We start from the raw sequence: 144,179 nt of genomic DNA on the forward strand, positions 1-144,179 counted from the left end.
TTGGTCTTGGTCTTTGGTTTAGGCGACGTCTGCGTTGCGGTAACTTGAGCCTGGAGCTTTGCGACGAAGTGGTGCTACTGCTGGCCAAAAGTGTGTAAACACTATTTAGAGCACGCACTTTTAATGTGATGTCGGAATCACAGGAGCTCTGATACATGATGGGCAGAAAAAATCTCAATGTCTGCATGCAAGGGCGTAGGTTTGGTTTCAACATTGGTAGGGACCATATAACAGTGTAGCCTGCATACACATTTTTTGCTGGGGAAGAGAGGTTAAACCTCTTAAATATGCATATATTTATGAAATTGAATAATACTAATACAGTGTATCACATCCTGCCTGCTGCTGCGTCCCTCCACTCTCTCTTGACTTTTGCTGCTGCTGCATCACTCCACTCTCTCTTTCTCTCTCGGCTGCTGCGTCCCTCCACTCTCTCTCTCTCTCTCAACTGCTGCTGTGTTTCATATATAAAAATGATTTGATACAAATTTAGATTTTCATTGGATTTTTAGACTGACATTCAACTCATAAATTCTTGATATATCTGTCCATTAGGGGAGTCACAAAATACCAGAAATTTAGTTGGCAATACCAATTGAGAAATTCCACAATCCTGGATACCCAATTCGATACTAGTTGGAAAAAATGTACTTCAACATACACTACTTTATCTTACTTTATTCACTTAACACCCTCCGGCCAATATAGTGAGAGGAAAATTATGAGATTCCAGTTAGGAAGTATAGCCTAAGTTAGCTAATAACTGTAGGCCTAAGAAAACAGGCTACACAGGGTATAAAAGAAAAACAGACCTGAGTAACTAACGGCTCACACGGGCTGGCTAATCTCTAGATAACGTTACCTTATGAGTATTCCGTTTCCCCTATAATTGTAACAAGAACCCCTGTTAGGCTAAAACAATGTATGTATTTATTTTTTACATCAAAATCTCTGGTCGGCAGCTAATGTATAATAATGTAATGGCTGCTGCTATCCTAATGTTACAGGATGATAGAAACCGTCTTAACAGTTTGCTAGCTAGCCAGCTATAGGCTATCACCAGTTGATAATTTGCCACAATGTAAATACAAGTGATGTTAGTTTAGGTAACGTTAGCTAGCACCAACCTAGCTGGTTTTCATGTGGCTAATGCCTAACGTTAGCTACTTAGTTTACCAGTAGCTAGCTAACCTAGCTAACGCTAAAGTTACTTACAGTTGCGGAGAAAAAGCTCCTGATATCCCTCATCCTCTTCAGAGGGGGAGGCGATCGCCTGGCGGAGGCATAAAAAAATACTGGGATGGCACATTCACGGTGGAGGAAAGGGGTAGGCGGTCTAATGTCACTCCGAACATAATGCAAAGTAATTAGTTAACTCACTCAAAATGGTACCAATTATGTCCTTCCAAACTATGGGAAGGCCAACTTAATGATCTAATATAACTGCACTCCAAAGATAATGCGAACAAGATTGCTTAAAAGTTGGTAGGGACAATTTGGGCCTCCCAAAATGTTGGTAGGGACATGTCCCGACCGTCCATACGCAAACCTACGCCCTTGTCTGCATGGCAGAGCCGTCCTCAAACTAAATTATTACATGTCGGTGGAATCGTGAGTCTGGGTTATCAATATGCAAGTAACGATTAATAGGACCAGAAGCTGTTTGTCAAGGGTAGACCGTGTGCTGCCACTAATAATGAGAGAGTTAGGGATGTCTACTTTTTCAGTTTTCACTATATCCATTTTGAAGTTTCTTAAATGGCTGCTGTTACTGTAAATATGTTGTTGAGTTTTGTTTTTAGAGATGTGATCACTCTTGGTGCAACACAATCTCGCTCCTGGCTGGCTCACCACAGAATTGCTACTGTAACAAGTGCTTCGTAATAACACTGCTACTAGTGTGGATACAATTAAATAGGTATGGACCAGATCAAAGACAAGATTCGACTACGGAGAGAGATGGTTGACACAGCAAGAATGAAACAGAAACCGGATCTATATTTCAAAGGTGAGGATTTTTTCTCTCTTTCTTTCCTGATTTTTTTCCCCCTTACCTCTTATTTTTATTTTAACAAGGAGCTACAGTATAAGCAGCAACAGTTAAATGACTCAAACTCAACAAAGAAAAATAAAATAAATTTGTCCCAAGACTCTTACTCTTATCTCTGTCTCTATTTTATTCTGGTTTCACTAGATTTACCTATTTTGTCTTTGATATGCTTTCTTTTACTTTTAATAATTGTCTGTTTGTCTATTCCTATTATATTTCATTTACAGTATATTTGGGTCTAATTTAATTTGACATAGGTTATGCTGAAAACCAGAACGTTTAGTTTCAAAGCAGGACTTAAATCTTAAAAACCTAAAAACTTAAAAACAGCTCAGAGCTCTTTAAGAGTGCCTTATATAAAGGAAATGTACACAGATATGTGTAATACAGCACACACACATTAACGGTGTGAATATGAACCCATTCATTAGCCTAATTGATTGTCAGTGCAATTCAGTTCAATCCGTGTGGTTGCTGGACCACTTGTAGCTGGATTTCAGTTCGTAGGATGAGAAGCAAAGCTTCTACAGCGTAGTTGAAAGGCACACTCAGGTAGTCAGAAAGCACACTCAATTTTCTCTTCTCACACTTTGCAGGTCGATCTCTTGGGTGGCTCGCCAGTCTGCGCGCCGCTGTTGTACTTCCAGGAAGGACGAGCAGGAGGGCAGACGAATCCGGGATCCAACATCAATTCGAATTCAAACCATACATAAAAAAATAAAAAAAACGGCCAAGGGAATTGTTCAAAGTTGTTTGAAGTTCAATGCTCAACCAAGCTTTTGAAAAAGAGATTTGCTCTTCACTCAGACCATAGAGAAATATTGCAAATCCTCGTTGTCTCTTCGTAAATCTTTGGTCAGTTACTGTATCAATCAATCATTACAAATAAATACAAATACAAATAAAGCTTTGATTGATTGAGTTACTGTATCACTAAAATCAGATTATCTGCAGTTCTTAAATTCACTCGCATCTCACTTCAAAAAGCTAAAGTTCACTCAGATATCTTGGCTTGACCGCTGTCAATCTGTCTCGCCTTGAAAAAGGGAGATTTTTTTCCGCTCCAATGTGTATAGCAGGAGATGAAGGCGGGATTTTCACCTTATTGACAAATCCAGCTAATTCAGAGCAATTATCGCCATTCTCATTGGTCTATAAATCTTTGTCAGTTTCTCTTTTTTTCTGAACAATTTTTTCTCATCATAGATCTTAAATCATAGATTTGGAATGACCGTATTTCAGTAATTTGTTACTGGTTATTTATAAATTATCTCTTATCTATTATCTCCATTATCTGTTCTCCTTCTGTGTCTTGGAACCTTGGGCTACAGCTGTTTCCTGTGTTTAATTTTGTTGATTCTTTGTATGCATTTTAACCTGTGTGAAGCACTTTGTGAATCCTCTCTGCAAGAAGTGCTATATAAATAAAATGTACTTACTTCCTCTCTCCTCTCCTCTCCTCTCCTCTCCTCTCCTCTCCTCTCCTCTCCTCTCCTCTCCTCTCCTCTCCTCTCCTCTCCTCTCCTCTCCTCTCCTCTCCTCTCCTCTCTCTTCTCCTGTCCTCCTCTCCTCTCTCTCTTCTCCTCTCCTTTCCTCTCCTCTCCCTCTTCTCCTCTCCTCTCCTCTCCTGTCCTCTTCTCCTCCTCTCCTCTCCTCTCTCCTCCTCTCCTCTGGTCTATCATTTTACTTCATTATAGCAATGCGAGTGTCAGAAACGTCCAGGGAAACACAGGCAAACAGTCCAGTGATATCTCACTGTTGTGGAGATGATTATCTCTCGGCTAATGGGCCATTTGCAGAGCAGTCACACATCACTGCCAGCTCGGTGCTCGTAGCGGTGTTTGTTTAAACATTTTGAATCTCTTCTGCGGCTGTCACATATTCCCAGAGCTCTGTCAACCCACGGTTCTGGCAATAGGAGATCTCCACATCCCGGGTAGGCTACCCGCGCACTTCAAAACGATTCTCGGAGGCGTTCTCGCAGGGTTCTTCCGCAGGGACAAGCAATTTGGGAAGCTTTTTTTTTTCACCCTCTCTCCGAGCGTGTACGTGTCACAGGGGACACATTAGTCACATAGGGGAGCAGGTGTTGTTTTTGTACCTGGGGGAGTCTGGTCCTGACGCCCCCCATCGCCGGAGCCCACATCGGAGGCGCCATGGCGGAGCGCAGCAGCTGTGATGTCAGGCTCGTCTGCGTCCGCCTTACTCTCCATCTTACTGGTTCGCTCTCACCCTGGGACCAGGAGCCACATAAAAAAACAGTTAAGCAACAATTAGAGGCTGAGAGAGAGAGAGAGAGGAGGAGGGGGGGCGGGAGAGATGAGTACATACCAGAAGAACATGAATATTAAAGAGGAGATTGTTTGCCCTCTCTGCTAACTCTCCGTTCTCATTAACTTGCTGATTTCCCGCCCCCCCCCGGTCGCGTGTGAGAAAGTTTTCCTCCTCCTCCTCCTTCTTCTTCCTCCTCCTTCTTCCTCTTCCCCCTCTTCCTCCTCTTCCTCGTCACGTTTCGTCTGTCTGACCTCGAGATGTTGACCCCCCTCCCCTCGCCGTGTCTCTTCCACCTTTTAAAGGTCTCCCACTAAAATCCTCTCACTCTCTCTCCTCTCTCTCTCTCTGGCTTACCTCTCTCTTTCTCTCTCTCTGTTTTTACCTCTCTCTGTCTTTACCTCTCTCTCTCTCTCTCTCTGTTTTGTTTTTACCTCTCTCTGTCTTTACCTCTCTTTCTCTCCCTGTATTTACCTCCTCCTCTCTCCCTCTTTACCTCTCTTGCTCTCCCTCCCTTTTCTCTTCCCACTTCTATTCCCCTCCTCCTGTTCTTACTCCATCTTCCCTCTCTCCTCCTCCCCCCCGCTCCTCTCTCCATCTGTTGTGTGTTTTCCTCCTGACTTTGAGACGGAGGATAAAACATCTTTATGTTCCTCCATCCCTCCATCCCTCGCTCCATCCCTCCCTCAGGATGGCTGGTTTCTGCCGCGTGCTCGTCCCGGCGCGGGCTGCAGCTGCGGAAGGGGGCCCGCGCATTAAAGAGCACCAGGCCCCCCCTCAGTTATTTGAAGCAATTTCATTTCCTGATTGGCTGATCTGAATGTGATTAAACGGCGTATCAAAGTCGCTCTGTTATTCATTCGTCTTCTCTGGTCACCGCGCCCGGGGCCGACGGCCGTAACGTCGTTAATACCCGTTCTTTCAGGGCATTTCTGAGAGAAAATTGAAAAGGTTTTCCTTTTTTTCCCCCTTTTTTTTTGTAACCGAACCTCATCTAATTGTCTGGACCTTTCTACGTTGGCCTGCAGGAGAGATGTGACCTTAAAGCAGAGAACGTGTGCGATACACATTGATCAGAACGAACATACTGCACCTTTGAGACTGAATAGAAAAGTTACTTTTAAAGGCCAGCCGGTCCAATAATAATATGTGAAGTTTATACGTCTTAACTTTCCAAGCACCGTGCAGGCTGTGTACTCTAGCGAGGAATAGCGCCGCTTTGAGACTGAATACCGTAGCGAGAGAGACAAGAATACAGAAGGCTAAGCTTTGCGAGGAACGATGGCTCCTGATCAAGGCTGTGGATCTACTCAGCGTTCTTTCGAGCGTTCTTTCAACTGTTTTCTGAAGGTACTGAGGGCTCGTAGGCGCCTTTAAAGAAAGAGGAGCACCTCGTCTGTTTTTGGCGCGGCGCGTTCTGTGTTTTTTTTTTTTGAGTCAAGCAGAGGTCTCCGAGACGCCTCAATTAGAAAAGTCAAACTTTGGAACACTTCGCCTGGATCTGCTTCGCTCCGCACAGTGAAATGCTTACTCGCGGCTAACCCCCTCGCAAAAAAGACTATCAACACACCCTAGATTCAGAAATACAGTATTTTAATACATGACATAATATACTGTATGTCATCTATCCAGTCCTCTTCAAACTGCACAGACTGCCGGGGTTAGAGGTCAATGTGAATATGTTGATATGCTGATTCATGTTAATAGTGTACGTTGATTGATGTTTATATTAACCAATCACCCCCCTTCCCTTCTCCCGGCAGAGCGCTGAGACCAGCCACGCCAGTAGCCTGCACTCTTTACCCATCAACCCCTGCAGCGAGAAGTCCCTCCCCTTCAAGGTAACCATTGATACACATCCCACAGTTCACCTCTGCGGTCGCCGGAACGCTCTGGATGTCGCGTCAGTCGCAGAGACCGCTGGTACTGTAGTGCCCTGCTCGAGAACGCGGAGGCGAACAGCAATGGCGGTCGGACTCAGCAGTGCTCCGGCCGCTAGGTTCAGTACCCCCTGCCCTCAGTAAAACCCTCACGTCCTCGTAGAGGAGGGACGAAACTCGGTACCAAAAAAGTCTCGGCCGTATTTCGTTCAGTAAATACAAGTTTGACGCCATCTCGTCAGGCGTCGTGGGAGACTGCGGGATTTGAGCCAGCGGAGTTTATCTACGTCACGCTCTGAGACGTCTCCGGCGGACGCATTTAGACCACCGGCGCGTCCCCTTTCTAAACGGCGTGAGACGGAATGCGGAAAGCCGTCGGCTTCGTGTCCCTCTCTGTTTTTCCCGGCGTCTCCCTCCATTTTGGGGCTCCTTAGAAAGCCCGAGCTGGCTCCGTCAGCCTGACAGATGGGCCTGAGTCCCCCTCAGTCAGGCGACAGGCGGGAAGTTGATCTTTATGAGATCGTCCTGCTTATCTCTGGGGGGGGAGAGAGAGAGGCGGAGTCTAACACGGGCCTTCTCTGGTGGAGCAGAGCAAGAGTGGAAATTGGGTCTGTGTGTGTGTACGCTGTATGTGTGTGTGTGTGTCTCTGTGTGTGTATGTGTGTGTGTGTGTGTGTGTGTGCGCGTGAGTGTCTGCGTGTGTGTGTGTCCTCTTTACTGATCTATATAGAGCAACAGAACCAGCAGGAGAAGTGTATCACAGGAGGAACGCCATGTGACGCACTGCCCCTCACACCCTCTCATATGAAGGGATGGAGGGATGAAGAGAGAGAGGGAGGGAGGGAGAGGGATGGCAAGGGTGTGTGTGTGAGAGAGATGGAGAGTGCGCGAGCGAGACAGAGAGAGGGAGGAGTTCGAGAGGGGAAATGTGAAGAAGGAATCAGCGCATCATCTGACATTGTGTTGGATGACACAGGAGGAGGGGATGAGGGGAGGAGGGGTGCGGAGGGAGAGAGAGAGAGAGGGGGGAGGGGCTCGTCCTGACGTTCCAGAAAACTCGGGCTTTTAAAAATAAGCCGGGGAGCCCACCCGAGACGAAGCCGTGTCACTCCGTGTCCTAGTTCCGGCAAAGACTTCCTGTAGCGAGAGCGTTCGCTATCCCTGCCGCCTGTTTAATTAGCGCCCTCGGATACCTCTGGCTATAAATGTCTATAATGACTTGCTTTTTGTTTTAATGCTTTTAATTTGTCCTGCCTTTTGTTTTAAATGTCTATTATGTCTTGCTTTTTGTTTTAATGCTTTTAATGTCTCATGTAAAGCACCTTGAATTTCCCTGTGGCTGAAATGTGCTATATAAATAAACTTGCCTTGCCTTGCCTTGGCTCCCGCGGTGATCTCCGCTCGGCTCCGCCCGCTCGGCGCGGGCCAGGGAACGGGAACACGGCTCTCTCTCTCTCTCCCTCTCTCTCTCCCTCTCTCTCTCTCTCTCTCTCTCTCTCTCTCTACCTCGCTGTCTCTCTCTCTCTCCCTCTCTCTCTCTCTCTCTCTCTCTCTCTCTCTCTCTCTCTCTCTCTCTCTCTCTCTCTCTCTCTAACTATCTCTCTCTCTCCCTCTCTTTCTCTCTCTCTCTCAGCGCTCCTCGATACGAGCCGGTAGAAACGGAAGCGCGCTCGGGGCATCGAGCGGAGCGGAGAGGAAACGCCGAAGCTCTGCCGTCTGTTTGTTTGTTTCTGACCCCCCCCTCCCCCCCTCTTTCCTTCACACTCCGGGTAACCTCCAGAGGGGGCCCCCCCTGTCCTCTCCTCTGCGTGAGGAGGCAGTAGTGGACGTCACCAGCGGGTGGCCGGTGACCTCACGACCCCGTCACAGACACACAGGAGGTGCAGATAACCTCCGACCTGGTGTTGCTCCGCTGTCTGCCTTCCGCCAACCGTCACTGTCCTGGCAGTCTGAGTACCCAGAAGCCCCCTCTGCAGAGAGAATGTCTGGGAACAAACGATGATATTCACCAGCGGGTAGACACTTAGATTGTGCACGGAGGATGGCTGGCTCTCATGACTGGCTGTTCAAATGCAGCTGGATTTAAAAAGTAAAGCGCTGGCTCCACCCCTGTGCCCATGTTTTGTGGCATTTGACTCCAGACTACCGTCCTGGTAACGTGACAAACTGGACCATGTCCTAGTAACATCACAGACTGTCCCTGTTCTGGTAACATCACAGACTGTCCCTGTTCTGGTAACATCACAGACTGTCCCTGTTCTGGTAACATCACAGACTGTCCCTGTCCTGGTAACATCACAGACTGTCCCTGTTCTGGTAACATCACAGACTGTCCCTCATCTGGTAACATCACAGACTGTCCCTCTTCTGGTAACATCACAGACTGTCCCTCTTCTGGTAACATTACAGACTGCCCTTGTCCTGGTAACATGGTAAATGGTAAATGGACTGCACTTATAGCGCTTTTCCACATTAGCGGCACTCAAAGTGCTTTACAATGGCCTCTCATTCACCCATTCACACACACACTCACACACCAATGGCGGTAGCTGCCATGCAAGGTGCTAACCTGCTCATTGGGAGCAATTTGGGGTTAGGTGTCTTGCTCAAGGACACTTCAACATGTGGACAGTCGGAGCTGGGATTTGAACCGCTGACCCTTCGATCATTGAACGACCCGCTCTACCAACTGAGCTACAGCCGCCCCTAACATGACAGACTGTCCCTCTCCTGGTAACATCACAGACTGTCCCTGTCCTGGTAACATGACAGACTGTCCCTCTTCTGGTAACATCACAGACTGTCCCTCTTCTGGTAACATCACAGACTGCCCTTGTCCTGGTAACATTACAGACTGCCCTTGTCCTGGTAACATCACAGACTGTCCCTCTTCTGGTAACATCACAGACTGTTCCTCTTCTGGTACCAGAAGAGGGACAGTCTGTGATGTTACCAGGACAAGGGCAGTCTGTCATGTTACATGACAGACTGTCAGAAACAACGAGGAACAGTGGAGAATAAGGGCAGCTTGTGCGGCGCGTGGAACCGCTGGCAGCCTGCTGTAGCTCCCTGTCTTTTTCTTTTCTTAACTTCTCTTGGCATTATGCTGCAATTGGTAAATTAGCTAAATCAATGTTCTGCTGTGCATGATAATTAAGGGTTAATCTCCCAAAAACAGACCAACCGGATAAGATTATTACATTACAACATATTTTCTTTTCTGCAAGCAATTTCAAATTGCCTATTTGTCATTTGGCAAGTAGATTAAGAAAGTGTTAATAATTACACTTGTGTAATTATGTAGCCTATGGCTACTACATAATACTAAATATTCAGCTAAAGTATACTAATAGCTTCACATGCTGTACCAACAACAAATTCTACCGACATTGGTCGTGTGGTGGTCATCATTACGTTAAATCCATTAATTGATTATGACTAACGTCTAGCTTGTTAAGCAGGTGGGCAGTCGGCTAATTTAGGCTCAGCTGTTTGGCGCTGTATGAGACTTACCTCACAACAGATACAAATAAATGCAAGTTATAGTTTGGCAACTGAGGCTTAGGGGGCAAACAATACACTTGTTGAGGAGATGTGTGTTGAGGAGATGTGTGTTGAGGAGATGTGTGCTGTGCGCAGTACTGCTCAGCTGCTGCAGCGCGCCTCCGTTTGTGTCCGCTTTGCGCGTTCACGTTGACAACGGAGGTGAGGGAAGGGAGGGGCACGGGTGTGCCGCGGGCACGTGTGGGGGGAGATGACAACACATTTGGGGGCATTATTATTACACACTTTTAATCGAGACTTGATCGATGTCACCATGGGACACAGAGTAGCTACACTGTAAAAAAAAATAAAAAAAATAAAAATAAAACCAACTTTCAAAAAGGCATTTGCCTGGTCCAGAGGGCAAAGGGCAGGTGCTCTAGCACCACCTAGTGTCTATCTGTGCTCGTCCCTGGTCCATACAGTATAATAATACTGACTGGCTGACTGACTAACTGACTGACTGACGGACGATGAGGTGGGTGGAGAGATAAAGTGATAAAGTGAAAGTGTTTGGCTCTCTTCCTTTCTCACCCATCCCTCTCTCTCTCTCTCTTTCTCTCTCTCTCTCTCTCTCTGTGGGCTAGTTCAGAGATAAAGTCTTAGGTTTAATTAGGCATTCCCCTCAGGTCTGGGTTTTGACGATGTGTCAGCGTCCCGGCTTCCTGTTTACTCCCTGACCTCGGCGGGTCGCGACCTCTGGAGAGACGTACTGTCAACGAGGTTCTGGCTCTTACATGGACCTCGGCCCACTGGGCCGCCTTAAGGACCATTCATGTTGTCAGACAAAATGATTACATCAATCAGACAGTTTATGTTGAACTGGTGCCTTGCACCTCTGTTGTTTGCCGTTTGGCGTCCTTAATAGGATTTATTTAACCAGTATTACCCGGAATATGGCCCATGACTTCAAACTCAGACTTGAAATATGTACAGTATTTAACCCAGCTCTAGACTGCGCCCTCCTGGCTTTGGACCACAAACAGCCTCTTTGACTGGCGAATACTGAACCCTCCACCCCTCTCTCTCTCTCTGAGCTAGCGTAGTATGTCCCAGTAGACCGCCTGCATTTCAATGTGACTTTTCGACTTGTTCTCTCCACTTTCCTCCGCCGGTCTTTTGTTGGTGTCGCCGTCTTGCGATATTACGCTCAGAAGTATATCTGTGAGGACCAGCGGGTCGACCGGCAGCGTTTCCTCAGTGGGTATTTGATGAGGGTGTGAGAGCACAAGCCCCGAACAAAGCCAATAACCCCAACCTGAGAGCAGGACACACACACACACTCACACCCGTCTTGTGTGTGTGTGATGGGCAGAGGTCAGAGGGAAAACAGCGAGGGTTCATGCTGAGCTGTCTAACGGTCCGCTTCTCTCTCTCTCTCTCTCTCTCTCTCTCTCTCTCTCTCTCTCTGTCTGCACATTCACACACTCCGCGGTCTTCAGCCCCCCTCTCTCTCTCTCCCCATCTCTTTCCAATTGTCTTTCTCTCTTTGTTTATCGCTTCGTCTTCTCTATCTCTCCCCCTCTCGCTGTCAGTCTCTGTGTCTCTCTCTCTATCTGTCTGTCTGTCTGTCTCTCGCTGTCTCTCTCAGTAGTACTGTCTGGGAGCTCATTATGCAGTAGATGTAGTAGTTCTTAGTTCAGCCTCTCTGCTGCACAGCAGAATTAGATGAGAGGGAGAGAGAGAGAGAGAGAGAGAGAGAGAGAGAGAGATAGATAGACAGATAGATAGATGGATAGATACTCTAGATAGATAGATAGATGGATAGAAAGATACTGTAGATAGATAGATAGATAGATAGAAAGATAGATAGATACTTTAGATAGAGAGATAGATAGATTGATGGATAGATAGATACTATAGATAGATAGATAGATAGATAGATAGATAGATAGATAGATAGATAGATAGATAGATAGATAGATAGATAGATAGATAGATAGATAGATAGATAGATAGATAGATAGATGTCAAGAGAGGGAGAGGGATGGAAATAGATGGAGGGAGGGGTGGAAAGTGAGGGAGAGAGAGGGGCTATAAAGAGAGAGAGAGAGGGGGGGGGGGCTTGTTAGTGGATCTCAGCATGGCTGGTAGCTGAAGTTTCTCATCAACTGTGTGTTTGGCAACTCATATGGCTGTCAGAACAAGGGCATGACTCCCTCAGAACTGGCTGGATATTCTGGGAGCTGGGGGCCATACTGAATACTCTCAGTTGTTTGACCTCTTAGATTTGTATTTATAATGTTATTTATTTAAACATGGTTTAGTCTGTTGAGACATTGGTCTCTTTTAAAAAGACACCCCGTGAACAAGCAAAGGATTACAAAAACAAACAAACAAACAAACAGAGTAGCCCTGTGGTGGCACAGTAGGATTGGCTGTGTTTATGGCTAGAGCTCTGGCCTCGCTTTTAACGGCTCTGTACTACTGTAGTAGGGAAGTAGTGTAGTAGGGTAGTAGTGTAGTAGTATAGTGGTGAAGTAGTATAGTATAGGCAAAGTAGTGTAGTAGTATAGTAGTGTAGTAGTATAGTACTGTAGTATAGTAATGTAGTAATATAGTAGAGTAGTAGTGTAGTAGTATAGTAGAGTTATAGTATAGTAGTATAGTAGTGTAGTAATATAGCAGGGTAGTAGTATAGTAGTATGGTTGTGTAGTACTATAGTAGTGCAGTGGTATAGTAGTATAGTAGTGTAGTAGTGTAAAAGGTTTGTGGTATAGTAGTGTAGTAGTATAATGGTATAGTAGTATAGGAGTGTAGTGGTATAGTGGTGTAGTAGTGTAGTGGTATAATGGTATAGTAGTGTAGTGGTATAGTGGTGTAGTAGTGTAGTGGTATAATGGTATAGTAGTGTAGTGGTATAGTAGTGTAGTAGTATAATGGTATAGTAGTGTAGTAGTTTAATGGTATAGTAGTGTAGTGGTATAGTGGTGTAGTAGTGTAGTGGTATAATGGTATAGTAGTGTAGTGGTATAGTAGTGTAGTAGTATAATGGTATAGTAGTGTAGTGGTATAGTGGTGTAGTAGTGTAGTGGTATAATGGTATAGTAGTGTAGTGGTATAGTAGTGTAGTAGTATAATGGTATAGTAGTGTAGTGGTATAGTGGTGTAGTAGTGTAGTGGTATAATGGTATAGTAGTGTAGTGGTATAGTAGTGTAGTAGTATAATGGTATAGTAGTGTAGTGGTATAGTGGTGTAGTAGTGTAGTGGTATAATGGTATAGTAGTGTAGTGGTATAGTAGTGTAGTAGTACAATGGTATAGTAGTGTAGTGGTATAGTGGTGTAGTAGTGTAGTGGTATAATGGTATAGTAGTGTAGTGGTATAGTAGTGTAGTAGTATAATGGTATAGTAGTGTAGTGGTATAGTGGTGTAGTAGTGTAGTGGTATAATGGTATAGTAGTGTAGTGGTATAGTAGTGTAGTAGTATAATGGTATAGTAGTGTAGTGGTATAGTGGTGTAGTAGTGTAGTGGTATAGTGGTATAGTAGTGTAGTGGTATAGTAGTGTAGTAGTATAATGGTATAGTAGTGTAGTGGTATAGTGTTGTAGTAGTGTAGTGGTATAATGGTATAGTAGTGTAGTGGTATAGTAGTGTAGTAGTATAATGGTATAGTAGTGTAGTGGTATAGTGGTGTAGTAGTTAGTGTAGTGGTATAATGGTATAGTAGTGTAGTGGTATAGGAGTGTAGCAGCTCTCTCTGGTGTTGCTATCTATGGGCTCTTCTCGTCACACCTCTTGTGTCATTGCATGTTAATGCTGGGCTATATGATAATGACATTCGATGTGATTTGATGTGATTAGCAGGCTTACAGTAGCAGCAGTAGGGCTGGGCTGTGTGATGTAGACAGGCCTTCAGGGTGCCTGGCTCCGGTTCGGCGCGGGTCACTATGGTTCTGTCTGGTTCCCTGTGGCTCCCGGTGGCCGCCGTCATGTTTGGTCCGCCCCGGGCTGTCTCTGTCCTGTCTGTCCTCCTCTCCTCTCCTCTCCTCTCCTCTCCTCTCCTCTCCTCTCCTCTCCTCTCCTCTCCTCTCCTCTCCTCTCCTCTCCTCTCCTCTCCTCTCCTCTCCTCTCCTCTCCTCTCCCCTCCTCTCCTCTCCTCTCCTCTCCTCTCCTCTCCTCTCCACCTCCTTTCTACTCGCTCCATCTCTTCTCTTCTCTTCTCTCCTCCTCTCTTCTTCCCCTCCCTACTCCCTCTATCTTCTCTCTCTCCTCTCTTGTCCTTGAAGCAGGTGTAGCCCTCTCCCTTCTCCCTCTTTCTCTTCTCCTCTTACCACCTCTCTCTCCATCCTCCCTCTCTCCCCCGTCTCTCCCTCCTCCCCTCTCTCTCTTCCAGAGCGTCTGACAGTACAAGGTCATGGTGGAGTGGTAGAGAGCTGTACGCAGTAGGGCTGGGTTTAAAAAATCGATTCATCGATTCTGAATCGATTCTGAATCAAATGATTCAGAATCGATTCATGAATCCCAAAATTGATCTTTTATTTAACGAATGAATGAATAAATGAAGGAATGAATAGTTCATTCATTCATTCAATGATTCATTCATTCATTCATTTTTGGAAATCAGGAAAGCAAAGTTGGAGTGTGACTCTAAATGTGTGTGTGTTCTCAAAAGTTGGAGTGTGACTCTAAGTGTGTGCGTGTAAGTGTGTGTGTGTTTAGAAGTTGGAGTGTGACTCTTAAGTGTGTGCATGTACGTGTGTGTGTGTTCGCAAAAGTTGGAGTGTGACTCTAAGTGCGTGCGTGTGTTCAGATGTTGGAGTGTGACTCTAAGTAAGTGTGTGCGTGTGTGTGTGTGTGTGTTGAAGCTGACGTGTGAATTTGTTCCTGTGTTGTGTTTGTAGGAGTCCGGGAGGGAGGAGGTCCTGACACTGCAGCTCAGGGAGAGGGATGAGCTTATCCTCACGCTGCAAACAGAACTGGTGAGACACACACACACTCACACGCACACACACACTCACACGCACACAAACGCTGGTCACCCCACATCACTTTCAGCGTGACAACGGGCCACGTCCCCAAATCATTTTGTTTCCCAGGTTTGTGGGATGTCCTCCATGCCATGGTCCAGAGCAGTAGGGAGGCAGTCCTCCTCCGACTGGTGCTTTAGCAGCTCTGGGGGTAGGAGAGTGTGTCACCAGTAGAGGGCGCCACTCCTCACAGACGCCTGGAGCAGCACACTGATCACTGGGTGGTGTTAGTCTGGGGTTGGTTTGGAACACCTTGCTCTCTTCTCATTCTGTTGACTTGATGTAATCTCTCCTTCTCTTATTTTCTCCTTCCCTCCCTCCCTCCCTTTCTCTCTCTCTCTCTCTCTCTCTCTCTCTCTCTCACTCTCTGTCACTATGTCTCTCTCTCTCTCTCTCTCTCTCTCTCTCTCTCTCGTCAAGAAGCTTCATTGGCATGACGTTTCATAATGTTGCCAAAGCAGAAAAAGAAAAGAAAGAAAAAAAAGAAAAATTATACTTAATAAATAATGATAATAATAATAATAATACAAAAACGTGAATAATAAACAGTATCTCTTTTTCTCTCTCTTTCTCTCAAACTTATAAAAAGCTGAGCAAGCCCTTACTATAGGTATAAATAATAATATATACACACATATATATATATATATATATACACACACATATATATATATATATATATATATATATATATAGACACATATATATATATAGACACATATATATATATATATATATATATATATATTTATATATAATATGAAACAAAGGAAAAAACTTGGCTCTGAATGTTTATTCTCCTCTGCAACATTCCAAGGCAGCTTAATAGATCAGCGAGAGATTAAAGACTTTTCAATCCCTATCAGAAGTCTGGAAAAAACATTCAAATGATTATATAATGCTGTTTTCTATCTTGTTTTTATCAGAAATCCATGCTACCTAAAATAGTCCTAAATCTGGATCCAGGGGAGTCTGTAGTGAGAGCCTTCATTTTACATCCAGTGCACCTGTAGAACGCCACATACGTGTGCATAGATGAAGTGTAATGTGGTGCTTGATATTTTGCCTCTGAGGCCTGGTATTGCGTAACGTCTGTTTCCTGTAACGCGAGGCGCACCACGCTGGGAGCAGCCAATGCCAGTCTAGCCACGGGGAATGAGCCCATTTGGCATCTTTTTGTTTGCTCATTATGATCCAGGTACCATCTTCCTCTCCCTCTCTCTCCCTCTCTCTCCCTCTCTCCCCCTCTCTCTCTCTCCCTCCCTCTCCCTCTCTCCCTCTCTCCTCTTAGAGATGAGAATTTGATATCAAGATTATAGTGATCAAAACACTATGCACTTTGCATAAACATTAAAATAATATGTCTTGGAGACTGTTGCTCGCTTTGGTTGATGCTGGACAGTATTTACAGTGAGTTTTTCAAAGCGCAGCAATGAAACACGGTTTTAATGATTTTATTGTAATAAATGTAATTTTATCTCGGTTTAACTCTCACTCTCTCTCTCCCTCTATCTCTACCCCTGTGTCCTCTCTCCCTCTATCTCTGTCCTCTCTCCCTCTATCTGTTCTCTCCCTCTATCTCTCTCCTCTCTCCCTCTATCTCTCTGTCCTCTCTCCCTCTATTTGTCCTCTCCCTCTCTCTCTCCTCTCTCCCTCCATCTGTGTCCTCTCTCCTTCTGTCTCTATATTCTCTCTCTTGCTCCCTCGCTTCCTCCTCCCTCCCTCCCTCCTATCCATCTCCCTCCTCCCTCCTTCTCCCTATCCTCTGTCTCCATGTCCCCTCTCCCTCTCTCTCTCTCTCTCTCTGTCTCCATGTCCCCTCTCCCTCTCTCTCTCTCTCTCCCTCCCTCTCTGTCTCCATGTCCCCTCTCCCTCCCTCTCTCTCTCTCTCTCTGTCTCCATGTCCCCTCTCTCTCTCTCTCTCTCTCTCTCTCTCTGTCTCCATGTCCCCTCTCCCTCTCTCTCTCTCTCTCCCTCCCTCTCTGTCTCCATGTCCCCTCTCCCTCTCTCTCTCTCTCTCTCTCTCTCTCTGTCTCCATGTCCCCTCTCCCTCTCTCTCTCTCCCTCTCTCTCTCTCCCTCCCTCTCTGTCTCCATGTCCCCTCTCCCTCCCTCTCTCTCTCTCTCTCTCTCTCTCCCTCCCTCTCTGTCTCCATGTCCCCTCTCCCTCTCTCTCTCTCCCTCTCTCTCTCTCCCTCCCTCTCTGTCTCCATGTCCCCTCTCTCTCTCTCTCTCTCTCTCCTCATTGCCCAGCCCGCGCTCGTAGATATGGTATACCATATTTATACCCAGAATACCACCTGAAAGATGTTATTGTGGGTAAAATCTACTTCCTGCTGGTGAGGATTAAGATCAAGCACATGGAGATTGACATCATCAAACGGGAGACAACAGGCACCGGCCCTAGTGTTTACCATGAAAACGATACCATTGCCAAGTATGAAATCATGGATGGGGCACCAGTCAGAGGTAGGTAACAGTGGAAGATGATGATTTAGAGTCGGTCGGTCATTGCCCTGCCTTACTCTTTGGTTGTTTTGGGTTTTAGGAGAATCAATTCCCATCAGGTTATTCCTGGCCGGCTATGAGATGACCCCCACCATGCGAGATATCAACAAGAAGTTCTCAGTCCGTTACTACCTTAACCTTGTGCTGATTGATGAGGAGGAGAGGCGCTACTTCAAACAGCAGGTAGAGCATGGAGGATTCTGATGACCAGTTTTGATTAGTTTTAGTTGTGCATGCAAGGTGACAAGGATGGAATTTTCAAATGACATCTCTAACAGTGATAAGATGATACTTAGCATTTTTACAAACAAGTGATTGAAACCTAGCCATATGAGGAAGCTCATGGTCACTCCCAACTCTTACAGGAAATCACACTGTGGAGGAAAGGTGACGTTGTGAGGAAGAGTATGTCCCACCAGGCCACCATTGGTGTCCAGCGGTTCGAAGGCTCGGCTAGTTCAGAGAGTGCCCTGGAGCAAGCGGCCAGGGAAGACAGTGGCTAAAGCTGCCTTCCTCCATTCTCCTCACAAAAGACTGGCGTCTGCTGAGGAGTAGTGCAGGCACTTGTCAGCTCACATTATCACTGTTGAACCAGCCATCTGTTTATTACAGCTGCTGGATAAAGGGAGAGAGGGAGGATGAAGGGACACTGGATATATACACATGAACAATGAAAAAGAGAAGCCTGCATGTGGCATTACAGATGGATTTTGGCTGCAGGCCGTCTTCATCAACACACTTCTCCAATAAAAGTTAAGCCAAACACATATTTAGACCTTCCCTGTGTGGAAACTAAAACAAGAATATTATACTGCCCTTTTATCCATTATCTTCAATCAACTCTAATTTGTCACAAAATGCAATTATAACCTTTGCTTTCTGTATGAATGATTCTAACATAGTACATAACACTGTACGACCGTACTGTACGACCGTAGGGAATTACAATCATGAGACATGATGCATTTTCAACATTCCATGCCCAATCTAATGCATTCCTGGCATTTGGCATAATGGTTCAGAAGAACGATGAAAGTATACAGTATGTTATATGTTTGCAGTGATGTTTTCTTTGCTTCTAATTCTTGTGTCAGTCATTCGGTCTCCTATTGTTGATAGGGATTAGGTATTATCCTATACATTTTATGTCCTGTAAATAAGAGCAGCTATTGATTCTCTTACTCATGCCCCTCTTATGTACATTGATTAGCATTACAGTAGTCTGTTCCCCAAAATCAGTTATAATTACACGCTTTACCTCAGCATTCCTAGTGTTAGCAGAGGCAAGGGTACAGTATAGTGTGCTTGCGTTTGAGGTCTGATAGTAGTCTTCTAAATCTTCCACATTTTTAGAGACTTGAAATGTTGTGCCTATAAGTGTAACTAGCAAATGAAATCCTCTTGCGACTAACACATTTTCTTGTTTTAACCTAAAAGATCAATTTGTCTATTCTTTGTGCTCTGCAAATTACTAATCCTGTCCCTAAAACGTAAATAAATTGATGCCAAATTCTCCATTTAAAGTCTCTGCATTGTCTTTCCTATATGAAATGGTGGATGGTTGTGAGCTGCTTTAAGGTATATATCTAAAACCTGACTACTTCTCCTGATAACTATTGCGAACAGTCATAGAATTATGAACCGTAATAATGACAACATAATGACAACTCAATGACATGTCTTTAATACTGTATAGACTTTGGCATAAAAATAAACATTTTAATAGTCTCAATCCAAATCGCAATCACATCCACGTCCATCTCCATGTCATCTAGTCCAAAATATCACAACGGATCTTTGTTCTCCAAACTCAGTACAAAATCAAATTCCTCTGAAAGAAAGAGACCGAAAGGGGAATTAAATGAGGAAAATGGTTTCAGTGGAAATGTTCTGTGTGATCTCATCTCACCAGTAGTCAGGCGTTGGACGGACAGTCTTGCCCTCGTGAAGAGTGCCATGTCCTTCAGGGGCCCTCCTTTTGCCTTGTGCTGCTGGTGGTATTTCTTCAGCTCAGACAGAGGGATAAAGCGCTTCATCATCCTCTGATAGTGGACGTCCACCTGACAGACAAACACAAACAAGATGGTAGAAAACCAAGACAGTCTTCAGCAAAGGAATTGTTGATGTCTGACGTAACAAACAATGACTTATACAATATTACCCCATTCTTACCATACTCCATTTGGGGTTATCTGGCTTGCTGGATGCATCATAATGGACATCCTTTTTGTCAAACTGAGTGTGGTCCACGTATGCCTCCTTTACAACCTAGGACAGACCAAGCAGGTGAGAGCCTATTACTAGGTCAGGGTCAGGTCCACTGGGTCAGGTCCACGGGCCGCCCAAACATAGTCGGACTGCTCATTAACTTCCCTTCATTTTTTGGACTATGATTATGCAAAAACTACCAAACTGATTTTTATGAAACTCGGTGAAGGGGAACATGGGCCACCTTAGAACCCATTCAATTTTGCAGATCCTTTACAACCTAGGACAGACCAAGCAGGTGAGAGCCTATTACTAGCTCCTACAGTGTGTGAACTACCAATTGGAAGAAAGAGGCTCACTTTCATTATCCCAGCTATCCCAGGCTCCTTACAGTTGCTGTGGTAAAAGAATGCCTGCTGATCCTCTTTCATGTCCCTCATGAAGTTGCGTGCCTGCAAAATATATTATTGCTTTATTTCAGCAGGAGTCAAATTGAGGCAAACTATTGCAAGTGAGCCATGCATTAGGGTACACGAATGTGCACAATAAATAGCAAATGCAAATATATAAGGTATTAAAGTACAAATAGGCCTACAATATGTATATTTACTGATGGATAAACGACTAGAAATGGTGCTCAGTGAGCACAGACCTCCGCCCCTGAATGCATTTCGTGGCTCTGTGCACGGCAAAATTGAATGGGTTCTAAATTGGCCCATGCTTAACGCCTCCACTGAGTTTCATGAAAAACAGTCTGGTAGTTTTTGTGTAGTCCTAGTCCAAAAAATGAATGGAGGTGAATGGCCATCTGGGCCGAGTATGGGCAGCAGGTGGACCCGCCCCGTGATTCGCTGGGGCAGAAATAAAAATGACTGGAGGTGAATGGGTGGCTGTATTTGGTCAGCTCTCTGGCGCCCCCCTCAGGTCAAAGCCGGTGGGGGGGAAGTGGGATGCACTCTGGGTTAGCACACCCTGATCCAAACCCCAGTGAGAGCCTATGTTGGCTCTAGCCCCAACACAGGGAGCTGGCTTCATTCAAAGTTTCCGGCCTGTGATTCAGATCTGCTCAAAAATGTTATGGGTTCTAAGGTGGCCCATGATACACCCCACCCAACCTGTGATTCGGATCCACTCCAAAATTTAAAGGACATGGCCAAGATTTTGGGAAATATGCTTGTTTTCCATCTTCCCTGGGGTTAGACAAGCAGTATGAAGCATTTTCAACTCTGTGCGTGCAATATGGAGTGGCGAGACCTGGACCAATTAGCCTAGCTTAGCGCCATTCACTGGTACCAGGTTAGGCCAATTAGCCTACTTTCCAAATGTCAAAAAAGCTCCGGATCCTTTGGAAACCTATGGAACGACCCGTGATACCCTGGCCTCGACTGCCTGTTATTACAGCTCTTTACAACACACGGAACCATATTTCTAAAGTTATGGACGGTGTATCTAGATACGAGCTAGTCTACTGTAGCATCCAACTATGTGCGAGCTGATGATATTCACTTCGCTCGTTGGAACGCACGTTTGTTTACCTCGATACCTAGCTAGTCACAATGCTACGCGTTTGGAGTGATGCGTGTAATCCCTACGCCTGGTTCTAAAAAAAATAGTTCTGAGTATTTCTGCTTAGAAAACAAAAATGTTTAATTAAAAATTGTGATCATACACACATTAAAAACTCTAAACAGAATAGTTTTGGAGTTGTACTGGGGGGTTATTTCGTGACATTTGGAAAGTAGGCTAATCGGCCTAACCTGGTACCAGTGAATGCCGCTAAGCTAGGCTAATCGGTCCAGGTCTCGCCACTCCATATTGCACGCAGAGTTGAAAATGCTTCATACTGCTTTTCTAACCCCAGGGAAGATGGAAAACAAGCGTATTTCCCAAAATATTGGCCATGTCCTTTAAGAGGTAACAAGTTGGCCCATGCTACACCCCGCCACCAAGTTTTATGGAATAGCATGTGCCAACTTTTTTTTTTTTTTTCCAACACCAAATTTTGGAGCGGATCGGAATCACGGGTCAGGTCCACGGGCCGCCCAAACATAGTCGGACTGCTCATTAACTTCCCTTCATTTTTTGGACTATGATTATGCAAAAACTACCAAACTGATTTTTATGAAACTCGGTGAAGGGGTGTAACATGGGCCACCTTAGAACCCATTCAATTTTGCAGATCCCAATCATGGGCCAGATCCACAAATGAAAATAAAACTTAGAATGAATCCAGCTCCCTGTGTGGGTGTGCTAGAGACAGGGTTTGGACTGGGGTGTATGGGGAGAGAGCCAGGAGTGCACCGCACTCCCCCCCGGCTGGCTGCGATCCGTGGGGGGCGCCATAGAGCTGTTCTAATACAGCCACCCATTCACCTCCAGTAATTTTTATCTCGCCCCAGTGAATCACAAGCCACCCAAACACGGCCTGAACGGCTATTCACCTCCATTCATTTTTTGGACTAGGACTACACAAAAACTACCAGACTGCTTTTCATGAAACTTGGTGGAGGGGTGTAGCATGGGCCAATTTAGAACCCATTCAATTTTGACTTGCACAGAGCCACAAAATGCATTCAGGGGTGGAGGTCTGTGCTCTCTGAGCACCATTTCTAATTTAGTAATAAAGGCTTGTAAGGCTAAGACATCAAGTACTGTACTTAGCAAGAATGGGTTGAAGTGAAAACAAAGGAAAATACATCTAGACTATCATTAATACACTGTCAGGGAAAGCTGTCTCATTGAAAACCATTATCCGGTACCTGATAGTTCCTGACACCATCCCAGCACCCGGTTTGGTTAGGAAGTGCCTTTAGTTCCTCAATCCCAAACTGCAATAGAAACCAACATACCTGCTTCAACACACCAAGTGGACGACCCGATGATGATGAGAATGTGCAAGTGCATTTTACACTGTGGTGATTATACCTTCACATCTATGCCATTTTCAAACCGGCTCTCGGGCTCTGACTTCATCAGCCAGTGACAGTACTGAGGGCAGCTAGGTGGTTCTTCACCCTTTGTGTTGTCCTTCTCCGCAGACTTCTCGAGAATTGATGCCTTCCTTTTACCACCGACTTCCGGGCCAACCTCCACTTCCACAGGTGAGTCCTCACCCTGGGCATATTTCTGAACATCACTCCCTAAACAGAATAAACAATCACCCAATTGTGTTTCCTGAATCAATATTAGACTATTATCAGTGCATGCACAGATCAAATGTATGTGATCTTACTGGGCTTTCCAGTTCTTGAACGCCCAGTACGGGCCCTTTTTTTAGGTGCCATGCCTGAAATGGGTTTTGAGAGACATCAATAGCCAACAGCCAAAGGTCTCATCACAGTTCCTCAATAATCCCAGCCCTCATAAACAAACACATGCAATATATCCATTAATTAAATACATTTGACATACCCTCTCAGCCAATATCAATTGCGGTGTGTCGTTATCGATGCCTCAGCCTCAACTGGAACTGGAGACTGGCCCGCGGAAAACAAATCGGATGTGCTGTAGGAGCTAGCCTAAGAACTTCCATAAGAAGTTCTTGCCGCATCGCAGGTTTGTGTTTTTGGACAGGGTGGATCACTATCCGCTTAGACCGGAAACCACAATTGCAAAGCAAATAGGCCCCAAGCCAGTTGCTCCCCGATGAGAGCCCGGTGATTAGAGGCTACATTGGAGACTCCTCTCCACCACTCAGAGACAAGGTTGTGCATCCCACCCCCTTCCTGAAGTGACTGCCCCCAATCTTACCTGACCTCTAAGGTGTAATACAATGTTAGAAGAGATTTGTTGTGGTATTTATTATTTGTTGTGACATACTGTAGGTGATTAATTCCTCAAGATACCCACCGTGCAAAGATAATAGGTTATGTTACAACTGTGACACCATTAGGCCCTGTCCAACTGTGTGACTGTAAACTTGATCTCTCCCCTGCAGCTGCTCATCGGCTCACAGATGAACAAAAGGAGTTTCAGAAGGTGGCGTTTGACTTCGCAGCCAATGAAATGGCTCCTTACATGGCCGAGTGGGACCAAAAAGTATGTCTGTTGCAGTCCTTCAGTGCTGGGATGGCAATGTTGGTGTTTGTCATGACACTAGTTTGCACCATTTTTAATCAGATACAGCACACACACACACACAAACACACTACACACAACATACAACATCAAGACAATTAATAAAGTAATACACACATTTCAAACAGCTAAAAAAAGAACAATCATCAACTAACAGCAGAGGTTAATTGTCAGTTGAAGGTGACAGTTCTCTTTTATTGTTCAGGAAATCTTCCCGGTGGAGACAATGCAGAAGGCTGCACAGCTGGGATTCGGAGGCAGCTATGTGCAGCCGGAGGTGGGAGGCTCAGGTCTATCTCGTCTGGATACATCAGTCATCTTTGAGGCCTTATCCACAGGCTGTGTCAGCACCACTGCCTACATCAGCATACACAAGTAAGCCTGACTGTTTATTGTCCTATTTGCTGCGACTATGCTGTTTCTTGGAACTCGATTTAGGCTTGAGCTCTACTCCCTTGTAGAGGGGATTTGGAATGCAAAGAATATGGTGCCAAGTTTGGATGCAGTTGATGTTCAAATCCCGGATCCTCCTGTCCACGTGTCCTTGGGCAAGACACTGAACCGCAAATTGCTCCCAATGAGCAGGATAGCACCTTTCATGGCCTCCACCACCATTGGTGTGCCAATGTGAGTGTGAATGGGTGAATGAGAGGCCATTGTAAATCGCTTTGGATAAAAGCGTGTGCAGTCCGAACTGCCCATTGACGTCAGGACAGCAGAGTCGTTACCCATCTTTCGTCGCAGGCTCAAAACTCATCTCTTCAAGAAGTACTACCACAATCATCCCTCTTAAGCACCTATTGTATTTTAGATTGCTATTCTTGCACTTTGCCTTCAGCACTAGATTTTGCTCTTAGTCACTTGTTTTATAAAGGAAATGCACTTGTGAGTTCTGGCAAGTGGTAGTACATTGGCTTTTCCTACGTTTAATGCAAGTTGCTTTGGATAAAAGCGTCAGCTAAATGACTGTAATGTAATAATGTAAATGTAATGTTGTCTGCACAGATTCTGTCTGACACCAGTGCTACCTGCCCCTGGACCTCCCTAGGGGAGACCCCAAATCTACTGTAGTCCCGCATGGGGTCCCTGATCCTAGTGATGTTTCTCCAATGAATGCTCCTTCTTTCCTGTGCAGCATGTGTGCCTGGATGATTGACACCTTTGGAAACACTGAGCAGAGGGAGAAGTACTGCCCTGATCTCTGCACCATGGACAAGTTTGCCTCCTATTGTCTTACTGAACCAGGCAAGGCTCTGTTAGTTCTAGTCTAGGTCTTTCTGTGTGTTTTCTTTATGTCTTTAAGTCTGTGTGTTATTATGTCTTGTCTTTCTGTGTGTGGTCTGGCACCCGATGAGTTCTTGATGCAACTATGTTTCTTTGTTTGTGTGATTCTAGGAAGTGGAAGTGATGCTGCATCCTTACTCACTAACGCACAGTTGAAAGGAGACTGCTATATTCTGAATGGCTCTAAGGTACATTTGCTCAGATTTGCATTATTTTAGTTGTAATGTTTGTTTAAAAAGTTTTCCCTCAGTGTGTGTGTGTGTGCGTGTGTGCGTGTGTGCGTGCGTGCGTGCGTGTGTGTGTGTGTGTGTGTGTGTGTGTATCCTGTTGCAGGCCTTCATTAGTGGTGGTGGAGACACAGATGTATATATAGTAATGTGTCGAACGGGAGGAAAGGGCCCAAAGGGCATCTCTTGCCTTGTAGTGGAGAAAGGAACTCCGGGACTGAGCTTTGGCAAGAAGGAGAAGAAGGTACTTACCATTTACATATGTATTTTTATGAAACACAGAATATCTCAGCCATGTCCACTAGGTGGTGGAGCTGAGCCATGTATTTGGTCTAAATCAGGGAATGCAATGATTCTTTTAACAGACTGAAGTTCTTTTTTTTTTTTTATCTCAAGATGGGATGGAACTCTCAGCCAACCAGAGCAGTGATATTTGAGGACTGTGTCATACCAGTGGCCAATCGGCTGGGCCAAGAGGGACAGGGATTTAATATGGCCATGAAAGGCCTGAATGGTGGCAGGATCAACATTGGTGAGGATTTAGTTAATCACTTCTTCGTTATAGGGCTTTATTTATGTATTTATTTATTTTACTACAGTATAGATTTTGAAGCAAACCCAATGTTGTCTAATACATTGTACTGTGACTTCTCACTGCAGCTTCCTGTTCTCTTGGGGCGGCTCATGCATGTGTGCAGCTCGCGAGGGATCACCTATTAGTGCGTAAGCAGTTTGGTGAGACACTTTCCAACAACCAGGTACACGGCCCTTTCACCAAAGAAATTAGTCTCTTCTAAAATGTTTGTTCCATTCTGTGTGTGGTTGGACTTGATACTGTATAATAGCTGACTTGTACCCTTGATGTGTTCTTGTAGTTCCTGCAGTTTAAACTGGCTGAGATGGCCACTAGTTTGGTTGCGTCCCGTCTGTTGGTGCGCCAGGCTGCTGTGGCGCTGCAGGAGAACAGGTCTGACGCTGTGGCCCTCTGCTCCATGGCCAAACTGTTTGTCACAGATGAGTGCTTTAATGTAAGTTACCGCCTGCAGCCGTCTTTCAGAAGTCAATGTGACTTATAAAATACAATTACAACGGTACTGTAGGTACTTTGATTATTGGGGTGCAACAGGCTCACTTATCTGACACTGAAGCCGGTAGTGAGGAAGGCTACTCTGTTGGATTGGATTACCATAAACATCATCCCCTCCAGGGGTTTTGAGCTCTATTGCCATCAATTTGATGAGCCTGAGTAGGAAATTAACATGCATGAGATTTGCACATTGCGCATGCATTTTTTGCATTGTATACTGTATATCATTCTACACATTTGTGTGATTAGTGTGATGAAGATGTGTTTCTGTTTTAACACCCCCCCTTATAGGACATAAAACATTGATAGATTGATTGGTTGATTGATTTCCACTGAGAGAAATTGCTCAAACAATTATGTAGATTAAATCGTATCAGTGTGCATTCTATGAAGGATTTTAGTTCTGCCTTGTTAAATTGGATTGATGTGGTTCTCAAGCTGAACACATGCAGTTCATGTTTGTCATTCCTCAACAGATTTGCAACCAGGCTCTCCAGATGCATGGAGGATATGGCTACCTAAAAGACTACGCAGTTCAGCAGTTTGTAAGGGACATCAGGGTGCATCAGATATTGGAGGGTAAGTGTTTAAAATACAATGTCCACTCCAGTAATCTCTGTAATAATGGCAGTGTTATTTCTGCTTATTTTGAATAGCAGGTCCGTTTGGGAGGCTCTTCTTGACCACTACCATTGACATAGTAAGTACCTCTAACTTTCCATGTCTCTCCCTCTCTCTCTTTGTTCAGGAACAAATGAAGTGATGCGGATGATCATCTCCAGAAGTCTTTTGATGGACTTGTGATGAATGCTATTCCATAACCTCCCTAACTGGACTTTATCTTGACTCGGATGGTGATGACCACTTTGGTGATGACCACTTTTCCTGTGAGCTGTTTGTCTATGACTGGTTTCCTCTAAACTAGTGTAACTGATGACATAGTTGTGAGATAACTTTAGGCTACTGCAGTCATCCTCTGTGTTTATGGTATTATATCATGTTACGTAAATATGCATTTAGTTTTTAAAAGTTTTTTTTTATTTTTTATGAGAGCTACTTATTGAGATTAAGGCATAATTTGCCCCAGACATGCAAGGTCTCTTTCCTCACTGGTGTATTCTATGACTACAGATGTGTTTGATACTGTAATATAGCATTGGGATGAAGAATGTCAGGCTGTTGTACAGCAGAAAAAAAACATTTTTATCACATCATGTCAGTGCTGAAATCAACTAAATTTAAATTTAAATTTATCTGTCCAGGACAAAGTGGCCTTCCTTGTATTTAATGTTTGCGATTTTCCTTGGTTTGGTGACTACAGATTATGCAGTCTTTTTTGTAGACTGAAAGACAAATTAAAATGTTGAATGCACACAGGCAGGTAGGCTGACAAAGTAGTTCCATGATATATTGTACTATGTATGGTACTCAAATGACATACCATCCAGTCATTGTCAATTACACTCCAAATAAAAGTTTTGTCTGTTCCACTTGCCCAAACAGTTTTTAAGATGCACTTAGCCTACGTATACTGGTACAGTAGTTAGAAGATGTAAGGAAGTCTTAGAAAAGATCATTTACAGGCTTGTTTCAAACAGATACAAGATCTTGTTAAGGGCAGCCCTTATAGAAATTATTACTGTTTCAACATGTTAAACATGTTTATTAGAAAAGATGTAGCCACAAAGTAATGGCATAATGAAACATAACTCATAAATCTCAAATCCTTTGAACATGGACACTCCACACAATGGATAAAATATAGGCTACATTCCAAATACTTTTTAAATGTACTGTATTAATAACCTCTCAGTATACAGTACATGTATCACTGTATGTGATAAAACCACAGGAACATTGGATTATATAAGAAGTTATTATTACAATAGATAATTTACAAATATGGGTCATAGTATGTCAGAATTCAGCGATGACATCCTAAAAACACCTCGATAGTAAGTTGAAAAGAAAATGAAAATCTTTCAAACTGCAACTTAAATCATCGGACAATGTCCAGAATCATCACTAGGCTTTCCTGCAGAAAACACCTCTTATTCAGAGTGCCCTTCTCTCAAAGAAGTTGTTTGTAAGTTCTCAGTACTTGTACAGGAAACTCCCTCCTAAACGACCAGAGGGCTGAAATGCATTCATTGTTGCTGCTGTACTATGCATTCAAATAAGCGTTTAGTGTGGATTTTCCCCTTTTTGACGCTACACCAGCAACCCCGCCTGGCTGTCAGCTGGCACCCATGCCTGTCAGGGTGGAGGAGCTGACGCCTGCAGGAGCAGCGAGCGGGTGTGGCACCTGGGGCTGGGCACCCTTAGTCCTGTTGGATGGAGTGACCCTGGGGCTGCGTGGGGCCTGGGGAGGGACCCCATTAGCACTGGGGGGCCAGGGGTGCTTGTTGGGAGGATTTCCATTGTAGCCCGGGAGGCCCTGCAGTGGGTTGGGCTCCCCGGGCCGAAGCTGATAAGCAGTGAATACTGAGCCTGTGTCAGAGGCAGGTGTGAGAGGGTAGGGGTAGTGAAAACTGGGCTGGTCTCGTGGTCGCGGACTCGTGGCAATGGAGGACAGTGTGCCATTCTTGGAGATGATGTCCGATCCCGTGCCGCTCTTTGCCAAGGACACACGCCTGGGTGCCTGGGCGTCCTCCCTGCATCAAACAGACGGAGAACCAATAAGTAAACAGACAATCTGGATTCAAATGGATTTTGTCCATATACAGTGGACTTGCTATGAATGAAAACAACAAAACTCACTTGATTTCATTGGCTATCTCCTCCTCTGTGTCCCTCCTCCTCCTCCTCAGTATGTAAACGAGGACGAGCAGGATGGCTACCAACCCCACTATCGACCCCAGGGTGGCCGCTGCAATCACTCCAGCATTGGAGGCTGTGGAAGAGGAGGCAGAAATACAGTTCAGTCAGGAGGGCCATGATATTGAGCAGTTTGATTATGTGTGCCGTTTACTGTGTTGTACGTACAGGTGAAGACCTCCAGGTTAATGGAGCAACTGTCTGAGCCGGCAGTGTTGCTGGCTCGGCAAACATACTTCCCTGACATGCCTTTAGTCAGGTTATTCAGCCTCAGAGTGCCTTGTCTCTCATCTGGAAACGAAGCACAGTGTTACACACTCTTTACGATGTAGGCCTACTGCACATACAGCAAGAGTGGTTAAGATTAGTGTGCGAGCTATGTGGGGGCTAGGGGGGGCTCAGCCCCAACAATGTATGAGCCCCCCTGAAAAAGCGATTTGAGAAACTTTTGTCTAAACTTCTCTAAATTAATTTTTACAATATGCAATTTTTGCCAATGCAATACATTTCTATTTTTCAGCATCTTCACCATCATGCATAAAATTAGCTAGCCTATAGGCCTAATGATAGTTTTATTATCATTTAATTATTGTGAATGGAGTGACCCAGTTCTATTAATACATCCATGGCTGTCGTGCACCAACATTTTTTTCTAATGTCGCTGACTCAGTCACAAATTGTCGCTCAAGTGTGATTGGATAGCTAGATAGAAGGCTAGTGCGTTGCCATGGATATGCTTGTTCCACAGCCTTGTTTTAGTTTTGTCTGTCATTTGATGTTTGAAGGAGTAGAGGAACGGCTCTCCGAGCTTGTGAGGAGATATCCCCATCTATACAATAGATAATTATTGTGAAAAAATAAATAAATAAATAATTAAAATGAAAACGAAGCTTGGACCGTAGCTCCCGGATTCCTGAGTCGCCGCAAATGTAGGCTGTGTTTATCGACAAAATAAAGGGTGCGTTTTGCATGTGCACATGCACAATTTTTCGCGCACGCGCTTCACTTAAAGGAGTAGTAAAGGGAAAATGCATGTTTAGCCCTGTTTTAAGGTTACTTATGATCATATACAATGGTTCAGATCAAAACGTTGACAGAACTAGCACTTTTGAGAAAGTCTGATAATTGCTTTACCACTGTTTTGGTCAGTGAGTGTCTTTGCAGCTTTCATGGGGCATCCAGCATAACAAAAGACACAACATAAAAAAATATTCTGTCGGCAGAGAGAAAAATGAGTCTGCAATCTCACCACCAACAAACCACACATTTGTCTTTAACATCTACTTTGAGAGTAGCTCTGTCTGCAGAAATGGGGTATGTTTGCAGAGATAAGACCACCCATGGGGGACTATATCCATGCTAATCTGACCCATGCTGTGTGAATACTGATATGGCAAAATACAGTATAATTAAAGCAGCAATCAGTGATTTTATTTACCGCTTGATGGCAGGAAGAGACTTGTTTACTAACAAAAGGCTAAAACTTATATAATATATATGTTTAAAGTATGGGGCAGAGCAAAGGCACAGGCTGGCTATTGACAACACATGCATAAATGCTGGAATAACTGCAGACGTGGCGACCGGTAGGGATGAGTCATTGAAGAAGGACACTAATCGGACGCTATAGCTTAGTGAAACAATCTGATATCAGGTGGTTTTAATTAGTTTTGACAATGTGAATAAAGTCAATGATTGCAGATTTAAGTATAACAGATATACTACATTAATTTAATTAGGATTGTGGATTGTATTAAACTTGTTTTTTTTTTTTTTACATATCTGCATCTGTCTATGATAGAATAGTTTTAGAAAATAGCATGAAAGATGATCTGTATATACACCACAGTCCAGTACATAAGATGCATTGCTAATGGGGCTACCAATACCAACAGATCAGTAACAGTTCACAAAGAGGTTTCAAGGGATTGTTCCCAATTATTGGTAAAGGGCCACAAACACTTACTCTGAGCAGGAGGGAAGAAGATTTCTGAAATGGGTGCCATCTTCTTCCACTTGTACTGAGGCACAGGTTTGCCAGAGCTGGACTTACAGCTTAGAGTAACGTTCCCATTCAGCACAGAGCTCCCCGTCATGGTGCACACTGGGGGCGATGGTGGGACTGAGATGGAGAGAGAGACAGAGAGAGTGAAAGAAACGTATCAACAGAAAACAAGTAATAATAATAGTACACTTTATTTGCATAAAATAAGATATACTTTAATAATCCCTGTGGGGGAAAATTGTTTTATTTATTTATTTATTTATTTATTTGCATAGCACCTTGAATACAAAAAGTGCTTTACAACAAAGAAATTAGTGATACTGTAGATAGAAGCACACAGCTTAGATAGCTTGTAGTAGGCTACAACCTTTAATTGACCTTCTAAATTTCTGATGAATCCATTTAAATATATAGGATAGGTTTCCCAGAATGGATGATCATATTGTTGGAGTTGAAGATTCTGGCCCCGTGTCCATCTGTTGTGGCTATAGGATATGTCGTAATAGCTACATTTACTATAGAACAAGTCAGTAATGCAGACAGCTTCATTTGGAAAGTGCTTGCCTACATATGTAAATATCATGATTACCAGAGCATGGATTGACTACTGTGCATGTTAACAACATAGCGCATAACATATGTGTATCAGTGCTCAGGAATGCATTTTATTGAAAACTGCATACCGTATGTTTTCTGAGCTGAAAATCAATGCAACAGCAACCTTCTCTCTACCCTGTATAGGGTAATAGGCTACTACCTCAATCAATGCAAGATTGCTGTTTTGAATAACAGTTTCAAAGAGTTACTTTATAACTTTTATTTTCTGTTAAAATGTATGTTATAGTATCAATTAACCTGATTATGTATCTGCCCACAATAGTATTGCCTCATGTAGGCTATTTACTATATCACTACTGTACAGTATGTACACAGATGTGGCCTATACAACTGTGTACATTTGTGCAGCTGTGGAGAAAGGAACGTATACTGTATGTGTATACACCTTCATGTTGGGTATTAAAATCATTTAACACCGGGTTCATCCCACATAATTAAGATTTCCTGGAAAATATGACCAAATACTGCAAATATTAAAGGAACACCCCAACTTTGGGGAAATTAGCTAATTTGCCATCTTCCCCAGAGTCAGATAAGTAGATACATGCTCTTCTCTTCTCTGTGCATGCAGTAGTCAGCATTGAGACCCATTAGAGTCGTTAGCCTAGCTTAGCTGCAATCACTGGAAGTGGCTTGCCACCAGTTAGCCTAGGCTAATGACTCTACAGTAACTGGTCTCAAAGCTTCCTACTGCATTCACAGAGAAGAGAAGGGTATGTATCTACTTATCTGACTCTGGGGAAGATGGAAAATAAGCTAATTTCCCAAAGTTGGCATGTTCCTTTAAGTCAACCATTCTCTCATGCACTATAGATACTTGTTTTATTCAGAAGGAGAACTGTTTGGTAATGATGAAGGGAGGTAATAAAGGCCCTCTTATGTGCTATCGGTTTGATTGACAGTTTGGAGGTTGTCTCTGCTACCTTTGACATTAAGGCGCAGTTCCCCAATGAGACCTGGAGATGAAGGGATGATGACGCTGCAGACGTAGCGGCCTGAGTCCGACTCCTGGGTGTTGTTGATGAAGACTGAGAGGTTGGTCGAGGGCATGGGCACACTGAAGCCTACGCGCTTCCGAAAATCAGAGCTACCATCATGGATAACATTTGGGGTGTAGGAGATGACCTGCACAAAGTAACAGGAGGAGAAACATCTTAGCACTTCTGCATTGTAACCATTTGGTATTTGTGCAAAAAACAACTGTCAACCATAATTTTGGTGTACAGTATTTCTGTCATACTGAGCGAGGTTATTAGACAATAGAACATCATTTTCTCCTAGAATATCTTATACTCATCTAGAAGAAATATATGTCTGGTACAGGAGAAACCAAAATCAAAAACTTTGCACAAACTGTAACCATATACCAGAAGTCCTTCATAAGGGGGCGGGACAGACAGTGTTAGCAATCTGTCCTTCTGTTTTAGACTTCTGCATGTTTTTTTGTACTGGGTTCTTTATGGGGGAAACCCTTGCAAACTCCGCACAGAATGGTCCAAAGACCTTCTTGAGGCAACACTACAAGGTACGTGTGACATTGTGCCGCACGTGAGCGATTTTGGGGTTCAGTGTCTTGCTCAAGGACACTTCCCACACTCCGGAAGCTGGGATCGAAACGGGGACCTTGCGATCCCCAGCCGGCCACTCTACCTCCTGAGCTACGTGCCAACCATTGTGCCAAAAATTTAACCATATAACAGAAGTCCTTCATAAAGATAATCCTGAGGTTTACATGCAGATGGTCGAGTTATAATTTTTTAGGCTGATTTTCTGGTTGAGATAAGCTCACAGGCAACCTACAGAGCATTCATGTAACACATTTGCTGGGTCACCATTATTAGTTTGCATGTCTGTCAATCCATATCTTCCTCTTGATTGTATGTATGGCTGATACTATAGGAACAGTGGTGTTCAGGATAATTTTAATCTAAACAGTTTACCAACACCGATTCAACTTCCCGTCAACTGCCTTTTAGGACATCTCAGCAGCACTATACAGTATATATATACATTTATATCCCATCTCACCTGAATTAATTTGAAGGCTCTTTAATTTTCTTGTAATATGCCAAATGGATGGATATTCGTATTAGGTTGCTCGACAAACTTGCTATTAATGAATAAGTCATGGAACCTTGATTCATAACTGAACATAGAATTGGGAATTGGGGATTCAGGAATTGGGGATGTGTGGTCATTAAGTAATGATCCCTGAATGTTGCAGATGACTTCAGGTTTTTCCAATACTTTCTCTATGTGCACTATTTGTCACACTGTCACAACTAAAGACATTGGATCCCAGGACTCCCTATAAGATATGGGCAATTGTTAAAATTCAATTCAATAAATCTTAATTGTCCCCGGAGGGCAATTCTGGTGCAGGTTAAAATCATGAAAACAATAAACACATTGAAACATGTAACACTAAAACACAAACAACAAGTAAAGCAATCAACATGTTAACAAAGACCATTTGAAAAAAAAGTAGTAGTAGTATTCCCAAGTCTAACAATAAAAGTCTAGATGGACTTTAATTCATGGTTAATAGCAGTAATTGCCTTAGGAATGTCTCTAGAGCTCCTGACATTCCTAGTGAATTGAATAAATAAGCATGAATGGATCAGACAAAACAGTAGAGCTGGGTATCTGAAACCACTAACACACTCACCTGCTTGGGCTCGTTGGCCATGAAGCTCCACATGACGGTGTTCTTGCTGATGTCGGAGTTGTAGGCGCTGTACCAGGCCTGCAGCACCACCATCTGGCCCTTAACCACCTCCATCTCTCGTCTGACGATCACCACCCCCTGGGCATCACCTGGCAAATCACCAAAACACCCACACTGTCAACTCTGTTCTGTTCTCCCAACCCACAGACCATGACTGGTGAAAGATATGTTTCACATATGACCAATGTCAAAGTCCAAGAAAGTAAGACTTAGGGTCAAGAGCAAAAAGCGAAATCTTGACATCTGCATCAGCCTCCCTTATCCCACTCCACTGGTATTCATTTAACATGCAAGTATCATAATCCAACACATGTGCAGTTGTTAATCCGACAAAGGCTAGTAGCCACGGAAAGAAAACATGCAATTGCCAGAAGACAAGCGCGAGGGAAGCCTGGATAGGGCATTATCAAAAAAGATATCATAAGCAGAATAAATGGCATGTGCCTTGATTAATGTTGGATAAACCTGCTACTCGCCGGCGCAGCTGTGAGACTTTATGTAATCTGGGCAACACTGAACCTTTCCCTCCTACACTCTTCCTCTCAGCCCAAACATAGACTCATCATCAGTCATATTTCTATCTGGAATCTGGTTCTAAACTATAAAGCTCCCATCCCTTATTCCCCTGCAAACACTTACAAGAATTATTAACTATTACCTATGGGACTGTAGATTGTAAATGCCATTGATGCTAGTCATTTCCTTACTGTACTTTAATCATTATTCTACTCTGTACCTCTCTGTACGTTGTCATTACTTTTGTATTTTTCACACTCTGCTACTGTATAAATTGAATATGTTGTCATTGTTGTCTGCAGTCACGGTTCTTGTATTTTTCTGTACTCTGCTACTGTATTAGTGTATATGTTGTAAGCACGGCACATCTGTAAAAGAGAGCTGGTCTCAGTATGTTCTTCCCTGTCTAAATTAAGGCTTCAATCTATCTATATGAAACTGCTTTATTTTTGTTCTTGTTTGATGACTTGGAATCTTCACAGTCAAAACGAGTAGTATAGCACAACCTACTGCACAGTCATTAACCACTCATAAAAAAAATAAAAAAATAAAAATCAAACATGCATGACTAATAAAGAGATAAGACAAGAGTATCCAGGGAAAATGCATACACTCATCTCAAGCAAATTAATTTGTTGGATTATCCCAGAAATACCTTAACTTATCTCAAGCATTTCAATTGATTAGACAAATCGAAAACTGAAGGGCTGACTCAATTGGATGCCATTTAATGATAGATCATTCACATCCCTACTTGGACTTTAACACAAAAAGGCATCTTTTTGCAAGAATCTGCCAATTACAGTAAGAACGAACAGAAAAATTTATGGCAAGAAACAAAGAACAGCATACTGTATATGAGACAAACATAACAGCCATAAATCCTTCAATGGCAGTTAGTGACAAAAACAAAGGTCAAGGGGTGGATGTACTCAGACAGGCGTGACAGAGAGAGAGAGAGAGAGAGAGAGACAGAGAGAGAGAGAGAGGCAGGGGAGGAGTGGAAGAAATGCAAATGTAAGAATAGAAAGGTCGGTGGTCAGCAAAGGCATTAGGTTCAGGTAAACTCACAGGGTGGCCAGTCACCTGAGCTGGTCAGCTGAAGGTGGATCAACTGATCCCAGCAGCTAGTGTTCTCTGGATCCGCCAGCTTGGAGCTTCACTCCACACAGATGTTCACTCAGAAAAGCCCCGGTCTGGGCAAATATACACTCAGCAAACAGGCTCTCAATCCCTGAATCTAACACTAAAACACTCTCGCTGTAGGGGGAGGGTCTTAACCCCCAGTCCACACACTCAAATACACACACAAACACACACTACCAGAGAGCCAGACTGTTCACTGGGACTGTTCCACAGCTGCAGTGCAGGCAGAGAGAGAGAGAAGGAGAACAGCTGGGAATCTGTTAGGTCCTTGCATCTTGTTTTGGGCTTAAATCTGCGGTGACTATCTGATTCTGATTGCTCAAGGCATTCATGTGACTGCTATGGTGCCTCGTTTAATTTTGTTTGTGAAAATTTGGTCAGTCCTACTGACTAATCCTTAAACTAGAAATGCTGTTTGGAGAGCACAGACCTCCGCCCCTCAATGCATTTAGCGGCTCTGTGCGTGCGAACAGGACTTGTTTGGTACTGCTACATTTGTTAGGTTGAGAGCTTTATGCCAGTCCAAACCCTGTGTCACTGTGACCATCCCATGTCGAGATATGGCCGTTTCAACCTCCCCCCCCACCCCCCATTGACAATGAATGGGGGGAATTTTTTGAGTTTAAGTGTAAAAAATGAATGGGGCTGAATGGCCGGCCATGTTAGGGCGGCTCGTGGCCCTGCGATTCGGATCCACTCCAATATTTAATGGGCTGTAAGTTGGCCCATGCTACACCCCTCCACAGAGTTTCATTAAAACTGGTCTGGTAGTTTTGGAGTAATTGTGCTAATGGGTAGACGGACGGACAAACCAACACAGGCCATCGGAAACATTACCTCTCGCCCTGCACCCAACCTTTATGAAAAACCAAAACAGCCTTCAATCAGAGATGACCCATGTGTTATTACATCAAATACAGTAGAGCAGATAAAATAATAAAATCTGACATGGTTCCAGTGATTTGAGTTTGTCCCACAAATCCTGTTGTGAGTGCTTATCATGATGAAAACCTAGCTTTGATGCTGCTGCTGCAGAGGATGCACCAGGAAAGGGGAGGGGGGTTATATTCGTTGATTTACAGTGTTTAGTGAAACTTGGAGAATTCAAATTCTCTTCTATTTTTGTTCTCTTCTTTTTGTTTTCAAAAGAAAAAAACTCCAACATGAATGAAGCGCACCTACTGTAAAGTGCTGACTACAGGAATAATATCCCTTGTAACAATCGTTGTTTTGCGAAAGGTTATTATAAAAATAAAATAAAAAGACAGAAAAGATAATGGTTTTCCTAGGGGGGGGTGGAACTGACTACCCAGGGCCCCAGTAGGGAGAAGGCCCTTGAAAATCATGGTATTTGTTAGTATAGGATTGACAGGGCTGTGTAAAGGGCCCAGAATGTTGTGGAACGCCCCTGAGTATACTACAATATATTTTGCTAATATCATAGTGTACAGTATGTGCCTCTGGGGGACATGTGATATGGTAAATATTTTGATATGAATCATAATACAGTGATTGCTGTAGAATGGTGATGCATGGAGGCAAGTTATCTTGAATGATAGATTCCATGTTAATGCAGGATAGTACTGTGCAGTCTTGTAACTATTCCTGTGGTTACATTTTGCCAGGTTTATCCTCAGATCTGTGTCATTCAATTGTTTATCAAACGAAGGAAAATCTTCCCTAATCCCTGGCTGTCTCCATCTGGGGCCTGTTGGACTGCAGACAGAGACAGAGACACTGGAAGGTGTGGATGTGGGTCTAAATCCAAAGTCAGCTAAACCCATGAAAAAAAGGAAAAAAACAAAACACAATCTACTGTTGACTGTATTATTATTTCAAGAACTGTCATGCTCTAGACTGCAGTCAATATGGGCATTTTCTTTTATTGTAAATGATTCATTCAGACCTGAACTGTGCCTGGTGCTAGTGACTTTACTGTTGCAAAGTCCGTGGGACAGCCATTAGGGCGGTGGGATGCACGTTCTGAAAATGATCTCAGTCAAGCAAGCACTGCCATGCATGCTGAGCTCAATTAGGCATCAAAACATGTGATGTTGTTGTGTGGTTCAGCAAACAATAGGGGGCAGCAGATCTTTATCAGAAAATAACTGACCATCCCACAGCACAACACTGCCTTTCCAAAGAAATTGAACAATTAAGCAATATGGGAGGTGATATGTTGACTTAAGCAACCTGATATTTCAGATAAAAACTGTTTCATCACATTATGAATAAGATTAAACATTTCTTGCAAGACAAACTGATTCAGTTTCGTTCAGCTGAACCACACAGGATTACTCCTAGTCCATGGCCCTCAGGAAGGTGACAACCCAGTTCCCATGAACCAGTACCACACTATCTCTCTTTTCACTCTAGTCCTAATCATGAGGGTCCCGAGATATTGCTGAGGCTAAGGCACCACCCCTCTCTTTTGTACCTCTGTCCCAGTGACAGCTGGGCATGAGGTAATGTTTTCGGTGGTGTGTGTACGTCCGTTTCTTGATTTATTTGTTAGCAGCATTACACAAAAACTACCAGTGAAACTCGGTGTTGGGTCAACTTTGACTTTATATAACGAAGCAGCCATCTCGGAAGAAATACAGAGAAATCAACAGCGGCATATTTTGAAAAATGAAGCAGGCCAAGCAAAGCATTGTGTGGGACCACCACAAGAAAGGACAAGAAGCCACTTGCAAATATTGTGATGCCATGTACACGTACAACAGGACGACAACAGCAACGCTCTATCATTTGAAGAATGTTCACTCCGATAAGCTGGCTCTCCTCCTCGTCTCACCTGCAGCAAACCCACCATCGGCTCAGTGTTTGTGAGGAGCTGTGACGTGCAGAAGGCAGAAAAAATCTGTTCGTAATAAAGTGTCAATTAAGAAAAAGAAACACATTTGGTATTGTTTGGAAATGTGGGTATTTTAATTACAATTAATCGATTGATTGATCGTTAACATTACCAATGATCGATTCAGGAACGTGCCCTAGTGTAGGCCTATAAATACACTGAAGGATACAGAATCAAACATTGTGGTCTAGTAGACTATAGTTGGTTTAATATCCTACCTGTGGCAGCTCCTTGAATTCTGAAATCATGCCCTTATAACTCCAAATGATTCCAGCGCTTCTCACAGTTATCGGTGTACATTATTTATTTGCATGCATATTCCTATGCTTTTTGTTTGGTTATGGAAGTTATCCCAACTCTAAATGTCCCATCCTTTCACTCACAAATTGGGCAAACAGCTGTTCTTGCATCCAGTTTGGATTTATTTTCGCATATTTATAGGGAAATATCATCCAGGCTATTTTATGCTAATTCGAAGCCTTCGCTCGTCGTGAGCGAACCGGAACTTGCATTATCCACTTTACAGTTTCGCGCCCCCATTGGTTTTGAATGGGAGGATTATCGTGCATCGATTGTGCTAGTTGACAAGCACTGTAAAGCCTTCTATAAGAACAAGTGACACCAGTGCTAGAATATGGCATCAGATTTATGTCAAAGGTCTCGAGCGTGTAAAACATGCTCACAAACAAATTATTACATTCAAAGCGACCAATCATAAGATGGCCAGTGCCTCCCATGGGTTTCTTCCAAATTGTCAAAACTGACTCGAAAGAGCAGAAATCAACTGCGAGAGAGTCAAACTGATTCACGTGACCAGAGCCAACTTAACTACAAGCAGGGCTGAACTGTGAGCACGCAGAACTGAACTGCGAACGAGCAGAAGGTGCTTGCCAAGTAGTTTCGGGATCTCTACCTTCCGAACATTTTCCATGTTGAAATAGTCGCTAGAATGGCAGCGAGAATGGCCAGTAACAAGACTATGCCTACTGCTTTGGATTGGTTCAAACCTGAACAAAGCTACTCCCTAAAGACTTTGGATTTTTACTGTCCTGGATTGGGTCTGCAATGCTGTTTTTTTTACTCTCTTGTATTGGTTCTGCAATGCAGGTTTTTTAAAACTCAAATTGTTTCCACCCACTTTAAGCGACGAAATCTGAATGAAGGTCCTCAGTCTCTAGTTGAATTAAGCATTTAGAGACTGCCTCGTGAGTCTACTCACCAAGTCAAATCAAATCAAACTTTATTTGTATAGCGCATTTCATACACAGAGGCAACACAATGCGCTAAGCAGAAACTCTCTGTCGTGTGGTGGCTCCAAACACTCGCAGCTGCCTGACATTGGCCGGGTTTCCCGAACGCGTTAAGAACCACTTAACTCCAAAGTACTTCTTAGTATCCTCTTTGTTTTGGCATAGCAGACATGCAGGCAAACATTTCTAATACAAATTTTAAAAATGACATTTTTGACTTAATCTATTTTTGAGTAGAACTTGAATTCTACAGGCCTCTTAGTGTGCAGGATGCTAGGAATTAACTGTGCGTGTGATGGAAGAATTCACTGCACATGTGATTGAGGAATGCAAAGAGTTGAAATTCAACTGAATTTGTATTAATTCAGGTTGTTTAAAGATCATGCTGCAAGATCTAGAATTGCATTTTATGTTTTTTTCTCAACTACAATTAAGTTCCCTGTTATGCACTGTGTTATGTGTTAAGTTTACATGACAAAGTCAATACAATTCGCGTGAACTGGGCGGTGGGCAGCACGGGCGGCGCAAATCGCCGAACTCGGCGGCGCAGCGGCCAGGATTCGCCGCACGGTGACATTCGTAAAAGTTCAATTTTTTTTTACTTTCTGTGGCGGATTCGCGCTGATCCCGCGGCGAGATTGGGCGAACTGGGCGGCTCGAATTTTCTCGCCTGGTGTGAACACAGCATTATAGGGGTCCGCGGTGGTGTAGCAGTCAAATGCATCATGTTCTGGTGCAGCTGTCCACCAGGGGCCGGGAGTCTTGCCAGATCCGAGTATGGCCGGATCCCAGAGGGAGTGTCCTATTGGGCTGCCACTCCCCGAGGGTGATTAATTTAATCTCATCTTGAGGGTTCGTCGCACCGCAACCCTTTCTGGTGTCGGAATTATGGTTGCGAGCGGAGATACTGTAGTCAAGTAGTTGTCTCTCCCCTTCGTTTGCTGACCTGACGAACTGTGTGACGAATCCTAAACAGTTAGTAGGGGGTAATTGTGCTGTGTTCCATTGCACGTTGGAGGTCAGTAGTTCCGCGTCACTGCCGCAGTAGTTCCGGCCTCCAATCTAAATCCGTTCTATTGCATCTGCTCGGGAAAACATGGACACCCACAGCAAACTCATGTTTGCGTTTTAAGTATTTGAACAGCTAAAACATCACCAACAATCTTATTTGAGTAATCACACTGCCGTGAACAGCGGTTGTTACAAAAGCTACAAAGTCGTTCGAAAACACAAAGCATGGCAAGATAAAGTAAAAATTGATGAAAATAAAAAATTCATTGTGCTACTGACGTCAGGTGTGTTTATCGGACCTGGTGGATGTCACCCGAGTTCCCGACTTGGAAATCCGACTTAAGTGACCGTTCTATTGCACTTTTCCTGTCGGAGGTCGGATCTTTCCGAGTCCCGAGTAGGCCTACAATAGAACGCAGCATTGGACAGTAGATCAGGGTCAATTGGCTACCAAATTGGGTGAACAATCTTTTAATAAAGGGTTGTTGAAAAAAATGTGTTATAAGCTACAAAAAAGGTAAACATTTCCAAAATTCCCAAGCATAACTTCCCACGGAAACGTTCACCCCTTTGCAACCCTACTCTCCATAGATCAGCTCCATAAGGATCCGCATGGGCCCTAACAGTTTGGCTAATCAGTGTTCTATAGGAGGAGGAACAACTGGCAGCTTAGGTGTGACGGCAGCGTGTGATGGATGGTGATAGACGTTCTATTAATACATCCATGTGATAGACAGATAGTTCATCCAGTCACCTGCCTGTATTTTTTAAGTGCCTACCGTTTTTCAAACAGTTTCCTACGGAGCTTTTCCAGAAGGTTAACCTGTGTGAAACGAACCACCTGGCGCGTCAGTTACCTATTGCATTCCATTTTTGTAACAATTAGGCTACGATAGCAATACATCGTCCTGCCATCCCGTCGCAGTGTTTCTTGGTTTTCCCGTACAGCCCAGAAGTGTTGTCCGTCTGCAGTCTACCGTCTCGTGTATTTGCAACGGTCTGTTGCCAATCGTCCCCAGTCTCCCCCTAGTCCTTCAAGTCAGGCATATCAAATACTGTACATGCAATTGTAAGCTACATTATGCACAATACAATACCCCTTCAGACAATGTATTAGCCTACTGCAGCCTAGTTAATATTCCAGAATAAATAATTCTACACTGTTTTCTAGATAGGCTACGTAAAACTTGGACTAGGCTACATGTGCCAAACAATTGACCAACCAAAAGCCTCTGAAGACGTTATTTGAACCGAGAGAGAAAAGGCGAGTAGCAGTGCGTGAAATGCTTAGTTTACCTTGAATAATCCACACCAATGTCAGCCAGGCGCGAACTCTCCCTGATGCCTCCATCTCCCAACATCAACCTCCAGTTCCTGGTCCAAGCCACACAAGTGCCTTCACATTCAAAACTTCTCCGCAAGGTGCACTGAAACGTTTTCCTTTGAGAGTTGGTGCAAGCTTCTTCTTCGACTATAAAACACAGAAAGCTGCAAAACTTAGTGAGTGCAAAAAAGGGAAAGGTTATGAATAATTTCCCTCTTCACGTCTGGCGCGCAAACAATAGATGACATTGCAGAGCACGGGCGCGGGTGCTTTTCCACGAAACACGGTCGAAGACAAGACCATTACGAAAGGTTAAGGCAGTATTTCCCTCGAATTCAGTGTGCCGCCATGCCCTGCAGCTTTGTCCCAGTGGGCTCGCTCTCTTTCTCCTGCATGGTCAAAATGTGGTCAGAACCGTTAAACCTTCTATCTGCCACCTGCGCACGCTGGGTACGCCCCCTCAGCCTTCTCCGCACAGGTGCTTGCCTATACCCTACGCCCGGCTCACACGCTTGCGTTTGATGCGTCAACATTGACGGATGGCGGAAGGCGTTTCTGCCGCACGCAACAACAACCAATCACATTGTCCAAAACTGCGCTCGAAACAACAGCCAGTATATTCTCCGAACCTGCTAGCGCGCGCTATTTTGAAAACCCACCCGGCTTTTCGTTTAGTGCTGTCATGGATGCTAATCTGGTCGAACGTGTGGCGATCGTCTATGCATTGTGGTTGAGGCGACGTGAACGTGGTGTCCGCAGGTATTGGGTACATCCTATCCTCCAAACCCGCCGGCAACGGGGAGAGTTCCATGGACTTGTCCAGGAACTCCGTTTGGATGGTGACCGGTTTGAGAAGTACTTCAGGATGAAGCGGACCATGAGCGGGACACCTTTGGCGAGTTGCTCGGTAAAGTCGGTCCCCTCATCACAAAGGCAGACACGGGGATGAGGTTGTCCATCGGACCTGCCGAGCGACTCGCTATCTGCCTACGGTAAGATTTGATTTTGTTTACTGTGATTAGCCTAGAGGTGTGTGTGTGTGTGTAGGCCTAATAAAATACCAGTCTCATCTAATGTTGCAAATGGATAATTTATCTACAGCTTGTATGTTTGCTTAAGAGTTTCAGTAAAATGCAGTAACCTAATCTTATGATAGGCCACTGCCACTACAAATAGTACAGGTTATACAGTTAATCACTTTGCACTTTTTTTAACTGTATATTTGTATATTTTCTTTAGGTATCTGGCCACCGGTGACTCCTTCAAGACCATTGCCTTCAGCTACCGGCTTGGTCATTCCACTGTGTGTGGCATCGTCAGGGAGGTTGCGAGTGCCATCTGGACTGCCCTGGTGGAGGAGACCATGCCAGTTCTCAAGATGGACGACTGGAGGGCCATCGCTGTGCAGTTCCAGGAGCGTTGGAACTTTCCCAACTGCATCGGGGCCATCGACGGGAAGCATGTGGTCCTGAAAGCTCCAGGCAACTCCGGGTCACTGTACCACAATTATAAGTCCACCTTCTCCCTTGTACTCCTGGCTGTGGTAGATGCCAACTACCTGTTCAGGGTCGTGGATGTTGGGGGCTACGGCAGGACCAGTGACAGCGGGAGCCTGCGGAACTCGGCGTTCGGAGAGGCCCTCAGAGATGGAACCCTGGCCATTCCACCTGACACCTCCATCCCAGGAGCAGAGCAGCGAGGCCCACTCCCCTACGTGTTTGTAGGGGATGAGGCCTTCCCCCTCGGACCTCACCTGCTGCGTCCATTCCCTGGACACCATCTGACACCTGAGAGGAGGGTGTTCAACTACCGACTGAGCCGGGCCAGGTTGGTAGTTGAGTGTGCCTTTGGTCAGCTCTCCTCTCGGTGGAGGATGTACCACCGTGTCATCGGCACCAGTCCAGAGGTAGCTGGGGAGTGTGTGAAGGCTACATGTGTGCTCCACAACTTCCTCCGGATGAAGGCACTAGAGACGATGCCAGCCACACATGGACCTGCAGCTGAGTCCAGCACCACCGAGGGTTGTCTGCATGATGCGCCGAGGATGGGCTCCAACAACGCCTCACGTAGGGCCATCCAGGTGAGGGAGACCTACTGCTCCTACATGAACCAGGAGGGTGCGGTACCGTGGCAGTGGAACGTCGTGTAGCGTGCACACACCAAAGGCTCTTGTCAGAGCCACACAAAAGCTCTTTTAAGAGCTACCTTGCCTCCTAAAATCCAACCCCACGTCCACGCCGTAGGAGGTGGCAACAGGACATAATGTTCTGGCAGACGGGGCTCTGGTGCAACTTGACGAATAAAGTTAATACAACGTAATATTGTGGTTGTCGTTTTATGGTTGTGTAAACATTGTCATTGAAATCCCTACAGTAACAAAGCAGATTCTGTATATACAAGGTGTTTCTCTTAGAAAAAGCATGCATCTTCCAAATGTCATTTAAAAAAAGCACCATCACTAACATAACATTCCTGTTTAATGTGTTTTAATCTTACACTTTTCCCTTTTAGCTGTTTTCTGCAGGTTTTCACAGAAGCACTAATAACAATGACTGTACATTCCAGTTACCTATTAATAGACAAGTGTTTGGTATCTTGAATTGTTGGACAAACCTTTTAATACTACATACAATTAAGGCACAGTTAGACCATGAGTTAATTTTAGAAACCTTTATTTACATTTAAATGATAAATTATATTGAAATATAAAATTATTTAATAAAATAAAAATAATATAGAAATAATTCAATAAAAAGCAACCCAACTCAAATGATAAAAAAAAATAAAAAATAACTCGCACACACACATACACACAGGTCTGAGATTCTAAATCCACCAGCTAGTGTTTAATTTTCAGCCTCTTCAGCCTCAAACACTAGCTGGTGGATTTTGAATCTCAGCCTCGCCCTCTTCGCAGCTGGGATTCTTTTAATGGCTGGCAAAAGGCTCCTCAAGAAAAGGTCATCCTCATCCACATCCGGTTGTGGTGGTGGAGGTGGTGGTGGAGGTGCTGCTGGCACCCGTTTGGCCTGCTGGAGGGTCTCCATGAGTATTTTTTCAAATGGAGAGAGGCTGTCCTTTGCCCTCTTCCGACATCTGTCAAGAATGAAGATTGTTACTAAATTTGTCTTGAGCATAGAGGATATAATGTATACATTTATAGTACATAAACAGACATGCAATGCATAATACAAACGGGTACAGACATGTAGCAAGACATCCAAGTAATAACTTAATGAGAACATCTACCTGGAGTCATGGGCCTCGCTTCTCCCCTCCTCCATCTGGCTTGGTCGACCTGCATGCTGAAATAATAATAACTATTAAGGAGCTGTGTATTGAGTCTAAATGTGTCCCTTAAACTTTATGGGTCAAGACAGTTGTCCAAAGCCTGCACTATCCTGTCCAAACGTTTATCTTTAGTCTTTTACTATAATGGATAGTCTAATAATTACTCAATTCAATTCAACCAGCTTTATTGGCGGGACATGCAATATTAGTAAACATTCTCAAAAGCATATTGTAACATAAGGTACTAGCTCCTCCTTGAAAAGACTGGTTTCATTACTAGTCTGTCATGTGGCTGATCTGGCTCTCTACCTCCTCTGGCCGCTGTGAAAAATCCCTCTCTGGCTCTTCCTCCACCTGCATGTTACTAGGGCCTGGGGTGGGGGGCTGAAGATGAGGGGGGGCTGGGGTGGGGGTCTGAAGATGAGGGGGGGCTGGGGTGGGGGGCTGAAGATGAGGGGGGGCTGGGGTGGGGGTCTGAAGATGAGGGGGGGCTGGGGTGGGGGGGTGAAGATGAGGGGGGGCTGGGGTGGGGGGCTGAAGATGAGGGGGGCCTGGGGTGGGGGTCTGAAGATGAGGGGGGCCTGGGGTGGGGGGCTGAAGATGAGGGGGGGCTGGGGTGGGGGGCTGAAGATGAGGGGGGCCTGGGGTGGGGGGCTGAAGATGAGGGGGGCCTGGGGTGGGGGGCTGAAGATGAGGGGGGGCTGGGGTGGGGGGCTGAAGATGAGGGGGGGCTGGGGTGGGGGGGTGAAGATGAGGGGGGGCTGGGGTGGGGGGCTGAAGATGAGGGGGGGCTGGGGTGGGGGGGTGAAGAGCAGGGGGGGCTGGGGTGGTGGGCCTAGGAGCGGGGCAGGGAGCAGTGCGCCTGGGGATGTTGCTGGTGGTCTTGCGGTCAGCAACAAAAGGGGTCAGAAACCGCAAGACTGCCATGTAGCTCCACTGCGGGGTCTGCACTGCTCCTGCCCCACTCCTTTTTCCTTCCTTCTCTGCATTGAGCTCTTTTTTGAATTTGTCCCTCAGGCTCCTCCACCTTGCCTTGCACACTTCCTCTATTGAAATGCAAAATGTGTGTGAGCGAGATAGATAGATAAATAGTAAAGTACTTTATTCCCAAAGGAAATTATTTCACAAGGTTGCTCCAGCATACAGTAACCATACAAATAAGCAGTGCCTAAGAATAACAGTACAAAAGAAGATGGTAATAAAACTGTAACTACATAACATTTATGGCTATGTTCTTGATATATATGGTGAGCCAGGCTACTTTTCGTATTAATGCAAGTTATTGAATGCTAGCGAGCAAAATGGGACATAGCTAGCATGGCTAGCGAGCTGTTAGCTACTATCACTGCAATGTTAGTAGCCTACTAAATAAACTCCCGACGAGACAAATACATACCAGATTCACCAACAGCCTCTGCGACCTCTCTCCAGGCCTTCTCCTTCAGATTTTTGTCCCGGTAAACGAACAGAGATTGGTCATATATGGCCGGGTGATTGCATACGGCGATTATTAGTTTGTCCTCCATCTTGGTATCGAAAAATGTGAAAATCCCGCCTTGCGATGACGTCTTTCTCCGTCAAGACATCTGATTGGTCGGAAGCTCCGGCAACGCATCTGAAAGTTGAAAATGTTTTAACTTTCGACGCTAGCAACGCAGGCAACGCAACGCACCGGGACAACAACGGAACCAGAATGCCATTCGGCTGCGGCCATTGAAAGTGAATGGCATCCGTCAAAGTTGACGCATCAAACGCAAGCGTGTGAGCCCCCAAAAGACTTATTTCATTGCTTTCGTATAGGATCCACAATACAAACAGGCTACATTGACACGAAAAGTTGGATGCAATGTCTTTATATGCATGACTACTAATGAAGACAACTTTATGGAATCATCTGAAGTGGATAAAGTGACAGTATATCCACATTATTTCAGCCTTAGAGTAACATCCCATGATGTATTTCATGAAGGTCATAATATTAAGTGTGCTTACTCAATTAATACTCATTACCTGAAATATTATGAACTCCACTTTAAAAGTCTGTGAACAAAGAACACTTGCGATGTAAAACTCCCCAAGATAGGCCTACGCATTAGTAGAAAGTTGTAAGAGAGGACAGGAGCTAGGCTTTTAAGTTGTAATGTAAGTCTGATGTCCCGCTGGCTCAACTCATAAATGGCTTGTCAAGTGAAATATTTAGCAGTGGCCCCTATGTTGTTTGAGTAGTGGGTACTAATAAATGTATTACATGATATACAATTCAGCATTTTTCTGACTGATCTGCCCCACCTTGACTTTAGTTGAGTTTAGACACAACAGCCATGATTGCCATAAACCTCATCCCCAATACATCGTCATATAGCAGGTGTGTATACCAGGTTAGGCAGAGACACTTAATAATTGACTGACAGCCCTCTTCATCTTTCATGGGTTAATATTTTGGGTTGTGCATCTCCCATTTAAAAACATGGTCAGCCAGTTTGGGAGACTTACTGTAGCTAAAGATATTCAGTTCAAAATGTTGTCTAAGCCATAGTGTGAGTAATGTTTCATTAATGAATCTCTCTTCTTTCTTCTCCATTTCCCTCCTTTCAACAGACAGAGAGGGGTCCAGCTGGGAGACATGGGAACAGAGTCTTGCGATTCCAGACAATCAAAGATCTCCAACCTACCAATCGTCTCGGGATCCTAAAGATTTTGGATTGGTTCTGCGATGCAGGCTCAGACAAAGATCCCCTAAATGCATAAACACATCTCAGACTCCCCCCACTCTCTCATACTAACATAATCTAGTGAACGTGATGCTGATGGTGCATGTGAATTATTGATTGCTGATGTTGGGTATGGAGAGTGGCAGTAATCTCAAACTGCACAGTGGACACTTTCCCAGCCTTAGCCCCTAGATATTTTAGTGCTGTAGAGTTGGGTCATGGTCATCATGTGTTTGTGTCTGTAACTGGGGTGGTCATTAATTAATCAATTCATTCATTCACTCTCATCAAGTAGGCTACATCAGCATGTCAGCACTGTTCATTATCTATAAAGTAGGCTGCTAAATTTTGTGGATCTGTAAAATCCATATGTAGCTCAGTTTATTTGCTACAGTACTTGGAAATAATGAATGAATGTCATGTAGGCCAAGAAGAGAAAACGCACACCTTGGTTGTCGTGGTGCTGAATCAAAGGGCATAATAATGTAGAATTGAGAGATTAGCCCTGACGAAGGCAGTTTGCTGCTGACACATTGGCAAATAAATATTATTGCATTGGAGTATGCAACCTTTTCTCTCAATTCTATGATATCCCTAAATAGTTTGGATTCTTTTCATTTTGGACATCCACTGACTTTCTGAAGGTCTTTGCAAGAAGCCCTTATCTCAATGCCATGCCAGGTGGAAATGTGGCTTGGCCTTGACCGCCCACTCCTTGATAGCAAGTCTGGCCTTGCTGGCCTTAATAACACATTGTTCCCATTTTAAACAAGCTCACAGTGGCTTAATAAATAAATGGGAAAGTTATGAATGGATATTTAGCCTACACCAATCAAAAATCCTGTTTAAAATCTACCAACTTGTTTTGCAATTGGTTTTATACAATTTATGATTGCTTTGTGCCATCTAGCGGTCAATATATTGTATCAAGCATTGATTTACCTACAAGATGCACGATTATTGCAGTGAACAGTGTAAAGGGATGAAAGCATGTCTCTTCTTTTTACCAGACAATTTTGTTTTATAATCTAATCTGTTTAAACTATATTTTCTTTCTGTGCATTTGATTGCACGTGATTGCATTTGCTGTTTTGTTACTTGACTTAATATGTTATATATCCATCCATTCCACAACATTGTTCCAAATGGTATACACTATTAAGTTTCTCCTCCACTCACCATTATTCTGGTATTAGTGGAGAATCATGAAAATTTTGCTTTGTTGGATGAATAGATCATTTTTGTATGCAATGAACCTGAGGAGACTTCTCTCTAATGTAAACAACATGTGGATATCCCCTAAACTTGCATCACGCATCATCTCCTTGTTTGACCTCTGCTTTAGATTTTTTTTGAACAGCACAAGTGATCATATACATGCAACAGAGACCAACGCACTGTTGACTTTTATAGGCTTGTTTGGATGGCAACCCTAAATCTAATCTTAAATCAATAAGGAATAGCCAAGGGGCATTCCTCATTGAGCTGTCTTTTAATTGTCCCTCTTGGCTTGAAAGAAACAACACAAAGGAATATAACAGAGTACTTGTTCCTTCCTCAGCTGTAAATGCCCACCTCATCATGGCAACAAAGAGAGGGGGACAGATACCATAATTCAGTCTGTGATCACAGCCTCATCCATCTAGCTGTAGATCTCTCTTTCTTTATGCTGCTCCAGTAATAGACCTCCACACATGGCCAGCTGGCCTATGAACATGGAGTTGATGGGAGACCCAAGCCAACAATCCCTCCTCCTAGCCACACGTATACTGTTCAGGTAGTTTTATAGTCCATCGCCTGACATGTCGGCCCACAATAGCATGTTAATGATATCGGTGCAACCCATATAGCCCGAAGGCGTATAAACCAACCTTTGCAGTGTAGAATTAAGTAGCATTACTGCTAAATTGTGAATTTTCTGGTGTGCAGTTTGCATTACAATTAATTTAGGCATACTATATTAAAGGGGTAGTGTGCTATTTTAGACATTTAGCCCTATTTGTGGTCTGTCTACCATAAACCTGAAACATGAACATGATCTCCTGTGAAATGTATCACAATCCAAATGTTTTTACATTTTCAGCATGGCTGGGACATAAGCATTCCCCTGGTGCTTATTTTCACTGTTCCCACAGAGGACTATGTGCAAGTCATGACAAACACCTAAAAATATTTGGATTGCAATACATTCACAGGAAAGCATACTGAAACTGATAAAATTACACCCTGTGTTTGCTGTATCATGTTCATGTTTCAGGTTCATGGTAGACAGACCACAAATAGAGCTAAATGTCCAACATAGCACACTACCCCTTTAAGCATATGGGCCAGTAATGATAAGAGTATATTTTAAATCCTGACATGACCTGTTCCTCTGGGCATTCTTTCCCCCTGGGGAAATGTGCTGTCCCCTCCACAGGCTCCAGAATGACCTAGAAGAGGGAAGAGGTGGAGCAAATGAGAATGAGAAAAATAGAAGCAGCATAGAGAGAGAGAGAGAGAGAGAGAGAGAGAGAGAGAATGAGACAAACCAGAGGAATTAAGACATGTAGAGAAAGAAAGAAGGATGGGATTGCTCTCTGAATTGCTCTCTACTTGTGTCACTTGAATACGACTCAAGTCTGTTCAGTCGTGTCTCAGGAGATAAAGAGGAGGCCTTCATGCTTAACCACAGCACCACTTCAAGACATCAGAGCGAACGGGACTGGAACCTTGTTCCTTTTAGAGGCACAATGCTGTTGTACCTGATCAGGACCCTTTTCCAGGTGAACATCTATTCTGACCCTAAGAGCATAGATGCTGGCGACTACACAGATATACTCTTCAACTCAACAGCTGAGCCATCCGACTCAGTGAATGCATCTCCCCTCCATGCTAGCATCTTCAGTGGTGAGTAAATACATGGAAGACACTCAACATAGTTGCCCTCTTTGAATGTGAAAGACAGAACGCTCTACAAGCTGAAACATATGTCCAATGTAATATGTAAATAACATCTGAATAGAAAACAGTGTAGACTGTTCAGAGAAGTGGACGAGAGAGAACTGTCTTTGATCAGTCTTCTATCTTCTTCTAATAGACATCTACTGAACAACTGAGTGTGCATGTGTGCGTGTGTGTGTGCGCATATATATATATATATATATATATATATATATATATATATATATATATATATAAATATATATACATATAGTTTATTATATAGTGACTGCGTTTGATGTTCAGGCTAGAATAAACAGATCTAACCCCATAGGGTTTGTACTGGGGTGAACGGAGGGAGAGTCCGGAGTGCCCTGCACTGCCCCCGGCTGGCTGTGATCCCAGGGGGGCGCCACAGAGCCAGCCACCCATTCACCTCCACTCATTTTGACCTCTCCCCAGTGAATTACGAGCCGCCCAAACACGGCCCGGTTGGCCATTCACCTAGATTCAACCACCTAATATTGGTTGCTTAAACAACAACTAAATGAAGAAGATATCTAAATTGATGTCTAAAGCCGATTTGACTCCTCATTATAACGTAAAGCCAGCGTTCTAAAAAAACAACAACCCCACCTTCCATCAATCAATCAATCAATCAAAGCTTTATTTGTATAGCACATTTCATACCCAGAGGCAACACAATGCGCTTTATAGAGAACAAGGAAGGAGGGCATACGACCCACCTCTACATATTCTAGAGGGAAGCAAAAAAACAGTAATCACCCGGGGGCCAGATAAGTGAGCTGTAAAAATTCTCCCCTGACCCCTCTCAACAAGGCGATGGAGCAAGCTCCAGGAGTATATTTGTCTACCGGCTAAGAACATTTATAAAGCAATACATTACATTAAATTACATTTCAGAGTAAGAGAGGCTAAACAAGCATCATAGGAGAGACATGGCAAATACTGGTGTGTGTTTGCTATGGCCCAGGCCTAAAGCCGGAAGTGGGCTGGTGTATGTCTGTGTGTACGTGTTGTGTGTGTTAACTAAATGCTACGACATCCACAGCAGACACAGGGGTATCTATCGGACTCCAGGAGGTCTGCTGGTGACAGTGGGGCATCCACTGGATGGATGGAGAGAGAGAGGCACTAGGGAGAGGGAAGGCAGAACAGGGTTAGTAGCACACAGAGCCATAAAAGCAACACAGATATTAAAACAGGCAACCTGGAGCAAGCTCCTGGAATATATTTGTCTAACAGCTAAGAACATTTATAGAGCAATAAATTACATTAAATAAAATTTTCAGAGCAAGAAAGGCTAAGAGCATCAGGTCCAGGCCTAAGCCGGATGTGGACTGATGTTTGTCTGTGTGTACGTGTTGTGTGTGTTAACTAAATACTACGACATCCACAGCTGACACGGGGGTATCTATCGGACTCAGGGTGGTCTGCGGGCGACAGTGGGGCATCCACTGGACCTGGTTAGAAGGTAGGAGGGAGAGAGAGAGGCACTAGAGAGAGGGGAGGCAGAAAACGCTTAGTAACACACTGAGCCATTGAAGCAACACAGCTGTCAGAACAGAACAAGCCTGTTTCAGGGTAACCAGCTTCTGTACGTGTACACTACTTGATATACATACAGTGCATAGCAGGATATACACCGATGTATACAGAGGATTCACAGGTAGGTTTGAGGCTGCCTTTCTGTGTCTCAAGATCCTGGCTAGTGATTGTAGGCTAGGTCGAAAAGGTACGTCTTGAGATCTCGCTTGAAGACCTCCGTTGTTTCGGCCCTTCTTAGGCACTCCGGTAGGATGTGAAATGATCCAAGTATAATAACACCCAAGTGAAAATATATCCTGCGCCCCGGCGGTACAGCGCGGAGGCAAAAATGCAGGAATCAAGTAAAATACAATATAAAAATAAAAAAAAGTGCAACAGTTATCAGGCTCCTTACCTGCATCCTTCGCAGGTTTAGTGTCATGTCTTTTTCAGTTTGTTCATGTTATGCAGTGGTGTCAATGGAGTCTCCTCAACAAGGCCACTAAATATTCCTTATGGCATTCACATCATACAACTTGTAAACTCTATTTACCTGTGACTTATGTACACTATGTTGCTGCACCCTCTAGTGGTTGACTAGAGTACTTACATCAAGTGTTTCACTCAGAGTATTATTGCTTTACATTACAGTCATGAATGAGTTGATCATGAGCCAAGATGATGTTGACATGGTGCTGGATGAAGGTTTTCGATATGTAGGCCCTATAGATTAATAAGCCTAGTTATTTTTGATCCACAGTGGATAATGGGTTTACTTTTGGTAGTTTTTAATTTTTACATGGTATTTCTTGAGGTTTTCAAAAGCAACATGGGAGCAACAATCACAGACCTGCACCCTGCTAAAACGGAGGAGGAGCTGCTGGTCTTGGAGGAGCAGCTGAAGGACAAGGATCATCAAAGGAAGATGGTGAGTAACTTCAAGGCAGAACTTTGTTCCTTATTTTTGCAGAGAAGTGTTAAGGAAATGTAAAAGTAAAGGATTGTCTTTATGTTTTGCAGACACGATATCTGAGTTCCATTGGCGGCAAAGATCTGCCAGATGTGGTCTGGCGGGTGCTGTCAGCCATTGCCATACACAGAGTGTGGTGTGTCTACAGCGTCCATGGGAAGAGGGGGAAGAAGCCTCTGAAGAATATGACCCTCTACAATGTCATATTACGTAAGGGATTGTTCATATTTTCGCAAAATAATACATTGTCTTTGCTTCATGCCATGTGCATTGAAACCATTCCCTTTTTGGTTAAAAGGTGCAGTTATGGCCTGTAAGCCAAGCACCACTGTGACGGAGGTGTCTGCCCAGCTGCAGGAGATGCTGAAACATGCCCCTGCTCGATGCAAAAAGGTATGTGATGTCAGGCAGTTAATTTTCTCGTATCCAGTGACATGGCACGCTTCCAATGAACGTATGCGACTTGCTTTTACAGCCATTTCATTATGTCCTTAGGCATCTGCTCCAGCCCAGCTGACCTCCCCAGCCCAGCCCCTGACCGCAGCTCCAGCCCTGACCACAGTGGAGTATTCAGATGAGGATGACCTCTTCTGCCCAGACCCTCGATTCAGATGTGGGTGACCCCCAGCCCGTCTCCCTAAACCTGCCTTTCCAGCCTGCCAGGATGGATGCCTTTTTTGTAAATAGTTTTTGTAAATTTTAACCTTTTTTGTGTGGGATACAACGGTCTGTTCCCGGTCTGCCTGCCACAGAATGCGCACTGTTTCATTTTTGTTTTTAGAACTTTTGCAATTGTCAGATAATGGGTTGCTAGCCAGAGCTTGTACATGCTTTTTTTTGCTTTTCTGGCTATGCGTAATGTGACAGACCGTAAACCTCATCCTTGTAAATATGTATAGCCTACTTATAATTTGTAATGTACTTTGTGTAATAAAATGTTCTAAACTGTTCAGTCTTATATTGGTTTGTATCATAATGCTTGCTGCTATATCCCCATATAGCATTAATTCGTTTTTGTACTGGTAAATGCTAAATACAGCCAGTGGTACTGCAAGTGCTAATATAGCCAGTGGTCAGGGTTTAGTAAGTAAGTGACCATATTTGCACCGTGCGAAAAAGACGTGCAGACCAAGTCATATAAATACCTGTAAATCTAGTGTCAGCCAGGTGAGTTTATGACGGAGGTTCCTGCCCACGTTTTTTGCACGCGGCCGCACCGTATTTGCACCGTGCGAAAAAGACGTGCAGGTCAAGTCATATAAATACCTGTTAATCTAGTGTCAGCCAAGTGAGTTTATGACGGAGGTTCCTGCCCACGTGATCACGTGCGTTCTTTGCACGCGGCCGCAACTTCGGAATGACGTGTCGTTCTTACGTAGCGTCTACTAAACGGCAGATCTCGCGTTTCCGTAAATGGCCGCGTAACTTCCGCACGCGGCGCAGACGAATCGTCACCTATAGCGGTCGTATGTCGAACGTTTGCGCAACCTGCGTGTGTTAGTAGGGAAAGCCCGTCACAGATCAAAGTTAACTGACCAACATCTCAGATCTATCCTGAGAATTGCCACAACAAAACTAACTCCAGACTTTGATGCACTGGCAAAAAAAGGAGACCAACAACACTGTTCCCACTGAAATTTGAGTTTTTCTACTGTGTTATGAAAAAAATGCATATGGAAAATTTGGAAGTGCGTTAATTAAGAGCAATGTAAGTAAACTTACTGTGCTATGAGGTTTGCACACGCTACACACAACGCTTTAGTATATCCGGCCCAAACACTCCATCCAAATGCTCCTGGCCCGGCCCCTCTGTCAAATTTGAGAACCCATTGTGGCCCGCGAGTCAAAAAGTTTGCCCACCCCTGGGTTAAGGGCACTGAAATGTGGTATGTGCTTGCTGAGAATGAAACAGGAAGTTCTGACACACTGAGAGAAAACATCGACTTGATTGCAAAGGAACAAGGACAACCGTCAGTCCCCAGCTCCAGGTTCAAATCCCCACCTAGCGCATTTCCTGGATCCTTTCTACCTCTATTATCTGGGCTACACGTCTGCTCAGGTCAGTGAGCAGCAGTTGTGGATGAGATTACTGACCCATTCTCTCTCACGCTCTCTCCAACCCACATCTCTCTCACCTTGTTTCTACTTGTCAGCGAGTATTGCTCTACAGCCTATAATTCTGTCTACAATCACCCTGTAACCACTCAACAGAATGTTTGCATGAAGAACTTCTTAAGCACCAGACGCACTGGAAGAGTCTGCCGCTAGCATTTTGAAGTACACCAATTGTTTTAAATGGCCGATCACGCACCAAAAGCGTTTTGAGGCGAGTCAAACTGCCTTGACGCTTCTACTCCGAACTTGTTTACATTTTGGAGCGTCAAATGGGGACAAATCAATCTAAATTAAATCAGCTCCCTATCAAAGCTGATGCCTGCAGTGCGCCATAGGAGCGTCAAATGGAGTCAATTGACTCTTCCAGTGCGTTTGGGGCTTTAGTCTATGGAAACTGACTGACTCATTCTGCATTTATGCACCCTGTTGAACATACGTTACATAAAAAAAAATTTCCATAGTTTACAAAGTATCATACTTTATACATCAACAGTAAAGGAGCTAGATTTGAGATGTTACGGCTCCTCTTGTTTTGCATGCCAGGTTCTTATCATCAGTATTAATGATCCTCCCATCACAGGGGTTATCAGCCCTACTGCAGCACAGCCCTGCAGGGTAAAATAGTAACCACACAGCTGGGGTTTCCATAACCCATCACAGCTAATGTTCACTGAATAATATTTTAGAAGTTAATATTAGATTTGCATACAGTAAACACTGATAGTTTACACAAGGATCATAGCAGCACGAGACATTTCATCCAAGGTGTGTGATTACAGAACTGAACGCATACCTCTGAAGGATCTTCTCTGCTTCCTCTTTGCTTATGTCCACACCCAGATCTGAGAGTGACTGTTTAATCTCCATAAAGTCAATTCGTCCTGTTGGAAAAATACATGATGAGCGTGTGAAGACATTCATGAACATAATATTATAAAACATACTACTAAAACAAAATCCACGTCATTGTGAACTACAGTATCGCTGCATAACTACTGTACCATCATTGTTTTTATCCAGACTCTTGAATGTCAGCTGCAGTTTCCTCTCATGTTCTTTCAGGTACTTGGAGAACTCATTGAAGTCCAGCCCCTCATCGTGGTCTTGGTCTCCAGAAGAAACTATTTTCTAAGATTCAAATGTCACACAAAAATAAAGACATTTACCAATCACCCCTTCACGTGAGAATGTTATAGATAGTTTTGTTGTGAAACAGGCTGACAGGCCCCTCCTGTAGGCCAAAACCAAGTAGTTGGAGTGTTCTGCCCCCTACTGTTTTTCTTGTATTACTAGAAAAGTGTGATAAGAAATTAAAATGCATGCACTGAATCAAAATGTAGCCTAGATTAACTGGTTTGAAATACTACAATGAATACTTTGTGGCATACAAATGCACAGTTGACATTATGACTAGCAAAGTCTGTACGACTACATGATCTCCAACTTTGTCAGGACACAGGTGAGATGAGAGAAACTAAGGGATGCTACAGGACAAGATAAATGACTAATTGCTTCACCAATATAAAGGTCTCAAAGTGCAGTAGTGTATTCCATATACTCTTCCTTAAAAACTATCAAAATGTCCCCTCATTAAACATAACAGAAATTAACAATGTAATCACAATTCATGAAACTATTTAAATCAACTGAACTTCCAAACAGACAACAACAACAGAATACGTGTACTGTAGGTCTCAGCCCAGGCAAGACCTTAAAAAGAGTTAAGGCTGAGCAAGGAACGAATGATTTGAACTGCTTGTGTGCCCTGTCCTTCAGGTGCAGCCAACAACAAAACCTGTTTGAACTTTAAAGGAAGAACCCCTTCACGTTCTCCGCGAACCCCTTCCTTTGTGAGTGTCTCACAATGAAAAGTTAACTATTACTATTCCTATAGTATTGGCTAAAACATAGAGCAATGTCTGCCCATCCGCAAGAATTAAATTACAGCTTCACGGGTTCCCATGTGCAACTAAAATGTATTAGTCATTTGGGATGTTGGGACCGTGTGTTTAAGTAGGTCTAAGACATTAGGCTGTTTGAAAATACAGTAGGCTACCACGTCTGGATTGGGAGACCAGCATCCGTTAACATTAGGCCTACCTCAGTCCCTGAATAGCCGCGAACCCAACCAAAACATAGTTTTGATGAAGACCGTTTGGAGACCAGTGCTATGGATGTAGGAGCACCTACTGTATACTATTGAAAATTACCCATTTCTCATTCATGTTGTAAATAACCCTTAGTGAGGACTATTTATTAAGTAGTTACTTCATGCAAGCCTTTATTTTTCTTAGTGCTGTTTTTTGGTTTGTTCATATTATGAGACCTTTTGGTAAACTAACCTTCTGTATTTAATCCCTGTAACATTTTTGTTACCTGTAACCCATTAAGCACCTAGCTGGAACGGGAACAAGGTATTGTTTGTTGTGTGATTTGTTTCGATCTAACTGTTAAGAAGTATTTAATTCAATTGATGCATTTCTACCGCAATGGCATGCTGATGTTAGCTCCTGATGTTAGATGTAGTTGAAATGAATGGCTGTAACGCGACGGTAATGCTAGCTTTCTTATACACCAATTTATATGGTCTACCGTTTAAGTTTGTATGTTGTAAGAGCTCATTTTATTTCCATCATCTCTCCTGTAGCTCACGGTGTTTCTTGAGGAAACTGCAAGGAAGGCATTGTGTTCAATATAAGGACGGCTGAACAATAAAAGGCTTCTGGAAACATCAGTCTGCTTCACCGCATTATCTAGCTAGGGTTCTACACTAAGAATGATTTCTGAAGTGTATTTCACTCACAAAAGTATGGAACGTATGACTTGGAGAACACAATCCTGAGACATGCGGGCCTCATTACAGAAACCTGCTGTCTTATCTCAGTTTAGGACCACATTTAGGATGTTTGCTATTACAGAAACCTGTTTACAATAACAATGTGCCCATAGCAATGTTTATCGTTGCTAAGCAACCTCATACCAGCTGATAGTTAAGCACAGGTGCAACAGAAAGCTAGCAGCTAACTTTATTAACTAACACTACTACATAGGATAACGTTACATTGTTCTGTTCTTGTGTTTCTTTGACAGAAGAAACAACAACTGACGAGTTGTAATCAGACCAATCGAAAGTCCACTGTGAGCAGTGATGCTTTTACAGATGTCGTATAATAAATGATCATCTGAAAACAAAAAAACGGACTACCAGGCCGTCTGTACACCCCACTAATGTTTGGCGCATTGCATCCAATCCTTCCGCTGCCCTAATACCACAGCAAAGTTGATGCAAATTTGAGTGAGCATTATGAAATTATGGGCTTTTTGTCACCTCACTCCTATCCAGACAGGCCTAATTTGGCTCTTTTTCAGATATTAGGGTAGGTCTAAAGAATAGCCCAAAAAACGTATTTCCCACAAAACTAAAGTTCCACAACCCATCTCATTAATGGGACACATAGGGGATATGAAAAAACATGGTTGTGTTTTGTTCTAACTCGGGTAGGGGTACCTCAAAATCTGAGGGCCCCTCCTGCTGGACTATAATACCAGCTTTCATGTCACAGAAGGAGAGGAGAGGCAATGCCTTAACTTCACCCAACAGTAGCTGTACTCGTGACCTGGTAATCACAAGTACGTTAGCTCAACTCAGCTGTATTTATACCACACATATAGCAACGCAATTAGGGTCACGGTTGGTAGTATAATTGTCATTTATACTGTATTAACTTGATTATCAACTAGACTATGATGTTCTATTCCTCATTTTCTTATAGGGACACTGGCGCAGGTAGACAATCACTTCAGTACAGGAAACAAACACACAGAAGCAACCAAGACGGTATACGACTAAAGACAAGAGGAAAAACAAGTAAGTGCAACTGATATAGCCTACTGTACAATAACATTTTATATGTTTTCACAGTCAATTTTGATTCTGTTAAATGTATACCTTCTCACAGGTTTGTTGGTATGTAAAAGGTCAACGTGGGTTGGGGATGGGGGACACTTCCAAGTGCCACTGTACAGTATCTAGTTCTGAAGGTGTAACATACAGTAGACCTACAGGTCAATATTTCTTGTTTTCTAATAATCCATCATTAAATCATGCAGTAATCAATCAATGATCATGCTACCAAGGTTGTCACAAACATATTTACGAAATAGTCCTCTAAAATGTCTTTGACACTTGTTTTGAGCCTTTATTGAAAAGATGGTCAACTTAATTTCCTGATTCCTGCAGCTCAAAGAGCTGTCTTTGAACAAACAGGAAATGGCTTATTCCCTACACTCTGACTCCCTCTTGTGTCTGAAAAAGAGAGGTGTACATTTGTTGACAAGAAGATGCTCAGCCCTCTGCTTTAACAGAAACGAGATGGTGCTTGAGAGAGCACAGACCTCCGCCAATTAATGCATTTTGTGGCTCTGTGCATGCGCACGTGCGAGTAGTAATGTTTGGTATTGCTGCATTCATTAGGTCGATAGCTTTATATCCAAACTCCTTGTCTCTGTGACATTCCTACGTCGAGATATGTCAATTTCACCCCCCCAGCATTGACAATGGATGGGGAGAATTTTTCACTCCTGAGCCACATCTGGCAAACTGCTGTGTGTGACAACCTACCAATATTAGAAACATAACGTCATACCTTACTGCAGTCTTAAAGAAACTTAACTTCAATTCAACATCAATTCAATAAAGAAACATAACTTCATACCCAACTGCAGTCGTAATTCATAAAGAAACTTCACTTCATACCTAACTGCAGTCTTAATTCATAAAGAAACTTCACATCATACCTACTGTAAAAGCAGTCTTAATTCCTAAAGAATAAAAACCTTAATCCAGCAGCACAATTGTATGAGAAAGAGCAATTTTAGCTTTTCCCAGAGATATTGGTGATAAATGAATAGGATTGAATAATTTGTGACCAGCCATATAATTCTATATACAATATAGATGTAGTCTGATGGTCTGGTGTTCAAGAGCTCCCCCTAGAGGCAGATCCTACACACAGCATTTTTTATGTGGATTACTGTAATATACTATCATAAATACATATACTGTAGATATGGAAACAGTCATAAACTGCATGTGTCAATGTTGTTGACACAGTGATTACTGTTTTTTTGCTTCCCTCTGGAATATGTAGAGAGTGGGTCGTATGCCCACCTCCCTTGTTCTCTGTAAAGCGCATTGTGTTGCCTCTGGGTATGAAATGCGCTATACAAATAAAGCTTTGATTGATTGATTGATTGTTCTAAAGTGTCATGTGTAATGTTATTCCAGCCAGGCTTTAGCCCTCACTAGTGATGTTCGACAAGTCTACCCAGAGGTTTGTCCGTGTAATCCAGGGATCCAACTCAAAGGGAGGTCTTAACCCCAACACCCGACTCAACGACTCCAGCAAACTGCTGGATTCCACCAGGCTGGTTATACAAACCAAACCCAGATGGCCGATATTTCAGAAGAACAGTTACCGGGTGTCTGACTGAAATTGGAAGACCTCAATGGGCTCGATACAGGTATTGGTGGCTTCAAAAACAAAAAAAACCAATTGAATTAAAAGTTTATATTAATTAGATTGGTCTCTGAGGCTGAATGATACCCAGAAAAATTTAGTTTTCCTTTTCTAGCCCTATCTATCATAATCCACAAACCATGGGAAATAATGGCGCGTTCCAGGCAACCCGTAACTCGTGTTTTTCCGACCTCCTACTCGTGAAAATGCTCTGGAATGGCAGACAAACCCGTAACTTCCCACCCGTGAACTCGTACAGATCGATGTACTCCCAGTTGCGCTCTCTGACGTCACACAGCCCTCTAAGCAAGATGGCAGCCCCCATGGGTATGGCGACAAAGATAACTTTAGGGCAACGTAAAGTAAATTTGTACGTTGTAATCAAAATAATACAAACGATTATGCACTACAACCTGCTACTGTATGTGTATGTAATGATGCCCAAATATGTTGACAAGAGATAGCTAGTGCTATCTAGCTAACATTAGGGTAAACCTGAACGTGACCATGCAAACGGCGAAAAGTCGATGATGTCAATAAATAAAATGTAACGTACAATTTCTTACCATAGCGAAATTAGGCATACAATGTTTAGCTTGCCAGCTCTGACAATGTGCCAAATCTCAAGCTTTTACCATATCGGCTTGTTTACATTTATCCAGAATGCCACGCATTCAAACAGTTTGCCTGGAACGCTACGAAGTCGTGAGTCATGACTTGAAGTCGTAACTTACGAGCTCAAAATCCTATCTGGAAAGCGTCATAAGGGTCTTGGGCAAGCCCCCAGGATCAGCTTGGGCATTGAAGCCACCATGGGCTTTCAGGCCAAGCCCGGTATTGCAAGTCATGTCACGGCATGCGGCCCAAGAACCCTTATTTCCCATGTTAGTGGATGATGATAGATAGGGCTAGAAAAGGAAAACAAAATTTTTCTGGGTATCATTCAGCATCAGAGACCAATCTTATCAATATAAACTTTTAATTCAATGGGGTTTTGGGGTTTTTGAAGCCACCAATACCTGTATCGAGCCATTTAAACATGTGCTGTGCACGAGCCTCGGGGACGCGCTGGTCGCGCGTTCGTGAGTCCTGCGAACTCGGGAAAGCACGTGACCATAGGAAGACCCGCCCTACTCTGCCTCTGATTGGATAGGAAGTCATGTAATGACGTCGCTAACATTTGCTATGCTTTAGCAATGAAGCTTATGATCATGCTAATCAGAACGTATGTCTATGATGCAAATGATCATGACATGTGGTTACTTTAGGACATCGTTGGAAAAGATCTAGAGGGTAAGTGGGTCAATGTTGAATAACTTAGCTAACATTATCTAATGTTACATTTCTTTATATTAACATCAACTATATTGATAGGCTAGGGAGCTATGCTAACGGTAGCTAATGCTAACGGCTTAGGGTTAACGTTAGTTAATGCTAACGTTACGTTCGGAGGTCTCAGATGTATTTCAATTTTAACAATGTTGAGCATGATCAATGTGACATTGTTCATACATTGATTACAGTCTGTAATCTTGTCTGGCATTATTTAGCTATAGTGGGCTGATGCTACATTATACATCAAATTAATCAAGCATAGTTAGTGTTATTACCTGAAGGCATTATTACCATTGCAAGTAAGCATGCCATGTATATGCCATGCCTGGAAATCAAATTAATAGTGTAATTCTTCCCCATCATAGCTCATTGTACACTGATATAATCATTCTCCTTGCCTTTGCTAATACTCATCTCTTTTATCAAACTTTGTGCTAGGAAAGAAATCTGGCTGTGATTCGTCGCTAGTGCTCATCCAGGCTGTTGTCATCTCCCGCCTGGACTCCTGCAACTCCCTACTTGCTGCCATCCTGCAGCGTTGGCCATCAGACTCCTGGAGAAAGCTGCTGCTAATCCCGTGTTCAACGGCCCCATGCTCTTCCACACAACTTCCCTACTCCTATATGTATAGTCTATATGTTTTTACGTGTTTCTTTACATGTCTTTACATGTGTATTTGTCAGGGTTTGTCTGTTAGTGATTGTCGTGTCCCCACTCTTGGCCTGCACCTTGACGTGGTGAGTGGGCTTTAAACCAAGCCAGGCCTTTTATAGTTGTGTTTTGTGTTTTTCTGTTTGCTTAAGTGTCTAATATTGAAGGTACAAAACCTTTAAAAAAAGAAAGAAAAAAGAAGCCCCTTCCTTCCCATAAAATTCCTGCGATTGTAACAGGTGTATTGATTCCACCACACTTGCCCACACTGGGTTCAAACCCGGGTCCTCTGACTTAGGAACGCACATGACCACCTTTCTAGAACACTGCCACCAGCTATCCCAATGAAAAGCTAGCGAATCAATTGTGCACATGGGCAGTACTAATACTGAGGACAGAGTTTAAACCAGTTCAACCAGATATTCACTGAGCCTGACGGGCACCTGCCAGCTAAAAAACCTAGTACTGTCACCCTCCACTTCTGCTGCGCCTGTATCCAGCCATAGGGGCTGATTATTTATAATGATGTTGATGAAGTTTAAAACCTTATTTACACATAGTGTTTGCTGTTTTAAAAGATAAATGCAGTGATATGAGGCGCCACCTATTGGTGAGGACAAAATCATTTTTTGACTGACTAGATGAGATAATGAATTCCTGATGTGCATAATGATGTCACTAAATCCCACTGTGATTGCTTTTTCAGTCAGTGAACAGGAAGCAGAGCAACCCCTCTGTGTTCGATCACCTGATAGAAGAACCTCCTAGGTGAGACCACACTACAGTACGTTGCTCCAGTAAACATATGAAGACCCAGCCGTATTTAAGCTGTCTTGTCTAATTTGAGCTGTCTTGTGAAGTCCCTGTTTTTCACATACTCCCCCCAACCCCCCCCCCACCTACAGATGTGTAGTGCTCTGATCTACAGTCCCCCAAGTACAGGCAAGACCCCAGTGGCGCGGGTGCAGACTAACGAGTGTAGGCAGGGAAACACAAAGGTGTCTATAAGGAAAGGAGCTGACTGCCTTAGCAAGTGGGTTGGTGAATCAGAACACATAATCAGCTCTGCCTTCTCTTTGACCAGGTTAGCCAATGGGGCAACTGTGGCGGTGGGGGGAGGGGGGTATAATTATTGCACAGGACACCTGACCATCATCCTCAGTGTTGACTGAGAGCTTGTGATGGCTGTTTGTTGGTCTCTCCCAAGGTCAACCTAATGAGACCCTCCTTCATCTTCTTCCACAAGATAGACCGGCTGGCCCCAGTATGCTCCAGCAGACAGGACCAGATACACAGGTGAGGCCTGTCTGTCACGGAGCCACCGCCTCGCTCCGCCTCTGATGTAACTCGGTTCTTCAGCTTGGCTGCGTACTTGATTGATGTTGCACATGGGCGATTGGAACTAAACTAACCTTGCGTTGCATTTGTCTCTCTCTCTCTGGCTCTATCGTGTCCACTCTGCTGGCGCTGATGGATGGGTTGGACAGTCAAGGGGAGCCAGTGGTCCAGTTCCTGTTCATGCTTGGTTGTTGCCTACTCACCTTCCCATCTCCTGCATCACCTGCCACCTGTCTCCACTCTGCCCAGCTGCACCTCATCCCTCATTACTCTTAGCATTAATACCAGTCAATTTCCCTTGGTTCTCTGTAAGATCATCCAGTCATCTACCAAGTCTGCTCAGCTCTTCTGTCTGCCATATTTTGGAGTTGTTTATTGAAATTGAGTTAAAGTAGTTTGTATGGGTCAAGCATCCTCCAGTTTGTATGACTCAAGATCTGTTTACTGCCATGTATATGGTTCACACATACTAGAAATTTGACTAGGGTTAAGGCATACACTGGTGACATGTTTTTAATTGTTTTGTGATCACTGTCTTTGTGATATTTTCTGATGACCAAGCCTTTGATCTAAGCAGAGCCTTAGCACATTATGGAGGAACCATGTCCCTTTCTTTTACCGATCCCTGAGAGCAAGACCTGTGAATGTCCTGAACAGTGTGGTGGCCACATTTGTTGGGAATTTGGGTGGAAACAGTGTGGAACATCATTGCATAGTTTGACTGCCATTTCATACCAACATTAAGAGAAAGTGGAGAAGTAGGCTATACCTAGAAAATACTATAGTTGTGCAATTCGTTTGTACAGTCTAGTAGTTAAATGGTTAAAAATGGGCAAGCAATAACATTGGAGGGAAATGTATACTGACACTGATGATTGTTTCAGAAATGGTCTGAGACAAAATAATGAAATGTTATACATCAGTATTGTGAAACACTGAACATATTTTAATGACTGACAAGGAGAGAGGAAACAGTCCAAGTTAATCAATAATAACTAGGCTCACTATGAACAGTGTGTATTATTGGCTCTGTTCTGACATCAGTGCACAGTTCATTCCACCACTGTGAGGCCAGGACAGAAAAAAGCCATGGCCGTTACAATCTGCCGTAGGGGGGCTTGGAGCAACTGGGGAACCAATCACCTCAAGGCAGCAGAGCTTGACCACAGCCTGGAGGTCGGAGGGAGCTGTTCATTTGCCCTGTAGGCTTGAACCACAGTCCTAAACTGGATGGGACAGCGCAGGGAGCCAGTGCAGAGAACAGAGTAGGGAAGTTTTGTGGAAGAGCATGGGGCTGTTGAACACCAGGTCAGCAGCAGCTTTCTCCAGGAGTCTGATGGCCAACGCTGCAGGATGGCAGCAAGTAGGGAGTTGCAGGAGTCCAGGCGGGAGATGACAACAGCCTGGATGAGCACTAGCGACGAATCACAGCCAGATTTCTTTCCTAGCACAAAGTTTGATAAAAGAGATGAGTATTAGCAAAGGCAAGGAGAATGATTATATCAGTGTACAATGAGCTATGATGGGGAATAATTACACTATTAATTTGATTTCCAGGCATGGCATATACATGGCATGCTTACTTGCAATGGTAATAATGCCTTCAGGTAATAACACTATGCTTGATTAATTTGATGTATAATGTGGCAAATGCTATAGTAGCATCAGCCCACTATAGCTAAATAATGCCAGACAAGATTACAGACTGTAATCAATGTATGAACAATGTCACATTGATCATGCTCAACATTATGTTAAAATTGAAATACATCTGAGACCTCCGAACGTAACGTTAGCATTAACTAACGTTAACCCTAAGCCGTTAGCATTAGCTACCGTTAGCATAGCTCCCTAGCCTATCAATATAGTTGATGTTAATATAAAGAAATGTAACATTAGATAATGTTAGCTAAGTTATTCAACATTGACCCACTTACCCTCTAGATCTTTTCCAACGATGTCCTAAAGTAACCACATGTCATGATCATTTGCGCCAAGCTGATGCAAGCCCCCAGGATCAGCTTGGCGCATTGAAGCCACCATGGGCTTTCAGGCCAAGCTCGGTATTGCAAGTCACGTCACGGCATGCGGCCCAAGACCCTTATTTCCCATGGTTTGTGGATGATGATAGATAGGGCTAGAAAAGGAAAACAACATTTTTCTGGGTATCATTCAGCATCAGAGACCAATCTTATCAATATAAACTTTTAATTCAATGGGGTTTTGGGGTTTTTGAAGCCACCAATACCTGTATCGAGCCATTTGAAACATGTGCTGTGCACGAGCCTCGGGGACGCTGGTCGCGCGTTCGTGAGTCCTGCGAACTCGGCGGAAAACACGTCACCGTAGGAAGACCCGCCCTACTCTGCCTCTGATTGGATAGAAAGTCATGCAATGACGTCGGCTAACATTTGCTATGCTTTAGCAATGAAGCTGCTATAATCATGCTAATCATAGATATGAACGTATGTCTATGATGCAAATGATCATGACATGTGGTTACTTTAGGACATCGTTGGAAAAGATCTAGAGGGTAAGTGGGTCAATGTTGAATAACTTAGCTAACATTATCTAATGTTACATTTCTTTATATTAACATCAACTATATTGATAGGCTAGGGAGCTATGCTAATGGTAGCTAATGCTAACGGCTTAGGGTTAACGTTAGTTAATGCTAACGTTACGTTCGGAGGTCTCAGATGTATTTCAATTTTAACATAATGTTGAGCATGATCAATGTGACATTGTTCATACATTGATTACAGTCTGTAATCTTGTCTGGCATTATTTAGCTATAATGGGCTGATGCTACTATAGCATTTGCCACATTATACATCAAATTAATCAAGCATAGTTAGTGTTATTACCTGAAGGCATTATTACCATTGCAAGTAAGCATGCCATGTATATGCCATGCCTGGAAATCAAATTAATAGTGTAATTCTTCCCCATCATAGCTCATTGTACACTGATATAATCATTCTCCTTGCCTTTGCTAATACTCATCTCTTTTATCAAACTTTGTGCTAGGAAAGAAATCTGGCTGTGATTCGTCGCTAGTGCTCATCCAGGCTGTTGTCATCTCCCGCCTGGACTCCTGCAACTCCCTACTTGCTGCCATCCTGCAGCGTTGGCCATCAGACTCCTGGAGAAAGCTGCTGCTAATCCGGTGTTCAACGGCCCCATGCTCTTCCACAAAACTTCCCTACTCCGTTCTCAGCACTGGCTCCCTGCGCTGTCCCATCCAGTTTAGGACTGTGGTGCAAGCCTACAGGGCAAATGAACAGCTCCCTCCGACCTCCAGGCTGTGGTCAAGCTCTGCTGCCTTGAGGTGATTGGTTCCCCAGTTGCTCCAAGCCCCCCTAAGGCAGATTGGCGTGGCAATGGCTTTTTTCTGTCCTGGCCTCACAGTGGTGGAATGAACTGTGCACTGATGTCAGAACAGAGCCAATAATACACACTGTTCATAGTGAGCCTAGTTATTATTGATTAACTTGGACTGTTTCCTCTCTCCTTGTCAGTCATTAAAATATGTTCAGTGTTTCACAATACTGATGTATAGCATTTCATTATTTTGTCTCAGACCATTTCTGAAACAATCATCAGTGTCAGTATACATTTCCCTCCAATGTTATTGCTTGCCCATTTTTAACCATTTAACTACCAGACTGTACAAACGAATTGCACACCTATAGTATTTTCTAGGTATAGCCTACTTCTCCACTTTCTCTTAATGTTGGTATGAAATGGCAGTCAAACTATGCAATGATGTTCCACACTGTTTCCACCCAAATTCCCAACAAATGTGGCCACCACACTGTTCAGGACATTCACAGGTCTTGCTCTCAGGGATCGGTAAAAGAAAGGAACATGGTTCCTCCATAATGTGCTAAGGCTCTGCTTAGATCAAAGGCTTGGTCATCAGAAAATATCACAAAGACAGTGATCACAAAACAATTAAAAACATGTCACCAGTGTATGCCTTAACCCTAGTCAAATTTCTAGTATGTGTGAACCATATACATGGCAGTAAACAGATCTTGAGTCATACAAACTGGAGGATGCTTGACCCATACAAACTACTTTAACTCAATTTCAATAAACAACTTCAAAATATGGCAGACAGAAGAGCTGAACAGACTTGGTAGATGACTGGATGATCTTACAGAGAACCAAGGGAAATTGACTGGTATTAATGCTAAGAGTAATGAGGGATGAGGTGCAGCTGGGCAGAGTGGAGACAGGTGGCAGGTGATGCAGGAGATGGGAAGGTGAGTAGGCAACAACCAAGCATGAACAGGAACTGGACCACTGGCTCCCCTTGACTGTCCAACCCATCCATCAGCGCCAGCAGAGTGGACACGATATAACCAGAGAGAGAGAGACAAATGCAACGCAAGGTTAGTTTAGTTCCAATCGCCCATGTGCAACATCAATCAAGTACGCAGCCAAGCTGAAGAACCGAGTTACACCGGAGGCGGAGCGAGGCGGTGGCTCTGTGACAGACAGGCCTCACCTGTGTATCTGGTCCTGTCTGCTGGAGCGTACTGGGGCCAGCCGGTCTATCTTGTGGAAGAAGATGAAGGAGGGTCTCATTAGGTTGACCTGGGGAGAGACCAACAAACAGCCATCACAAGCTCTCATTTAACACTGAGGATGATGGTCAGGTGTCCTGTCCAATAATTATACCCCCCTCCCCCGACCGCCACAGTTGCCCCATTGGCTAACCTGGTCAAAGAGAAGGTGGAGTTGATTATGTGTTCTGATTCACCAACCCACTTGCTAAGGCAGTCAGCTCCTTTCCTTATAGACACCTTTGTGTTTCCCTGCCTACACTCGTTAGTCTGCACCCGCGCCACTGGGGTCTTGCCTGTACTTGGGGGACTGTAGATCAGAGCACTACACATCTGTAGGTGGGGGGGGTTGGGGGGAGTATGTGAAAAACAGGGACTTCACAAGACAGCTCAAATTAGAGAAGACAGCTTAAATACGGCTGGGTCTTCATATGTTTACTGGAGCAACGTACTGTAGTGTGGTCTCACCTAGGAGGTTCTTCTATCAGGTGATCGAACACAGAGGGGTTGCTCTGCTTCCTGTTCACTGACTGAAAAAGCAATCACAGTGGGATTTAGTGACATCATTATGCACATCAGGAATTCATTATCTCATCTAGTCAGTCAAAAAATGATTTTGTCCTCACCAATAGGTGGCGCCTCATATCACTGCATTTATCTTTTAAAACAGCAAACACTATGTGTAAATAAGGTTTTAAACTTCACCAACATCATTATAAATAATCAGCCCCTATGGCTGGATACAGGCGCAGCAGAAGTCGAGGGTGACAGTACTAGGTTTTTTAGCTGGCAGGTGCCCATCAGGCTCAGTGAATATCTGGTTGAACTGGTTTAAACTCTGTCCTCAGTATTAGTACTGCCCATGTGCACAATTGATTCGCTAGCTTTTCATTGGGATAGCTGGTGGCAGTGTTCTAGAAAGGTGGTCATGTGCGTTCCTAAGTCAGAGGACCCGGGTTTGAACCCAGTGTGGGCAAGTGTGGTGGAATCAATACACCTGTTACAATCGCAGGAATTTTATGGGAAGGAAGGGGCTTCTTTTTTCTTTTTTTTTTTAAAGGTTTTGTACCTTCAATATTAGACACTTAAGCAAACAGAAAAACACAACTATAAAAGGCCTGGCTTGGTTTAAAGCCCACTCACCACGTCAAGGTGCAGGCCAAGAGTGGGGACACGACAATCACTAACAGACAAACCCTGACAAATACACATGTAAAGACATGTAAAGAAACACGTAAAACATATAGACTATACATATAGAAATAGATATACATATAGAAATAGAACTTTGGGGCAATAACAAACCACAAGCATTTTTTTTTTTTTTTTTTTTTTTAGTATTTTGTTAAACATATATATAATTAAAGAATATTTTTTTGGGGGTTTTATGTTTTTAATTGTTGGCATTTCATTAAACATATACATAAACAATTTTAAACAGCAACATAAGGGCACTCTATTAAAGGGACGGTTCTTGCAGAGGTCACGGGTCGGATACGCTGTTTGGATATTCCTAAGGAGATTCATGTTCAACTAAGCCTTGTGCTCCGTTATGCGAGCTCCAAGACTACAAATGAACAGTCTCTTGTTGAGATTTTTTGCAGTTGCAAGTGCTGTGTAAAAACTTGTGCTCCGTAATGCGAGCTCCAAGTATTACAATGAACACTGTTTTTCTGTTCTTCCAAAAAAGTTGGGTTCCGTTTTGCAAACTCCAACAACTGCATTCAGGTACAGATACTGAGTATATTGGCTGGAAGGTGGTTTGGGATGTTGCTCTCCATGTTCATTAACAGTTTTCCACAGTTGAAGATTATGGTTGCTCAAGTGTAAACTACAGTCATGGCATCACACAAATAAAAGACACATTTAAATAAAGACACACAAATATATATCGACAAAAGAAACATTAACAATACAAGACGCACAAGGAAATACACACAAACACACACTTAAAATGGGACGCATGACTAGAAACAACCCTCTCAGTGATGTACACTACTGGTGATGAAAATGGACCAGCTTTGTTAATTTATTCCTCACAATGTCCTTTGTCATCCTCTCCGTTTCTCGTCTCGCCAAATGGTGCATCCTTATTGTGCAGTATATGGAGGATGCCATTTTCACCAGGAGATGTACATGATTGTCTTCAACCGTGGTTTCAAACATGTGGTTGTGCAGCTCTGGGAACAATGTCTTCTCAGCACTGTAATCCAGGACTTGAGCGACGATGGCTGATGCTAAGCCACGTCCCTGGGGGAGCTTGCCGGAGGTTGTTCTCAAAATCCTTTGAAAGCAACGCTCTGACTCTGTGCACACGGCAACTATCCCTGGAGATGGTTTTTGCAAACCTCCACGATTCTTCAAGAGGATGAAGGGATGTTCAATGGACTCACAAGTGAGAGCTTCAGCGCAAGGCATGCAGTTGTGTTTTTCTTTGATCTTCTTCACCACGAAGCCAGTGATGTAGTTGATAGCAGCATCCTTGTATTCGGACACTGCATCAACATCTGGGCAGAGCTGGTAATCATGGTCGACCTCTGCATGCTCCACAGGCTTTAGGTCAAATCTACGCGCGGTGTTTGCTGACGCAGGTGTGGCCTCCATGATGCTGGTATCGTCACGGAGTATACAATTGCCTGTTCCTGTCTTAACTTGCAACTTCACCAGAAGACGCTTGTAGGCAGCTGTGAACTGTCTTGCTGTGGGATTGTTGTTGAATCCACCACGAGCTCTGATAGAGGAGAAGAACAGTTCCAGGTGATCTTGGCTCAGCTTGTAAGTGAGGAGGTAACGGCATTGGGCATCTGGCTGACAGACTACCTCTTGGAAAATATTCCACACACTTGCACAACTGGCAATGAAGCCAACTATACATGTTTTTCTTCTGCCAGAATGCATTGGGATGCCTTTGTCATTATTCAGTTCCAAGAGAGACCTTTGGGCCTTCTGCAGGATTTGTTGGACCCGGTCTTTGTTAGATGTCCTCATGGGTGCTTTGTATCCTTTTCCTAAAGGGTTCCTGCTGTTGAGGACATCGAAGGCAGCATCAATGGTTCTCAGGAACTCCACTGTCTCCTCACACCTTCTGAACTGTGGCAGATGCAGCTGTGTATTGCAATATTCCAGAGCATCTGCCACACTGCTGCTGAAAACCTGAGCTGCAAGCTTGACCTTCATCTTCTGTTTCTCCCACCGTATATGAGCCATTTTTAACTTGTTTCCAAGTCGCAGTCCCTCTTTCTCTTGAAGTTTGTTTAGCTCCTGTATGTACTGCCAGCTAATTTTTCCTCTTGGAGTTTGCAGTGTACCTCCTTCAGCCAACGCGTTTCTCAGTAGCTTCAGCATGTGGCACACATCCAGTACCACATGAACCACTTGTGATGGATCTGCAGGATGTGGGAAAGATGATCTCATGTTATGGACATCCAAGTCGGCTCCGAGGGCTCTCAACATGGCGAAGTGGCATGATGGTCCATCGCACGTCAAGGAGACTGTACGAACTCCGATGCCATGGAGTCGCTGAAGGCATTCGTTGATGATATTTGAACGCTCTACTCCAGTCAGTCCATCAATAAGGAAATAGGCTACTGGGATTTTCCAGGATTCGTCGATTGCAACAACCATGAGGACCAGGGCATCTTTGGCTGGTGGTAGGCTATCATCAACAGTGCCACAGCCAAGGTCCACATATCCATGGAATTTTCCAGCAGCATATTCCACGTGCTTCCGTATGTCAACTTCATCCATCATGAGGGCACACAGGGTCTCTTTTCCATCCTTCTTCCTGTCCTTCACATGTGTCTCAATAGCAGAAAAGGCAGGTTTTGTGAATCCAGGGTCTGCTGAGATGTTGCTGTACCAGGTCCGGATGGTGTCGGGATGGGGCAAAAAAAGGTCAAAACTTTAACACACAAAAGCATAAGCCTTGGCGGAATAGAAGTGCAGAGTCATCGCAAATTAACGCAATTCCTCTGACACTTTTGACTTTTTTCCTTCCGCCACTCTGGTTAGTAGCTCCTTTGACACTCCACTGAAGGAGTTCTCCAGCATCTCTGCACAGCCTGTAGAAATCAGCATTTTCTGCTTGAGCTCATTGATGACCTCAGATAAACTGGACACTCTTTTCTGCAGTCTTCTAGTCTTCTGCTGCTCCAATTTCAGTTTTTTTCTAGAGGTTTCCAGTATGTCCTCGGCTTGACGCTTCAAGGATCTGGGAGATTCCATCACTGCATAGTTGTGGTCATCACTGTTTGATTTTGTGGCTTCAGACACGTGATCATGTACCGCACAGTCCTGTACCTGTAATTCCTCAACTTCCAATTCCACAGCTGTATCATTGTGCTGTGGGACTACAATTGACACTGTGTCATCATGCAGTTCCTCCATCACAAGGATGTCACTACAATCCAATTTTTCAGTGACATTTGCGTCCTCGTTAGCACTAACAAACACAGTGCAGTAACTGTGGTCATTTTGTACAGTGACACTTACCTCTGCACTTACCTTAGGTTCCGGGGATGCTGTGGTGTCTACAGAGAAGTTGAAAATTGTGGGGACAGCTGTTGAAATTAGTTTTTTTCTCCCACTGCTGTTGTCGAAGCACTCCTCTGCAAAATGCTGGGCACATATCCGGGAATTTCTGTTTGGCATCCAATTCTTGCGTCTTACATTATGGACCCACTGACACAGCCGTGCCCGGTCATTGGATGGAAAGCTGTGGAGAAGTTGTGTTGAGTTATAATGGCACACTATCATGCAGAGAACAAACAGTGTGTGGCATGTGTTAATGTAGGCTACTCTTTCTTCCCAACCAAAAGTATTGTTTCCCTTCCTTTCTTAAACCTAAGCCACCCCCCCCCCCCAATATCTGCCCTTACCAAACCACATACATAAAGTATTTACTTAATCGTCATAGAACTTTTTGATGGAATGCCACATTGCATATTATTCCTTATCAACTCGAGCTACATTTTGCTCACCACAGACTGATGTTAATTAGGCCTATGACTTTTCTGAATTACACCAGTTAGTTATTCATTTGTTTGGATGACTTCTACACAAATTAGATAGATATGGACTGTAGACTACAATAATAGATTGGTTAAGATAAATGTAACTTACCTAAGAACAGCATAATCGTGTTACAGTTAGCTATCCTTAAGTTTAAATGGTAGCTAACTAGCTAGGTAACTAGCTAACCAGCTAGGTAACATCATTTAAAATTGACAGACTTTATTCAACTTTGGCTATAATCGTTCACATACCAGTACATAGGTACATCTGATCCTGATCGGTTCATGCAGTTGTAGGCAACACAAGAAGGCATTTTCTCAATGTTTTCTATCACATAAGACTTGCAAAACTATCGGTGTTCTTGTTGCTGAGAGGGGCGAATGGGATCAATCTTGAATTTATATAACGGTGTTTCGCCCATCCCCCACCACGTGCGTCTTCCACGTTCACATCTGGCCATCACCTGCTGCTCGACCAATATCTACAGTTTGGGCGCTTAAAAGGTAAAGTTCAAAGTAATCACTCTATAACATAGTTTACTTTCCTTTATTAATAGACATGCACACGTAAAAGCTTTTGATTGAGAGCTAAATTATGGTACTATTGATTTAATGTCATGCCGGTGTCGTGGATGCTGACCATGCTAATGTTAGCTAGCTAGCTAGTTTACTTGATTTTTACTTTTTAATGTTCTATGATTATAGATAACCGTGCTAGTCAAAATGTCTCAAAGACACTTTTACTTATTACACGTGCTGCCTATGTGGAATAATTATCTGCGAACAATACATATAGTCAATAGAATATTTGACTAATTCTAGACTGCAAAGAAGTATTGCTGTAGCTAGCATTGTTGATTAGAATATGGTAGAAAGGAAAACAGTATTGTCCACTCCCATTGTCTTCATTTCTTTTTAATCATATTTTACAGTGAGATTGCAGCGAGGACTATAGCCGGGCTGGCAGCAGTACCTGGACAGAGTGAGTGTAGTGTACAGTATATAATACCTCCATGGTCGAACTGAATTAATCACAATATGTCCAAAGTAAATAATTGTATTGTATTGTTTATGTGCCCCTTCATATCAAAGAGAATAGGCCTACACATACTATTCATGAAGTAGCAATGTGATATGTATCTTTAGTTTTCTAATTATTGCCATCAAAACTAGCAGAAATGAATGTCAATATCACTTCTATAGAATGTTGTCTTTAGGATAGTGACTGTGGTGAGTTGAAGTGGTGATAAGAACCTGTATAAGTCAATATGTCTGTAGAACAACACAAATAAAGTTCTACTCACACTGTGTATTGCATAGAATGTATTTTATTTATTTGAACCCTTAGGCAAAACAGTGTGGATCATTGGGGACAGCTACGTCCGACGTGCTGAGGAGAGACCCAGGCACGAACGGAGAGGGAACCTCGGACTCGATGCGCGGGTCTGGTGGTTTGGCTAGGGTGGCCTGAGATGGAGGAACCTTGTCCCTTTCTTCCACCAGTCCCTGAGAGGAAGAACAGCCCCGGATGTCCTGCTCATCAACTGTGGCGGAAATGACCTCGGCAACATCACGGGAGTGGACCTTGTCGCCGCGATGAAGCAGGACCTGCAGCACCTCCACCGACGCTTCCCCAGGATGAAGATAATCTTCTCCTGCATCACTGAGAGACGCCAGTGGAGGGCTGCAAATCCGGGGGGCATTAACAGAGCCAGAAAATGGGTGAACAGTGTGATGACCACATTTGTTCGGCGTTTGGGTGGCAACAGTGTTGGGCATCCTCGCATACGGTTTAACTGCCCTGGTTTATTTCTGACGGATGGAGTTCATTTCACCACTTTGGGAATTTTTTTTTTTTTTAAATAGCATCTCGCAGTCCCTTGAAGCTACAATCTAGAGTGGGTGAAGCTGCCAACTTGTGATGGTGATTGCAGTGTTCAGTCCAAGTATGGCCTTCTCCAACTCTGGATTGTAACTTCAAATATCTTTTTTCTGCAGAAAACTGTCATTAACAAACCAGAGCGTTATTCTTTATGTGATACACTTCCTGTTGTCATTTTCAAATGTATATGGTCATCACACTGTTCACTCATTTTACTGTTCTTCCTCTTTCCTTTCCCTCATTAACTTCTCCTCCCTTGGCCCCCTTCCCTCCTCCCCTTCCACTCTTCCTCCCGTCCCTCCTCCCCCTCCACTCTTCCTCCCCAGCCTTACCACCCCGTGGTGTTCTGGTCTCTCTCCTCTCCATGTTGGACGTAGCTGTCCCAATCAATGTCAAATCATTGGGGGGAAGTCACACCCCCCCCCCCCAAAAAAGCTAATTCAAGCGGGACTTGTTTTGTTTGAATGTTGTTGTTTTGTTTTGTTTCAAATCCTTTATATATTTATCCTTAATAAAATCCCCAAAGTGAAAACCATCTCCTGGTCTCTATGTGCTGCTGCCAAGCTAAGGTCCTAGCTGGACTACACTCCCACTAGGGATGTCACAACTATTAGAAATGTTTAATTTTACTTTAATGCAAACAATGTTAGAGTGGGTAGCCTATCATTTTTATTTCACTGTACAGTATTGTATATACACTGTATGGACAAAAGAATTGGGACATTAAACCTACAGGAGGTTTTATGACATCCCATTCTAAATTCATAGGCATTAATATGGAGTTGGTCCCCGTTTGCAGCTATAACAGCTCCCACTCTTCTAGGAGGCCTTTCTATAAGATGTTGGAGTGTGTCTGTGGGAATTTTTGCCCATTCATCCAGAAGAGCATTTGTGAGGTCACACTGCTGTTGGACCAGAGGGCCCAGCTGACAATCTCCGTTCTTCATGTAGTTCATCCCAAAAGTGTTCGCTTCGCTGGGGTTGAGGTCAGGGCTCTGTGCGGGCCAGTCAAGTTCTTCCACACCAACCTCACCCAACCATGCCTTTATGGACCATTGTAGGTTCAGTAATATGTAGGTGTCCCAATACTTTTGTCCATTTAGTTAGGGTTAGAGTGCTCTAATTTAGACCTAAGAAAACATGTCATTTATTGCACCAACTCATGAAACAGCAGGTTCTTTGTGGGCCTGATGGGAGTCTGGCCAATCGGTGACACCTCTCCCTCAGACAGGTCTGTCCATCCAGTATCAGAATAGCCACACCCAGCATCACAGCAATTCACCCCACGTAGGTGGGCACTCGGTATGGCACTCAACGTTTACACAAACACACACGCGCACACAAACAGTAAATTCCACACTGGATCACCCTGTATAGGCAGGCACACTCAATTGCAAACACACTAGATATCACCCTGAGTCGGCACACTGTTACATGGGCGCATAGTTTATGCTGGGCTAGACAGGCATGTTATCCTCTCCCGTGAGTGCAAGTTAACAATTGCTTCGTCAGACTAGTTGCCCTGACGGACATGAAGCTCCGCTCCCCAGACTGCCCGACTGGCTCTGCTCTCTTAGTCCACCCCTCAGCAATCAAGTCCAGCTGAGGGTGATCAGAGCCTCTGTCAGCGTCCGCAGTTCAGGTGCACCCCATTAGTCTTTCATTAGTGACACTGCAGCTTCACTACAGTACCACTGCTCACTAGAACTCATAAGTGCATCTCCTTTCTAAACAAGCGTCTAAGAGCTTAACCTGTTGCTAAAGACAAAGTACAAGAACAAATAAAATAGGTGTTAAAAGGAAGGGTCCAGGGCACATCTTGAACAGGTGAATTTTCAGCATGCGGCGAAAGATGGGCAGCGACTCTGCTGTACTGACATCAGTGGAGAGTTCCCACCACTGTGAGGCCAGTTCAGAAAAAAGCCATGGCCACGCCAATCTGCCGTAGGGGGGCTTGGAGCAACTGGGGAACCAATCACCTCAAGGCAGCAGATCTTGACCACAGCCTGGAGGTCGGAGGGAGCTGTTCATTTGCCCTGTAGGCTTGCACCACAGTCCTAAACTGGATGGGACAGCGCAGGGAGCCAGTGCAGAGAACAGAGTAGGGAAGTTGTGTGGAAGAGCATGGGGCTGTTGAAAACCAGGTCAGCAGCAGCTTTCTCCAGGAGTCTGATGGCCAACGCTGCAGGATGGCAGCAAGTAAGGAGTTGCAGGAGTCCAGGCGGGAGATGACAACAGCCTGGATGAGCACTAGCGCCGAATCACAGCCAGATTTCTTTCCTAGCACAAAGTTTGATAAAAGAGATGAGTATTAGCAAAGGCAAGGAAAATTATTATATCAGTGTACAATGAGCTATGATGGGGAAGAATTACACTATTAATTTGATTTCCAGGCATGGCATATACATGGCATGCTTACTTGCAATGGTAATAATGCCTTCAGGTAATAACACTAACTATGCTTGATTAATTTGATGTATAATGTGGCAAATGCTATAGTAGCAGCAGCAAGCATCAGCCCACTATAGCTAAATAATGCCAGACAAGATTACAGACTGTAATCAATGTATGAACAATGTCACATTGATCATGCTCAACATTATGTTAAAATTGAAATACATCTGAGACCTCCGAACGTAACGTTAGCATTAACTAACGTTAACCCTAAGCCGTTAGCATTAGCTACCGTTTGCATAGCTCCCTAGCCTATCAATATAGTTGATGTTAATATAAAGAAATGTAACATTAGATAATGTTAGCTAAGTTATTCAACATTGACCCACTTACCCTCTAGATCTTTTCCAACGATGTCCTAAAGTAACCACATGTCATGATCATTTGCATCATAGACATACGTTCATATCTATGATTAGCATGATTATAGCAGCTTCATTGCTAAAGCATAGCAAATGTTAGCCGACGTCGTTGCATGACTTTCTATCCAATCAGAGGCAGAGTAGGGCGGGTCTTCCTATGGTCACGTGCTTTCCCGAGTTCGCAGGACTCACGAACGCGCGACCAGCGTCCCCAAGGCTCGTGCACAGCACATGTTTCAAATGGCTCGATACAGGTATTGGTGGCTTCAAAAACCCCAAAACCCCATTGAATTAAAAGTTTATATTGATAAGATTGGTCTCTGATGCTGAATGATACCCAGAAAAATTTTGTTTTCCTTTTCTAGCCCTATCTATCATCATCCACAAACCATGGGAAATAAGGGTCTTGGGCCGCATGCCGTGACGTGACTTGCAATACCGGGCTTTGGCCACTACGTCAAATGGCTTCATGCGCCGGTGAGCAACTTTCATTGAAATGAATAGGCAGCCATTTTCAATGCCGTCTCCAGTTATATACCTCCATGGATCCTGGGGGCTTGCTTGTCTTGCGTTGCGAGTTCTTCCATGTGTGTTATTGGTGATGTGTGACGTTATGGCCGGCACAGCGCCCTCTAGCTGATAGGCGGTGAATCGCACCACGGTCTGTCATCGTAGTCTCCCCGTCCATTTCTGTCATTTTAGTATATAAGATATCAGACACAGGGAGATAGGAATCTGATGGGGAGGTGTAGTGGATTACAGGCAGATCTGGGTAGAAATACTATGAAAGAGCATATTGAGTATCTTATCACTTATGAGAGAGTGAAATGGTAAAGAAATGTTACTCCTCATGCTTGCTTAATTGAAGATGACATATTGCTCTTGCTTGCTTTTAAATAAAGTCTATTATTTTTGCATATTAATTGTATTGCAGGAAGGAGTTGTATCTGTGCCCCAGCTAGTGTCTCTCCTGGCCCCGACAAGGGTACTGTGGCCTGTATGAAGGACTCCTTGTGTTCTGTGTTTTGTGTTCTGAAGGACCCTGCTCGTCTCCTGACTTGTTGATCCTTTTTGTAGCAATCATGAATCAGCACTTCTGTTTTATTGAATCGTATGTCTTCGACTGGGACTGCCTTGGTCAGAGAGAAACTTTGCTATCAGTGTACTCTCTAGGCATTAAGGCATATTGTATATTGTACGTTTCTTCTACAAGAGAAAGGCACAGAGAGAGAGAGACAGACACAGAGAGAGAATTCAGCTGCACTAGGCGTCAGACATCACAAGAACACCAGGATACCGTTTGCTCAGCCAAACAGGTTATAGAAACACACGTCAACGTGTTCCCGATTGTGAACAGTTGAGCTATTTGAAAAAAACAGCATTGAAAAGCAAAGCAAAGCAAACTACAAAATCTCCCAGTTATTTGGCGAACAACATTTTGTGAGACATAATGACCTTATAAAGGATGTTCTTTTGACCATGTGATGGTGATGATACGATACAAACCCTACTTGTTTGCAGTTGACTTCCAGGGTGTGTGCTCTATCTGAACTCTGTGTCTTTTTTTTTTTTTACACACACACACACACACACACACACGTCTGTAGAGTTTAGCTGTCCTCTATATGATCTACTGTATAGCATGTGTGCATGTGTGTGTGTGTGTGCCCATGCGTGTGTGTGCACATTGCATAATAAATAGCAGGAAAAGAGCTGCAGTGTGTGTTTTGTTTGTAGTGCAGTAGTCAGGTATAATAGTCAGGTAGTCAGGTACAATAGTCATTAAGCTGCAAAAGAGGACTTGCACACAAAAAGATAACCAGACTCAAAGTCTTATCAAAAGGTTAGTAGATTTAGTAGGGATCAATAACAAATGCAAACATTTCAGTCCACGCAGGGACTATCGTCAGTGCAATAGTGCCCCGTGCTGCTGTAGGTAGTGCAATCACTATCACTAATTGGCCATTTATTCAGGCCTAATTGCCTAATTAAAAACTCCAGCCGTCTGCATAGGAGCCCTGTATATGTGAAGCTGTCAGACCGACGGTGTCCGAGGAACATGGAAACAGACGGACAGACAAACAGACAGACAGTGGTTTGCTCATGTGTTAGATGTGTTAGATAGATTAGATAGATTAGATTAGATTAGATAGATGTTAGATGTATCAATATCCATAAGTGAAGAGACTGCTTCTAAACACAAGGACTGTTTATGAAAAGTTGTAGAGGGTTTTCAGTTTCAGTTTAAAGGCTGCGTGTGTTGCAACATGAATGAGGATGTGCTTGAACAGGCCATGATCACACACACACACACACATCACACACACACATACATCACACACACACATACATCACAGACACGCACGCACACACACACACACACATCACACACACACATCACACACACACACATACATCACACACACACACACATACATCACACACACTTATTCTGGTCCTTGGTCTTGGAATGACCTTCAGTCAAGCCTCAAACTGATGGCACTTATTCCGTTAGCCAGCTTTAAACTGAAACTATCAGAAGTCCTTACCACCAGCTGCTCATGTAGTAATATATCTTAATTTCTTATTGTTCCCACGTGGTCTACGCCTTTTGTATATTTAGTTGTGTTGTTCTCTGTATTTTATATGTCCTTGTGTCTTTCTATGTGAAACTTTGCTGCCTTCTTGGCCAGGTCAGTATTGTAAAAGAGATTTTATCTCAATGCTTTTATCTGGTTAAATAAAGGTTAAATAAAAAAAAAAATAAACACGCACGCACACACACGCACGCACACACACACACGCACACACACACACACACACACACACACACACACACACACACACACACACACACACACACACACACAGGAGAGTGATCACAGCAGTCTGGCCAAGTTCCCTGTCTGTCTGTCAGTCTACCCCCTATGACAGACGGCCAAACAATGTGACCACAGAACAGAGAGAGCTTCTACGTTTGACAGCCTGAAGTGATGAGAAAAATGCAGGAACTCCATCTCTGGGTTCCACATTCTCACACATGCAATCAGGCCAACTTGAATATTAATCAATGTTCATCAATATTCAGAAGTGTTCATCAATATTCATCAATGTTCACCAATGTTATACTACCTCTGAGGTCAGTTAGCCTACCCTGGGTGAGCCATAGAGGTTCTGGTACATAGGTTTTTCCACAGACCAACACAAAGAGAAAGACACATTGATTGACCTAAACTGAACTTGAACTTGAACTAAACCAGGGGGTGGCCAACCCGCGGCTCGCATGCGGCTCTTTGCCCGTCAATGTGCGGCTCCTCCATTCATTGATTAAAAAAAAGTTGGCTTGTGGCTCTTCCGGGGTGCTGAGGTATTTGGGTTTGTTTTTGTATTTGGTAAATGTGTTTGTTTCTATGGGTTGGATTATGCTGTTTCTGAGTTGTGGGAAACAATGGCTAATATGTTTTCTCTGCTTTGGCAGGATTGTGCGTCTGATGGTAGATCGCTGCTTTAGCCTGTAGGCCTACTGTTCATAGCTATCATGCTAGTATTGGAGTTGTGTCCGATCTGCCTCTCGAAGTGATTTTATTAAATAAAGGTGTATTTTGTATATTACGCAAGTTGTCTGGCTGTTTACCTTCAAGAGGCCCCGACCTGCATCTGCCCTTATGGTTACAATTTGGCACTGCGAGCAATTGGTCAGTTGGGTGTGCCAGTCTATCTCCCAGGTGCGAGTCCAATACTTTCACAGCTACTCTTCTTGTGCAGTGGACATCGGAAGGTTGATTTTGGTGTCCTTCTTTATTTTGGTGTGCTGGGACTACTGCCTCTTGTGGTGCCAACAGAGAAATGCAGGTCAACATTGACCGGAGGGAGGGAGGGAGGGACAACCGGACAAACGCTATCCTAGGCGCAAGCAGCACTTCCAAGTTCAGAATGCACTTGAGGAACCCTGAGAACAAGCTGATCATTAGATCGGGTCTGGTAGGTGCCAAGGCTCCTGTCCAACAGAGACGAGATGTAAGGTGGAAGTTTACCAATAATGGCTTTGAAAATAAACAAATATCAGTGATAGTTAGGCCTTAGAGAAAGAGATTACTTAGTAGCCCATGCTGTGTTCGTTCTCTGGTCCTCTGACTTGCCAACACATGACCACTTGTCCTGAAGACTGCTTTAGCTAGCTATATCACCAAAAAGCTACTGATTTGACTGTGCGGGTGGACGGTATTTATAGGCTACTTATAGGTGTAGTAGTTTATGGGTTTTTGGGGCAGAACTTCACCAGTCTCATTGCTGTTCATATAAAGTTGATTCTTGCTTAGGTGTCTCTAATACCAGTGTATATTTAGATGAGCTGCCCAACGTTGTGACCTAATAGGTCATAGAAGATCATAGAAGGTCAGTCTAAGGGTCATAGAAGTCCAGAGAAGAATTTCTCGATTGACTTAGTCAGCAAAGAGCCGTCAACAACAGCTGTAAAGTTGCTTAATCGGACATTAGATATAGTTCAGTTCCCTAGCAGGTCTAATCTTGAACTGGTTTTGTGCCATCATCGCTTCTCACCATAACTAAAAAGATTGTCAGGTGACCAGCCTCTACTAAGCACCCCCACTAAACAGTATAAAAGAAGAACCACTGGAATGGAGGGGTGAGCTTAACCTCGTAGCTCATGTTGGTTTAAACTATCTTACGCTGGCTTTAGCTTTAGTTTTAGCTTAGCAAGCTAGCATGTTAGCATGCTAGCTCACACCTGTTGTCCACGCTGCTCTAACTTCAACGTCATGCTACTCTACTCTGCTGTCACGGTATTGTAATCGTCTATTCTTGTTACGTAACTGTTTTGTAATAAGCAACGTGTCAAAACTATATTGGACCATGCCTAAAGCTTGGTTACTGTACTGTGTTTTGATATGCTTATTCTTTGTTAAATAAACTACAGAAAGATTTCTCTTCTCCATATTCATTGATCAGTAATGTTTTAATTAAGGTTTCCCACATCATAGGCTTAGTGAGTTTAACCAATTCAACTCACTTACAGAAGGTCAGTAGGAAGGTCTGTAGACCAGACAGGTCAGTAGGAAGGTCACGCAGTAGCAGAGCGAGGTGTGGAAGACTAAGACTGAGACATGCTCCATCCAAGGAACATAATTAGCCTACAGTCCAAGAACTTTTTTTAAACAGCACTGATACAGGAAGGGACTTGTCTCTGTGTAGGCCTAACCCAAGTTCCTGACAGATCAGAGCATGTCCTATAGAGCTGTGCTGGTAAGTTTGTGATGCAGTGTACCACCATCATCACCTCTTTCTTTTTATGATTACATTAGCTAGCAATATACAACGTTAAATAGCTAGCTAACTCAAGCGGGAAACACGGCCAATGTTTGAATTAACTACATTAGCTTTAGCTAGCAACCTTCATTCGTTCATTTATTGTAACTTTACTTAATGCAAGTACAACCGCTGCCTCTTGTTAATAATAATCTCGGGGATGAATGACATAAATAATTACAAGAAGCAAGCAAGCAGCCCACAATGAAATGATTTAGTAGTTTTTATAAGTTACCAGGCTCGTCCGCTGACTGTTACCTCCTCCATGCTTACTTCAGCCTGTAGCAGGTGCTCCTCAACTTTGGTCGCCCCACAAAACACAGCGCGTGCGTGAGTGCGTCAATCAAATATTTGTCTATATGGAGAAGAGAGGAGTTAGTTCATCACCTTCCCTCGGTCCTCCCACGTAATTTCACAGCACAAATGAAATGGTTCATTTTTATTTTTATTTTATGTCGGAAAAAATACCGAGGTCATGACCTCAGTGTCCTCAATGGTAGTTACGGCCATGGCAGGTGAGTACAGCTCAGTAGACTAGGACGGTCTGTAGACCAGACAGGTCAGTAGATATCTCAGTAGACTAGGACGGTCTGTAGACCAGACAGGTCAGTAGATATCTCAGTAGACTAGGACGGTCTGTAGACCAGACAGGTCAGTAGATATCTCAGTAGACTAGGACGGTCTGTAGACCAGACAGGTCAGTAGATATCTCAGTAGACTAGGAAGGTCTATAGACTAGACAGGTCAGTAGGAACTTCAGTGGTCTGGTCACACAGCAGCAGAGCAGGGTGTGGAGGACTGAGGCTGAGACAGGAGCCTCCTCATCTTTCCAAGGAACATAATTAGCATACACTCCAGTTCATTTCCCAGAACAAAGTACATTTTTATACAGCACTGACACAGGAAGGGACTTGTCTCTGTGTAGGCCTAACCCACATTTATCTCCTGATAGATCCGCGCATGTCCTATATAACTGTGCTGAATCAAGGCTATGAATGCCTTACCTTTTATGGTAAGCTTGTTATCGTTTCCCATGTTTGGAGTCAGCAGATGGGTGGCACCTGGCATATATACCCGCTGAAGCTTATAAAGCTACGCATGAAGCTGCTTATAAAGCAGAAACAAGCAACATTGGAATAGTTGCCTAAAAGCCTTAAACCTTTTCCTTGATTGATTAACAGTAAGGAATGGGGACCTTTAGGTTCGTGAAGTTGGGAATATTAATCACTTTTCTGCAGGTAAGACTTGCATGACTGTTTTCAACAATGAGACTAGGCACTACTAAGTCAAACATGTGCACCATGAACATGTCAACCACACCCCATTCAACGTTGTTAAATGTTTTCTAGTTTTGATTTATTTGGTCAAATGGTGTTTGAGGGTTGTGTTTATGACAAGGATTCATATTACCTATGTTTTTACATTTTAATTGACTTTTCAAACCACTTTGTACATAATGTGATATTTTATTCACTACTATGAATAAATGCATAGCAGAGCTCTAAACTCTATGAAAAGTATAGAAGGGCCCTTGAGCACTTTCATTAAATCCTAAAAAATCCAGATAACGGCACAAATGACTGTCCTCAACTGTCCGGCAAAGATACAATGTGCACCAGTCAGTTTTTGCTTGTGTCCTGGCAACGTGAAGCAGCTGCATGTTATTCCTATATCAGATCGTTTGCAGCTAAATCAAAGGGTTCAGTGTAGGCTACATATGCAGCTTCTGACCACTGGGTTTCATTCAACCTGTTTCTCGTTCTAAGAGACGCTTGTTCAGTGTTGAGTGAACCATTAAAAACGAATTCTCAGCTAATGATCATGGATCTACAGAGCATTTAGGAGCTACGCGGAGCTGCTTGGGCATCAGAACCCGTACTATGGCGCAAGCGTCTGAAGCACAAGCTTCTAAGTGCAAAGCCAATCAATGATTGCAGAAGAGAGCACAAATCTCCATTCTACAACCAAATCCCACAGACTCCATACCTAACGGCAAGGCTAACTTTGTCACGGTTGCACACATACAACCTAGCCATACTCTCTCTCTGATCTATCCAACATGATCGAACTACCTAAATGAAAGTAATCTGATCTATGTTGTGAAATATACTGACTATAGCTATTCCAATTCAGGTGGGGACCTATCCAACTCTATTCGGTCAGGGACATTGAGCAAACATCAAGGAGGAGGGGCATCATTGGCTTCGTCTCAGCCCACAGAATCCAGCAAGCTCAGACACACAGTTTCAAGTTGATTTTGTGTCATTAAAGACAGAGAATAACCACCCCACTGACTCCCATTCAGTTGGGTATCCCCCTTGCCACCTCTGTATTTAGACTGAAACTGCCCATTGGTTGTCTTCTCATCAATCTGGTAAAAAAATAAATAAACCAAATGTCAAGAAGTGGACATCATTGGTTTCTCTCGACCTAAAGAATCTAGCTAGTATTTGAGCAGGTTGGAATTGGTTAGTGTCATTATAAGCACAGAGAATAACCGTCCATTGACGGCCATTCAGTTGGGAAATACATTTCCCCATTCATTCTCTACGGTGGCCGGTTCGATCGAGCTCTGAACACATGCCCATGCTCCAATCATGAGGGAGTGCAATATTGCCATCTGTAACAAAACCCCACAAACTCCCCACAGTTGTAAAACCAACTGACCTAACCATACACTATCTCTGATCTATCCAACTGACCTAACCATACACTATCTCTGATCTATCCAACGTAATCAAACTACTTAAATAAGAGTCATCTGATCTATGTCGTGAAATATAATGGCTATAATGATATACCCACAATGTACCTAACCTTGATACTATGTGAATCCTAACATTTAGAACAAGCTCCAAAAGAGCTACTACAGTAAACCCCTCAAGTCTCTGAACTCTGTGGATTTAGAAAGAAGATGGGCTCCTGAGTAGAATAGACTATATATTTTTACTGAGACACCAAGCATAGTTTTTTATGTACGAAGAAAAATGTACTTGGCAATGGGAAAAATTTATTGTGGCAAACTCCTCCAGGTAGTGAGCCGTCATACACGTAACAGACAAATACACAAACGCACGCATTAAGGCACAGGGGTCAAATTAATATCCCCCTCGATTTCATTGTGTTACTCACAATTACACAAGTTTGTTTTTGTCCCCCACCCACAGAGGGAGTGGGGGGGTTAAGTTGGCCGGTGTCACGTCGAGAGTAAGTGAGTGAATGAGTGTCAGTCAGCCAGTCGGGTGCCTTTTCAATGCATTATTCCATTAACAAGTACATTTTGATTTTTACATCAGAAGCTATGCTTGGTGTCTCAGTATAGTCTCAGGCAAGTTTACTCTGGAAACCATGTACTATCTACATCCGCAGAGAGCAGAGCTTGACGTGTTTAGTAGCACTAGATATGTCTATTTCAACATTAATTATAGAACTTTAGAGCATACAGGTGCATTGACTTGTTTGCCCACTAGATGGAGACATTAATTTTTCCATTCAAGAACACTTTGATTTTTACATCAAAAACTATGCTTGGTGTCTCAGTGTAGTCTTAGACAAGTCTTAGACAAATGTAGACATTATCAGAGAGCAGAGCTTAAGGTGTTTAGCAGCCATACATGCACAGATGTCTGTATTTCAACATTCATTATATTGGACCATAGATAATGCTACATAGACTTGTTTGCCCACTAGATGGAGACATTGAGTGTGTGTGTGTGGGGGGGGGGGCAGAATCAGTGACAGACAGGGGGCTTGTTACCACAAGCTAACATGCATAATGGATGGGGAAGTTTAACATACTTGTTTGTCTTTGTTTTTACAAGCGATTGATTTGGGTGACTGGTCATACTTTCTGGGGGGGTTTAGTCAAATCTGTCTGTTTAGGAGTGTGATTGGTTATGAATCACACATACCCTCAAAGTCAAAGTCCTCTGAAATGTCACTGAATATCACTGTCTTAACCTTGTGTCTGTTAGACCTTTGCTCCAGGGTCATTGGAGGAGCCAACATGTCTGCCTGTTTTCAACTCAGACCTGTTGATTTTCAAAGTGGAGAGAGTGCAGCTCCCCAGGGGAAGGGTGCTTGGCAAAGGTAAGGGCATGATGTATCACCCTTCCATATTTCCTTACAACGTGTGTGCATCAGTAGGGGAAACACCTCTATAACCTCACAACCACAAACACATATGCACTTCAAAAAGTGCACATTTAGCAGCTTATTTCAAGCAGATCTATTATGACACCAAGTATTTCCTTGGTGTGAAGTGGTGCCTCGTCCACAGAGGACGCCATTGACCATATCCTCCACAATGCTCTATCCCACCTGGACAAGGGTAAGGGAGATTATGTGAGAACTGTTAAGTGCAGCTTTCAACACCCTAACCCCCCCCAGACTCATCACCTAACTCAGGTACCTGGAAACTAACATCCCCCTGTGCAGGCGGATCCTTGACTTCCTGACAGGCAGACCACAGGTGGTAAAGGCAGGCAGCTACATCATCCTCCCTCAGCCTCACCACGGGAGCCTCGCGTCCTATCCCCACTGCTATCCTCCCTCAGCCTCACCACGGGAGCCTCCCGTCCTATCCCCACTGCTATCCTCCCTCAGCCTCACCACGGGAGCCTCGCGTCCTATCCCCACTGCTATCCTCCCTCAGCCTCACCACGGGAGCCTCGCGTCCTATCCCCACTGCTATCCTCCCTCAGCCTCACCACGGGAGCCTCCCGTCCTATCCCCACTGCTATCCTCCCTCAGCCTCACCACGGGAGCCTCCCGTCCTATCCCCACTGCTATCCTCCCTCAGCCTCACCACGGGAGCCTCGCGTCCTATCCCCACTGCTATCCTCCCTCAGCCTCACCACGGGAGCCTCGCGTCCTATCCCCACTGCTATCCTCCCTCAGCCTCACCACGGGAGCCTCGCGTCCTATCCCCACTGCTATCCTCCCTGTACGCGCAACTGTGTAGCCACCTACGAGTCCAACTGCGTCGTTAAGTTCGCTGATGACACAGCTGTGGTAGGCCTGATCTCCAACAACGAGAGGACCTACCTGGTGGAGGTGCGGTGCCTGACTTAGTGGTGTCAGGACAACAACCTCCATCTGAATGTCAGTAAGACGAAGGAGATGACAGTGAAGTAACATTTCACTGTATATTGTATACTGTACAGTACTATATACATGTGACAAATAATATCTGAATGGCAGTGGACTATGAAGCAGGAGAGGATCTACGGCCCTGTAAACATTGATGGGAGTGGGACCCCTGTGGAGAGAGTGGACAACCTCAAATATCTTGGTGTCCAGATCACCAAGGACCTGACATGGACAAAACACATGGGCTGTGTTCCGAACTGCATACTTCCATACTATATAGTATGCCAAAAAAGGATGTAGTGTGTCCCAATACATAGTATGCCACATGCAGTATGGCAAAAATACCAGGATGTCCTACTACATCAGGTCATATTAAGCAGTATGTAAGCCAGCAGACTTTTCTGGCTATTCTGACTCACAAAAACACAAAACGGAAATTACACCACATGTGCAAGTACACCGGAGGCATACTCAGTTGTGGACGAATGTCACTTTATGGACTACGACGGATGTGGTCAAATTTCAAGGCGCAATGCTATGACAAGGTAGTATGTCCCAATGGGATGCGTACTGTGTGTAAAGTACATACTTTCTAGGGGCAGCTGTAGTACGTGCTGGTAGTAAAAAGTAGAAGTATGCGATTCGGGATGCAGCCATATTGACACTGTGGTGAGGAAGGCAGGACAGAGGCTGTTCCACCACAGACATCTGAGGATATTCCAAGTGTCTCCCCAGATACTTAGGAGTTTCTACACATACAATTGAGAGCATCCTGACTAGCAACATCACCGCCTGGTATGGGAGCAGCACCATGCAAGGCCAGAAGGGACTGCAGAGAGTGGTACGGTTAGGTGAATGTATCACACGTCAGACCCTCCGACACCTCAAAGACATCTGCACAAGATGATGCAGGACCAGGGCCAAGAGAATCGCAAAGGACCCCAGCCACCCGGACAACGGCCTCTTTCTCCCTGCTCAGGTCAGGCAGGAGGAACCGCCAACCGCCAAAACCAACACGGAGAGGCTTAGAAGCTTCTTCCCTCAGACCATCAGGATCCTGAATAAGGAGACTGCTCACTCTACTCGGCACAACTCAGTATACACTCAGTGCACACTTTATATATGTAGCCTATCTATGGAGTCAAAATGAGGCCAGAAAGCATTGTAAACGTAAGTGAAGTATTGTAAACGTAAGTGAAGTATTGTAAACGTAAGTGAAGTATTGTAAACGTAAGTGAAGTATTGTAAACAAAAAATATATAAATTATTACTTAATTATTAAAAAATAAAATAAAAATTGCATTTACAATACTTTTTTGCGTTTACAAAACCTTTTCTGCGTTGACAACACTTTTCTGCCTTTACAATACTTTTTCTGCGTTTACAAAACTTTCTTGCACTGCAAAACATTCTGGCCTCTCTTTGACGTGGGGGCGGGGTTAGATGAGTGGCATGTCCAGAGAGGAAGAGGCGGGGTTTCGGGATGCCCACCGCCATATATAAATCAAAACCATAGAAGAAGTCCAAAAAACGTTGAGCAGCGCTTATATGGCGGTGGGCATCCCGAAACTCCGCCTCTTCCTCTCTGGACACGCCACTCATCTAACCCCGCCCCCACGTCAAAGAGAGGCCAGAATGTTTTGCAGCGCAAGAAATGTTTTGTAAACGCAGAAAAAGTATTGTAAAGGCAGAAAAGTTTTGTAAATGCAGAAAAGGTTTTGTAAACGCAAAAAAGTATTGTAAATGCAATTTTTATTTTATTTTTTAATAATTAAGTAATAATTTATATATTTTTTGTTTACAATACTTCACTTACGTTTACAATACTTCACTTACGTTTACAATACTTCAATTACGTTTACAATACTTCACTTACGTTTACAATTCATATGTTTTTGTTTACAATACTTCACTTACGTTTACAATGCTTTCTGGCCTCATTTTGACTCCATACCTATCTATACTCAGTAGAATTTACGCACATTCTGTAAATATATACTGTATGCATACCAAAATATATCTGGATGCAACCTGGTCTCAACCGGCAGACTTCAGAATTCGACGTTTGTCCATCGCCTCCAAACGTCATTTCTAGACGGCATCATACAACTCCAAACGTCATTTCTAGACGGCATCATACAACTCCAAACGTCATTTCTAGACGGCATCATACAACTCCAAACGTCATTTCTAGACGGCATCATACAACTCCAAACGTCATTTCTAGACGGCGTCATACAACTAACGTATATGCGTGGAGGCGCTCGGGTAGCGAGCATTGAGCAATTCCCCTGCGCGCCCGCCCCCGCGCCTCCAGGCGTGCGTGCCCGCGCAGGGGTATTGCGGGTATTGCGATATGCGGAGCGCGCCCACTAAACGCCGTCCGAGTAGCTCCACTCCTGGGTCCAGTTCCTTCCTATAGGGGGAGGCTGCTAAATCTGCTCAAAGACGCCACCTGGCGGTGGTGCATCACTAAAATGAAATAACACCCGTCTGAAATCCCACGATACTGCGATGGTGAACCGCGGGATGGATCATTTCTAACTACTCCCAACTGTAACGCATCCCGTCGTCTTTCCCCAAAGGCAGCTGGGAGTAGACAGTAGGCAGCGTGCATGGGAGGCGCCACAGGGACCAACCAAGTGCTCCTGTCTGTCTTTGTCACGGATGGACAGCGTCAGCAATCTATTCTTCTGCATGTTTTTCGATTTGGCCAATTTGTGAGGAAACCCTTGCGAACATAGGGAAAACATGCAAACTCAGCACAGAAAGGCCCAGGACCTTCTTACTGTGGGGCGACTGTAGCCTACTGCGCCACACGTGAGCAATTTTGGGGTCCAGTGTCTTGCTCAAGGACACGCGCCACCGCCTGGCTGGGATCGAAACGAGATCGAACTAGGATCGAACCGGGGTCCTGTATAGGAGTATCAATATTTCAGACTGACCACCAGAGGGGAGCAACGACTACCTCTACCCATTGCATGATTTCATATTGGGAAAAGTCGATGCACTTAATTGACAAACACTTTCAGCAGATTGTACACTCATACGGTCCAGCTTGATTCCAGGTTTAAAACTATTTAATGAAGGATTTTCTGAAACATCAGTGGAATGAATGTAGGCAAAATTCACTTCCTGATAAGCTATATATTGCTGCTACTCTCTTCTATTCCGATAGTGATATATTATTGCACTGGTAGCCTACTCCATGTATCGTTTTTAATTTTCTTCTGAGCCTTTCCACGTGCACATTGTAAATGAGACCTCTCTTAATGTCTCAATGGGCTCCCCTGGCCGAATAAAGGTAAAATAAAAAAACGATAACGGAAAAACGTTTCACTGCTCTTTGTACTTACTATACTGTAATGTAGCATGCGACCAATAAACTTGACTTGTTTATCTCCGATTTATTTGTACTGGATGTATATACGTACATATTTGTAATCTATTCTCTACTATACTGTACACATGCTGTACATCTATCTGTCTGTCTGTCTGTCTGTCTGTCTGCCTGTCTGTCTGTGTTCCAGTGGGATTTGATGACTGCTCGGGCCGGACCAGGTTCCTGTTTGACACGGATGACACACGCTTCAGGGTGGAGCCAGACGGCACCCTGAAGCTGAAGAGGGCGGTGACGCTCCACTCTGGACACAAGGACTTCTCTGTCCACGCCTGGGACTCCCAGGGGAGGAAGAGGACTGTCCTTGTGAGGGTGCAGGTGCATAACAGCCTCCATGGGTCACCAGCCCAGGGTCACCAGCCCAATGAGGTGGATTCTGTCACTCACACACAGGTGGGACAAGCCTCATTCTCTCTCACACACTCTTTCACTCACTCACTCATCCACTCACACACACACACACTCACTCACGCACGCACACACGCACGCGCACACAGGTACACACACACACACACACACACAATTTTAGATATTTCCTTGGTACGGCATAACTACAGGCCAAACACCACCCCCTGATGGATGTGTGAGAAATTACAGTTCTCCTGGTGAATTGTAAATGGAGTGTTTTGTTTTTGCAGTCAAGTGAGACATTTCTGATTGTTGGTGTTGTCATGTATAGTATGTGTTCATGTATAATGTGTTTTCTACCCTGGTGCCTCTGAGAGAAAGAGAACATCAGGTTCTCTGTCTGATGTTGCTGGTTGTTCTCCCAGGCTGTCTGATGTAGGCTAGCTGTTTTCTCTCAGCTGATGTAGCTGCTAGATGATGTCATACCTGTCTGTCTCCCCAGTCTCCAGAGAGTCCAGCAGTGCCTGTGCTGCTCTTCCCCAAGGCCTCTGCAGGCCTGAAGAGGAGGAAAAGGGTCTTGTGCTTCTTTACCATCAATTTCCTTGAGAACAGTAGAGGACCCTTCCCCAAGCATATGGCGCAGGTAAGATGGAGCAGACTCAGGTATTATACAGGACACTGAATATTCTCCAAATGAAATCCGACTCGGGAAGTTCGGCCCTGCATTCTCATACGTGTAGGCCATTCTGTGACTGAAGTGTATGTGTGTGGGTGTGTGTGCGCGCGTGTGCGTGCACGTGCATGTGTGCAGACTCGATCAAGCAACGATATGGAAGTGACGGTCCACTACAGCATCGTAGGCCCAGGAGCAGACCAGCCTCCTGAGGGACTGTTCATAATTGATAGGAACTCTGGCGTGCTGTACGTGACGCAGCCCCTGGACAGAGAGAAGCAGGACAAGTACAAGGTAGGAAACCTGGGGAGGAGACATCTTACTGGTTCACTTCATAGATATGGCATGTCCTGTTAGGGTCACAATTCCATTACAAGACGATTTTGATTAGATTATGATAGAATTTTGAATTTAAATATTCAATTTCTACAATTTGACTGCAGTAACCTATTAAATACATCCCAAGCACAAAATTGTAAAAACAGGACAAAATCCTAAAAAAGAATTATGAAAGAAAAAAAATTTGTGAATTTGTGAATCGATCGGTAATCATAGAGCATAGAATCACGGTTTTTAAATGAATAGATTTTTCCCACCGCCATGTCCTTTGCTTCTCAAAAGAACTTAAAAGACAACCACTAATTACCTCTACCCTCGGGGGTTATGTTTTCAGTGCTGTGGATCCGTCTGTCTGTTACGCAAAAACTACCACCGATTTTCATGAAACTTGAGAGCTGGAGAGCACCCCTTCAGCTGACCCCAGCTGTCTCAAACCTGCTCATAAATTACACTGGTGATGCACCACCACCAGTATCATTTTTGACGTCAGTACCCTAATGTCACTGTACATGCTGACGATGTACCTCATGGGACGGAGCACTGCGATCTCTGTGCCCTTCTAGTTTAAAACTGGAACGCAAAAATGTTAAACTTGAATTAACCTTGCAAATGGCAAATGGAATGCACTTATATAGCGCTTTTATCCAAAGCGCTTTACAGTAGCCTCTCATTCACCCATTCACACACACATTCACATACCAATGTCAGAAGCTGCCATGTAAGGTGCTAGCCTGCTCATTGGGAGTAATTTGGGGTTCAGGGTCTTGCCCAAGGACACTTCCACATATGGACAGGAGGAGGCGGGATTCGAACCTATGACCCACCCTACCACAGCCACAGCCGCCCTGAAAATGAATTTGTAGTTTAGCTGTGTGTGTTTGTGTGTGTGTGTGTGTGTGTGTGTGCGTTTGCAGGTAACAGCCCATGCTGTGGCTGAGGGGGAGGGCATCTCTGAGGAACCCATGGACATCATCATCAACGTCATTGACATGAACGACAACAAACCGGTCTTTACAATGGACCCATTCCTAGGGACCGTTCCCGAGGCGTCTCCTATAGGTGAACACACACCATCTGTGTACAGTAGCTGAAGGTAGATTGCCAGGCTAGGAGACAAATGTAAATATAATCCCCCCACCACCCTACAGGTTTTGAGATTATTAAGGTGGTTGCCATGGATGCAGACGAGCCGGGCAGTGCCAACTCAGACGTCCGCTATGAAATCGTGAGCCAGGAGCCCAAACTGCCCAGCCCCAACATGTTCACCATCAACCCTGTGAGCGGAGGCATCAGAGTCAACGCTGCCAACCTGGATAGAGAGGTGGGTGCTGGTCTGGACACTGAGCTAACGACACAAGAACAACCACAGTTACAGAAACATGGGTTAAGCCCAGAACCAGAACACAGGTGCTCAAGAGGGCCCAGAACCTGGAACTGTCCTCCCTGTAGCTTCTCCATGTATCACTGTGACCTTCTCTGACACCACACCTCTTCTGTCTTCCAGAACTTTCCCAAGTACACGCTGGAGATCCAGGCGGCCGATATGGAGGGAACAGGGCTGACGACCCGAGGGAAGGTCATCATCACGGTCAGCGATAGCAACGACAAAGCACCGGAGTTCGTGCAGAAGTCTGTAAGTGTACCGGAGAGATTGAGCTGTGGGCTTGGGTGACCAGAGAGGGATGATATTGGTCAACAAACTTGGATGTTGAAGTTTTACTGTCCAGTTAAATGGTTCCTATATAAACCCCCTCTTCTCCCTTTCCTCCTCTCTTCTTTCTCCTTCTCTCCTCTCCTCTATCCTTTCTCCCTCTCCTCTTCCCCCTGCTCCTCTCCCCTCTCTCCTCCCCCCAGTACACTGCGACGGTGCCAGAGAACCAGGTGGATGCTCTGGTGGCGAAAATGCAGGTAACTGACGGTGACGAGCCCCACTCCTCTGCATGGGCGGCGGTGTTCAGCATCGTGGAGGGAGACCCTGACGGACTATTCAGCGTCACCACCGGAGCCAACAAGCAGGAGGGGATCATCACCACAGCCAAGGTAGCCTACACTTGATTCAGCTCGCACACTCTCTACACTCCACTCCACACAGCTCACAAAAAAGTAATTCTCTAGCATTGGCTAACTAGCTTATCACTTAATATTAATCAACTAAGATGGGTATGTAACGACAGTTTCTCCCAGCTAGAAGGCAACTGCTAGGCTACTATACTGATGTAGCTAGCATGTACCCAATTCAAGAAGCTGCATTTCTGAGCACAATCATACACTGAATAGCCAAAATGACAGGCACATTATTTTAGGAAAGGTGACTTAGACCTACAGTAGCTAGCAGATGGTCTAGCATTACGCTAGGGTAGTTGGCTAACGTTAGCTAACTTGCGCTACCACTGCAGAATGGAAGTTGGATGGAGTAAAATACATAGATATATGTATACATGGATATAATCATTGGAAGAAAAAATAAAAAAAATAATTACAAGATCTGTAAGTAGTTAATCGCAAATTGATCGCGCATCCATTTGTTGCTGGCAAAAGCTCCCAAATGAAGATATTTCAATCCAATTACATTATTGTGGCTTTGTGATTGTGCAGAGCAATGCCCTGCGCCAGTGGGCTACTTCCATTCTTGTCGTCATTTCCGTGTCATACAGCTGGTGGATTATTGTAACTACGGTGCCTCTTGAAGGTGGCTTGTAAACTGCATCAGATGAAGCAATTTGAAACGCCTCCATTAAGCCCTTGTCTTCTACAGTTGAAATTGGTCTCCAGTCCACCGCAATCCACTTTGCGATGGAGTTTGTAAATTTTTCAATTTTTCAAGGTAGACTTGTTCATTCTGAGCCTGTTCTCAGTGAGCTCTTATTAACTGTCCGATCTGAGAGTTTTTTTTTTTAAGTAAACTTTCCGTTTAGAGGGCAAAGCAAAGTCTGATTATCCGCCTCCAAGTTTGTTTCAAGGCAAAGATTTTTAGGTGTGACATACGCCGTAGTGTACGGAGTCATTCAGGTCCAAATTAAGTTTGTCGCTTCAATGCAAGCCCCCAGGATTCGAAATCTAAAGTGAAGGCCTATTGAACCGCGCCATCTTGGCTAGATTTGTAGTCATTTGGCTATTTCCGGTGACTTTTGACTTGCGCAGTTGAGCTTTTCTGTCCGACGCGCGTCCACGAAAAAGTTCACCTTTATGTGAAATGTAGACGCACGTTCCCGGCTCTCTCGGCTCTCCCCGCTTTGATTTAGCAATGAAAACCGGCTTGCATATTAACCTGTTTTTGTCAAATATATCCATTGGAGAAATTATTTTTTCATCCAGGCATCTTAGTTTTAACAGGTTAAATATAACGGAACATGTTTTGTTTGCTAGTAGATGGTATTCATTCCGTTCGCGATAACGTTATTGCAGCCAGGCTAAATTCCTCCAGGGAGCCAGTGACCGGCGAGTTGAAGAGCTTCACTCCCCGCCAGCAGGAGCTTTGGCCGCGGCTACCGCATCTCGGATAACCCGCTGAGTTCGTGGCTGCTATTTCACATTCGCCCTTGATCAGGTGAACTTTTTCGTGGACGCGCGTCGGACAGAAAAGCTCAACTGCGCAAGTCAAAAGTCACCGGAAATAGCCAAATGACTACAAATTTGCCAAGATGGCGCGGTTCAATAGGGCTTCATTGTTGTTAGCGGTCAGTGAATGGAGTGGCTGTATCCAGTTCTATTAATACATCCATGCTTCAATGTTAAATCAGGCAATCATGCGGCAACTGTGCCACGAAATGTGGATGAAATCGATGAATGCGATAAATATGACTTAATTTTTATGAACGCATTAATGTTTCCTTAATTAATCTAATTAACGCATGAAATTGACAGCCCTAATCTAAACGCTAAATACCATTAAACTTGTCAACCACAGCGGCAATGTAAAGCCAGATGATTATTCTGTTCAAATACCTATTCACTTTGCCGTTGTGGTTTCCAGTCTGAGCGGATCTGGATCCCCTTGTCCGAAAACTGGCCCACCAATAAACCCATGATGCGAATGCGATGCGGCAAGAACTTCTTCTGGAATAGACTGCGTTTCCCCTAGGATTCTTTTCAAGGGGGGCGGATGGCCCCCGAAACTACTAGTGTTGTCTCGGGGTGGGCATGTCACGGATACATGGTGTCAAGTGTCGTTTTAGACGCGCACAGTAAGGCGTTTATCGGTACATTTTTCTACACTGAGCTGAAATGGAACGAGTAAAGACTGGCGAGATAGACAGGAAACCAAGCACTGAACAGTGGATAGAAACCAGGCTCTCCCCCGAACTCACACACTCTCTACTGTACACACTCCTCACCACACACAAACTACAGTACATTCACACAAACTACAGTACATACACAACTCTCACACATCAGCCTGGTTTGTTTGAACAGATTTTTGTCTCTTCTTACAGGCATTGGACTTCGAGAAAAACCCTAAATACACCCTGTTGGTGAATGTGGTCAACGAGGTCCCGTTCGCCACGCGGATGCCCACCTCCACAGCAACCGTGATAGTAACCGTGCAGGATGTGAACGAGGCGCCGGTCTTCAACCCTGTGGAGAGGCTGATAGTGAAGAAGGAGGACCTGGCGGTGAACACCAAACTGGTGCTTTACACAGCCACTGACCCCGACACGGCACGCAAGCAGACCATCACGTAAGACTGAAGATACACACACACACACACACACACACCTAACACCTTAGACGGAAGACAGACATACACACATACCTAACACGCTAGACGGAAGACTGTCATACACACACACACACACCTAACACACTAGACAGAATATAGACATACACCCTAGACTGAAGACACACACACACACACACACACTTAACACCCTAGACTGAAGACAGACATACACACACACACCTAACACCCTAGACGAAAGACAAACATACATACATTGTGATTGTGTAGAATCAGGCACATTTGAAATTTAGAAGAATGTGCATCCCAACCAAGAATAAGTCGATACGTACAGTACAAACTGTCAAATGAGAAGAATGTACGACAAGTGGGACTCATTCCTTTTTTATGAATCCATGGACGCGGATTTACACTTGTTGTTCTACTTCACGTAACCCCAGGGGCGTCTGCTCTAAACAGACAATAAATAAAGGCAGTGTTAGAAGTTAGAACTAACTGATAGCAGATTAAGGGTATTCCAAGGCGGTAATGTTGCACTGTTGAGTCGCGAATCGAACTGGACATGGACTCATGATGACTTGGCTTTCAAACAGCTCTAACATTAGAATCATCCTGGTTCTAATAGTTCAAGAATCATCTAAGAGGATAGATAGACACATAGACGTAGGTAGGTAGGTAGGTGGGCGGGTTGGTGACAATCTTATTAATTCACGAAGAGAAATTCAATCGTCACAGCTTATAGATACCCTCGGTGTTGGTGGACAATTCCAGAATGGGATAGGTTTGATGTGGGGCTATTCCCTGTTTCTCCCCTGGTCTAACTGAGGGTTCCCCCCCCCACACACACACACACACTCTCCCAGGTACAAGATCCAGAATGACCCGGCTGGCTGGTTGAATGTCAAAAAGGAGACGGGCATGATCACGGTGAAGAGCCCCATGGACCGAGAGTCTCACTTTGTGACCAACGGAAAATACATCGCTCTCATCGCCGCCATTGATAACGGTAGGTCTGCTGTCTGTCCTGGGCACGAGTCCAGACACTGCTAAGCTGACGTACAGACAGACAATGCTCTAGTCTAATCTAACACCCAGAAACGCATTGGAAATGTTGCTGCACTACTCTGTGTGCACACAACTTTCAGTTTTATATATACTTACATGTTGAAGTTTTTTTAAATTTTTATCTTAAGTGAAAGGTATTTGAAACGCGCAGATAATTTATCCGTGTTTCACATGACTTTAAGTAATTCAGCCAGGTGAACACTCACGTTTGGAATTATGGGAGGAAGTGGGGTTTAAATTTGGTAATTTTTTTTTTTTTTTATGCGTTAGTCTCCAGATTAATCGTGAGTGTTAACGCATTAACGTTGACAGCCCTAGCTTCTGTACTACTTCAGATCTGTCCCAAATTGATCGAGTCATTACTATGGAGTCATTACTTTTCACCTGTTAATTGATTAGAAATCTTATCAAGTTTCCATTATTTTACTCTCACTCATTCATCCATCTATTCATGAATTCATCCGTTCACCCCCCAGATGAGATTCCAGCCACAGGAACGGGCACTCTGCTGATCCAGTTGGAGGACGTGAATGACAACGCCCCCATTATCCAGGAGCGCACCATCGACGTCTGCAACAAGGAGCCAACGCCCCAGCATCTGACCGTCACAGACAAGGATGGGCCGGGCTTCACCACTCCCTACACCGTCAGCCTGGAGGGGATGTCCAATACCGACTGGACCGCCCGCATGAATGAAAGCAGTACGTACTTGGGGAGAGGTTACACACAACACAGGCATGCGCGAGCCTGCCTACAACTGGGCCTGGAACTTCGAGGTTGTTCTAGTCATGTGGTGGGAGAATAACAACAAATCCCCATCCATTTAGCTGGTCTGGTATGTAAACAGTACTGTGTGTGTTTTTCAGAGACGGGCATCATCCTGACCCTTAACAGTGCTCTGGAGCAGGGATACTACACCGTGGTGCTGAGGGTGTTGGACAACCAGGGTTTGGAGCAGGACAGCACGCTGCAGGCCCACGTGTGTGACTGCACCGGCGGGAACTTCGAGTGCCAGCTTATCAGGGAGGCCTATGTGGGGACAGTAGGGACACCGGAGTTCGTGCAGAAGTCGGCATTCGTCATCAATTCAATCAACATCCCTGAGAAGGACAGAGGGCCCTTCCCCAAGATGATAGTGCAGGTAAGAGGGAGCAGCCTGAGGTATTATAGCTACTGGACAGGCCCTTCATTATTTGAGTGTGTGTGTGTGTGTGTGTGTGTGTGTGTGTGTGTGTGTGTGTGTGTGTGTGTGTGTGTGTGTGTGGGGGGGGGGCACGCATTTATGTATACATAGATTACGGTCCATGCTATGGATGTGGTGTTGGGTATTGCTGAGAAGCCCATTGACATCATCATCAAAGTTACCGACATAAACGACAACAAACCTGTCTTCACCTCAGACCCCCTCCTAGGGACTGTCCCTGAGGCTTCTACTATGGGTGAGAACACGCACACACACACACACACACACACACACACACACATACACATTACTCATATACACATTCTAGCTGAGCTCAGCTGACAGTGAGGGTTGAGTTGAGCCTCTGAGCCTGCAGATCTCTGTATGTAGTTGCAATCAGATGAGAGATGGTGCATTGCCAGGATAGGATAAACCAGTCAATTTAATACATTTATCTCTTTCTCCTCTCCTCACAGGTTTTGAGATTAAGAAGGTGGTTGCCACGGATGCAGAGGAGTAGACGCTGGAGGTCCAGGCGACCGATATGGAGGGGCTGGTTAGCCGAGGGAAGACCCCTTTCCAAGATGGCTGCTTGCATTGTCTCAGCTCAGCGTTTGTACTGTATGCATTTCAGTTTATTTTATAGGATTTTTAACAATTTCCTAACTTCTGGACAAAGGTTTATGCTGCTGGTATCGAATGGATTGAAGCATGCTGATGGAAATGGTTAAAGAAATGTCTTTGGGTTAATCTGATCCTGTTAAGCTGTTTCTAATTATGTGTGGCTCCTGTGTGGCTGTCAGGGTTCCTGGAAGGGAAGGTTGAGGCAGAGGACATGTCTCCCAATCGATAGATTTACATGTCCATGGGTTAAGGGTGTCATTCTCTAGGTTGTACGAAAACACCAACTGTTTGGGGCCAGGCGCCTCAACCCAATCTTGGTTGCAAGGCCGTATTTTGAGACCAGAGAGACAGTTTTTTCAGGAAGGAAAGGGGTTGTGGAACCCCCCCCCCCCCTTCTCCCTTCTCTAATGGTTAAAACCACTGCTCAGTTTGCATATGCTTTGATTTGGGGTAGACAGCGGCGCAGGCAGGGAGCCAACACATTAGACTAGATGCCATCGCCTTTTGTATTCTTATCTCCTGTAATAAACCGCTTTTGATTGTCGCTCAAATCCCGTGTTGGAGAGATTCATTTTTGGGATCCATCAGAACAAAGGGACACTGGACTGTGTGGTATTGTGAGAGATTGGGTGCCGTCTTTTATTGAGATCAAAACACAACGCAGAGCCAAACAAGGACATCATAAAAGACAACGAAAGTCAACAATGCTGTCTTAAACCGAGAATTGTGGACTACTTACCTACCTTACTTACTTACCTACTACACCTATTTTTGGGAACTGCCAAGGTGCTATACTCTTGAGTGTTTGCCTAGAGAAGTTGCTTCCAAACACAGCTACCATCTACCTTCTGTAGTGAGGCTTGCTTTAAGCCTAGATCTACAGCAGTTGGCCACCACCATATGAACCTGCTCTTCTACCTGTTGTAGAGTGGCCCAGCGCTCTACACCAACGGTCTCCGGTCAGCCAGCCCGGCCAGCCCAGCGGCCTACACCAGCGGTCCCTAGCCAGCCAGCCAACGCTAGCTGTGTCAAGGGGGAGGCAGCGACTAGCAAGCCTATTCCTCAGCTCATATCAAAGATCGGGAAGAAGCCCAGAAACCCGATCATGAAGAGACACCGGACTTCACATATCTTCAAAACACTCAATCACGCTAAGTTAATTTGGGATCCTAAGTTCAAAAACAAAGGGCTACTCTGAGGTCACCTTAATGTTCGCAGCTTGATGCATAATCGTAACCAAATAGAGCATATGTTATGCAACTCGAATATAGACATCATAGGTTTGTCTGAGACTTGGCTAAACAGCTCCTCCCCTGAAGCCGCTGTAACCCTACCAGGCTACAGTGTCTTCAGGCAGGACAGAGCCGAGGGAAAGGGTGGGGGGGTCTTACTGTACTTGAGAAACACATTGAAATGCTCCCAACTCAGTATACCTGATGGGGTTGAGATTGAGTACATTTGTGTTAAGGTTGCACTCTCTGAGGAAATGTCTTTCATTATCATGTGCTTGTACCGTCCACCAACCGCCAAACGTGTTCTACACACAGTTCAAAGCTCTCCTACAACACTTCTCTAATAAGAACGAAGTGCTTATAATGGGCGACTTCAATATCAACCAGGATATAAAAAGCATTAGGAAGGCCCTCAAACAGACCACTGATCACTTTGATTATTCCCAGCTGATAGAGCAGCCGACCAGAATAACAGGTAAATCCAGCACTCGGATTGACCTGTTGTTTACAAAAAGACCAGAAAGGGTGGTGAAACCCACAACCTCTTGACAGGCATATCTGACCACAATGCCTTTTTTTTTTTTTTACAAGAAAACTGCAGGACAAGTTTCTCCAACTCCCTCTCAAAGGACGCGTTTCTCCAACTCCCTCTCAAAACCGCCCAATCTGGCACCCTTTTATGAATCTGTACCTAAAAGTCAAGAGCAGAACTTAGCTTCACTGGGCCAAAGTCTTAGTCTGTGAAAACACAGATCTTGCCTGTGGACTTTTTAATGAGTCTATTAAGGAGGTTGTGTCATCTTTCACCACCAGACCTTAAAAAAAAGAAGAAGGGTTCATCTCTTCCTTGGGTTGATGCTGAATGTAGAGGGCTCATGTTGAGTAGGGACCTGTTGCTGAAGAAATCTCTGAAGTCTGGCCTCACAACTGATCGCCTAAGATTTACAGCAATGAGAAACAAAACAGCCCAGACCCTACGTAAGGCTAAAGCCAACTTTTTAATTAATATCATCAAAAGTGTGCAGGGAAATGGCAAACTCATATGGCAAAACATCAACAAACTTGTTGGCTGCCAAGACAGACAGGGGGAACACAAGCTGGAGCTCAGTATAAATAACATCTTGGTCCGTGATCCCATCACTCTGGCCACCGGCCTGAACTCCTTGTTCTTGGAGTCTGTGAATGATATAGCCCAGCGATTTCCTCTACCTGCTTGCTCTGATAGTCTAATTAGCAGTGATCAGTCAGCCTTCAGAATTTCTGAAATAACAGAAGTAGAGGTAGCCAGACTTATTGCTGGCCTAAAAGGGTCCAGAGCTAAGGATGTGTATGACGTCAGTACTGATTTTGTAAAAACACACAGTGACTCTTTGACGAGTCCCATCACTCACCTGATTAACCTATCAATCAAGCACTCCGTTGTCCCATCAGTGTGGAAGGTGGCCGCGGTAACCCCTGTCTTCAAATCCGGAAACAAAACCGATATGACATTGGTTACTACTATCGTCCAATTAGCATCCTACCGACAGTACCTAAAATTGCAGAGAAATGGGTTGCCTCACTACTCGTGGAACATCTGAACAAGGGAGACACTCCTCTGCATCCTCTGCAGTTTGGTTTCCGCACCCACCACTCCACAGAAACTGCTATGTCTGTATTCATAGAAAAAGTCAAAGGCCTGTTAGACAAGAACTCCTACGTGGATGCTCTTTCTTGATCTAAAAAGGGCTTTTGATACGGTTGACCATCAAGTTCTTCTAGCTAGGCTAACTAGCTAGGCTAACTAGGAGACAACTTGCTACAGTTGATAATGTAAAATCTCCAAGTCTTGACTGCAATGTTGGTGTCCCACAGGGCTCAGTCCTCGGGCCGATTTTATTTTCCATGTTTATTAAAGGAGTAGTAAAGGGAAAATGCATGTTTAGCCCTGTTTTAAGGTTACTTATGATCATATACAATGGTTCAGATCAAAACTAGCACTTTTGAGAAAGTCTGATAATTGCTCTACCACCGTTTAGGTCATACAATGGATGTGGGTGGGCACCGTGAAAAATCTTTCGAAAACATGTTAAACTCTCGATTTCAAAGACAAGAAACTTACCGAGGTGTTAGTTGTCGTTCTGATATATAATTCGCCATAAAGTAAGATTCCAGTTCATCTGGAAAGGCTTTTTTAAATATTTAGCATAGAACTATTTAGTCACAGCACATACGTGTGTAAACTTCCGCTTGAACTGATTCCGATCTCGCGCAATGCCTAGAAGTAGTTCCGCTTCCTGAACCCCCTCTGCAGATTGATCTACACATCTACAATGGTCGCTTCAATACAAGTCAATGGATTTCATAAAATGATCAATAAAACACTACAGGATTCATACTTTGCTCAGTATGCATAGTGAAACTGCATTCAGATACCAATGGTAATTCTACAATTGTACTCTGTTAGCATTTTGTTTTTGTTTTTTTATCTTGTTGAAAACTCAAACACAATATTGAAATAATGAATCACTCAGAATGTAGAAATGTCAATGAACAGGATGCGAGGATCCCTCCCAACAGTTTCCCTGAGAACAGTAGAGGACCCTTCCCCAAGGCTATCGCACTGGTAAGATGGAGCAGACTCAGGTATTATACAGGACACTGAATATTCTCCAAATGAAATCCGACTCGGGAAGTTAGGCCCTGCATTCTCATACGTGTAGGCCATTCTGGGACTGACGTGTGTGTGTGTGTGTGTGTGTGTGTGTGTGTGTGTATGCGCGCACGCTGTGGCACTCGGGTGCAAAAATGCTGGGAGACGGGAGTCAGAGGAGCAGGGGTCAAAGCCTTGGCTCGTTTATTGCCACCAAACAAGGGTGAAAATTCTCAAAGAAAACTGAAAAATCGGTCCGGCGGATGGACTCCCCCTTCAGGCTAGGGGTTGGGTTCCCTCACAGGCGTCTTCGGCGGTGGTCTCCATAGAGTCCCCCAGTCTGTGGCCTGCTGGCTCCCTTTATCCCCTGCCAGGCCATCAGGGAATGGTCTGCAGCTGGGCTTCCGTCGAAGTGAGCCGTTGATTGGGAATCTGCTGCAGGTGGGACTGGGGTTGCCCTGGCAAAGGGAATGGGCAGTAGATGCCGTTCAGCACCTGGCCTCTCTGCCTGTAGTGCTGTCCCTGGTGCTGAACTATGGTGTCCAGGTAGAGGTTTGGGCCGGGGTCGGCATGCTCTCATGGCGATGGGTTCTAGGTTGGTAAGTTGGAACACTGAGTTTCATGCGAATCGGTCTAGTAGATAAATCACATCAAATCAAAGCTTTATTTGTATAGCGCATTTCATACCCAGAGGCATCACAATGCGCTTTACAGAGAACAAGGGAGGTGGGCATACGACTCACTCTCTACATATTCCAGAGGGAAGCAAAACACCAGTATCACCTGGGGGCCAGAGCTGTAAAAATTCTTCCCTGACCCCTCTCAACAAGGCGATCGAGCAAGCTCCTGGAGTATGTCTACCGGCTAAGAACATTTATAAAGCAATAAATTACATTAAATGTAATTTAATGTAATGGGCGGCCATGTTTGCATGTTTGGGCAGCCCGTGGACCGGCCATGTGAGTCGGATCTGCACCAAAATGTAATGGGTTCTACATTGGCCCATGCTACACACCTCCACCAAGTTTTTGTGAAAATGGGTTTAGTAGTTTTTGCGTACTCGTGGTCTAAAAAATGAATGGAGGTCAATGGGCGGCCATGTTTGCATGTTTGGGCAGCCCGTGGACCGGCTCTGTGAGTCGGATCTGCACCAAAATTTAATGGGTTCTACAATGGCCCATACTACATACCTTCACTAAGTTTTGTGAAAATTGGCTCAGTAGTTTTTGCGTAATCCTGGTCTAATAAATGAATAGAGGTCAATGGGCGGCTGCATGTTTGGGCGGCACTAATTTGCATAAAAATGGCATGTGGGACATTTTCAGCTTGTCAACATAGCTCATCATTTTCTACACATTTTTTCCAATCTAGAAACACTGATTAGAAGTACATCTCCGGGGGGTGCTGGGGCCCCTTCCTCCTGCTAGACTAAACCGTCCACCGTCCATCCGTTACTGAAACCGATTCCCCTCCAGCAAGGTAGGTGGCACTGGCAGTAAAGAGCTGTTGGAGAGCACCTCCTGGAGAGCAAAATCAGAAGAAGCTAATGCGGAAAAATAAGCCTGATTCAGACAACTAACTCGATCAGCAGTTAGGAGTTGTTTGGAAGTTTTTTTTCTCACACAGTACAACGATTGTATTCAGTTTAATTACTGGACCAATATGTCTCTCTTATCTGGAAATGAAGATCTTTTCGATTCTATCCTCATGGCGGACAACAAGTAAGCTCAACCGAAGCCATCTACTAGCATCATGAACAGTCCTTTTCTCATCAGTTTGAACCAGTCTGTAGCCGAAATTAGTCCCCATGCCAGAATTCACACTGGAGATAGCTCCGCTGCTGCGGCTACATTCTCATTATTTTTGGTTCAGTAGGCCACAGTACTGTTTACAGCTAAATATATAACCACAATATATGTGTAGTGTCTCAGACTTTGCAAACAATAGGTAGGGGACGGGACGGATTTGGGCAGCATGGAAGTGGGCTGCCAACCACCACCCCCCGCCGCCGCTAAATGCTTCCCGTTGAAACTACAAGTAGGCCTATGTGCTTCATAGGGCAGGCTACCATCCACAGTGACTACATTCTGGCAGGGGGACACATTTCGGCACAACACTGGCAAATGGCCAATCATAGCCTTTGTTACGATTAATCATCAGACATAGATGGGGGTTAAATTGGTATTTGTTATTGGGGGGGGGGGGGCATGTGTTAGCGTGGTTGGCCAGGGTGCACATGGGTGCGTACCGTGGCAGCAGGGATGGTGGTGCTTAACTGCTTCATAAATAGCAAATCTATATTTGAAATTAAAGTGTTATTGATTAAATAATATTCTAACACTTTGTTTCTCAATCCTATGCTGTGCTTGTCCACTCAGTGCTGCATCATTCTAGCTACTGCTGGGTTGGGTAATTCAGTCCTAGAATATATAAAAACACAAAAGTTTATCAAACTCAACCCATGATAGATAAAGTCATGATCAGATTACTTAAAGCTAATTAATGGGCTAAAATAACAACATCTACATTCAGCACATACAGTAGGCTCGAATGTAGAAGTTATTATGTTTAGCTTATGTTACACCACTTCGGGGCGGCTGTGTCTCAGGAGGTAGAGCGGGTCGTCCGCTGATCGTAGGGTCGGCGGTTCGAATCCCGCCTCCTCCTGTCCGCATGTCGAAGTGTCCTTGAGCAAGACACTTAGCCCCAAATTTCTCCCAATGAGCAGGCTAGCACCTTGCATGGCAATTGCTGCCATTGGTGTGTGAATGTGTGTGTGAATGGTGCAGTCCATTCTAATCGGACAACTGACTGACACCGTAGCGAATGTAATCACTCAACATCATTTTAAACTGTTAAAACGGTTAAAAGGAATTGTGATTTATTTTAATGGTGAAATGAAATTGCTACATTATTTTTGCAATAAAGACTGAGAAAAAAAAATGTAAAAAATAAATTAAATGTTGATGATAAATGTGCTGGGGTTGATCTTGGGCTGATGACCTTTGGGAACCTATGTGCCGGGGCTGAGCCCTGGATAGCCTAGGCCCAATTTAACCCCTGGACATAGCTAAGTGCATACATATTATTTCAGCTTCCACATGGAGGCCTACCGTGAGGGATTCGAGGAGGGGACTCGGCAGGGGTTGCAGGAGGGTCAGAGGCACGGGGCGGCGCATGGTGCTAAGATGTCCACTGAGGTAGGGGTATGGGGCTTTCTGGGGGGCGACATGCCTGGGGGGTACGTGCGGAGTTGGCCGACCAGCGAGGAGTCAAGCTGGTCTCGGGGAGGTCTGTTTTTGTACAAAAACATGGCTACAATGAAATGGCATATGAGCATTAGCAGACTTACTTTGTCTCGTATCTTATCTTGCAGATTGGTAAGCACTATTTAAAAGAAGTGTATGTAAAATATATATTTGAATAGTAACTAACTAATAATCCACTTCATTTTCATTTGGCAGATTTCATTCTATCATGGTTTTGCTGTCACTTGGATAAGCCTGATTCAGAACCAAACAGACACCAAAGCCAGGTTTGACCGCCTCTTCCTCTAGGTGTCAGTATGAGTTTCTGTGTTGCAGTTGGAAGGTTGTGTAGTCCTGGGAAAAAAAGAAACGCTGACGATTCAGGGCAAGCTGGGTTGAAACGATGTTAGATGATGTTGAGCTGAATTATCCATGGGCCTGATTCTGTGTCTACAGTAATATTTACTGTAGGTGTAACTGTCTCTGTGCCCCTCAGGAAGAGGATGAAGGCCCTGGAAGCTCTACTGGCGCTGCTCCACAGATTTCCTCATGACGATCCACATTACAATAACCTGCAGGAGGACATGGAGAAGCTCCGTGCCAAGTTCAGACAGGTAGACAGCTCGCCTGGCCAGACCTAAATCAACCTTATTGAATATGGTTTACAAACACACATTAGTGTTAGCAGTCATCCATGCCTTAGACTTTTGCCTTCAAATGTTTCTCAGGCAGCATCCAACTCTAACACGCCCTACCCTTGTGTCTCTAGGTGTGCTCCCTGCTGTGTGTGCCCACAGACTTCCGGGACTACGTTAAAGGTGCTGGAGGAATGTCCTTCTGAGAGCAACCAGGGCCCAGGGGAGGAATAGTCAAGATGGCCACATAGAGCGGGGCTGGGAGAGCACCCTCTAGAGGCATGAAGGCCAGCCAGAGGTCGTCCTCTGCTGCTGTGCTGTGGAGCTGATTGGTCTGTTGTGATAGACGTGGAGTGTACTGGTTGGCTGTTGCTATTCGAGACAAGAAGGTCTGTGTTCTCCGAGTGAGGTGATTGGGGGATGGAGTGTTCTGTGCTCCTGGTAGGTGTTGATCTGGGGAGCGTCTGAGAATGTGTAGCCAGGGTGGAGTGTTGACCTGAGGACTGTGAAGGGTTTCCATCCCAGATGTAGAGACTAGCTGTCTGGTCTCATCCTAATTCTGGTCTAGTCCAGTCCCAGTCTTGGTTTTAGTCCTGGAGCTGGAGCTTGTTCTGGTCCTGGACCTGTTGTATGTTGGATGACATGTAATAAACATTGTGGGTTTGCTGAAAAGTGCCTGTGTTTATTTCCCTTCTGATCAAAACCTTTTACAACTCTTCAGGTGTGTGACTGTCTTGTGTGCTGCAATGTGTTTTGTGATGCTCAAACAGCATAGAGAGCAAAGGTGTCATTTTATAGGCCTTGACACTTGGTGAGATGTAACAGAACCTGTTCTGTACTGGAAATCCCACTTATTTCCCCCATAGGGAATTAGAAAAATCTGCAAAACAAGGTTTGTGGAAAAACACAGGCTTCTGAGAGCTTGTGGCTTCTGTTAGTGTCTACAATATAACAACACAACTGTGGCTTTCTATACACACTATAGTCCACTAAAGCCCAGAGGGACGGGGTACCTGTAAGAGGGAGAGAGGGCTCCACCTTGTGGTTGTCTGGAGACATGACAGGCCAGCCCAGGAGCCCTCAGCTTCAGCTCCCAGGTGGTCAACAGTCCTTCAGATCAGTCTCTTTCCAGCCCTCTGTATGTCTACAGAGAACAGGAGATGGCAGTGTTGTGTCCTCAGCCTCTTTACTGTAAAACTGACTGCATAACAAGACTACTCACTACTGTAGCCTGCTTTTTAATCCACACTCATTAAAAAATATAAGATTTAAAGTACTGAGGTATAAAGTACTGAGGTATATTATTTGCTCAAAAATGCAGAAAATTCCAAACCTACTATACTAATATAATTGTTCAGAAAAACATTTTGTTTTATTAATAGTTTTCTTCCAGAAAACACATGGACTTATTCACACCCCTAGCTAATCTTTTAAATACAATCCAACAAAAACAAATCTTCATAAATATACAACTTATTTGAAGTTGCTTGGATAACCAGTGTAGGAGGCAACTCTTGCCCCCACATGTAGTGAGACAGATGATTCAAGAGGCAAACAGAAGGGGCATAGTTTGAGATCTCCAAAACAACCTGGCATCTTGGGGATACAAGATGTCTAAAGCTGCCAGTCGACGATGCCTTCATGACAACAACCTTTATGGCAGAGTTACAAGAAGGAAGCCTCTTTTGAAGACAATTCACTGAAAAAGCTGTCTTGAATTTGCCAAAATACATCTGAACTAAAATTGGTCTTGTGGTCAGATGGCATATAAATTGAGCTTTTTAAACATGGACAGTGTCTTGTTTGGCATCCAAAGAATGCAAGTAATATTGAAAAGCACCTCATGCCTACAGTGATGGATATGTAATGTTTTGAGGTTGTTTAACTACAAGACATTCAAACCTTATTCCCTCTGCCAGGAAGCTACACCTTGGACCTTCCAACAGGGCAATGATCCCAGCCATAGGCTATATACAAATCAACTAAGAAATGGTTGGATCATGAATCCAATTCAACATTTTTGGTTTGAACACAAAAAAGCAGTCCACAAACATCAAACCAAGAATCTGAAGGAACTAGAATAATTCTGCATGGAGGAATGGTTGAGGACCCCCCCCAAGAAGATCCATATTCTTGTACGACACTACAGAACTACTTGCTGTTATAATGGCCAAGGGAAGAACCACAACTGATTCATGGGGTGTGAATATTAGTGATTCTTGAAGAAAATCTAGGTCTAATTTGTGAACCATTTGATTGTGGCTCATGTCAATGCTTTTTTTTTTTCTCCGTAAAATTTAGAATTCTATGAGCATAAAGTAAAGCTCATTACATACATGGTTTATTTGATGTGATCTTTGTTCATCTTGATCAATGGTGTGGATAAAGGAGTCTAGTGTGGGTGTGGTCTTGCTGTAGAGGCGGCTGGTCTTAGGAGCTTCTGAGGGAGCATCATAGCAAACTGAGAACACACAGATCTGAGTAGCAGCGTTCACACACACATCCCAGAACGTTAGTTAACTCTCAGATCGATAGGCGAACACACTGAGACCTGAATTAACCACTATTTACTGCATGATCCTCAATGAATACATCAAATCTCAACCTCAGAGTGAATCCATATACAATTATATACACCCCAAGAAAATGATGTAGGCATTGCGTTGCAGTTAGTAGGCATTCCTACTGTGTGTTTGTGTGGTTATGTGTATGTGTCCACACTACGGTACAGACCAAAACATGTCACAACGGTCCAACACAGGGGCTACTCTAGGTGAAGTGGCCAGGTTACCATGGTGATGTCTCCAGGGGTCAGAGGGCGTGGATGGAGGAGGTCTGATTGGTGCTTGTGTTTGTCCACCGTTACACAGAGCTGTCACTCTCTCTTTTCACCCCCCCTTCCTCCTTCCCTATCCTCTCTTCCATAGGAGGTCCTAATAACAACTGGCGGCTCCAGAGGGTTATGTGAAAACACACTTCAGTCTTTCAGAGGAACGACCACCAGGAACACAATGACCCGTCAGGCGAGGGGAGAGAGAGCAGGCAGACATGATGTTTGAGCAGCATCATCGGGCGTCTTCTCCAGTCATACGATAATGAAATAATGTCTGCGCATTTCCAGAGTTTGTAGTTGAGTAGAGATGTTTCTTGTGTTGATGTGGTGTCTTCTCTGGTCTGTAGTCAGAGAGGTAGTGACTACATCTCAGATTCTTCAGACTGGCCGCCCTCCACCATAGCAGTCCAACACACACACGCATGCACACAGACACACAGGGGCATGGGAACTATTCACTACCATTACAGATTAGGGAAAGTATTACTCAGGAGTGGGTGGGACACATGTAGCAATAACTACTAGCTATAGAGACTACACTAACTAGTTTAACTACCAGTCAGCTAGTCATGAATCCAGCCTTGAAGTTGCTTTGCAGTGACGGATCCTGGACCATGTAGGTGAAGCTATGTGTCAGTGTTCTGGTAAACCCACCTGGGGGGGGGGGTCAAAGGTCATGGTGTGGAAAGCGAATGTGGCAACGCAGCAGCCTCGTATCCCAACTAATGCAACCTCTCTCCTCTGATGGAAAAATAGGGAGGTGTGTGTGTGAGTGTGAGTGTGTGGATAACGGGCCTCTAAATGTTACCACGCTGCACCTGTTCTGGGCCTGCTGCTCCCCTGCTTTTCCACAACAAGTGGACAGATATAACTACCCCCAACTGCCCCTCCCCCCACCAGCTCCTACTACCCCCCCCCTGCCCAGCCTGTCCAGTGCAACACAGTGGCTGTGCTCTCGGTAACAAGTGCACCACATAGCGTTCACATGCCGTGTGTCAGGGGAGTCACAGCACGGGGATATTTATACCCGGCCAACACTCACTGTGGAAAATATTCTGCAAATCTGAGTGGCTGCAAGGCAGCGCGGAGGTCGTTCGCCAAAATACCCCCCGGGGCAGATAGCATCCGCTGGAGGGGCTATCAATAGCCCCAGAGTGTCTGGGCAGGGCTAAAAGTGGCATCTGGGGTAGTATTACTGAGGCTGTTCGCCACACAGCAGGGCCTCTGCTGAGAATAAACAGGTTGTGCTGTATTAATAGATCCCAGGGTTTATATTTGTATCTTTACCGGACCGCCCGCAGCACTCGTTGATCCCCTCTAGTCCACTCTGAGGTGATGTGTGTGTGTGTGTGTGTGTGTGTTGGGTGGGGGGGTTCAAGTATGGGCTCAATAAAGTTGAATCTAATCTAATCTAATCATGCTTTGGTAACATTGCCATGACAACAGAGAGTAGGTGGGGATGCATCTTGATACTCTCCTAAGATACCGCACAAACACACACACACACACACACACACACACTGAGAAAATGTCAACTTTGACCCACACACTGGGCACACATTTAATGTATACTGATCAGCCTCTGGGTTTCAGGTTGAGGCTCCCATGTTGACACTCAACATGTCACTGGATAGGGGTTAGTTTGTTAGAACGCACTGGACGTCCCTCTGGTCCACCGTCCTCCGGATATATGAATCAGACAAGAGAAGAAGGTGTTCTGTACCAAGTCTATTATGTACCTATTCATAAACATAATGGACTGCCAGGGAACTGAAGAAGCACTCTTTTCCCCGGGTGTCCTCCTGTCATATATCAAAGCATGTTGGGATTATTGTAATGTAGATGTTAGACTTTGAGAGAGGTAGAGAATCAAACTGCAGCCTGGCAATGACTGTCTATCAACACTCCTGTGACCTCAGCTCTACTAACTACCCTGGAGCTACTGGGAGATCAGGAGAGAAGAGAGGGGATGGGAGAGAGCACAGGACAGAAGGAGGAGAGAAAAGAAGAGAGGAGAAGGGAGATGAGGATAGGAGAGGGGAGAAGGAGGAGAGGGCAGAGGAAAGGACAGGTGAGGAGAGAGAGAGAGAGAGAGAGAGAGAGAGAGAGACAGAGACAGATGAGTGTTCCTGGCCTAGACTCAGGGTTCCTCATGGTCCACTCTTGCAGACCTGGAAACTCTCTGGGTTCCACTGTCCTGTGCCAGGGACCCGGGTGGGGAGGGGGTGCCAGGAATAGAACCCCTGCCTCTATTTCTGACCTGTTTGCTGGTGTTCAGGGCGCGGCCCTGCCTGCCTCGCCCAGGCCTCCGCCCTGGCTACAGCCGGCCAGCAGGGTAAATAAAGACCTCAGCCTGTTTTGTGGAGTCACAGTGGCTAAAGATAGCAGAGGAGGGCGGAGCTAGCTGACGTCATGGAGAATGGAGACAGCAGGTCAAGATCATGTCTGCCACTGGGGGTGGAGCTTAACTAGTTCTCGACTACTAGGGTTATTTGCTGACTACCTAAACGCCACTCAAAATCCAACTGATCTAATACGCAGAAGTGAATTGATCTAAAATACAGAGGAGAATTCTAAAGTTAGTTCGACTGATGAATGGCTACATGAAAAACGCCGTCTGATTTGCAAATGTTATTTCAGGATATATTATTTCTTACTGGATATTTTAACATTAATATTCTCTGCACATCTGGCTGTCTTACAACATTTTCACTCACAAAACACTATTGAAATACCATTTGTTGTTGTGTGCTAGTGTTCAAAGTGGTGTCCTGCTGTTATTTGCATGGTGTGTCTCTGTAAACGTGCGTGTGTGCACATGCATGTTTGTGTGCGTGAGCGTGCGTGTCAGAGAGGTGAAGGATCGGTCGAGGCGGCTCCAGGCAGGATCTGCGGAGGAATGTGTCTACCATGTGTCCTCCATGTCAGTCCCCACTGGAATCCCCTCTGGGGCTGTACCTCAGCAGGGAGCCTGACAGTAGGGCTGCAGCCCTGGGCAGGTCTGGAGAGTCGGGCCTTCTGGCCCTGGAGCTCCAGCTAAAGGGGGATTTGTGGAGTGTAGGTTCCTAGTTCTGGAGCTACAACCGTGAGCATTTATGAGGAGTAATGCCCCGGCCTACTGGAGCTCCATCCCTGGCACTGGCTTTCTGTCCTGAGTAGCTGTTATCTCACTTTTTTATCTCTAGCATGTTACCAAGGACCAATCCCAGTCTTCATGAGTGCTAAATTACTAGAATTCTGTACCACACATCAGCGTCTGTGCAACACCTCTCATCAACAAACCCCTCATGGCCTTCCCCCCCCCTCGACCCCGCCCCCCCATCCCCCCCACCCCCGGCCGTCATGCCCGTCAGACAGCCAAGTGGCTCCAACCTGCGCGCGCCAGAGATGCCGCAGGGGACTGTGGGAGATGCCAGGCATGGCCGACATTCTGCCAGAGAAAAGCAGTGTTTCTGCCGGCAGCGAACACACAGACGGGACGGCAGAGGGCTTGGGGAGCTCAGCTGCTCCACTTGTGCTGAGCTGAGCAACTGGAAAGAGTTTTAAACCCCCCCCCCCCACACACACACACACACACACTGTACAGCTCAATTCCCCTCTCCCAACGTAACCATGCGCCTCACCCTTTTACACCCTTTCTCACACACACACACACACACACACACACACACACACACACACACACACACACACGCTGTAGCCCCCATCTCTGGCATGGCGCCATGCAGGCATGCTGCTGGTCCTCTCCACCTGCCCATGAGCAGCTATATCCAATAAGAATTTTCCATGCACCATTACAGATGGGAAACATCACAGTTCTTATTTAGACTCTTAAACCCCCCCCCCCCCCCCCCCTCCCCCATCCTGCTGTCCCCCTCATCGCCTCACCGGCCGGCTGGCCTCCCTCCACGCAGACGTTTTAATCAGCTGTAGAAAAACGAGGGTGAGATTGAGCTGCCCCTGGGTCATAAGACCCCCTGGCACACCACACACACGCGCATACACACACACACACACACACACACACACACACACACACACACACAGTGATCAGTTTTCTGTTGATGCTCCTCGTTTTCCTCCTTACCTCTTGTGTGTCCATGGTGATACTGCGCCGCCGTACCCCAGGGATACCAGGAACTCAGGGATGCAGAGAGAACATTAGTTTATATTTAGGAACAGGAGCTCCACAATACTTTTGAGCTGGTATTCTATAAGAGGTGCGGGAGCTTAAGCAGTACAAATCTGTAGGTGCCGGTACTCAGCTCTGGTGAGCTCCTGCCTCGGTCAGGCAAACAGCAACGAAGACAGGCCGTCGGGAGGGATTACCAGGACTACTACTACCCATTACTCCTTTAAAGGTGACATCATGACTTGTCTGACTGGCCTTGAGTGGCATGTGTGTCCCTGTGATGATTTCAGAAAGGATATAGTGAGCAGCAGCACCAAAAGCTGCTCAGCCAATCACAACCCCCTCTCATCTTCCTAGCTTTACACCACAAGCTGTACATTCTCAACAATTGTACAAAAATATGCATTTATTAAATCTCCCAAAAAACAAAATAGTTCACAGCGATACAAATCTTTACAAGGCACAGACAGTAAATCAGTAGTGGATGAACAATCAGAGAGTTGATGCTATTATTACAGTATAGAGAATCATTCAAGTATTTCTGGCTGCAAGCGATGATACCAACCTCTCTCCTGTCTCACCGACCATTCCAACATCAGACTGACGAGGTGAGGAGCCTTAACTATACAGTATATCAAAATGTTTTACTTGGCGTGTAGTAGTCCTTCTATATAGTCCTGGGTTCACGGTTCAGCATCCTCTGAGTCTGATTCTCGGGTCTGGTCTGGCCAGGTGAGCTGCTGGCAGCAGCCGGCATGGAGATGCTGGAGAAGGTCTTGGAACGGGGTTGGCAGCGCTACGTAAGGGTAGGGGGTCCGGGTAGACTGGTTCAGAGCAGACTGGTCAGGGTAGGGTAGAGGGTCCGGGTAGACTGGTTCAGAGCAGACTGGTCAGGGTAGGGTAGAGGGTCCGGGTAGACTGGTTCAGAGCAGACTGGTCAGGGTAGGGTAGAGGGTCCGGGTAGACTGGTTCAGAGCAGACTGGTCAGGGTAGGGTAGAGGGTCCGGGTAGACTGGTTCAGAGCAGACTGGTCAGGGTAGGGTAGAGGGTCCGGGTAGACTGGTTCAGAGCAGACTGGTCAGGGTAGGTCATTGTATCCCACTCAGGTGAGCGGGCAACAGCCGGCTTCCTGGTGCTTGGCCAGCAGGGAGATCCTGGAGAAGGTCTTGGAGCAGCTGCTGCACTGGTACTTCTTCACATCGGAGTGTGTCTGCAGGTGGGCGCGCAGGTTGGAGCGGTCAGCGAAGGCACGGCTGCAGTGAGGACAGGAGAACGGCTTCTCACCTGCAGAACCACAGCCAGACAGCCGGTCAGCACAGAACAGGGTGTGTGTGTGTGTGCTATTATCTGTACATGTGTGTGTGTGTGTGTGTGTGTGTGTGCGTGCGTGTGTGGGTGCGCGTGCGTGGTGCAATTATACCTGTTTATGTGTGTGTGTGCGTGTGTGTGTGTGCGTGTGTGTGTGCAGTCTCACCTGTGTGTGTGCGTGCGTGTGTATGTGTGTGTGTGTGCAGTCTCACCTGTGTGTTTGCGTGCGTGTGTATGTGTGTATGTGTGTGTGTGTGTGCAGTCTCACCTGTGTGTGTGCATGCGTATGTGTGTATGTGTTTATGTGTGTGCAGTCTCACCTGTGTGTGTGCGTGCGTGTGTATGTGTGTGCGTGTGTATGTGTGTGTGTGTGTGTGTGTGCAGTCTCACCTGTGTGTGTGCGTGCGTGTGTATGTGTGTGCGTGTGTATTTGTGTGTGTGTGTGTGTGTGTGTGCAGTCTCACCTGTGTGTGTGCGTATGTGTCCCTGCAGCAGCCAGGGTCTGGAGAAGGCCTTTCCACAGAGCTTGCAGACGCATGGCAGTGTGTGTGTCCGGATGTGCATCTTCAGAGCCCCCAGGCTGACGTACTCCTTATCGCAGTACTTACAGCTGAAGTACTTATGGCAGTGCCAGTCACAGTGCAGCTGGCGGTGCTTGGCCACGCCTGAGAAGGTGAAGTAGGCCTTGTGGCAGTCAAAGCACTCGAAACGCTCCTGGCCGCCCCCAGGAAGCAGGCCCAGACCAGGTGGGCTTGGGCCGGAAGGGAGGCCAGGGGGAAGGCAGGGGCCAGGTGGGAGTAGGTCCTGGGGCGGCAGGAGGAAGCTTTGGGGTTCCAGAGTTCTAAAGGGTTCTGAGGGTCCATGGGGTTCTAGAACAGAGTGTGAGTCACTGAGGGAGCCAGGGGCCGGTGACAAGGGGCTGTCTTGCTCCGGGCTGCCCAGGGAAGAGAGGCACTGCATGGACTAGAGGCTGACTCGCCATCCTGGGGGGGTGGATGGAGCAAGGCGAGAGGAGACTAGGACCTGCAGGAGGCCAACCAGACTGGGGCTGATGAGGAGAGGTGGGGATAACGGGACAGGGTATGGTGGGACAGGCTTTCTTGGACCTCTATAATGACACAAACAAGCACGCACGCACACATGCAGTAAGTTACTATGATTACAACAAAATAAACCTCACCACATCTTTAAATGTGAGTAACAGAGGACATAACATCAAGCAAACTAAAGACCTAATTATAAAGGCCACTATTTTACATTTGCAGTTACATCCTACGTATGAGGTAGTACGCTCCATATTGATTTGCATTAATAAAGACCAATAGACTTTTCAGGCTGGGTTTTAGGCCTAAAGCCATTAAAGTTGTTTTTCATTGCAAAAAAACTCAAGTCTAATTTCCCATCACATTGACCTAGGCCTACATTTTCTTTTCGACTTTTCTGATGGTAATCTTGACAGTGGATCAATGCAGGAGTCTCTGAGAGTCTAGCTCGCTTTAAGCGCTGAATTGGAACAAAAACACAGATTGAAGGCGGCTTTGTGGGTGCCGGGCCGGCGCTACATTAGCCTCTTGAAGGCGTTAATGGGACCCTTCAGATCGCAAGAGAAGGGGGAACAATACGCGCCTCTTTTGTGTGACAGATTTTGCACCTGCTAAATTCGAACCGCGTGCTGGTTGAGAGAAAACAAACTAGCCTATAAAAAAAAAAAGCCTGCATCATTTCATTTTAAGCAGTGATTAGATCTTTAACAATAGGTTATAACTTGTTAGGAATAGATCAAAGCATATGTGACCTAAATTAGCCTAGGCCTACTTTTCCCCACAACTCACGCCTTCATTAAATGTTGGCCTATCATGGTTAAAAAACCTTTTTCGTAGTATAATGGCAGGAAAAAGTTCTGTAGTCGTTTGTAGCCGTTGTAATAACCAAAAACCTATTCATGATTTTTATTTATTTATTAAAAAACATTTTAGTGCTATTAGGCTTATAATGTCGGAAAATCAGTGAGAGCGCAGAAACATTTCCCAACCGTTATAAAAACCTGTTTGTTTATATTTTCAGTTTAAAGAGAGGGATTAAGAAGCCTACCGTCTGTTTTTGAGTCCAGTACACCATAGTTGGGCTTCTTGTTGGTTAGATGTTTTTTTAACAAGGAAGGACCGTGGCATCTTATCTTATAACAACTATTTATGAAATGTTGCCTCCGCTGGGCAGAACCGCAGCGACGCTCCTGTCACTGCGAGCTCGCTGAGTGGCCGACCTGTGTAATAAACCCGTTACTCGGGGGCTGTCTCTGTCTCTGTCTGTCTCTGTCTCTGTCTGTCTCTGTCTCCGTCTCTGGACGCACATTCTCCGGCGGGCGGAGAGAGTCAGGTGCAAGGGTTCGCCGGGAATCTGCATACACACCCTGTCCGACCAATCAGAGCGAACAGACAAGTGTAGGGGGTGGAACCTCGACGTCCACCAGCATACCCCAACAGAACAGGTGCATCGTGATACAGTATAAACTACAGTAGCGCCGTGTGGGCTACATAAGTCCCATAAAAAACGTCTGCATTAAAAACAATTTATTCACAAAATATCTGAAGGGCGTTCCTTCTGCACTACCAATCCAGATTTTTTTGGTGGTGGAAGGCATAGGCTACATAAATGTTTTACTTTTAACCATTTTACTAAGCCTAGGCTGCACTAACCTACAACCCAAAGCTAGTGCAAAAATAAAATGGCATGGAATCCCCCCATACTTGTCCAACTGTTAAAAGGTATGCATATCTTAAGCTGTTTTCAGGAGAGTTTACACTGCTATTATGTCCAGTTCCTTCTCCATATGTGTGCTATTCAGAGGCATTCAGGCTCTAGAGCTCTCAGGCCACTGGCAGCACAATGAGGAACAGCTCTATAGAGGCTCAGACTGGGGGGGGGGGGGGGGGCAGGAGCTTGGGGGGGGGGGCACTAGGGGAGTCAGATGGAGCAGTAAAGGGGAGGGAGCACAGTTGCTGGAGGGAGCAGGGCAGCACAAGGGATGGATGAATCAGGCCTAATTAATGAAGGCCGACTTGGGCGGTGAATCTGTGAACAGACTAAGCTCAGCCTCTCCCACCTAAAGGTAGAATGGTTAACTGTGCTTTATAGTAAATCACCCAATGCCATCTAGTGTCCAAATAGGGAACTACGTCAGGCAGTGCCTCCCAGTATACCCAAGGCTATATTAGGGTTAGGGTGGCCAACCCTACTCCTGGAGAGCAGACCCCCCCCTGCAGGTTCACGCCATCCGTGACCCCCTGGTTAGTGTTGGAGTGAAAACCTGTAGGACCGTAGGAGGTTTAGGCACCACCATGTTGAGATGTGAGATACGCCCAGCCCCGTTGATCCCAATAAAAATGACAGGTTAGATTAATACATTTTAATCAAACGTCCATCATTGTACAATGTATATATATTTGTATAAAAACTCAACATAACTGCCTGCTTAACATGCAACATAACATATCATCAACATAACTGCCTGCTTCTTCAGAAGTGCAGGGACAAACGAGGCATGTTCAGGCAGGGTTAAAAGTCTAACACCCACAAAAAAACCTGTAGTGATAACAAAAAAAAATCTGAAAAAATTCAGTCTGAAGACTCGGACACAGGAAGTGATGTAGAGGAGAAGCAGGAAGAGAGTATGAATGTGTGTTTATAGCAGGTGGAGTCCTGTCTATGGCAGACAGAGTGTGTGTATGTGTGTGTGTGTATTAGCAATAGTCTAGAGCATTTCCTCCTCGCCTCCCCCGTACATGTCGGCCAGCTTCTTGAAGCGAGGGCCCCAGTCCAGCAACACGTCGTAGTCCTGGTCGTCTCCCGAGGAGGAGGAGTTGAGAGAGGAGAGAGAGCCCGCCTCCGAGCCTCCACCCTCGTAGTCAAACACCAGCAGGGAGTCGTAGGGCGGAGCAGTGGGGTCGTTGTCCGCTGCCTTCAGGTTCTGGTGGACAGAGAGAGAAGTTTAGTTTGATACCATTTTGTTCAGACACAACAGCCAATATGGCTCTAAGCAGCTGGAGGACTACACAACAGCAGACACGCCCAGGGTTCAGAAGAGGGACTCACGTCATCGATGAAGCAGCCGATGTCCTCTGGGTTGGCAGGCCGGGGCCGGTACTGGGGGGCAGGCATGAAGGTGGGCACCACGTCATTCCGGAAGACGTCAGGGCGGTTATCCAAGCCACGGTGGAGTACGCTCAGATCATAGTCCTGCCAGCAGAGAGCCAGGTTCAAGGTACACGTTTATAGGTGTGTGTGTGTGTGTGTGTGTGTGTGTGTGCACACCAGGGGGATATTCCAGAAAGTGGGTTCAATAAAGAGTCTAACCCTGAAGTCTGATTTAATTTACGAAAACTGAAGTTTTCGGTTACAGAAAAGTGGATTCCATCAACTCTGAAGCATAATCAACTCTGAAGCACAATCAACTCTGAAGCCACCACCAAGCCATCATCAGTAGAGCTCCTATAGTCACCATGGCAACCGATGATAAACTCTTGGGCTTTCCATTCCAGAAAGAGAGCTATTAAGTCAGTTACCACGGTCTCATCAAGCAAATGGCACTTGGTGCGGCAGATTACAAAGGCATATTCATTGGAACAATATAAAAATACTAATTGTAGGCCATTTGTCTTTGAAGTAAATAAATAAGACCAAATTAAATGTGAATGATTTGTTTTATTTGACTGGAGGGGGCGGTAGCATCAAAGGCTAAAAGTGATTCTGCAGAATGTTGTTCAGATAAATCCTAAAACTTCCCTGCATAGTATTTTGTTTTACTTTTGTAGTCATTTAGGCTACCTTTTGTAGCCTACTTTTATTTCTATCTTAATTAACCTACAGTTAGTGTAATTTTGTCTAATTGTCTTTTTCCAATTGTCTTTTATGTAGCCAAGTACTTTGTACTGCATTATTATTATTATTACTACATTAGTAAGAGTGTGATGAAAATAATGATTAACTGGAATGATGGCACATCTAATTGGGGTCTCAAAATCCTCTCCCGAGTAGGATATGTAAATTAATTTGGCCTCAACATCGATTGGGTAAATGAGGAAATGTGCGACAGCAGCTTCAAACTCAAAGCAAGATTATATTAGAATCAAATTTATTACCATGCACAGTACAACTGTAGGCTGCCAGACACCGCTGAGACGACAACGGGATGCAGTACTATAGCGATTTTTTGTCATAACGATCCAATGACAATGCTTACTATCTACAATAGACTAAAATATTCCAACGGATTTAACAATTTTTGCATATTTATTTCCATTTCCTCATTTACCAAATAAATTTGCTTCTTTCCCATGTTTTTAATAATAATAAATAAAACCTGCTCGCGAGCAGGTTAGGTTCATAGAGCTAGTGACCATGGAAACTGACCCAGAGTTCAAGTAAACTCTTCCTGAAACCGATTCTAGTTTCCCGTCTCTCGAGTTTGAGTTACCTGTCTTTCTGGAAAACCCAGAGTTTCCCTCATCTCAGGGTTGGCAAACTCAGAATTTTCACAAATCCCACTTTCTGGACTACCCCCCAGATCGTCCTCTCCCCCTCCCTCCAGATGGTAGTACTACATGTTGTACTCAGGGTAGAGAGTGTGAGCACATACCTGGTCGTCCTCTCCACCCCCTTCTTCATCGTAGTAGTAAATGTTGTCTCTGACGTTGTCATCCTGCAGCAGAGGCTCCTTCTTCTCTCCTCGCCTCCTCCTCATGAACATGAGCAGAATCAGCCCCAGCACTGAGGACACACATGGTTAACACACAGTTAACACAGTTAACACACAGTTAACACACAGTTACAGTTAACACACAGCTCTATATTAAACTATATAATAAGCGTCTCAAAGAGGAGCAGGATGGCTCACACACAACCATCTTAACACAAGGTAACACATGCAGCACACTACTAAAAGTAGTTGACTCACGCAGCAGCAGCAATATGGCCCCCAGAATGCCCAGGACGCCGGGCAGTGCCACTAAGGCCTCCCTGATAACCTGGCACTCGAAGTTCCCGCCGGTGCAGTCACACACGTGGGCCTGCAGCGTGCTGTCCTGCTCCAAACCCTGGTTGTCCGACACCCTCAGCACCACGGTGTAGTATCCCTGCTCCAGAGCACTGTTAAGGGTCAGGATGATGCCCGTCTCTGAAAAACACACACAGTACTGTTTACATACCAGACCAGCTAAATGGATGGGGATTTGTTGTTATTCTCCCACCACATGACTAGAACAACCTCGAAGTTCCAGGCCCAGTTGTAGGCAGGCTCGCGCATGCCTGTGTTGTGTGTAACCTCTCCCCAAGTACGTACTGCTTTCATTCATGCGGGCGGTCCAGTTGGTCTTGGACATCCCCTCCAGGCTGACGGTGTAGGGAGTGGTGAAGCCCGGCCCATCCTTGTCTGTGACGGTCAGATGCTGGGGCGTTGGCTCCTTGTTGCAGACGTCGATGGTGCGCTCCTGGATAATGGGGGCGTTGTCATTCACGTCCTCCAGCTGGATCAGCAGAGTGCCCGTTCCTGTGGCTGGAATCTCATCTGGGGGGTGAACGGATGAATTCATGAATAGATGGATGAATGAGTGAGAGTAAAATAATGGAAACTTGATAAGATTTCTAATCAATTAACAGGTGAAAAGTAATGACTCCATAGTAATGACTCGATCAATTTGGGACAGATCTGAAGTAGTACAGAAGCTAGGGCTGTCAACGTTAATGCGTTAACACTCACGATTAATCTGGAGACTAACGCATAAAAAAAAAAAAAAATTACCAAATTTAAACCCCACTTCCTCCCATAATTCCAAACGTGAGTGTTCACCTGGCTGAATTACTTAAAGTCATGTGAAACACGGATAAATTATCTGCGCGTTTCAAATACCTTTCACTTAAGATAAAAATTTAAAAAAACTTCCACATGTAAGTATATATAAAACTGAAAGTTGTGTGCACACAGAGTAGTGCAGCAACATTTCCAATGCGTTTCTGGGTGTTAGATTAGACTAGAGCATTGTCTGTCTGTACGTCAGCTTAGCAGTGTCTGGACTCGTGCCCAGGACAGACAGCAGACCTACCGTTATCAATGGCGGCGATGAGAGCGATGTATTTTCCGTTGGTCACAAAGTGAGACTCTCGGTCCATGGGGCTCTTCACCGTGATCATGCCCGTCTCCTTTTTGACATTCAACCAGCCAGCCGGGTCATTCTGGATCTTGTACCTGGGAGAGTGTGTGTGTGGGGGGGGGGGGGGGGGGGAGTTAGACCAGGGGGGAAACAGGGAATAGCCCCACATCAAACCTAACGCATTCTTGCCTCATCCTTGTCACCTTCATCGGATGACACTCCCATATTGGGGTGTGTAGAGGGCGACCGGGAGGAGTACAGGGGCCTGGTTGACCGCTTTGTCCAGTGGTGCAGGGAAAACTACCTGCAGCTGAATGTGGCCAAGGCAAAGGAGCTAGTGGTAGACTTCAGCACGAAGAAGGGAGTGATGTGGAGATTGTCAAGTCCTACAAGTACCTAGGCGTCCATCTGGATGACAAACTGGAATTGTCCACCAACACCGAGGGTATCTATAAGCTGTGACGATTGAATTTCTCTTAATAAGATTGTCACCAACCCGCCCACCTACCTACCTACGTCTATGTGTCCATCTATCCTCTTAGATGATTCTAGAACTATTACAACCAGGATGATTCTAATGTTAGAGCTGTTTGAAAGCCAAGTCATCATGAGTCCATGTCCAGTAAGATTTGCGACTCAACAGTGCAACATTACCGCCTTGGAATACCCTTAATCTGCCATCAGTTAGTCAACTTCTAACACTGCCTTTATTTATTGTCTGTTCAGAGCAGACGCCCCTGGGGATTCCGCATCCATGGATTCATAAAAAAGGAATGAGTCCCACTTGTTGACATTCTTCTCATTTGACAGTTTGTACTGTACGTACCGACTTATTCTTGGTTAAGATGCACATTCTTCTAAATTTCAAATGTGCCTGATTCTACACAATCACAAGGTATGTATGTTTGTCTTTCGTCTAGGGTGTTAGGTGTTTGTGTGTATGTCTGTCTTCAGTCTAGAGTGTTAAGTGTGTGTGTGTGTCTTCAGTCTAGGGTGTATGTCTATATTCCATCTAGTGTGTTAGGTGTGTGTGTGTGTGTGTGACAGTCTTCCGTCTAGCGTGTTAGGTATGTGTGTATGTCCATCTTCCGTCTAAGGTGTTAGGTGTGTGTGTGTGTGTGTGTGTGTGTATCTTCAGTCTTACGTGATGGTCTGCTTGCGTGCCATGTCGGGGTCAGTGGCTGTGTAAAGCACCAGTTCGTTGTTCACCGCCAGGTCCTCCTTCTTCACTATCAGCCTCTCCACAGGGTTGAAGACCGGCGCCTCGTTCACGTCCTGCACGGTTACTATCACGGTTGCTGTGGAGGTGGGCATCCGCGTGGCGTACGGGACCTCGTTGACCACATTCACCAACAGGGTGTATTTAGGGTTTTTCTCAAAGTCCAATGCCTGTAAGAAGAGACAAAAATCTGTTCAAACAAACCAGGCTGATGTGTGAGAGTTGTGTATGTACTGTAGTTTGTGAGAATGTACTGTAGTTTGTGTGGTGAGGAGTGTGTACAGTAGAGAGTGTGTGAGTTCGGGGGAGAGCCTGGTTTCTATCCACTGTTCAGTGCTTGGTTTCCTGTCTATCTCGCCAGTCTTTACTCGTTCCATTTCAGCTCAGTGTAGAAAAATGCACCGATAAACGCCTTACTGTGCGCGTCTAAAACGACACTTGACACCATGTATCCGTGACATGCCCACCCCGAGACAACACTAGTCGTTTCGGGGGCCCTCCGCCCCCCTTGAAAAGAATCGTAGGGGAAACGCAGTCTATTCCAGAAGAAGTTCTTGCCGCATCGCATTCGCATCATGGGTTTATGGGTGGGACAGTTTTCGGACAAGGGGATCCAGATCCGCTCAGACTGGAAACCACAACGGCAAAGTGAATAGGTATTTGAACAGAATAATCATCTGGCTTTACATTGCCGCTGTGGTTGACAAGTTTAATGGTATTTAGCGTTTAGATTAGGGCTGTCAATTTCATGCGTTAATTATATTCATTAAGGAAACATTAACGCGTTCATAAAAATTAAGTCATATTTATCGCATTCATCGATTTCATCCACATTTCGTGGCACAGTTGCCGCATGATTGCCTGATTTAACATTGAAGCGACAAACTTAATTTGGACCTGAATGACTCCGTACGCTACGGCGTATGTCACACCTAAAAATCTTTGCCTTGAAATAAACTTGGAGGCGGATAATCAGACTTTGCTTTGCCCTCTAAACGGAAAGTTTACTTAAAAAAAAAAAAACTCAGATCGGACAGTTAATAAGAGTTCACTGAGAATAGGCTCAGAATGAACAAGTCTACCTTGAAAAATGTACGAACTCCATCGCAAAGTGGATTGCGGTGGACTGGAGGCCAATTTCAACTGTAGAAGACAAGGGCTTAATGGAGGCGTTTCAAATTGCTTCATCTGATGCAGCTTACAAGCCGCCTTGTAATAGCATTGCTCTGCACAATCACAAAGCCACAATAATTTAATTGGATTGAAATATCTTCATTTGGGAGCTTTTGCCAGCAACAAATGGATGCGCGATCAATTTGCGATTAACTAATTACAGATCTTGTAATTATTTTTTTTATTTTTTCTTCCAATGATTATATCCATGTATACATATATCTATGTATTTTACTCCATCCAACTTCCATTCTGCAGTGGTAGCGCAAGTTAGCTAACGTTAGCCAACTACCCTAGCGTAATGCTAGACCATCTGCTAGCTACTGTAGGTCTAAGTCACCTTTCCTAAAATAATGTGCCTGTCATTTTGGCTATTCAGTGTATGATTGTGCTCAGAAATGCAGCTTCTTGAATTGGGTACATGCTAGCTACATCAGTATAGTAGCCTAGCAGTTGCCTTCTAGCTGGGAGAAACTGTCGTTACATACCCATCTTAGTTGATTAATATTAAGTGATAAGCTAGTTAGCCAATGCTAGAGAATTACTTTTTTGTGAGCTGTGTGGAGTGGAGTGTAGAGAGTGTGCGAGCTGAATCAAGTGTAGGCTACCTTGGCTGTGGTGATGATCCCCTCCTGCTTGTTGGCTCCGGTGGTGACGCTGAATAGTCCGTCAGGGTCTCCCTCCACGATGCTGAACACCGCCGCCCATGCAGAGGAGTGGGGCTCGTCACCGTCAGTTACCTGCATTTTCGCCACCAGAGCATCCACCTGGTTCTCTGGCACCGTCGCAGTGTACTGGGGGGAGGAGAGAGGGGAGAGGAGCAGGGGGAAGAGGAGAGGGAGAAAGGATAGAGGAGAGGAGAGAAGGAGAAAGAAGAGAGGAGGGGAGGGAGAAGAGGGGGTTTATATAGGAACCATTTAACTGGACAGTAAAACTTCAACATCCAAGTTTGTTGACCAATATCATCCCTCTCTGGTCACCCAAGCCCACAGCTCAATCTCTCCGGTACACTTACAGACTTCTGCACGAACTCCGGTGCTTTGTCGTTGCTATCGCTGACCGTGATGATGACCTTCCCTCGGGTCGTCAGCCCTCTTCCCTCCATATCGGCCGCCTGGATCTCCAGCGTGTACTTGGGAAAGTTCTGGAAGACAGAAGAGGTGTGGTGTCAGAGAAGGTCACAGTGATACATGGAGAAGCTACAGGGAGGACAGTTCCAGGTTCTGGGCCCTCTTGAGCACCTGTGTTCTGGTTCTGGGCTTAACCCATGTTTCTGTAACTGTGGTTGTTCTTGTGTCGTTAGCTCAGTGTCCAGACCAGCACCCACCTCTCTATCCAGGTTGGCAGCGTTGACTCTGATGCCTCCGCTCACAGGGTTGATGGTGAACATGTTGGGGCTGGGCAGTTTGGGCTCCTGGCTCACGATTTCATAGCGGACGTCTGAGTTGGCACTGCCCGGCTCGTCTGCATCCATGGCAACCACCTTCATAATCTCAAAACCTGTAGGGTGGTGGGGGGATTATATTTACATTTGTCTCCTAGCCTGGCAATCTACCTTCAGCTACTGTACACAGATGGTGTGTGTTCACCTATAGGAGACGCCTCTGGAACGGTCCCTAGGAATGGGTCCATTGTGAAGACCGGTCTGTTGTCGTTCATGTCAATGACGTTGATGATGACGTCCATGGGTTTCTCAGAGATGCCCTGACCCTCAGCCACAGCATGGACTGTTAACTGCAAACGCACACACACACGCGCGCACGCACACACACACACTTAGCTAAACTACAAATTCATTTTCAGGTTAACTCAAGTTTTAAAAAATTAGTCCAGTGTTAAACTAGAAGGGCACAGAGAGCGCAGAGCTCCGCCCCCTGATGCACATCGTCAGCATGTAGAGACATTAAAGTACCGACGTCAAAAAATGATACTGGTGATGGTGCATCACCAGATACCTGTATGACAGGACGAACGGCAGTAATCAGTAGCCTGGAAGCCAGGCTCATTGCGGAAAAATAAAAAAGTGTTTACGATAAGAAAAAAAGTACAACAGGAGTCGGCTAGAATGAAGCAATGAGTGGTAACGAATAAACAGCCGTAAGTGCAGTTCTTTCAGAAATAGACTCAATAATAACAATTAAAGAACAAGAGTATGCACTAGCAGTTTCTCAACTAGTTTCTCAGCAGAAAAGACGTTTTCGCCATCCTTCTGACTGGATTTGGCAAAAGTTTGTGAAAACGCCTTTTTTCACATGGAGTCTGGCTTCCAGGCTAGTAATCTAGTGCTAGCTAACTCAAAGCAGACAGCTGACATTAGCCATCCTAAAATTATTTTGGTCCTACTATCTGCAAAATAGCCATCTAGCTGAATCAATCCTTCCCACAGAATGCCATCAGTAGCTAATGTTAACTAGCTAACAGTGTATCCTAGCCATGGATGTATTAAACATTGCGTACTCTTATGTGCAGTTCTGTTCTGTCAACGTTAACAAAAGTGAAAAAGAATTAGTAGAACTGCCCCCTTCTTCGGATCCACTCCAAAATGTAATGGGTTCTAAGTTGGCCCATGCTACACCCCTCCATCGAGTTTCATGAAAATCTGTGTGGTAGTTTTTGCCTAACAGACAGGCAGAACCACGGCAGCGAAAACATAACCCCTGAGGGTGGAGATAATTAGTGGTTGCTTTTTAGCTCTTTTGAGTTGTACAGGACATAGAGGCGGTGGGAAAAATCTATTCATATAAAAATCTTAAATCTATTCTGTGCGATTATCAATAGATTCACAAATTCCGCTTGTTTTCTTTCATAAATTTATTTTCGGATTTTGTCGTGTTTTCACAATTTTGTGCTTGGGATGTATTTAATGTGTTACTGCAGTCAAATTGTATAAATTGAAAATTGAAATTGAAAATCCTATCATAATCTAATCAAAATCGTCTTGTAATGGAATTGTGACCCTAACAGGACATGCCATATCTATGAAGTGAACCAGTAAGATGTCTCCTCCCCAGGTTTCCTACCTTGTACTTGTCCTGCTTCTCTCTGTCCAGGGGCTGCGTCACGTACAGCACGCCAGAGTTCCTATCAATTATGAACAGTCCCTCAGGAGGCTGGTCTGCTCCTGGGCCTACGATGCTGTAGTGGACCGTCACTTTCTTATCGTTGCTTGATCGAATCTGCACACACATGCACGCACACACACGCACACGCGCAGACACACACACAGACACACACACACACACGTCAGTCACAGAATGGCCTACACGTATGAGAATGCAGGGGCCCCAACTTCCTGAGTCTGCTCCATCTTACCTGCACCATATGCTCGGGGAAGGGTCCTCTACTGTTCTCAGGGAAATTGATGGGAGGGATGACCCAGGCCCTTTTCCTCCTCTTCAGGCCTGCAGAGGCCTTGGGGAAGAGCAGCACAGGCACTGCTGGACTCTCTGGAGACTGGGGAGACAGACAGGTATGACATCATCTACCAGCTACATCAGCTGAGAGAAAATAGCTAGCCTACATCAGACAGACAACCTCAAAAGCCAACAAGGCTTTCTTCTGTTGCTCTGCGTTGTGTATTTTTGTAAGCCTTGATAAGAGTTGCAGCACCGTCTAATTATGAACCACGATGTTGATAGCCTTCTTGTTGTGATAGTCATTGATGAAATCACCCAACACAGGATTGGAAGCGGCGACAGATGACAGATTTATTGGACAAGGATACAATCACATGGAACACTGGGATGTTTCCTTAGTCTCTCTCTCTCCCTGCTTCACTGGGATGTTTCCTTAGTCTCTCTCTCTCCCTGCTTCTCTGGGATGTTTCCTTAGTCTCTCTCTCTCCCTGCTTCACTGGGATGTTTCCTTAGTCTCTCTCTCTCCCTGCTTCACTGGGATGTTTCCTTAGTCTCTCTCTCTCCCTGCTTCTCTGGGATGTTTCCTTAGTCTCTCTCTCTCCCTGCTTCACTGGGATGTTTCCCTAGTCTCTCTCTCTCCCTGCTTCACTGGGATGTTTCCTTAGTCTCTCTCTCTCCCTGCTTCTCTGCTGGCTGCGGCTGTGGCGCCAAGTCAAGGCCTTAGATTCCCCGCATGATGTTATCAGCGTGCCTGCCTGCGAATCTGTCCGGCCGAGTGCCTACCGTTTCCAAATCAAAGTCTCAAGGTTTGGTTGAGACGTTAAATAGTGCTCTCTCTGGCCACCCCCCACGCCTAGGCCTGCCCGTTTAGGGCCTAGTGAAGCTAGATTGGTGGAGGAGTGACCATACAGATGTGTCGCCTGTCACCCTAACATGATGTCTTAATCACCATTGGTTGTCAGTCTGGGTTGTGTCTGTTTATAGTGTCCCATAGAGATGTGTCATCAATACCCCAGAGGAGAGGCCCCCTCCTGTGGCCTAAGTGTGACCTCTTGACACCCACTACCCCAAACGGCCACAGCAGCATCAGCCGTCTCCCTCACTCTATCGACTACACAGTGTCCACGTGAAAACAAACGCATTAAATCAAATACATAGCAGTAAGACTCCGTAGATGTTATAGACATTTCTTCCTAGATTCTTCAGCCTGGGAGAACAACCAGCAACATCAGACAGAGAACCTGATCTCTTTCTCTCAGAGGCACCAAGGTAGAAAACACATTATACATGAACACATACTATACATGACAACGCCATCAGAAATGTCTCACTTCACTGCAAAAACAAAACACTCCCATTACAATTCACCAGGAGAACTGTCATTTCTCACACCTCCATCAGGGGGTGGTGTTTGGCCAGTAGAGAGAGAGAGAGAGAGAGAGAGAGAGAGAGAGAGAGAGAGAGAGAGAGAGAGTGAGTGTGTGTTAGAATGAGCCTTGTCCTACCTGTGTGTGAGTGACAGAATCCACCTCATTGGGCTGGTGACCCTGGGCTGGTGACCCATGGAGGCTGTTATGCACCTGCACCCTCACAAGGACAGTCCTCTTCCTCCCCTGGGAGTCCCAGGCGTGGACAGAGAAGTCCTTGTGTCCAGAGTGGAGCGTCAACACCCTCTTCAGCTTCAGGGTGCCGTCTGGCTCCACCCTGAAGCGTGTGTCATCCGTGTCAAACAGGAACCTGGTCCGGCCCGAGCAGTCAAACCCCACTGGAACACAGACAACGGGTTGGAGATAAACAAGACTTCACACCAAGGAAATACTTCAATAGAAACATCTTTTTAAGATAAATATTTTAGCCTGGTCAACCAGTTAGATCTCACTAGTTCACATTCTGTTTTACTTCAAGGATCAGTTTGGCATCCCATTTATTCACCAGTATGTGGCCCTAGAGTTTTTTTAAATTAACAAATCAATCAGCATCTTCTTACAAACTATGGGGTCCAGGGCAAACATGATTGACAAACCATGGCGAGCAGACATATGGATGTTTGTTTTGACTGATCCAATCATCTGATTTAAAGTTGAATAAAGTCCCTAGGCTCAAATAGTTGCAATCAATGAGAGGCCAGGAATAAGTTAAACGAAATGTGAGCACAGTGGTCAGTCTGGTTTATTAGGCTGCAAATCATTGTCATGTATAAGTAAAACAAGAGTAGTCATTCCAAAACTAGGTAAAAAAATAAATAAAAATAGGTTAGCTACTTCCATAGAGACAGAACAGAGCACATGGCTGCCTCCCCTGTAGGAATAGAGGAGAAATGTGTCTAACAGTCTCTGATACAAAAGCCAAAAGGACATGCACATCCAAGTCTTTTTTTTTTTTTTAAACACATTTAAGTGTTCATTAAAAAGAAAATTGAAAACTCTGCATAGTGTCTACTAGTCTCAGAGCCAGGGCCCTACAGAGCCTCCGCCATTTAACAGGGCAGGTAAACAGGAAGTATAAGGTGTAGTATGCAGTGATTTCCTGTTAGACTTTTTTGATATGTTGGTAGATATTTTGAAAAAAATCTACCAACAAAATCCCTGCCACTCCCTTCAGGCCTCCCTCCAAAACCACTCCTCCAAACTGGAGGAAAACAAGTGACGCTAGGCAGGTACAGTAGTTAGGTTCACACGTCAGTAAGCCATCCAATCGTTTCAAGTTGGCAACTCAAAATGATTGGATGCACTTATTACAGTGCTGCGACTTCCAAATTATAGGCTTGTTTCATTTTAGTGTCAGAGCACTTTATTTATTGATTGCTGTTGGGATGGAATGTTAATGAGAATTGCAAAAAATATAACAAAAAGCCAAATCGCATACTGTGCCTTAAAATAATGTATGGATAGATGGACTAGAGAGCTTTTCTACACAACTGGCAACATCAAATCTCTCTATGTTTATCCCAACAGGATTGGTCTGACAGAGCATCCCAGTCTGCAGTCCTGAGGTTGTAGACTACAAGCATGCTAGGGACAGGCCAGACAGACTGCAGACCAGGTAGAGACAGGCCAGACAGACTGCAGACCAGGTAGAGACAGGCTAGCTAGACTGCAGGCCAGGTAGAGAAAGGCTAGCTAGACTGCAGACCAGGTAGAGACAGGCTAGCTAGACTGCAGGCCAGGTAGAGACAGGCTAGCTAGACTGCAGACCAGGTAGAGACAGGCTAGCTAGACTGCAGACCAGGTAGAGACAGGCTAGCTAGACTGCAGGCCAGGTAGAGAAAGGCTAGCTAGACTGCAGGCCAGGTAGAGACAGGCTAGCTAGACTGCAGACCAGGTAGAGACAGGCTAGCTAGACTGCAGGCCAGCTAGACAGGCTAGCTAGTAGCTAGACTGCAGACCAGGCAGAGACGAGAGGTAGAGGCCTATGATAGCCTCCTTGGTAGAGACAGGCCAGGGAGACTACAGACCAGGAAGAGGCAGGCTCGGGTGTCAGGTTACACCCGCCCCCTCCTCCCAGGCAGCCAGCAGAGCAGAGCTACCTGCCTCTATACACAGACTCGAAGTCTCAGGCATCCAGGTGTCACACATGGTTTTGCTGCCTCCCTTGGGCCTCAGACCACAGGCTCACAAAATACCCCAGTGCTTTCCTTTCAGAGGGGTATTCCAGGAAGCGGGTTTAAATAAACCTAGCTTAAACCTTGAAGCCTGAGTTCAATTAACCAGAAAATTGATCTCAAGCTTTTCCGGTTCCACATCAGCTGATACAGGTTTCCGTTATCAAGTTACCGAAAGTCCGGTTCATCATGTCGCTAGCCATGCGCCTCCACGTTCCTTTTAAAAAGACTGATATCGAACCTTGAACACGTGAATCTACAACCAATTATGAAGTGAGAAAGAGAAAAAAAAAATCTAATATGGAGCATAAAGCCATTTTAGAATCAAATGTAGACAAAAAACACATTTTAACCCTAAAATTAAACCCTTGGTTTGTTACGTTGCTGAGATACGGTTCTAGTAGATTAGTAGCCTAGGAAATGAGACACTGCAGAAATTGTTGCAATAGAAATGGATGCGCCTTCCTCAAAAAATAGACTTTATTGTGGTGCTAAACCAAAATTGTGAACATCAAAAAGGACATCAAAGATGCATGGTAGCACTCACCAATAAAAGATAAGACCTAATTAGAGTGGCCAGCAACAAGCCCTATTGCTGAGCCTGCATACAGTATGGTAACATCAGAGATTAAGCAACATAAGGTTTTGTGCATTTAGAGGAAACATTTCAAGCTATAGTCATCATTTAAACCAGCTGGAGCCATTGTATTCAATGTATAGATCCAAAACATTTCTCTCAGAGAGAGCAGTTTTGTAATGTTTCCACCTCTGGATGGGGTGGTCACATGCTCTGGTCCGACGAAGCGTAAAGATGCTGGAGAGCCATGGTTGCCTTCATGATAATGTTTTGCCATTGCATGTCCTTTTTGACACTGCAGAAATTGTTTGTGTAGATATTCATTGAATTGCAGTAACGGGTTATTTTGTGAATGGATTACATCATTCTTTCAGTGCGTGCTGTAATTCTTTCTCCAAGATCTACCAGGTTTGGAAGGGGCAGGCCATGACTGACAAGAATCTGACTGGTTGTAATTCTGACCTTATCCTTAGGTCTGGTTGAGCTAAAACTAACGTGGTACGGAGCAGGTTAGCCGTGCAAGCTCTGTTGCTGGTTTGGTTTCTGAGCTGGCTCAGATATCAAGCAGAGAGGGAGAGATTAGTGTTATTATGACTAGATGTCTGTAGAGGGTGAACTGCAAGATTAACAGTCCTCAAGGCATCCTGAAGACAAGACAAACTTGAAAACGAAAATTCTGACAAGTTCCCCCTCAACAATGACACCTGCTCCAGGGAGAAGTGAAACCAAACTAGAATAGCCGCCACGCAGCCCATCAGGCAGACAGGCCTCAACCCCACCAGCGGGCCTAATGGGAAAGCACCAAACTCCCTGCATCATGAGACACAGCTGCATGAAGGAGTGGTTGATCAGATGGTTCAACTTCTGGGAAGCATAAGGAGGGTTGGGCTGCCATGTTTGATGAGCAACAATACCTGATCTGGTGCAGTCATGCTGTGTCAGCTTGAAACACACTCTTGATCAACACTAGGCCTACTGTACGCAGCATTTTCCTATGAACTTCACCAGAAAACCTCACCTTCACCATCAGAAAACACAGCTGCGGTTTCAAAACAACCTGCAGCAGATCAAGGGTGTATTCCAGAAAGCGGGTTCCACAAAATCTAGAGTCTAACCCTGAAGTCTGACTTAATTTACCCTGAGATTGGAAACTCTTGAGTTTTCGGTTCAAGAAAAGTGGATCCCGGCTGATTCAAGTCAGCTCAATCAACTCTCAACAGGTACAGCTTGAGTGAAGCGCATGCATGAGGACTATAACAAACCATCATCAGTAGAGCTCCGGCTATTTTGTTTTACTTATTGTAGGCATATTCATTCATAGGCTACCTTTTGGAGCCTCCTTAGGTGTAGCCCAATTTTGGTAAAATTGTATAGCCTAATCTTGTCTATTTGTCTTTATATGTAAGCACATTGTTTGAAAGTTGCTAGCCTACATCCTAAATTACAAAAAAGGTAGGCCTAATGTTCGATTAGATGAACTGGGAATGATGGCACATCTAATTGAGGTCTCAAAATCACCTCCCGAGTAGCCTAAGCTAAGCAAATTAATTCAGCCTGAACTTTGATCAGGTAGGCTAAATGAGGAAACGTGCGACTCAGCACGATATTAGATTGGAATCACATGTATTGCCATTGCAGAGTCTGAGTAGGACTAGCCTGGGACAACTAATGCAGTTATGAGATGTGGTAGTATAGAGATTTGGGGGAAATGCGTGTCATAACGATCCAATGACAAACCTTTGCATCTGCATTAATCTAAGATATTCCAACAGATTGACCAATTTTTACATGCTTATATTCTTTCCCATGTTTTTTCCCTGCTTTTTCCCATGTTGCATATCACCACTGGTTTGTTACATAAAACCTGTCAGCAAACAGGTTAGGTTCACAGAGTGAGTTAACATGGTAACCGACCCACACTTTGTTAACCATTTCTGGAACTGGTTTGAGTTGCCTTTCTTTCTGGAACAGAAAATGGTAAATGGACTGCACTTATATAGCGCTTTTATCCAAAGCGCTTTACAATGGCCTCTCATTCACCCATTCACACACACATTCACACACCAATGGTGGCAGCTGCCATGCAAGGCGCTAGCCTGCTCATTGGGAGCAATTTGGGGTTCAGTGTCTTCCCCAAGGACACTTCGACATATGGACAGGAGGAGAAGGGATTCGAACCACCAACCCTACGATCATCGGACGACCCACTCTACCACTGAGCCACAGCCACCCAGAGTTTCCCTCATTTTAGGGCTAGCAAACTCAGAATTTTCACTAAACCCGCTTTTTGGAATACTCCACAGGAATATTAGTGAGAAAGAAAAAAACAGTATTACTGCTTAACAAGTCAAGTGATTTTAGTTGTGATTCTACAGGTTCAAAGGGTGACCATAAGTCATTCCAGCAGTGCTTCCAAGAGGCAGATCAGTCCCTATCCTGGTCAGATCGCAGGGCCTGCACCAACACGCCCTGTAGACTCACTCAGCCCGTCTGTCTCACTGCTGATGATCACAAAAACTAGTGAATGTCACAATATTCAACCATACTGTTGCAAAATACTTTATCAGGTCAGATCCAATACTTTTATCTGAGGTAGGGTCATTACTGATGATTCAGAACTAGCCACATAAGGAAGGGTCATAATGATAATTAATATAAAAACTATTCTGAGTACATAATCCTGAGGCCATCCATAGTGCAGAGTCCTGGGATTAGCCAGCCTACCTAGCTCCTGGACAGATCCAGATCAAGGCTCCTCTTATGTTGGTGTCTAATGGGGCATTCTACATGGTCTCCTGGCCAGCTGCACTGCTACAAAGAGTCTCCAGCCTTATCAGAGGGAGGTTAGTTACAGGAGGGCTCTGGGACAGGAGGCACCCATTCACCAGAGGATGATGGAACACTTTGCACAGTGACCAAACACACAGGACTGGTTGTGCTTCATAAAGCGTAGTGGAACATCTCACAGGTTCACAGTACCGGTTTACTCATACATTTTACTGTAAAATCTCTCCAGAAGACATGTTTGCTATACATTGTAAGGAAATGTGGAAGGACGATGGTCCTTTTTCACAGCATTTTAGAATTAAAGAGATAACGATCAGGTGTTAGACATTGTTAATAACAGACAGCAGGCCCTTACCTTTGCCCAGCACCTGTCCCATGTGGAGCCGCATTCTCTCTACTTTGAAAATCAACAGGTCTGCCTCGAAACCAGGACATGTTGGCTCCTCCAATGACCCTGGAGCGAGAGTCTAACAGACAAGAACATACAAAAAGTTAAGACAAAAATGATTAAATATTCTGTTATTTATGATTAGGTAACACTATTGCGGAAAAAACAAAAGGGCAATTACTGTAATTAAATCAAAAAGACCCCAAAAAGTCGATTGAGATTCAACTTTATCACCAGCAGGAAATACCCTTTTAACAAATAGATTACCGATACTGACCTAAAGGGTTTAAAGTCGCATTACCAAATTCATTGAGTAGCTACCACCTAAAAACGGATCGGGTTGGTCAATCAGTGATATCAATCCTCCATTATCTCTTGTTCCCCAACACTTAAGCTGTGTTCGGAATCGCTCCCTCGTTCCCTCACTCCCTATTCCCTATATGGGGTTCACCATTTAGTGAACTACCTAGGGAACGGAGAAAATGTAGGGTACATGCACTGTTCCCTGCCAATCAAGGTGAATTGTGGGTAATAAATAGTGGACTATATAGGGAACGAAAATTCCGTGGAGAATTCGGACACTACAAACAAAATGGCTGACGCCCTATATAGTGCACTATATAGTGAATAGGGAGCGATTCCGAACACAGCTTTACTGTGAGCTTGATGACTAGCCTACACACCCAGGCTGTGTTCGGAATCGCTCCCTCGTTCCCTCACTCCCTATTCCCTATATAGGGTTCACTATGTAGTGAACTACCTAGGGAATGGTTTAAGGAGTATTCGGACACTACACCGAACGTCACAAAAATGCGTCGGTCATTCGTGTGATGCAGGCGGATGCGCCCTCGTGTAAACAAACAAGTCTAACAGGGAGCATTCACGCTGCAGGTTGAGATGTACTCACTCAGGTAGTATCGGATTTGCTTTTGTGTGTTCATTTTGAATGTTAAATCCCAAATAAAGTGTTGAAATTTAAATTCTAATCATGTGCATGTGTGGTTTTTCTACTTTGGTCCTGTCTGTTAATTGCAAGATGTAACGTTGGCTATAGCCGCGCTACCTAGCTAGCTATGAAGCGCACGATCAAGTTACATGTTTACGATTTAGCTCCGCAAGCTAGAGTTCCTTCAGTTTATACACGAAAGTTGCCGCCGCCATCCTCCGTTCACAGCCCTCTTCGCGAGACAACTCAACTGCATTGCATTGTGGTATACCGGAGAAAATGTAGGGTACATGCACTGTACCCTGGAAATCAAGGTGACTTGTGGGTAATAAATAGTGGACTATATAGGGAACGAAAATTCCGTGGAGAATTCGGACACTACAAACAAAATGGCTGACGCCCTATATAGTGCACTATATAGTGAATAGGGAGCGATTCCGAACACAGCCCCAGTGTCCTTCCGGTTCTGAGGTATGTGGGTTTTTTCATAAAATCCATCAATGTGTTTGATAACCAATCAAACTGAACACCAACATATAAGCAATTCTTTGATTTAAATGAACCTAGAGTATAGGACCCAAATTAATCACTTCGACAAAAACAGTTCACATAGGCTATTATTTGACCTGAAACTAAGCAGCTCGAACGGGGAGGGAAATGAAAATCGCAGGTAACAGAGCGTTTGCTCTCACGAAAGTCATACAAGTCTTACCTGGAGAAAAATGATTAATACTCCTAACTTCATGAACCCAACGGTCCCCATCTGATATATTCCTCGCGGTAAGTCAGTCGTAGCAAAGGTTTTACGCGAATAAAAGTATCCCTCAATAGTCGTTCGTTTCGGTCGGATCCAATGTCTCCAAAAGCGGTCTTTCGGTAACTGCAACTAAATTAACGAAATAGGCTTCAGCAGGCAGGTAGCCCGTGACGTGTGCGAGCTGTCAGGTGGCCTCGCCCATCCGCTGTCTCCAAGTATGGTCATGCAGCTCCCGCACCTAGACACACAGGTAACACACGAGGGCTATTTAGTCATCATCGATACAGTTCAGAAATTGACAGAAACCAACGGGCTCCAATCGAGAGTAAAGTTTGGATGAACATAACAGGCGAGAGTTCAGGATCCAAACAGTTTATAGATTATATTCAAATGGCTTACCAATAAGTTAAACATAATAGATACAGATATTACTTTCTTGTGATAAAACCTAGACATACCATGAACCAAAGTGACGTGGTATTCCTCAGGATCACATTTCCTCGGTGTGTCTGAAAGACAAAGCACTCCTGCTAATACAGAGTAGGCTACAAGCCATCAACTACCACTCCACTGGCCTCAAAGGACCCATTCAGATGACTTTGCTACATGATCATAGAACTCTGCTCTACATAGCCACAGCCTGATGACCAAGTCAGCGGTTCACTGGAAATAGGAATTTGCATCACTTCTCTTTGGCTAAACTCTAGCCTAATCATTTCTGTATTTACAGTTGTTTTTATGTTTAGCCTAAGTGATAGGTGTTGATAATAAGAATTGAGTTGAAATGCAGGCTATCCACCTTAAGTTTTATTGATCAGAGTAAGGAGTCCCATTCATTTCATTTGAATGTAGCTTGAACCATGTGACAGAAGTTGGACAAAGATCGGGCCTGTTATTGGCTTTGAATGGTTGGAATGAAGCCTTTTTTTCTTTTTTTTCTTTTTTACAACAGAAAACACATCACAGAAATATACAAAAACAAAAAACACGCCTACAACACAAAACACACCACACAAAAATAACACACACACTGTACGTAAGTAGACCATTATGAATAACGATAGAGATAGGTTTCATTTGCGGTGGTAATGCCTATCAATAAATAATGTATCAGGAAGAGAGAAACACAGGAACAGAAAGACAAACAAAACAGAGAGAGGTCGATGAGGGAAGTGGTGAGACAGAAGCTGAATCCCAAATCGCGCTCTTAGGCGAAAGTGCAGAGCACTCGCGGCCTTGTGGCCTTACATGCGCGTTCCCGCTAAGTCCACAAGGGCTCAGGGTAGTTCCAAAACGGAATCGCTAGGTCCACAAGTGCGCCACGCCGCCATTTTGCGCACTTTAACCGCACTTACCGAAAGTCCGCAATTTCACGGACTTAGGAGCAGAAAATACCCACAGCCCACCGCGTCTCATGTGACACAGTGCTTGAGTGCATCCGAGTCATGATCCCAGTGCATCACACATAAATGATGACATTTGCAGATAACACAACATTTATCTTGAAATCCACATGCTGCAAACATATCCCACCCAACCTAATTTTTTAATTATTATTAAATTAAAACAGACGTCAATCGGTCAATTTGCAGAGCTGAAGGGAGCGTCAGAGCAGCCTCTGCGTCGGAGGAACGCGGCAGCCAATGAAAACGAAGTGGGAGGGGCATTGAGCGAAACTGGGAGTGCAGTCCCATTTAATTCACGGCCCTGCACCCTCTGGCCCTTACAGCTGACGTCAATTAAGTGCTCAGGCCTCAGGCCACAAGTGCGAGGGGCCGCAAGTGCGGTTTGCGCACTCAGATTGGGATTCAGCTAGAGAGGCACAGACTGGGGGCATAGAAAGAGGGAGTGTCTCAATCGCCCCAGGCCTCACATGCACACCATGCATGAACAAGCTGTATGACTGAACTGAACCACTACCAGAGGGGTTGGTTTGATTTAGGCTAGTTAGGGATAAAGTGCATAGAGGGTTACAAAAGTAAGGCCAGGACAAGTATAGCAAGTTAACTAGTTATTCTGTCATCTCCATCCAGTCTCAATGTCGGTGACTTAATTTTACAGGGAGTAACGTTATTGTGGATTATGAGTTTAAAAGGTCACAGATTGCATAGTGCTTGAATGCTGACTCAAGAATGAGTCATTCTGAGAAAGCATTAGCATCTGCCAGCTATAGGGAAACTGTATGTTAGACCTGCAAACAGAAGTAGATGCCTTGTAAATTCATTAGATCCAACCACGTTGTTTGTAGACGTTACGTTACACAACGAGAATGGAAACAATGATAAATGCACAACTAATAAGTTTGGTTGGCAGGATAGCTAGCCAGCTAACTAGCCCTCGCGGTTAGTGGTTGATAGCTACTGCTAACCGTTAGTTGACCCATCTCTGCTGTCTTTCCCAGGTTCTCATGAACACACACGACAGGTCCAGGTTCTCATGAACACACACGACAGGTCCAGGTTCTCATGAACACACACGACAGGTCCAGGTTCTCATGAACACACACGACAGGTCCAGGTTCTCATGAACACACACGACAGGTCCAGGTTCTCATGAACACACACGACAGGTCCAGGTTCTCATGAACACACACGACAGGTCCAGGTTCTCATGAACACACACGACAGGTCCAGGTTCTCATGAACACACACGACAGGTCCAGGTTCTCATGAACACACACGACAGGTCCAGGTTCTCGCGATGCATCAGCTAGACTCGCCGCACGTGCCATTCCTCCATGGTAGCGTTTTTAGGCCAACTAACTTGCTAAGGTGTGAAATGATTAAAATTGTGCGAAATAATTAAAATATCGTTTAAGTGTTATAGAAATTAGCTAAAGAAAATTCAAATAGGCCTATTTTGTCTGTCGTACACCTTAAATATTACACAACGCTATTCGCTAATGGTCTAGATAGCTAACGGCTAGTGTTAATCAGCACACTAGCTAGCCAAACACGGCTTCTCAAATTGGCAACTACAATAGCTAAACGTTAGCCATAATCAGACGCATAACGCATGCATTGACCAGCTTTTCAGAGCTGCCTAAAGCTGTAACCCAGTATAAAATAGCATTTGAACAGTAAACATGGCTGTAAAACGTACCTGTGTGCTTTCTGAATGAGGAGCTAAAATGTGTCGTCGAGGTGGCAGGTCAGGAGGTCCAGGCGCGCAGATTGGCTGGGGCAAGGGGGGGCACTGCCCCCCCTGGTGGCCAGATGCGCAAACTGTCACTGAACGGCTCCTGCTTGCGTGAGAATTGATTGTGCTGATTCCTCATCCAGTTATGGGTGGATGGAAAACTTTCAACTGAATGTTCACATTGTTCTGATAATTTCGGCTATAGCAACATAAGAGTGGCAGCTCTGACAGCCCAAACATGAGCTAATCCCATAGCTGTAGGCCTACCATTGCTAGCCATGAACGAACTGTTGGATACTGCATATCTGTGCAACGTATCCATTGTCCAGTTGTCAAATCGATTATGTACGCACTATTATTCTTTTGGTGATTATTCTTTGATATAAATGCAGATAGGCTACATGTGAAGAGGCAATTGCTGGATTCTAATACGCTGTTTATAATGACACATCCCGACATTGAAGCATGAAAGGCGTAGCATACATTCCGTTTTAGTTTTTGGAAGAATTTATTGGAAAATATTGTTTGAAGTAGGCCTAGGCTATATTGAAACGAATTCCAAATTTTTGTGCTAATGGACGCGCAGCGGAGGCGCAGTTGAACGAAACTTGGATATTGGAAATAATAAGCACTATGTTTTTAAATGTTGTGGGTCAATCATGCAGCTGTAACAGAATATGCGCATTCCAATGTCCGTGCAGGGCTCGTATTTATACCACTATAATCCCTATTTGATGGGGGAGGGGGGGGGGGGGCTGGGACTGACTGCCCCCCCTGATCAAAAAGTCAAACTGCGCGTATGAGGAGGTCACGTGCGAAAGCCCGGCAGCACGCGCCGTTCACCGTTCAATTTCAAGCGTCACGCCCTTCACTCACATTATACAAATCAAATCAAACTTTATTTGTATAGCGCATTTTATACACAGAGGCAACGGAATGCGCTTTACAGAGCAATGGGGGGTGGGCATCACCCGGGGCCCCATACAGTAATATGGCTATTTTAGACTCTCTTTAGAGGTGCACAAGCACATCTAATTGACCAACACCCATACAAAAAAAAAAAAAACATTAATAATAATATTTTCTGAAATAATTTAAGCATCTAACGTTAGATTTTGTGAACAGTGGACAATTACAGGTTCAAAAGGCTTTATTTAAACTGTTTTAATACCCCTCCTTCCAAGTTTGGCTTTTATGGCCAAAATGTTTCTCCTGGAATTGTGTGCATGTGTCATACTCATTAGGGGCTGAGCCCCTCTAAAGGTCTAATCCTAGAATCGCCCC

General features: G+C 44.7%; 7 protein-coding genes, 1 long non-coding RNA gene and 2 pseudogenes across 10 annotated transcripts; 5 read left to right on the forward strand and 5 right to left on the reverse strand.

The window, feature by feature from the left end:
* Nucleotides 1–5,602: 5,602 nt before the first annotated feature.
* LOC311329128 (vacuolar protein sorting-associated protein 26B-like) lies at nt 5,603–18,087 on the forward strand (the record flags this gene model as incomplete). Its single annotated transcript, XM_084463007.1, has 8 exons — nt 5,603–5,671; nt 6,085–6,162; nt 6,636–6,686; nt 14,591–14,668; nt 14,786–14,867; nt 17,008–17,184; nt 17,264–17,406; nt 17,589–18,087. 8 exons carry the CDS (start codon nt 5,603–5,605, stop codon nt 17,724–17,726), a joined length of 816 nt encoding a protein of 271 aa, XP_084319133.1. The 3' UTR covers nt 17,727–18,087.
* A 920-nt stretch (nt 18,088–19,007) lies between these two features.
* Nucleotides 19,008–22,715, reverse strand: LOC311329129 (thymocyte nuclear protein 1-like; the record flags this gene model as incomplete). Its single annotated transcript, XM_084463008.1, has 7 exons — nt 19,008–19,054; nt 19,133–19,283; nt 19,396–19,491; nt 19,791–19,883; nt 22,191–22,259; nt 22,357–22,571; nt 22,664–22,715. The coding sequence occupies 7 exons, from the start codon at nt 22,713–22,715 to the stop codon at nt 19,008–19,010; spliced, it is 723 nt and encodes a 240-aa protein (XP_084319134.1).
* Nucleotides 22,716–22,879: 164 nt separating this feature from the next.
* Nucleotides 22,880–27,489, forward strand: LOC311329130 (isobutyryl-CoA dehydrogenase, mitochondrial-like; the record flags this gene model as incomplete). Its single annotated transcript, XM_084463009.1, has 11 exons — nt 22,880–22,937; nt 23,369–23,469; nt 23,714–23,883; nt 24,644–24,753; nt 24,904–24,980; nt 25,126–25,263; nt 25,416–25,551; nt 25,680–25,777; nt 25,895–26,047; nt 26,583–26,685; nt 26,855–27,489. The coding sequence occupies 11 exons, from the start codon at nt 22,880–22,882 to the stop codon at nt 26,908–26,910; spliced, it is 1,200 nt and encodes a 399-aa protein (XP_084319135.1). The 3' UTR covers nt 26,911–27,489.
* Nucleotides 27,490–28,342: 853 nt separating this feature from the next.
* On the reverse strand, nt 28,343–40,620 carry LOC311329131 (endothelial cell-selective adhesion molecule-like; the record flags this gene model as incomplete). Its single annotated transcript, XM_084463010.1, has 7 exons — nt 28,343–28,760; nt 28,867–28,999; nt 29,092–29,214; nt 30,890–31,045; nt 32,470–32,671; nt 34,215–34,363; nt 40,515–40,620. The coding sequence occupies 7 exons, from the start codon at nt 40,618–40,620 to the stop codon at nt 28,343–28,345; spliced, it is 1,287 nt and encodes a 428-aa protein (XP_084319136.1).
* A 4,659-nt stretch (nt 40,621–45,279) lies between these two features.
* Nucleotides 45,280–47,201, reverse strand: LOC311329147. The gene is made up of 3 exons (XR_014631280.1): nt 47,066–47,201; nt 45,628–45,683; nt 45,280–45,474 (listed from the first exon to the last, which is right to left on the reverse strand). It is a non-coding gene; the product is annotated as an uncharacterized lncRNA (long non-coding RNA).
* Nucleotides 47,202–53,679: 6,478 nt separating this feature from the next.
* On the forward strand, nt 53,680–54,574 carry LOC311329132 (uncharacterized protein; the record flags this gene model as incomplete). The annotated part of the gene is made up of 4 exons (XM_084463011.1): nt 53,680–53,778; nt 53,871–54,030; nt 54,119–54,213; nt 54,316–54,574. 4 exons carry the CDS (start codon nt 53,680–53,682, stop codon nt 54,439–54,441), a joined length of 480 nt encoding a protein of 159 aa, XP_084319137.1. The 3' UTR covers nt 54,442–54,574.
* Nucleotides 54,575–89,595: 35,021 nt separating this feature from the next.
* LOC311329133 (B-cadherin-like) lies at nt 89,596–101,684 on the forward strand (annotated as a pseudogene). The gene is made up of 14 exons: nt 89,596–89,725; nt 93,009–93,271; nt 93,729–93,869; nt 94,038–94,193; nt 95,153–95,297; nt 95,387–95,563; nt 95,664–95,871; nt 96,093–96,278; nt 98,672–98,916; nt 99,780–99,922; nt 100,458–100,682; nt 100,848–101,122; nt 101,321–101,420; nt 101,641–101,684. The product of its transcript is annotated as a B-cadherin-like (transcript).
* Nucleotides 101,685–107,250: 5,566 nt separating this feature from the next.
* LOC311329118 (protein LTO1 homolog) lies at nt 107,251–110,173 on the forward strand. The gene is made up of 5 exons (XM_084462999.1): nt 107,251–107,373; nt 108,747–108,852; nt 109,117–109,187; nt 109,397–109,514; nt 109,670–110,173. The coding sequence occupies exons 1-5, from the start codon at nt 107,315–107,317 to the stop codon at nt 109,739–109,741; spliced, it is 426 nt and encodes a 141-aa protein (XP_084319125.1). The 5' UTR covers nt 107,251–107,314; the 3' UTR covers nt 109,742–110,173.
* Nucleotides 110,174–117,557: 7,384 nt separating this feature from the next.
* LOC311329134 (zinc finger protein SNAI3-like) lies at nt 117,558–119,979 on the reverse strand (annotated as a pseudogene). Its single transcript has 3 exons — nt 119,900–119,979; nt 118,273–118,659; nt 117,558–117,784 (listed from the first exon to the last, which is right to left on the reverse strand). The product of its transcript is annotated as a zinc finger protein SNAI3-like (transcript).
* Nucleotides 119,980–121,229: 1,250 nt separating this feature from the next.
* LOC311329153 (B-cadherin-like) lies at nt 121,230–139,943 on the reverse strand. Its single transcript, XM_084463025.1, has 16 exons — nt 139,713–139,943; nt 138,022–138,133; nt 132,207–132,466; nt 130,658–130,798; nt 130,366–130,521; nt 128,935–129,079; nt 128,673–128,845; nt 128,361–128,489; nt 127,954–128,139; nt 126,098–126,342; nt 124,906–125,048; nt 124,146–124,370; nt 123,762–123,980; nt 123,444–123,574; nt 121,901–122,044; nt 121,230–121,775 (listed from the first exon to the last, which is right to left on the reverse strand). The coding sequence occupies exons 1-16, from the start codon at nt 139,761–139,763 to the stop codon at nt 121,560–121,562; spliced, it is 2,676 nt and encodes an 891-aa protein (XP_084319151.1). The 5' UTR covers nt 139,764–139,943; the 3' UTR covers nt 121,230–121,559.
* Between the last annotated feature and the right edge of the window lie 4,236 nt (nt 139,944–144,179).

Source organism: Borostomias antarcticus (genome assembly GCF_949987555.1).
Source record: "Borostomias antarcticus genome assembly, contig: scaffold_60, whole genome shotgun sequence".
Lineage (NCBI taxonomy): Eukaryota > Metazoa > Chordata > Actinopteri > Stomiiformes > Stomiidae > Borostomias > Borostomias antarcticus.

Excerpts from the sequence above, each read along its gene's own strand:
- LOC311329118 (XM_084462999.1), top strand. The coding sequence starts at position 107,315 with ATGTCTCTCTTATCTGGAAATGAAGATCTTTTCGATTCTATCCTCATG. Across the intron at positions 107,374-108,746 it reads ATCCTCATGGCGGACAACAA|CTTCCACATGGAGGCCTACC; the intron begins GTAAGCTCAACC and ends ATATTATTTCAG. Across the intron at positions 109,515-109,669 it reads TCCGTGCCAAGTTCAGACAG|GTGTGCTCCCTGCTGTGTGT; the intron begins GTAGACAGCTCG and ends TTGTGTCTCTAG.
- LOC311329153 (XM_084463025.1), bottom strand. The coding sequence starts at position 139,763 with ATGGGGACCGTTGGGTTCATGAAGTTAGGAGTATTAATCATTTTTCTC. Across the intron at positions 126,343-127,953 it reads GGATCATCACCACAGCCAAG|GCATTGGACTTTGAGAAAAA; the intron begins GTAGCCTACACT and ends CTCTTCTTACAG. Across the intron at positions 123,981-124,145 it reads CGCCCGCATGAATGAAAGCA|AGACGGGCATCATCCTGACC; the intron begins GTACGTACTTGG and ends TGTGTTTTTCAG.